The 144,179-nt window shown below is 44.9% G+C and overlaps 1 protein-coding gene across 5 annotated transcripts; it reads right to left on the reverse strand.

The window, feature by feature from the left end:
* Positions 1-4,150: 4,150 nt before the first annotated feature.
* LOC143808448 (period circadian protein homolog 2-like) lies at positions 4,151-118,562 on the reverse strand. Of its 5 annotated transcripts, none has more exons than XM_077291127.1 (23): positions 118,339-118,562; positions 88,327-88,990; positions 57,916-58,008; positions 57,648-57,802; positions 56,520-56,641; positions 54,737-54,938; positions 52,002-52,053; positions 43,684-43,826; positions 43,121-43,199; positions 42,928-43,034; positions 41,108-41,261; positions 40,905-41,022; positions 39,514-39,642; positions 37,643-37,733; positions 35,685-35,832; positions 34,709-34,812; positions 34,157-34,513; positions 32,607-32,819; positions 31,636-32,465; positions 31,363-31,537; positions 31,051-31,240; positions 27,380-27,530; positions 4,151-5,476 (listed from the first exon to the last, which is right to left on the reverse strand). In XM_077291127.1, exons 2-23 carry the CDS (start codon positions 88,809-88,811, stop codon positions 5,378-5,380), a joined length of 4,197 nt encoding a protein of 1,398 aa, XP_077147242.1. In that variant the 5' UTR covers positions 88,812-88,990; positions 118,339-118,562; the 3' UTR covers positions 4,151-5,377. The 5 variants fall into 5 exon arrangements, with proteins under 5 accessions (XP_077147242.1, XP_077147244.1, XP_077147241.1 ...); XM_077291129.1 differs by having other exon boundaries at positions 40,914-41,022; positions 118,393-118,561; XM_077291126.1 differs by having other exon boundaries at positions 118,393-118,561.
* Positions 118,563-144,179: the final 25,617 nt, after the last annotated feature.

Consider the following 144,179-nt stretch of genomic DNA (forward strand, 5'->3'; position numbering starts at 1 on the left):
GCCCGGGTCATGATAGAGACCCTGTAAAAAGGCTCGAGTCACCTGTCATACGGGTTTGTGTCCCACTTCAATAAAGGACAGAGATAACTGAAAGGACCTTGCTAAGAAGTCATAGGCAGTAAGGAACTGCACCACAGCACTAGAAGGAAGGCTTTTAACTCCACCTGGAAAAGCTGAACTCTGAACTTGCTTCCAAGCTGGCCGGATCCTGCCTGTACCTGTGATCTGGTGCCCTGGACTGTTGCTGCCTGCTACCATCAGTAAACCAGTTAAAAAGATTGCACAATTGCGTCCTTCATTCTTTATTGCACCACTCACCATCTTCCATCTATTCACCGGGAGCCCTGGGGACCTACTTCACCTGGGGAAAGTTATATCATCTGCCTGCCATAATATCACCCCAGAGGAACCCTTTAAGCAGCGTTGGTCATCCCTGACCGAATACCACAGGTGGCGTCACAAACATTTATTATTTTACAAATTCATTTAAAGGGAACCTGTCACCCACAAAATCAACGGTGAGCTAAGCGCACCAGCATCAGGGGCTTATCTACAGCATTCTGTAATGCTGTAGCTAAGCCCCCAATGTATCCTAAAAGATGAGAAAAAAAGGTTAGATTATACTCACCTGAGTGGGCCGTCCGATCGGATGGGCTTTGCAGTCCGGTCCCAGGCCTCCCATCTTCTTACGATGACGTCCACCTTCTGGTCTTCACGCTGCGGCTCCGGCGTGGGCGTACTGCAGTGCGCAGGCGCCGGGAAATGTCAGAGAGGCCCAGCACCTGCACACTGCAGTACTTTGCTCTGCCCTCAACAGGGCAGACAAAGTACGCCTGCGCCGGAGCCGCAGCGGGAAGACAAGAAGAGGACATAATCTGATGAAGATAGGAGGCGCCGCACCGCGACGCCCATCGGACCGGACCAGCAGTGGGATCGCCCCTGGGTGAGTATAATCTAACCTCTTTTTCTCATCTTTTAGGATACATCAGGGGCTTATCTACAGCATTACAGAGTGCTGTAGATAAACCCCTGATGCCGGTGGGCTTACCTCACCCTCGATTTTGGGGGTGACAGGTTCCCTTTAAAGACCGTCCACGGACCGGGTCGCCGCCGCCGTGACACGTCCCTTTAAGTTCCCGGACCCGGTACCGAGTACCCCACGGCTCTGGCGGGTGTTTCACTATGATATCACATTTAGGCCATGCAGACTGCTCACAATAGCATGAGCAAAACGGCCTGACGTTCCTTGCATTTAAGAAAAAAAAAAAAAAAAAAAAGCTTCTCACGACACCACTGGTTCCAAGATTAATCCATTCTGTATTACAAGTGAAATGTGATGTACATTAAGAAGCTGAAGGCAAATACAACCTAGAATAACATCCATAAATGTGTAGTTTAATACATCGTACAGCCCGTCTCCAACAGGCGTATTCCATCAAAAATGATGTCCAACAAGGCACGCAGTTCTGTCCGCATCATTACTGTCAATGACTGTTGGCGCATACACCTGAATTCTGTTTCCCGGGGGTTCGCACGTAAGCCCTGACGGAGTCACTGACTGTACAGTCAAACTCTGTGTGTACATAATAGCCTTAGGCCGAGTGCACACTGAGTCTCTGCAATTAGCCGACATTATACATCAGGAGCTTTTACCAACATATACTGAAACATGCCCATTCACCATCTACATCTGGCAGTCATGCGTCTGCATAGAATTTCTCAAAGTGCAAAACCATAGAAAGGAGCAGCATACGTGTCAGCATAAAGGCAATAATGTAGATGCACATTCACACTGCGGCCAGTTAACAGACAGAACCTAGGATAAACACAAAATAAGCAAATACCCTGTTAGTTATGTTAGTTACATGTACTATTTATTTACCAAGTACCCTAACATTATTGTGAGAAAAAAAGAGCGTAAAGATGATCCCACCGCCATAAGGTGTACACAATCAAGGTGGGACCAAATGTTGTAGTTCACCTTATGTGTCAGCAGACCTCAAAATAGATGGGGGCATAGTAGGACTCAGACCTGACTGTTCAGACCCCTGCCCCTGGAGATCAATATAGACAAAATGGCGAGCGAAAAAAAGAGGATGCACTGTGTGAATGTGCACCTACATTGCACTTATACCAACATGTGTTCCAGCTCAATTCTTTGCTTTAGTTTTTTTGTACTTTGCACATACTGGGGTGCGGCTCCCCTCTTTGGGCTGGGTCTTCTGTCTATACACCTTTGCCACAGGCAGTTGTCTGAACGCTCAGGTCCTGGTCCTGCTCTGCGCCATCTATACCGAGGTCTGCTGACACAGAGTGATGAACTACAAGACTTAGGAACTACCCCGATTGGGTTCACTTTGTCGCAGTGGGAAGACTTATGCTCTTTTGATCAACATAATGTCAACTAATACCCCATGTAATTTACATGTACTATTACTTTTCACTTACTGCAGGGTATTTGCTCATTTTGCCTCTATCCTAGGTTCTGTATAGGAAAGTGCAGCAGACTGTGGGTTCCTATGCAGCGAGTTACTGCACAATCGCTTCCTTCAGTAGATGAATGTCTAAGCGCCTACGGTCAGGCTTCTATCTCCCTAGATGAATTCTGTATGTCATGTCATTTACACATACAGGGGTTGGACAAAATAATGGAAACACCTGGAAATATCAACAAAAGTTAGTTTAATATGGTGCAGGTCCACCTTTTGCAGTGATTACAGCCTGAATTCTCCGAGGTATGGATTCATACAAGGTGTGAATTGTTTCCAAAGGAATTTTAGCCCATTCTGCAGTTAAAACACCCTCCAGTTCTTTGAGCGACGATGGCAGTGAAAATCAACGTCTAACTTGAATCTCTAAAATCGACCATAAATGCTTAATAAGGTTGAGGTTTGGGGATAGAGGGGGCCAGATGAGATGCTCAACTTCATTAGAATGTTCCTCGTGCCATGCTGTAATGATTATAGCTGTATGAATTGGTGCATTATCATCCTGAAAGATGGCGTTCCCCTCTGGGAACAGTGCTTGAACCATTGGGTGCACTTGGTTGCCCAAAATGCCTAAATAATCTCAGCTGTTAATTCTTCCACGAAAGGATATCATTGGCCTGGCGGATCTCCACGAAATAGCACCCCAGATCATCACAGAACCTCCGCCATATTTTACGGTTGGGAGAAGGCAGTCTGGATGGAATGCTTCTTTCGGCTGTCTCCAAACGTACACTCAGCCGGAGGTCGGAAATAGGGTAAACGATGATTCGTCTGAGAATATCACATGTTTCCACTGCTCGAGGGACCAATTCTGGGAGGTTTCTACACCACTCTAAACGCTTGAAAACATTTGTCATTGAGATCAGCGGTTTTCTAATTGCAGCTCTTCCATGGAATCCAGATTTGTGCAGCTCCCGACGAACAGTTTTCGTGGAAACTGGGTTCTGTAGGTGTTCATTGAGCTCAGCAGTGATTTTCGGAGCCGTGGTCTTGCGATCCTTTCTCACAATTCACTTTAGAGTTCGACGGTCTCTCTCAGTCAACTTTGACTTTCGGCCGGACCTGTGCTTTGCTGCAGACATTTTTCCTTCTCTTTCAAACGCAGTCATTACTTTGGAGACATTACCTCTTGACACGCCAAGCATTCGGGCACTTTCTGTTACACTAGCGCCTGCCATACGAGCACCAACAATTTGGCCTCTTTGAAAATCCGAGAGGTCTGCCATTGGTACCAGGTTCTCATCAATGTTCTTACAATTCAGCAAAGCAAACAGTTAATTTACATACACATATCACATAACACAAATAATCAACTACAAAACATTACCATATGTCACGGTTTGCATGTTTATCACATGTTCGAAGATTATGATGCCAAAATGTTAGGTGTTTCCATTATTTTGTCCAACCCCTGTACAAGGCCAATGGATTTTAATATACAAGTGTAATGCTTCATTTTCTCAGTGGTGGCGTTGGAGGGAAATAAATCATTGGCCGCTAGGTTCCCTGCTGATGATATCCAGTCACTGGGCGGCCCAGGACACCCTGTGTTCCGCTTATTATTCTGAGAGTATCTGAACACTGTAAAAGAAGAAAACCCTTTCACCAACATTCAATAGTGTCATAATAAAAACATACAGATAACAAATAATTCACCACACTACAAAATAAAATGTTTTTTACTGCCATTTGGTCTACCAAAGGTAGGACAGACTAGACGTGAATAGATCAGGGGGCACAAAACAAAAATCACAGTAGAAGGATTTGGTCACAACCTCTTTGAAGGTAACAGTCACATGATGAATACGTGGTCAGGTCCACAGTGCAGGTATACGGCTGATGACTTTACTATATGTAAGGTCCATATTCCTTATGCACCCGACATAGATCGACAACGCCTCATTGATGACACTCCACAGTGTGCAGTATATTCATTTTTCTACATGGAACATACATAAGGTAGCACAGACAGACGGATGGACGGACAGGCAGGGTGGTCTGCATTTCCAACACCACCTTGTACACTAATCTTTGGGTCTAGAAAGGTTACTGAGGAACGGAGGTGGAATGAAAATCTCCAACCCAGTCCCACCATGTAACTATCCCTCATTACTAATGGATTGCTGGTCATCAAGTTACCAAGAAGGTCATCAAGACAAACGCACAAGTTTAGGGCCAGTAGAGTCCACGGGACTGGACAATGCCATGATGATGTTGGTTTGGGCAGACATTTTTGGTATAGAAGAGACAAAGTTTATATAATGGATCACGGCATCAAACAATTTGAGTAGATCTCATTAAGAGAGTTGGTAACCTTTGTGTCAGAAGTAAAACTGCTGTTCTCTATGTTCTGACACCCTTAATATCCTGCGCTCCAAGACAGCATTATAAAAGAAAAATACAAGTTTCATAATTATGAAACGCATGAAAAATTGGTTTTGTATAATGTAAAGAAAAAAAAAACAAAACGGAAATCTAAAATTCCTCCACGTAAAATGCAGTGTGAAGTCCTAAAGTGAGGGAGCCCTATAAGGGAGGGCAATAATCCTGTGTTAGTCTTGTAGATATCGCCAGACGGTTAAAAATATTTTAGAAAAACCCTTGATAGACCAGATATAAATAAATAACATAGTACAGTGCATTGGTCATCCAGGGCACCAGCTGGAGAAGGGAAAGATGGCACCAGCCAAGAAAGTCACATTGTATTAGAGTCCTCCGAGTTGAGGAAATGTAACCTGACCAAGGTCCGCTGACGAGAGGAGACGGAAAATACAATGGCCGCACACGAGTGTTTCTGACAGATCTGTAGTGGCTTTATGTATCCAGGGTTTCACTGGGGCATCAGGAGAACAATGCCAGGAGAACCCCCAAACTTTGTTGCCTTTTTTTCAATCACATGACTCCATAATCCCATTGAGCTCCAGCTCCTGGAGAGAGTCTGGATAATCTTCACAAGCTGAACTTCTGTCCTTACAGAAAACGCAGCCCTGGAAAAGAATGCAAAACAGTGAATGAATGGGACAACGTAGACCAAGAGCAGCATCGAGAAGAAGGAAGAGGTCACACACAACACACCTGAAATAATAAGGAAAATGGGCGAGATGGCTCAAAATGGCACCAAAGGAAAAGCAAAAATTAGAAGTGGAATCTGATTTTGAAGCTGTGGGCAACTCCTCCATAGTAAAAGTTTACACCAATGTTTTACCATATTGGAAATGGTCCATGGAACTATAAAGGGGATGTTCACATATGGAGAATTTGCAGTGTTTTTTTTTCTGCACCAAAATCCAGAGTTGTCAGAGAAAAAATGCTGCATATAATACTCGCATTTTTACAGCGTTTTTCATCCATTCAATTGAATGAGTTAAAAAGTCCTGCAAAAATGCTGAAAGAATTGAAATGCTGTGCTTTGGAAAAAATGCACAAATTAAGAGAAAAAAAAGACAGTGTGCGCATGAGATTTCGGAAATTGCACCAATTCTGCTGGTACTTTGAAATGTTGCATTATGTATACTGTATAAAACAAAGCAAAAATGTGAACATGCCCCAAGTATAGGCCAACCTAAGACCACTTCTTACGAGGATGGTCGTAAATGTGAACTTCAGTAGGGATGCATTTTTTTCACCTCTAACCCCATCAGTTAGTTATGGGCGCCCAGTTCTGCCATTAGATATAACTCTGGGGTGATCAAGCCTGGGCCTCACCAAAACGGAGAATCCACTGGGATTTTTTGGCAGACCACTACCGCTGCCTGCCTTATACACCTAGTCCTACACGTAGGTGTAGACCACCTATATGGGGAAAGAAAGACTGACCTCGCCACGCACAACTTTGGGGCTGCAGTGGCCATATATATTCCAGGCAAAGACTAAATACAACTCTGTCTCGAGTCTCACTAACTTACCTCATTCGTAACACGTCACTAATCCTTATGTACCTTTCTACAAAGCGCTATTAGGGGGTTGCGCCACTTATGCAGCCCCCCCACATTTTTTCCATTTAGTTTTATAAAAATAATATAGTATGCCGCTACTACGGTACTAAGGCTGCACCGACCTGGTTTACCCAGATTCTCCTCCCAGTCAGAACATTTGATCTGCTGCTCAGTAACAGAAGCACCACAATGTTTTGGGGACAGGCGTCCGCACCATACCACATATACTGACTGCACCATACCACTTTAGAGATTATTTGTTTAGATCAGGGGTGGGGAACCTCAGGCCCCAGGGCCATTTACTGCCCTCGATGACCTTTTATCAGGCCCCCCGGGCAGATTCTCAGGGACCGCATTCTTGGGAAGGGAGCTGTATTTTGATTACAACCAGCTCATTAATTTCTTCTTGCTTTGTTAGCACACATATGCAGTATTCACTACTGACCACTGAAGGGCATGCAATGAAAGATTACGTCCTGACACCAGTGCCAGAGTCAGGATGCACTTTGTGGTGGAGTTTGTACGGCCCCCGAAGGATGGTATAAATATCCAAATGGCCCTTGGCAGAAAAAAAAGATTTCCCACCCCTGGTTTAGAGAGACCAGTTTCAAAAGGGCTGTCTAGTGAAAACAAATGATCTACCTGCAGCATAGGTGATATCTTGCTGATCGCTGGAGGTTCGACCGCTTGGATCCACACCTACTGGAAGGGCAAGGTACAGTTACAAATGGAACAGCAGGTCAGATGCCCAACCGCAGCTCCATTCATGGCTTTTTTACGATAGCCTCATAGACCAAGTGCATCGACCTGCAGCCCCATAGGAAATGAAAGATTCGGTGGTCAAGCATGCGCAGTAATGCTCCATTACAACAGGGATGAAAGTTCTACTGATCGGTGAGGGTCCCATCAGATAGACCCTCTCTGATCAACAAGCCATTAACTATTCTCTGAATAGGCGATACTGGTTTTTCCTAGACAGCCCCTTTAACAGTGTTTTTAATAGAACTGCGAGTGCGGCAATAACTTGCCAATAGCAGACGATTGGAATTTTACAATTACCGCATCTTGAAGGCCATTACTGGACCACTCCCAGGTGTATGAATATTAAGGAATTACTACTTAAGCAAAGTTCACAGACTTTAGCCAGAATCCAATATATTCCCAGTAAGTAACGCACGTGCATGGCCTAATACCTTTGTGTACTACTTAAAGGACACCACCTATAAAAGCAACCACCACCTGTCACAACCATGTGTACAGTCCGTACATTTCAGGATCTTTAATCCACACGCAGATCTATATGTAGGCACTAGTGTTCTCTGCTCGGGAAAACTGTGTTCCAAAACTGTGTCGTCCCAGACAGACTATTATTTCCAGGACAGACTTATCCCGCAGCCAATTATAGCATCTGCTGAGGACAATCCGATTAGCGAATTACCGAGCAGAACGTTGTGTATGGTCCTGCTGGAGTCAGGCATCTGCCCAACCTTACAGCTTAATATTTCTATGCTACGAAGTGATCGCACCGATCACAGAGCAAAAACATCAATCAAATGTTCGGTCATCTAATATATAAAGCTTAATGTGTATGTGTGTATGTGTGTGTGTGTATGTATGTATGTGTGTATGTCCAGGATTGGCATCTGCAACGTCGCAGCTACAGCCATAAAATTTTGCACAGTCACACGTCTGGACCCCGAGAGCGTCATAGGCTATGTTGTGAGGCGAAATTTTAACCCCGCGCATTCCAATTCACCAAACAATTTTGCCCCCATCTACATAATGGGGAAAAAGTGAAAGGAGAAGTGTTGGAGGCAAATTGACAGCTGCCAGATGTGAACAAGCGGGACTTAAAGAATGAGAGCGATGGCGCCAAAGAGTATATACCGTACAGTACAGCACAGTACAGCTAAGGTGGGGCCCTGACATGGGATACTCACCACACACGGGGATATGAACACACACACAAAATGCGCCATACACTACCACGTGCTTGAACACATATACCACCCTCCTCACAAATTTCACCACACATACACCAACCTCGCCACATAAAAGTCGAAACACAAAAGTCACCGCTCAAAACTTGCCACGCGCAAAATTCGCCACATGCAAAACTCGCCACATGCAAAACTAGGCTCACGCAAAACTCACCTCATGGAAAACTCGCCACACACAAAACTTGCACACGCGGAAAAATTGCCAAATGCACAAAAGTTGCCTCACACAAAACTTGCACAAACTCAAAACGCACCCCACACACAAAACTCGCCACGCGCAAAACTCGCCAAGCGCAAAACTCGCCACGCGCAAAACTTGCTGCACACAACTTGCTACACTAACCTGCCACATGCAACTTGACACACAAAGTTGCTACATGCATGTCGCCACACAAAACTCATCTCACAAAAGTCGCTACATGCATGTCGCCGCACGCAACTCAACACACACAACTTGACACATGAAACTCGCCCTAAAACACACACAAGTCTGGTATTATCCAAAATAAAAATCTGAATAATAAGCAAACTACAAGAGCAACAAATGTACCATATAGGAAATACGGCAGCTGTCAGTCACATGACCTGTCTATTATGTGTATGTGTGAGCTAATATATACTGCCAGGGGGGAGGGCTTCCTGTTGGCTGGGGATTTATCAGGCTGCCAATAGCAACCAATCACAGCTCAGTTTTTACTTTGCTACAGTTAATTAATCTGAGCTCTGATTGGTTAATATAGGCAACAAAGGACAATCTCAGTATAACAAAGCTTGTGTGAGGTAATAGCATGTCAGTTAGGGTGTGTTGGTGGAAAGGCTGATGTCAGTCACATTATGTGAGAGGATATAGAAACTGCCAGTTACAGACTATTTTTACCACAATAATGCCTCATAAGAAAAGGAATTCCATGGCACCAATGTCAGCTGATGCAAAAAGAAAAGCTGCATTACGGGCCAATTAACTTTCTGAGGAGAGGGAAGCGAGGCTTGCAGACAAGAGAACAAGAACTGCTTCCTCAAGAGCCAATTAACTTTCTGAGGAGAGGGAAGCGAGGCTTGCAGATAAGAGAAGCTGCTTCCTCAAGGACCAATGAGTCATCTGCTTGTAGTAGCTTAGTTATTGACTTTTAATAATTACATTTCTATCTATTTGTTTTGTGGTTTTTGTGTGCAGAATAAATTTTTGTTAACACATTCTATTTTGCTAACAGCAGTTATTAACCTGGGTAGTACAGCTAGTATATAATATACCGGATTACTCACCGGTAATGCTCTTTTATAGAGCCCACGACAGCACCCACTAGAGAGAGGGGATCCGCCACTAGGAACAGGAAACCGACAGAGAGATAAAAGGGTCGGCCCCCCCTCGCTCCTCAGTTGTTTTACAGAGAATAGGAGGAACCGCCGCCAGGTTTTTTAGTTAACAGGTTCAGACATATATACATATTTACAACCTTATACTATATTATTGTATTATTTACACCTCCTTACCAAGGCACCACGTGCAACTAAATAAAGGAAAAGGGAGGGATGTGAATGGCTGCTGTCGTGGGCTTTATAAAAGAGCATTACCGGTGAGTAATCAGGTATTTTCTATTCGCCACGACAGCACCCACTAGAGAGATTTACAGAGACTATAAACTGGGTGGGTTAACTGAGTCAAGAACCGAAACCCCAAAGGTTAGATCAGAAGCAGCAGGTAGGTCTAATCTATAGTGCTTATAGAAGGTATTAGGCGAAGACCAGGTTGCAGCCTTACATATAAGGTCTATTGGCACGTTCGCCCTTTCTGCCCAGGAAGTCGACAAGGCTCTTGTAGAGTGTGCTCCCACATGCATTGGAGGATCTCTTCCTCTAGCTTTATACGCTAAGATTATGGCATCTCTGATCCAGCGTGATAGCGTGTTTTTTGTGACTCTGGAACCTTTGGTTTTACCCTGAAAATACACAAAGAGAGCCCTACTCTTCCTCCAGTCCCTAGTCCTTTCTAAATGGGCTAGAACACTTTTTACATCTAGGGTATGAAGTCTTACTTCTTCTGGAGTCGAGTGGTCTTCCTAAAAGGTAGGTAATAAGATCTCCTGGGATCTATGAAAACTAGTGGCTACTTTAAGGAGATAACAAGGGTCCGTCTTCAAAATTATTCTATCAGATGTCACAGATAAAAATAGAATTATTCTTACCGTTAATTCGGTTTCTAGGAACCTTCCACGACGGCATATGGAGGTTGTCTCTTTGCCCTAATGGGGAACAGGAAACACAGAGAGGTTAAAAGGACCTCCCACCTCCCACTTGCCAGTGACTTACAACTGAGACCATAGCACTGGTTTACCCTTAGAATCCCAGAACTAATCCAGGAATATATATCGGGTGGGAAATTAGTGCCGTCGTGGAAGGTTCCTAGAAACCGAATTAACGGCAAGAATAGTTCTATTTTCTCTAGTCACCTTCCACGACGGCATATGGAGGAATACCAACTAATTTTGGCACTAGGGAGGGACAACGGCCTGGAGTACTTTACGGCCGAAGGCTAAGTCCTTATTGGACAATACATCTAATCTGTAATGTGTAGAGAAGGTATGGAGTGAAGACCACGTTGCTGCCCTGCAAATCTGCTCCGGAGATGCGCCTGCTCTTTCTGCCCAGGAAACCGATGTAGATCTGGTAGAATGGGCAATTTGGAGGCAATTTGTTTTGAGCTAGGTAGGCTTCCGTTATAGCTTTCTTGATCCATGTAGCGATGGTACCTTTGGCTACTTTTTTCCCTTTGTTTTGTCCTGAGAGATGGACAAATAGGTTATGATCAATTCTGAACGTACGGGTCTGGTCCAAGTACTGTAAAAGGATGCGCCGGACATCCAAGGTGTTGAATCTTCTTTCTTCCAAGTTTGCTGGATTGTGGCAAAAGGTTGGTAGGAAAATCTCTTGAGAACGAAGAAAGTCAGAGATAACTTTCGGAAGAAAGGACGGATCAAGACGAAGTACAATTGAATCATCTCTTACCATAAGATAAGGTTCTCGAATAGATAATGCCTGCAATTCACCAATCCTTCTGGCTGAAGTAATGGCTACCAAAAACACAGCTTTGTAGGCTAGGTTTTGTGGAGAACAAGAAGATAGTGGTTCAAAGGGTGGACCTGTGAGGCCTTGGAGTACTATATTGAGATCCCATTGGGGAACTATGATTTGTTTTCTAGGATTCATTCTAGTGGCTGATGTCATAAACTTTTTAATCCAGCGATGACTCGCTAAATCTTGGTCAAAAACCGAGCTAAGTGCAGAGACCTGGACCTTGAGGGTACTGGGCCTGAGACCTATTTCCAAGCCTTTTTGTAAAAAATCTAAAATGATGGGTATATTAGGCTTGAGAGGGTCTGGAAGGTTAGGCAGACAGAATGAAGAAAACTTTTTCCAGATCTTATTGTAGATGGCGTTGGTTACCGGTTTTCTCGATTTTTGTAGAGTAGCTATGACAGGGATTGATAGTCCTTTAGCTCTTAAAACCTGGGTTTCAGCAACCACGCCGCCAAGCTCCACTTCTGAGGGTCTGGGTGGAGAATGGGACCCTGAGAAAGAAGATCGTGCTTTATCGGCAACATTACCGGTCCATCCACTTGTAGTTGGATAATTAAGTTGAACTAACTCCTTTTGGGCCACAATGGAGCTATCAGGATAGTTGGAGTCCTTTCTAGGCGTATCTTTCGTAGAACCTTGGCAAGGATTGGGATTGGCGGAAAAGCGTAAGCTAGATGAAACTGCCAATCTTGGGTTAAAGCATCCAACCCCCTGGGATTGCCTCTTGGGTTCAAGGAAAAAAAGGTTTCGACTTTTGCGTTCTGGTGAGAGGCAAAGAGGTCGACGTCTGGATGACCCCATCTGTGTACCAACATGTTGAATGTTTGAGGATCCAGGCTCCACTCGCCAGGATGGATTTCCTGGCGGCTTAGGTAGTCCGCCTGAATATTTGTAGTACCCTTCAGGTGGATTGCCGTCAGGGATAGTAGGTGTTTTTCGGCCCAAGAAAAGATTCGAGCGGAGATCTTTTTTAGACTGAGGGTTCTTGTACTGCCCTGGTGCCTGATATGGGCCACCGTGGTCATGTTGTCCGAGTAGATCTGTACATGTTGACCCGAAATCTGATGACTTGCCGCTAATAGGGTTTCTTCCACAGCTTTGAGCTCCCTGAAGTTTGATGATTTCTCGGTGATCGACTGGCTCCACTGGCCTTGATAGGGGACATGGTCTACTATGGCTCCCCAGCCCCTCTTACTGGCATCTGTTTTGATCGTGGTTAGAGGGGACTGAATCCAGTATACTCCTTTCAGAAGTTTCCTGGGATTCATCCACCATGTTAAAGAGGCTTTCACTCTGCCCGGAGTGTGGATCCTCTTGGTAAGAGTGCCAGGTCGACCATCCCAATTGTCTAGAATGTGGGCATGGAGAGTCCTTGAGTGAGCTTGAGCCCAAGCCACCGACTGTATGCAGGCTGTCATGGAGCCCAACAGCGACATTCCCTCTCGCAGAGTAGGAGACCTCATCTCTTTGAACTTCCTGATTTTTGTTACTAAGGGAAGTCTGTGATCGTCTGGGAGGAAGGACATTTGTCTTGCTGAGTCCAGCATTACTCCCAGAAATCTCCTGGTTTTTGCAGGTTGAAGCTGAGATTTTTGTAGGTTCGGAATCCAACCTAGGGATCTCAGAATCTCTAGGGTGGTAGAGACATGGGATATCAGGGTTACCTCGGTGGAAGCTACTATCAGAAGATCGTCCAGATAGGGCACTATACAAACACCCTGTTTCCGGATGAATGACACTACTTCTGCCATCACCTTGGAGAACACCCTCGGTGCTGATGAAATGCCGAAGGGAAGGACTCCAAACTGATAGTGCTCCACCCGATGACTCCCCGGTATCGCAAACCTGAGATATTTTTTGTGTCTCGGGTGAATAGGGATGTGGAAATACGCATCCTTGAGGTCGATGGTAGCCATAAAGGAGTGATGTTCTATCAGAGGAATCGCAGATCTTACAGACTCCATCTTGAACTTGAGATATTTCACGTGCTGATTCAGACCCTTTAAGCTTATAATAATCCGGACGTCTCCCGAAGGTTTGGGAACCAGGAAGAGTCGGGAGTAGTGTCCCTTTCCCCATTCTGATTGTGGGACTGGGGAAATTACATTTGATCTGATAAGATCCTTGAGACCTAAGGACAATAGGCTGCGGTCCCTTGATGATGGAAGGGAAGTGACTTTTAGACCCTGGGGGGGGGAGAAATTAACTCTATTAACAGGCCCTCCTTGATGACATTGAGAACCCAGTGGGAACTGGTGATATCTTCCCACTGACCCACATATTTCGAGAGTCTTCCCCCCACCGGGTCGGAGTCATTGTTTGTCCTGTTGGGACTGCTGCTGCTGCTGCTGCTGCGGGACAAAAATATTTTTCCCCCCACCCTTTGCGTAGCTCCACCTGCCGGTTTTTCCTTTGCCTCTTGCTTGAGAGGGCTGAGGTTGTGGGCCACGAAAAAACCGTTTTCTAGGCTGTTTATGTTCCGGGAGCGCTTTCTTTTTGTCGGTGGCCTTATCGAGAATATCGTCTAGGGCTGGACCAAAAACATAGTCTCCTTTAAAGGGTATGGCGCAGAGCTTAGCCTTAGAGGTGATATCCCCACTCCATAGCTTAAGCCAGAGAGCTCTTCTGGCAGAGTTGGAAAGTACAAGGGATCTGGCGGCGACTCTTACGGACTCCAGAGAAGCGTCCGCCAAAAACCCTGTAGCTTTATGCAGAATGGGGAGGGAATCCAATATCTCGCCTCTTGAGGTACCTTGAGATATATGATTTTCTAATTTCTCAAGCCAGCAGGAGAGGGCTCTAGCCACACAGGTGGAGGCGACGTTAGCCTTAAGGATGGAAGTAGAAGTTTCCCATGATTTCCTGAGGAGACTTTCAATTTTCCTATCCATGGGATCCTTCAATTGTGAAGAATCCTCAAAGGGGAGTGCAGTTCTTTTGGCGACTCTAGCCACCTGCACATCGACCTTGGGAATGTCCAATTTAAGATCATCCTCAAGCGGAAATCTGTGCTTCATTTCTGAAGGGGTACTGAGACGCTTCTCAGGTAGTTCCCATTCCTGATTAATCATACTGACGATGTTAGCATGAACTGGGAAGCCCACTCTCTTCTCCACAGAAAGACCCCCAAACATCTGATCCTGTATGGACTGCGGTACAGGTTCCTCTTCTAGTCCCATGGTGTTACGGACAGCAGAGACCAGATCCTCAATATAGTCTGAGGAGAAAAGGTATTTCCTGACCTCAGCCTTAGGTGATACTGGATCCTCCCAGCCAACAGATGAGGCATGAGAGAGGTCCGAATCAGAGTCGGATTCCACAACCTGAATCCTCCTCTTCTTAGCCGGGGAATGAGGTTGCGGCTGCGGAGGTGGAGGTGGGGGTGGAGGTGTGAAAGCTGCCAGGGAAGATTGTACCTCCTGTTTTACTAGTGAGCGAATCTCATCCAACAGAGATGGCTGCTCAGCTCTTATTATTCTGTCAGTACATGACTGACAGAGTTTCTTGTCCCAGTTAGGAGGACATTTAGTGGAACAGATAGGGCACTTCTTCCTATAGGCACCTTTAGGGGCAGGTTTTTCTCCCTGAAATATATAAAGGGAGAGAGGGGTGAGGACTTCTAACCCCTGCTACACTCCTCCCGGATCCCATCCCTGCAAACACTCACAGAGGCAGGGGTGGCGCTGGGCTCCGCAGATACGGGGCATGAAGAACCATCCATATTGGGGAAAATAGCCTTACCTCAGTGGTGGTTCAGCAGGCTTTTATGGACGCCGTCCTAGCACCTGCTTCCAGTGATTAATCCCCCTCCCCCTCCAGGATCCAGGTGAGGGAGCTCTGGGGTCCGACACGCCGGCCGGCGAAACCCGGAAGTACCGGCTTCTCAGTGCATGGAGAAACCGGAAGTGAAGCGCGCGAGCCGCCGACGTCACTTCCGGAACGCCGAGCCGCAGCATAGAGGAGGAGGACACCGGGCAGCTCCAGGAGGAGCCCGGTCAGGGAACCCAGGCCTGCTTTGCCCTCGTGGGGGCGCGGGAAGGCCGGGAGGGGGTCCCGAGGACCTGCGAGCAGGATGACGGGAGCAGCGTAAGGAGGAGGCACGAAGCGACCGTCTGCTGCCCGGCTATACAGGCAGAGCCTGTGAAGGTACCGTAGCCGCCGGCCACTACAGCACATGGAAAACCTCTCCCTGTCCCATGGGGAACAGGAAAGACACTGGCAAGTGGGAGGTGGGAGGTCCTTTTAACCTCTCTGTGTTTCCTGTTCCCCATTAGGGCAAAGAGACAACCTCCATATGCCGTCGTGGAAGGTGACTAGAGAAAAAGGAGGATCAATTGATAAGGCATGTAGATCACTCACTCTTCTAGCAGATACCAATGCCACTAATAATATCGTTTTTAACGAGATGTTCTTTAATGAGGCTGTATGAAGAGGCTCAAACGGGCTCTGCGTCAAGGCATCTAGGACCAAAGTTAGATCCCACTGAGGCACCTGTGGTATATCTATTGGTTTTGACCGCTCACATGCTGATATAAAACGAGATATCCATCTATCACCTGCCACATCATAACTGAAGAGAGCTCCTAGAGCTGAAACTTGGAACTTTCAGAGTATTTACAGAAAGCCCCAATTCAAGCCCTTTTTGCAAGAACTCTAATATTGAAAATATAGGCACCTTAGAAGAAAGTTGTGTTGTATGAAATTTAAGAAATTTTCTCCAGACCCTGACATAGATCTTGGTAGTAGAAGGCTTTCTACTCTTCATGAGGGTATCTATAAGCCCACTAGAAAAACCTTTTAGATTTAATAACTGCCTCTCAAATTCCAGACAGTCAAATTCATGCCCTTTACCCGAGGATGGAAAAACGGTCCCTGAGACAGTAGGTCCCTGGTCTGAGGCAGAATCCAAGGGTCTGTAGTTTACATCGCCCTGAGCCATGAAAACCATGGCCTTTTGGGCCAAAATGGGGCTACCAACAGAACTCTTGCCCCTTCCTCCCTTATTTTTCTTATTACTATGGGCAATAGATTCCATGGAGGAAATGCATAAACCAGGTCGAATGTCCATGGCACCTGAAGGGCATCGAATATGTCTGGGTTGTCTAGTCTGCATAGAGAAGCAAATGTTTTGACCTGACGGTTGGACCTTGTTGCGAACAGGTCTATTTGAGGTATGCCCCACCGGGTTGTTATCAATCTGAAAATTCTCCTGTTGAGCATCCATTCCCCTTGATGAAGGGTGTGACGGCTGAGGAAATCGGCACGAAAGTTGTCTATGCCTCTGATGTGCACCGCTGACAAGGACAACAGATGATTTTCGGCTAACATTATGATGTCTGATGTGACTTCCATGAGATTGTCTGACCGTGTACCTCCTTGATGATTCAGATAGGCCACCGCAGAGGTGTTGTCGGAGAGGACCCTTGTGTGAGAGCCTCGTAGCTGGGGAAGAAAGTGGAGTAGGGAATAATACATGGCTTTTAATTCTTTAACATTAGAGGATTTATCAGATTCTGCTCTGGACCAAAGACCCTGAACCACCTGATCTTGAAAATGTGCCCCCCAGCCTTCAGGACTAGCATCTGTGGTCACTATACTAGAAGGAGCGATAACTCACAGTACCCCTTTCGATAGATTTTCCCAATTTAACCACCATGTAAGGGAGTGTACTACTTCTGATGTTAGAAAAACTGTCTGATCCAAATGTCCTCGACTTCTAATGTCCTCCTGTAATATAAATTTCTGGAGTTGCCTGGTATGATACTGCGCCCATTTAACTGCAGGGATACATGAAGTCAGTGAACCTAGCAACGACATGGCACTTCTTAGTGACATACTACGTTTTTTGATTGCTAAGCCCACTTTGTCAATTATGGAAGCTTTCTTATCGTCAGGCAACCAACATACTTGGTCAACTGAATCCAGAAGGAGTCCTAGGAATTTTTGACAAGTAACAGGTTGGAGTCTGGATTTTTCCCAGTTGACAATCCAGCCAAGCGTTTGTAAAGAAAACGCCACTTCCTCCAACCTTTGCTCACACTGTAAGGCATTTTTTCCCACAATTAGGAGATCATCCAGATATGGAATGACCAGTGTGTCTTTTAATCGCAGAAAGGACATTACCTCCAATAGCAATTTAGTAAAAACCCTTGGAGCCATAGATAGGCCAAAGGGCATTGCCCTATATTGTAGATGACGAACCTGACCATCTATAAAAACTGCTACCCGAAGAAACTGTTGGTGTGACTGGTGTATAGGAAGATGGTAATAAGCATCCTTAAGATCCAGTACTACCATGTAACAGTTAGGGAACAAATTTTTAATGGCTGACCAAATGGATTCCATTTTAAACGCTCTGGGTTTTATGAAGGTGTTCAGCTTTCTTAAATTAAATATAGTTCTAAAGGATCCGTCAGGTTTAGTAATCAGTAATCCCTATTTGAGATGACGGAACCTCTATCAAGACCCGTTTGGCCAAAAGGGACTTAATTTCAATTTCCAGTGCCTCTTGCTGTAGTCTGGATTTTAGGGAGGTGAGCAGGAAGGAATCCGGAGGTTTTCGGATAAAGTCTAGGGTGAGGCCTGAAGATATCAAATTTATGGCCCATGGATTAACAGTTATCTTCTTCCACTGATTAATAAATCCCAGAAGTCTACCGCCCACTGGTGGAATAGGGTTCCCGGAATTTTTCTGCTGGCCTGAAGGGACGCTTGTTGAATAAATTGCCCTTCTGCCTGAACTCCTTGTTTCTCCATTGGTCCTTAAAGCCTCCCTTCCTGCCAAATGATGGCTTCCTGAATGCCCTTCTGTAAGAAGGAACAAAGGGATTAGGAAATCCCTTCTTCCTTTCACCCGCCTTAGTGAGTATATCATCCAGAACGGCACCAAAGAGGTACTCACCCTGACAGGGTATGGCACACAATTTGGATCTAGACTGGGCATCCCCCTTCCAGTTTTTTAGCCATAATGCTCGCCGAGCAGTATTGGAGAGGTTAGCTGTCCTGGCCGCCAGGCGGAGGGAATCTACTGAGGCATCGGATATAAAAGCCGCAGCACCCTTAATCAAGGGAATAGACGCACGTAATTTCTCCCTGGACACGCCACTCTTGATATTTTGATCCAGCTGCTCCAGCCAAACTAGCATAGACCTGCTAGTACACGTGGCTGAGATTGCCGGCTTGAATGCAGTGACACAGGCTTCCCACGATTTTTTAAGAAGTGCGTCTGATTTTCTATCCATGGGATCGGATAAAGAACCTGCATCCTCCACAGGTAAAGAAGAACGGCGAGATGTAGACGCCACAGCCGCATCAACTTTTGGTATTTTAGCCCAGGAATTCAAATCCTCGTCATCGAAGGGGTAGCGTCTCTTACAGGATATTGGCACAAACCCCTTTTGTCCCTTACTCCATTCTTTCTTAACGAGGTCTTTTATGGCCTGGTTTACCGGAAATACGTGGCCTTTTCGCTGAGAGACCCACGAACATAACCTCCTGTGGCGTTTGGGGTTCTTTTGACTCAGACAACCCCATCGTACTCCTCACTGATTTAACCAAGTTGTTTACGCCATCAGTTGGAAAACAGACATAGTCCTCTTCATCTGATGAATCAGACAGCTGAGAGACATCTGAGTCAACTTCCCCACTCTCAGCTGATGTGTTCGCTTTAGGAGAGGATACTCTCCTACTTCTCTTTTCAATATTTACGGAGGGACCACCTCCTAATGACTGAAGTTCTTCCCGAATCATTAGCCGTATCTCATTCATTTTAACGGACCCCTCCTGCCGCAAGGTGTTATCTATACAAGCCTGACACAGTTTTTTAGAATAAGAGTCAGGCAGCGGCTCGGTACATATAGCACACTGTTTGTGCTTGGTCTTCTCCGTCCTCTTTGCCTAAAGAAGAACATAAGCAGAGGAAATCAATATAAGCCTCAGCGAAGCTATATATACACTTAGCCAGAAGTATATTTGTATACCGGCTGCTGGGTTCGCTTGGCTTGGGGTGTGGAACGGGACGATTTCCTTCCCGATTTGTCAGTGGAGTCACTCATTTTAGAGTGTCCACTACTCTTTTTCCTAGCATCACCACTGGGCACTAGTGGCTCTTCCATTGGATGCTCACAGACCTCCTCTTGGGACGACATAATGGCACACTGTCTGCACCGCTAAATGAAATTTATAGTGCAGGAACTCCCAATCACACCCCTTCCTGCCGCTGTCTTCCCCCTCTTTTTTTTTTTTTTTTTTTTTACCTGCACATGGACTCAGTATAGCGTCAGGGGCCAATGGGGACCGCCCAGAGGAATCCAATATGGCGGTTCCCCCGGAAATGCAACGCCGACCTCAGAGGTTCAGATGAACTACTCCCGGGATCCGGAGTACTGCGTATGCGCCAGCGTCTCCGCGCTTTGCCGGCGGAATTCAGAGGACGCTACGCCGCACCAAGTCGCCACCATTCCTGAGGGACCGGGGGGAAGCCGACACACCGCTACTCAGCCAGTCTTACCTGACCCAGGCCGGGTCGGACCAGGTACCGCACTCTTTCAGCCATCCCCAACAATGATGTCCCAGCAGGGAGATCGTTGTTAAACTTCAGGCCTCGCAGTCGGCAGCAGCAGATGAGGGGGGAGCCAACAGGAACCCCCAACTCTGTCCACCCGCTCTGGAGCCCCTGTCGCTCAGCAGAGATGCACAGGCGGCATCCAGGCGAGTTTTCCTCTTCTTAAAGTAACTCCAGAGAGTCTTCTTTGTGGGTTCCCCTCTAGGAACAGGAAACCAACTGAGGAGCGAGGGGGGGCCGCCCCTTTTATCTCTCTGTAGGTTTCCTGTTCCTAGGGGCGGATCCCCTCTCTCTAGTGGGTGCTGTCGTGGCGAATAGAAAAAATCAGTTATTTGTGATGCCGGCATACGTAAATGTTCATGATTCCCTAATGTGCATTGCAGTAATGATTCGATTTGTTGTAGAATATTCTCCGCTATGGAACGGACTTCAGTCTCAGGTGTTTTTTCAATGAATCTGTCATGTGTGAACATAACTTTAATTTTCTTAATTTGAATATAGTTGGATCAAGTTAATATTAACAAAATTCAAGATCAGGTGGGGTGCACCCAGGTGCTCTTAGAGAGCTTAGTTATGTTTTTTCTGTGCTTGTTTATAACAACGGTCTTCAGTGCTTGTAGAGACCCGAATTACTGCCACAATGTCCATGGCCTGACGCAGTCTAAATATCGTACCCATGTTCAAAGGGATATGTTTCGTCTGAAAGGTATTGTCCAATCTTGGACCTTTGCAGCATATTGCTATCACATGTCGTAAATGTCAGAAAATGTCCTATTTCCAATTACCACTTTAAAAGGGTTTATATAATTTTATGAAGCTCTGACGGATCATCAGGACATGCCATCACTTCAAAATAGGGGAGGCTGCGAGGATTCAGATATTAACCCTGGGGCCATGCAGTATGTGGTCAATCTATGCTTTCTCTATAGGAGGATTTGTTAGATAAAGAGTACATATAACATACTGTAATAGTCCCCTCACAAGCAGAATTGAGCCCCTTAGACTAGATTATGAGACTAAACATAAGAAGAAAAATTGACAGCACTCACTAAGTATGGACGCACGCTCTCGATCCAAGGAATCCACTTGGAAAGGCAACAGTAATCAAGAAAATTGAGAACAGCGTCCAGTCCAAGTGATGAAATTAAAGATGCTTTATTCCGCCATAGATACCATGGCGGAATAAAGCATCTTTAATTTCATCACCTGGACTGGACGCTGTTCTCAATTTTCTTGATTGATTACGAGACTAAACATCTTTTTCACACATTTGTACATGGACAATCCAAAAGCGGAAAACTTTAACAAGCCACAGCATGTCTTCCTGCTGGGACCCCCAGTGTTCAGATGTGATCTGTAGTTAAACCCAACACTATGTGTCCAGTTTCCCAGCAGAGGCATCGGTGACAAAATGAAGTGTTCATCCAAATTAATGGGCTGTGTGTAATGCAGGACAGTCCAGGCCCTCCATAGCAGGAGAAGATCTATACAATAATGAGGGAGCAATTAGAATGACACAAAGGTCAGAATAGATGTCCCTCACCCCCATCTCTATTAACCTGGTTTTCTTAAAGGGAATGTATAAACAGAAAATAATCCATTTCCCAATAAAAACTACAGCCACCACCTTCACCACCTTTTTTACAGTAGTCTGGCAAGCTGCATGTAAGCCACCAATCCCCAGTGCGTAGCCCAAAAATACCATTTCTAATCCCCTCCAAAGGTGCAGTCCGGTCCGATGGCCGTCGCTGGTCTTGCTCCGTGTCCTCTCTCCTTGCAGTCGCCGTCCCCCTGATCCACTTCACGTGAATTCAGTGCCCCCAATGTCGCTTCTGCATAGGCATACTTCGCTCTGCCCTTCACCAGCTTTACTTTTGTGTCATTCGCACTTTTTTGTCCTCTCCTGGCAGAGCATGGCAGAGTGAAGAAAGCCTGTGCTGGAGAGAGATTAGGGTATGCTATGTGGATGACGTCATCCACAAAAATCAATGCAGGAAGATAGCAATTGCGGAGAAAGCGGAGACGCTGAGCTAGACCAGCAATGCCCTATGAGGGGATCATTAAGGCTATTTTTTGGGCTATGCAGAGGGGATTAGGGGCTTATATGGAAGTTGCTAGACTACTGTTAAAGAAGTGGTAAAGGTGGTGGACGTAGTTTATACTGGAAAAAACTGATGACAAGTTCCTTTTAAATCAGGCTTGTGTGTTAAATGGTTATTCTCAAGTTATTCAATTGATTTAGTTAGTTGGACAGCCTGAAAATAAGCAAGTTTGCAAGTGACTTGCTTTTTCTGTCTGTGGTGATTCTCCTGCAATGAGAGCTTTTATCTTTCATAGTGTACAGCAGGTTCCCACACAGCTCGGCCACTAATGCCAGCTCACACCCTGGCTAATGTTGTAGCTACATGCTACGAGAGCAGGTTAACTAGGAACATCCCATCCACCTCTCTCCAGTCTATTGATTTCTATACGGCAGCTTTCTGCTCATCTCCATCACAGTCAACACTACTGTTATAAATCTCACAAATTCACCAGCCCCAGAATCCGTTTCTCCCAGATCAGGTCTTCTAATCACAGCTGTCACTTTCTTGAGCCGTGTGTTTGTTCAGATGTGTATTATCTATAATTTTGTGTGCAAACTCCAGAAAAAAAAAAATTATTGAACGTATTATAGCAGAAATTGTGCTGAGCTTTATAGTTCTTCTAATACTTCAGATGTGCTACACATCATAATTGTCACTCAAGGAGGAGAAATCAGGACACTAAAGAGAGTGCAAAGTTGTGTGCTGTTCTAGAGAAATTGAGACTACCCCATTAATTCTTATTTTTATAAAATCGCGCATTTTTTTTTTTGTCACAATTTAAGAAAAAATAAAATATAATAAAAAAATAATAAATATATATATATATATATATATATATATATATATATATATATATATATATATATATATATATATATATATATATATATATACACACACACATATATATATGTAATATATAAAGCTGAATCTGAACCGTCGCAGCTACAGCCACAAAATTTTGCACAGTCACACGTCTGGACCCCGAGAGCGTCATAGGCTATGTTGTGAGGTGAAATTTTAACCTCGCGCTTTCCAATTCACCAAACAATTTTGCCTCTATCTACATAATGGGGAAAAAATGAAAGGAAAAGTGTTGGAGGCAAATTAACAGCTGCCAGATGTGAACAAGGGGGACTTAAAGAATGAGAGCGATGGCGCCAAAGAGTATATACTGTACAGTTGCTAAGGTGGGGCCCCGACATGGGATAATCACCACACCACCACGGGGATATGAACACACACACAAAATGCGCCACACAATACCACGTGCTCGAACACATATACCACCCTCAGCGCACATTTCACCACACATACACCAACCTCGCCACATAAAAGTTGAAACACAAAAGTCGCCGCTCAAAACTCGCCACGCGCAAAACTCTCCACATGCAAAACTCGCCACACGTGCAAAACTCACCTCATGGAAAACTCGCCACACGCAAAACTTGCACACGCGGAAAAATTGCCACATGCACAAAAGTTGCAACACATGCAAAAGTTGCCTCACACAAAACTTGCACATACTCAAAAGGCACCACACATAAAACTCGCCACGCGCAAAACATGCTGCACACAACTTGATACACTAACCTGTCACATGCAACTCGACACACAAAAAGTTGCTACACGCATGTCGCCACACAAAACTCATCTCACAAAAGTCGCTACATGCATGTCGCCACACGCAACTCAACACACAACTTGACACACAAAACTCGCCCTAAAACACACACAAGTCTGGTATTATCCTTCAAAAATAAAAATCTGATTAATAAGCTGACAAACTACAAGAGCAATAAATGTACAATATAGGAATCCGGCAGCTGTCAGTCACATGACCAGTCTATTATGTGTATGTGTGAGCTAATATATACTGCCAGGGGGTGGGCTTACTGTTGGCTGGGGATTTATCAGGCTGCCAATTTAGCTTACAAATACTGAGGTAAAAATACTGACCAAATAACGTGTGAACGAGGTCTAATACAGGAGGAGATGACATACAGATATATACTATTTACAGGGGAGATGACACAGGTATATACTATATGCAGGAGGAGATGACACACAGATATATACTATATACAGGAGAGATGACACAGGTATATACTATATAGAGGAGGAGATAACATACAGGTACATACTACATACAGCAGGAGATGACATACAGTTATATACTATATACAGAAGAAGATGACACACAGGTATATACTATATACAGGAGCAGATTACCTACAGGTATATACTATATACAGGAGGAGATGACACACAGATATATACTATATATAGGTGAGATGACACACAGGTATATACTATATACAGGAGGAGATTACATACAGGTATATACTATATATAGGAGGAGATGACACAGGTATATACTATATACAGGGGAGATGACACACAGCAGGTATATACTATATACAGGGGAGATGACATACAGGTATATACTATATACAGGAGATGACATACAGGTGTATACTATATATAAGGGAGATGACAAACATGTATATACGGAGGTGAAAATGAGAGGTGTGAGGTGAAAATGAAAAGGTGTGAGTGCAAAATGAGAGGAGTGAGGGAAAATAGTGGAGTGATCGGAAAATGACAGATGTGAGGTCGAAATGACAAGTGTTAGGGGGGAATGAGAGGAGTGAGGGGGAAAATGAGAGGTGTGAGGGAGAAAATGAGAGATGTGAGGGGGAAAATGAAAGATGTGATGGGGAAAATGAGAGGCATGATGGGAAAATAAGAGAAGTGAGGTGCTATAACTAACCACAGATATTTACTATGCCCAGGCAACGCCAGGCTCTTCAGCTAGCTTAGATTTACAATCTCCATGCTTTTCTCATGGTCAACTTTATGTGGCCTGTTCAAGAGTTGGAACAGCCAAAAATCTGTTTGTCTTTGCACCTGAAGGAAAAACTAAGAATGGCTCAAAAGGCTCTCGAATAAGTAGTAGAAGATTACTTCACATTACTTGCCCAATTTAGTTAAATCTGTGTGGAATATCTCTGGTGTTGAAATATATGTTGTCAAATGCTTCTATTAGCTTAGTTTTTGCCTTTTAATAATTACATTTCTATCTATTTGTTTTGTGTTTTTTTTGTGCAGAATAAATTTTTGTTAACACATTCTATTTTGCTAACAGCAGTTATTACCCCGGGCGAAGCCGGGTAGAACAGCTAGTATATTATATATATATAGATATATATATACACATACATACACACATATATACACATATATATATACACACACACACACACACATACATAAATCTTACAATGTTCACACTGGCCACTGGGGCTAATAGATCTATACTTATTGTCCTTCGAGAAGTCTTTTCAGCAACCTCATCATTCATATGAGATGTCACAGCCCACCCTGTTCGCCCTCCTTTCACAATGACCTCTCCTCAAGATAACCAGATGCTTCAATAAAAATTAGTATCTGAATCAGTCTATTGCTGCTAATGTACAGTCATGGACAAAAATGTTGAGAATGAGACAAATATTAATTTTTCCAAAGTCTACTGCTTCATTTTTTCTAATGGCAATTTGCATATACTCCTGAATGTCAGAGTGATCAGCTTAACAGCAATTACTGTACTTGCAAAGTCAATATTTGCCCAGAAAATGTACTTTAACCCACAAAACACATTTCAACATCATTGCAGTCCTGTCTTAAAAGGAGCAGCTAACATCGTTTTAGTGATTGATCCATTAACACAGGTGTGGGTGTTGATGAGGACAGGGCTGGCGATCAATCAGTCATGATTAAGTAAAAATGACATCACTGGACACTTTAAAAGGAGGCTGGTGCTTGGTATCATTGTTTCTCTTCAGTTAACCATGGTTATCTCTAAAGAAACACGTGCAGCCATCATTGCACTGCACAAAAATGGCCTAACAGGGAAGAGTATCGCAGCTACAAAGATTGCACCTCAGTCAACAATCTATCGCATCATCAAGAACTTCAAGGAGAGAGCTTCCATTGTTGTCAAAAAGGCTCCAGGGCGCCCAAGAAAGACCAGCAAGCGCCAGGACCATATCTTAAAACTGTTTCAGCTGCGGGATCGGACTACCAGCAGTGCCGAGCTTGCTCAGGAATGGCAGCAGGCTGGTGTGAGTGCTTCTGCACGCACTGTGAGGCAGAGACTCTTTGAGCAAGGCCTGGTTTCAAGGAGGGCAGCAAAGAAGCCACTTCTCTCCAGAAAAAACATCAGGGACCGACTGATATTCTGCAAAAGGTACAGGGAGTGGACTGCTGAGGACTGGGGCAAAGTCATTTTCTCTGATGAATCCCCTTTTCGATTGTTTGGGACATCTGGAAAACAGCTTATTCGGAGAAGAAGAGGTGAGCGCTACCACCAGTCTTGTCTCATGCCAACTGTAAAGCATCCTGAAACCATTCATGTGTGGGGTTGCTTCTCAGCCAAGGGAATTGGCTCACTCACAGTCTTGCCTAAAAACACAGCCATGAATAAAGAATGGTACCAGAATGTCCTCCAAGAGCAACTTCTCCCAACCGTCCAAGAGCAGTTTGGCGCCCAACAATGCCTTTTCCAGCATGATGGAGCACCTTGCCATAAAGCAAAGGTGATAACTAAATGGCTCATGGAACAAAACAGAGATTTTGGGTCCATGGCCTGGAAACTCCCCAGATCTTAATCCCATTGAGAACTTGTGGTCAATCATCAAGAGACGGGTGGACAAACAAAAACCAACAAATTCTGGCAAAATGCAATCATTGATTATGCAAGAATGGACTGCTATCAGTCAGGATTTGGTCCAGAAGTTGATTGAGAGCATGCCAGGGAGAATTGCAGAGGTCTTGAAGAAGAAGGGTCAACCCTGCAAATATTGACTTGCTGCATTAACTCATTCTAACTGTCAATATAACCTATTGGTACTCATAATATGATTGCAATTATATTTCTGTATGTGATATAAACATCAGACAAACACTAATAAAAACCAGAGGGCAGCAGATCATGTGAAAATATAATTTTGGTGTCATTCTCAAAACTTTTGGCCATGACTGTACATGTGCATTTTCTGACCAAGCAGTCAGTACGAGGCAAAAATATCCCCAGGGGTCATATGTGTGAAATGCAAAATTACCATTTTTTTTTTTTTTTTTAATACAGATCATAAAAACAAAAGAAAACGCACATACATTTACTAAACACATTCCCTTTAACTGGACAGGCCTTTAAACTATGCTAACTCACCGTAACCTGTACTGCCCATGGAAGGCCTCCTCTTTGTATCCATGGATGAATCTCTCCTAGCTCCTTCTTCTGATCATCTGTAAAACGTGGCTGAAGCTTCTGCATAGATTTCAGTCTGTCACGATCCTTTTTCAGAACCACATCAATGTCCCTATTATTGAGAGACCAGAATATACACACATTGACACAAATGGCAGTTTTGTCCCAGGATGTTCACACTTTTTTTTTTTTTTTAATACAACTTGACAGCAAAGACCTCTCAAGGACAGCGAGCTCTAAACCAAAGAGGCCAAAGTGCACATCTAAACCACAATAGTAAGGCCATGTTCTCATGTCCAGTGCATACCTCCATTTTTTGGGGGAGATTTTTTTGGCATGACAGCAAATGAAAATAAAATGATCTACTAAAGGATTAAAAGAAAAAAAATAGGTCTTACAGCTAAAAACAGGGATTTTTGTGTACTCACCGTAAAATCCTTTTCTCCGAACCACACATTAGGGGACACAGGACCATGGGTGTTATGGGATCTTGACAAACTTGTTTAGAAGTTTGGGGTCTAGTATTTTCCCCAAACTAACCTTTCATTTTACGGAACCGGGATAATGACGCCATCAAGGCGCAAAGAGTCTATGGCTCGGGAAAGAGCCTTTCCCCTTGCCCCTGCTGCTGGAAGTCAGGAAGGAAAGAAACGAGCCAGGGGACATGAAGAAAAATCGATTTTGTATCCGGAAGACACCAGGTCTCTGATTCATTCATCGTGAACGACTGAGAGCCAGACCTGGTGAAAAAGAAGTAGGTGACCACCTACCCTGCTGGTGTCGACTGGGTAACCCCATGAGTCATTGGACGGAAAATCTGTGGGACCTAGATCCCTTAGATCCAGACTGTTTGGGCCAGGACTTCCATTGCTGATTGGACCTAAAGCATGCCTGGGGTCCTCTGTTCGTGCGAGGAGAGCATCCTGATCCTGAAGAGATAGTGTTAGTGGACCAACCCTGATTGGCGCGAAAGGATCGGAAACTGATTTATTGTTGACGCCAAAAAGGACGCCTAAGCCTCTACTGGGGAAGAAATTTGCTCTTTCCTCCCGTAGCATCCAAGATAAGCTGATCCAGCTTCTCTCCAAACACCCGATATGGTAAGTAAGAGATGTCAGAGACTTCTTTGACACAGAATCCGCCTTCCATTCTCTGAGCCATAAAGATCTTCTGATCGTGATGACATTTGCCGCCGATAGAGCCGCACAGTTGGCCGCATCCAAAGAAGCATGTACCAGGTAATCTCCTTCCTGAGAAATTTGGCTAGCCAGCGGCGCTGCCTCCAGAAGATTACTGCTCTGAATGGAATTAGTCAAGGTCTCCGACCAGGAAACCATTGCTTTAGCTACTCACGCTGCAGTGAAGGAAGGATATAGAGCCACACCTGAGACGTCGAAGACAGATCGAGCCAAATTTTCTATCTGGCGGTCTGTGGGATTTTTAATAAATGATCTGTCCGGCAGGGATAGAAGGGTTTTGGATGCCAGGCGAGAGACTGGTGGGTCTACTACAGGAGAATTGGCCCAATCTTTTCTCAGATCAGCTGAGAAAGGGTACTTCGCCTCAAGCGGTTTTTGTCCTGTAAAGCGCTTATCCCGTCGCTCCCTGTGCCGACTAACTATATCCCGAAACGTTGGGTGAATGTTCTATAAGGACGCCTAGCTTTTTTGAAGCACACAGCGTGATCCGGCACAGAGCCGGAGTCTTCATCAACCTTCAGAGTTTGGTTGACTGCCTCAATCAGAGAATCAACCGTCTTCTGAAAGTCTGGCAAATCCGGATCTAAGGAGACGTCCGAAACGAAGAACGAGAAACAGAGCTCACGGACACCATGGTACGTGATTGTATGGGAGACGTACTACGTATCAGTTTCCTGGAGGCTTGTACATTTCTAGATTGTGTGCGGCCCCTGCTAGCCGACTGTTCGCAGGTAGGGGACGGTCCCTCTGCGTCAGACGTGCGAATGTCACGATTCCACGAAGGAACACTGAAGGATTCAAGCGCTTTGGCTAGAGAAGTCATAAGTTAATCAGGGTTCTCAGAGGATAGGATACTGAAAGGGAGAGAGAGAATGGCAGCGCTCCTTACCCAGGTCTTGTGTACCAGCCACGAGAATCACACTCTGTGTCGCAATCCGGGCAAGCAGGAGGCTTCCTGAGCATCCGGAGGCCCTGTCAGCTTGCGACAGGGTGTAGGAAGATGGCCGACGAGATTTCATGGGCGCCTCTTGTTCAGAACGAAAAGCGACGTAAAAGTGGGCGGGGCCGCTGGAACGCATCATAGCTTCGGCTGTACAAGGCCAAAGCCGGGGACTAAATTTATGCCCAAAAAACGCCCCCCTGCCAGGAAAAGTCTGCTGCCTGTGCCCGGACTGCTCAGAGCCCTCCCTTCTCAGCGCTTACACGGAGAGGCTGGGGATGTCCATTGGATGATGCTGCAGGTACCTTTGCTACAGTGCAGGTATCTCCATTGTGCTGCTGTCGCTGGTGATTTTTTGGACGGTGCAGGGAAAAGGTTAAAAACCCTCAATCCACTCTCCCTTTCATAGGGAGATGGAGAGGAACCGTCAGCCTCCTTGCTTCATCCGCTAGACAGTGGTGGAGCAGTGGGGGCTGCACGGACGCCAAAACAGAGGGTGCCTCTGTGCATCCAAGGGGTTCAATCTTGGTGGACAGGGCTGGTTGTCCGGCATTAGGCCTGGCTGCAGAAGAGGATACATGGAGGAAACACTCCATGTGCTCGTCTGTTGATGGTGCGGGGAGATCGGTGCCCTTTAAGGGACCTGTCGCCCCTAAAAATCAGCCCAGGCATGGCATCCCATGTTGCAGGAGAGGATACGTGGAGGCAACACTCCACACGCTCGCCGGTTGTTGGTTCGGAGCCTTGAAAGGTTCCGTCGCCCCTTCGTCCAGGTAAAATTTCTTAAGAATTAAAAATGAAAATAAAAAAGTTTTTGGTCTAAATAGCAGACTCATGTGCCTCCTACGGACACTAAGCAAGAAATGGTTCTCTAGGAGCCAGCAGGAGGGCGTATACTGCAGAGGAGGAGAGAACTTTCTTTGTATTCACTTAGTGTCAGCCTCCTAGTGGCAGCAGCGGGTCTGTGTCCCCCAATGAGGCAAAGGAGAAAACACATTGGAGCTAAATTGTAGTCAAATGGATAAAATCAAAATGTAGTTTCCATAATTTACCAGTCCAGCCAATCCATTGTTTTACACTAAGGTCTGTGGAAAACAGATCATAAAAGATGCTCATCTGTTAGGTCATTTATCATTGGATCAGTTTTTGTTTTTTTAGCACTGCACATGTCCAGAACAGTGGCGGTGTACAGATACCCCACTAGTAAAAACTGATCTGTTACAAAAGGAAAAAAGATTGATGCTAAACGTAAACCACAGTGCATGTGCTTTTGATCTGTTTTTTATTCAGTTTATTTTTTCATCCTGAATCCATTGCAAACGTAAGACAACTGGACATGTGAACAGAGCCTTATGCTCCATGACCTACACTGCTAGAGATAATTGCAGTGAAATGTGTAGAGAACGTGATGGCGGCTCCAGTCTACGTGACCGGCTGCACATTGGGAAATATATAACTATTCTATACATTTCCACCAGTTCGCCTAAGTTTACCGTATAGGGATTTGGTAGGTCATCATAACATCTTCATCTGCATTGGCCATGAGAAGCCACATGGGATCTTGCAGGACATACTTCATAACAGACTCGCCCTTGCCAGATGTCAAACCCTTTGCTTTCTGATTGTTCTCTGAAGAATCAATGCTTCCAAAATACTTGCTGCTGTGACTGGTCTGGCTACTTCCTGCAAGCAAAAGAGGCAAGTTGGAGCATCATAATTAATAAATACTTAACTAAATATTGCATTTGTCTGGCAAAATGGTGACATCAGGTCAAGTGATTTCCCTACTAAAGTTATGGACCCACCTGTTTGACTGCCAGATGCACCATTCGCATTGGATCCCGAGTTCAGCGATTCTGAAGATGAACCCGAGCACGTCCCAGAGCATGCGTCTTCTTGGAGAAGTATATCCATTAGGTCACTGCCCGTAGACAGAGCATCACTAGTGTGTCCATCTGGGAGAAATGTCTGTGCCGCAGGCTGAAGGGTTAGAAAAAGAAAAATGAAGGATATGAGTCTTTGATCTGGAAATCTAAAGTCTGCTCTGTATAAATGTGCTGCAATTGTGTTGTAAGTACCAAGTCTAGATCTTCACAGGGCAGCGGCATAAATGTCCTGTTCACAGCACCTCCGACACCGGCGCACCCCTCTGAGCGATCAGCCTTTTGAGACTCTTCCAACTGCAGCAAATTGAGCTGTAGAGGAGAGCTGCAGCGAGACTGGAAAAGAGGGGGAGATGGAGGATGTCGTGGAGTGGATGAGCAAGAAATCCCTTCCGTCATCTTTGGTTCACTTGGAAGGGCTGGACATGAAAAAGGCTGCAATAGGCAATGGCTCTGTACGGGCTGAGGTGCACAGGATGGTTGAGGGACAGGGAAGCCATGATGTGCAGGAGTGAATACAGGTTGGGGGACAGGGACGTTGGGAGTTGATGGTGGAAATGTTGCTTGTGGTGTATAAAATGGCAGAGGTACTGGAAATGGATGCGAGGGCGGCGCCCCAGGATAAGCATTGGGCAGCAGACTAGGTGGGTACATGTAATTTGGCAGCACAAGAGCTACCATGGGTGAAAGCAATGGAGCAGGACAAGGAGGCATATTGGATGAAGTTCCATTAGGCATTGGAATGCCATTATCGTTTGGCACTGGGATCTGAGGAGAAGGAAAAACTGGCAAAGGATAAGCAGGCAACACTGGATAAGGTAGGGAAGGACAACCAGCATAGGACGTGTCCGACTGAGACCAAGCTGTAGCATTGAGCCCTTGGAGAGGGCAGCGATGGGCCTGGGGGACACCAGAACTGCTGCTGCCCCAGGATTCTGGCCGCACACGCTTCACTTTAGGCTTTCGTGTCTTTCCACCTCTTCTTCCAGCAATAGCTGCTCCATGTGGAGCACGAGACCTCAGGACTTTAAGGGAAAGGAAAACATTTATTAATCTCTCTCCCCTTCATATAGCAAAAGAAAGAAAAAAAAAAAGATAGGACGCTCACAGATCTACTTATCCACAAGCATGTGCCTCAGAAACGTCATCTCACTTTTAGGACTCACCTCCTGGCTTCTCATGCATGTAGGTGTTGCACCGAGTCTGGAAGGCACTAAGCCGCTTTACATCCATGAAACCACTGAGAAAATCACTCTCCTCCTTCTGCGTGTGAGCTACAAGCACTTCTTTAGTTAGCCCAAGCGGTTTATAAGGCTCCTTTTCGGTGTTACCCGGTGGAATTGGTGGGGCGTCGGAATGTGACTGCCCGTCCTCCAATTCTATCCAGAATCAAGAGCAGATACGTTAGAAAATGTGAATCATGTAGTGAGAAAACAGCTCGGTCCGATAACTTTATAGAAATGCTCAGCCAATCTGTTCATTGAAATCCCCGGTGTTATTTTGTAGGAGTCCAGTGGGTGGTTCAATCTAGAGATAGATGTCAATCACTGGACAGGACCGCCCACTGGACTCATCTATACGCACATCAGGGATTTCAATGATCAAAATGCAGGTTTTACTGAAACCTCTCATAACAAAACGTACATCAATCTAATCATGACCTACTGCTCTAGGACATCCTGCCTGCAGATCGGATACAATTTCCAACATGACAGGTTCCATTTAAGTAACAACCGATGTTATTTTTAATACCGGCACGTTGGTGGCGAGCAGAGGTGAAGCCGGAAAACCCCTTTAACCAGTAAGCATATTAGACTCGGGATCGGGTTTCCATTCGCCCCTCCGGTATTTATGACGGTAAGAGACGCCAGCTCTCCTCCAGTCTGTACAAGAAAACACTTGCATGAGATGACATTGTGAATCCTAGCAGTGTTGTGGCTCCTTTCTTTTCTGAATCCGTGCGGTACTCTTTCCCTGGAATTTCTTCTAGAAATGTATGATAGAACCAACAGCTGGGCGATACTATTCCCCCTTGTCAAAAACTAGCTACATACAGGCGTCAGTATAGTTTTCACAAAATTCCAGGAAGAATAAAAAAAGAGAAAGTCACTAATGGAGAATTCACCCAAGAGAGGTTCCGGAATGGTCACATTATACAGAATGTACAGTTATACAGCAGCCACAGGCAGGAAACTGTCCTGCAACCTTCTGCACAAAACAGGTCACCCAGGAATTGTGCTAATTTTATGGATTACATAGTATGAGCCTTAGGGTAGGGTCAATTTATTGCCATCTGAGAAAAGAGGTCTGATACATTTGGACAGTTTTTCTCGGATGTGGAGAAACAAAAATAAGAAACTAACTTTTCTCCACTTTCGCTATTCTGTCAGTCTGTGAAAACTGGACCGCACTACATGTTATCCGAGTGCGGTCTGATTTTTTTCATGGACCCATAGACTAAACATTCACAATTTTGATCCGAGACTCAAATAAAAAAATTGGACATGTGCACAGTCCCTTAGAATATCATAGGTATGAGTGCTATCTGTGAATAACACGGATAGCACTCGTACGAGAAAATCAGCCCTTATATTAAGAAAACTATTTTTGTCAATTATCACATATTTGTTGACATATTCAAGATCAAATACCACAAATCCTTAATCACTTGTGTCCATAACTGCTGCTAAGACATGCTCCCGCTTTTTTTATATACCTGCTTCTGGTTGCAGTTTTTTGTCTCCCACGTGCACGATGGTGCTGTTGTAGCTGCAGTGGCTGGTCAGTGATACCACGCTCTCCGCCTTGGCTGCCATTAAAAGCGGTGTGATTGCAGTACCATGAACAGGCAAGGATGCAAGTGACGGACGAGGCAAAGAGCTTGGAACAGGCTGGGATCCAGTAATGGTAGCGGAGAGCACAACTGGTTGTCGGCCATGTGTAATGCCTGGCACGCCAGAAATGGGATTGATTGTAGGACCTGCACCACAATCCGACATTGTCTGAGGGTTCTGAATAGGGTTCTGAGGAAATGGTGGCAATTTGGGCGCCATTCCTGATAGACGCCGGTCATCTGGAGAATGAAACGTAAGGTTAAAGCTAAACTCAATTCTGTACTATTTACAAGGATCACAGATAAAACAAATAGCTAACAAGGCGCCCCACCTTTATCGAAGTGTTTATGGGAACAAGCACGCTTACTTTCTATTGCTCCACATGTAACAGGGTGTAAAGTTGGGAGATAAGAGCCATTGTTGGCCGATCTTACCTTTCTGCATTTGGATTTGGTTGCCGGATGCAGAAGATGTAGTGTTCTCCAGCGACACAAGGTCACGTTTATCAGACATTAAAACACTACAGCTCTCAAGGTACCTAAACCGACAAAATAAGATAAAATGCAATAATCATGTTCTTCCTACAAGCACATTCATGCAACAATTGGGCCGGTGTCACAAATCAGAATTCCATAGTCTGAACACAGACCATGATGTCCGGATGGGCCTGACCTAAACTCGCCAGCCTTGTCTATGCTTAGGAGGCTGTTAAGTCTGAGTCAGGAAATCCGCAGCCGGTCTGAATATTGGGGTCCGTACTATTATACATGGATGTGAGAAGTCAGCCTTAGAGATATGGAAATGGCGCTGCCAACAATCCTTCCTCTACTCTAACTACATTCATCTGAGGAGGCATAAGTAAAAAGTAAACCAAGGGAATCATGGAGACACGCTGTTCGACGATTCCACCTCAAAGGCTGCAAGCAATATATTCCTAAGAACCAGCCAGTCACACATCAAAGATAAGAGCACCTTCCTAGATGTCCGTCCATACCATGTAATATCTCGGCCAACATTGTTTTGTTAAGAAGTAAACTTCTATAGAACAACGTAACCTACTTTCCAGCAGGCATCTGGATAACCCCAACAACCCACTGACTTCAACAGGAGAGTTGTGGCCAAGCTCTGTGCGGGGAAATGAAAAAGGAGCCAAGCCATCATCTTCATCTACAGCCAGTACTGTTCTGTGTGATCTGACCCTGGACTGATAATAAAGATGTTAAAGAACTTGTCCTCTAACGAGGTGACTGCTTTCACAGGTTTCGATTCCTGAACATGGAGGACACCATGATGGTAAAGCTCTGTAATTCCTACACTCACTCATGTTACATAGCATTCAGGGGTTTCACACAAGGTGACATCCAGAACATTTACTTCTAACCATATCTTCATTTATAAGCTTGCTCTCACCTGATCACACTGTCCAGACAGTTTATTTGTTGGTACGAGTAGGGGGGCTGCTTTGCTGGAAGCTGCTCGCTCTGCGGGGGGCAAGCAGCCATGCCTGAACCTTCACTACTGATATCTTTACTGCCACCATTCCCAACATGGCTGGAACCTGAGAGAAAAGCCACAATGATGAGGCATGCAAGGAGCACTAAATCATGGGCAGTACAGCTTGCAGCATGGCCTAGTTGCAGGTAGACTGTCCAGTCATCTTCCAATTCTCACAGTATTTCATGTCCATTGTTGCACATCTCAAAAAAGTCTCAAATGCATCAAGGCTAAATGAAATAAAACAGCTCGTGTTTTCGAATATATAGTCACCATTAGAAAACCATGGCTGCTTGTTACCTGAAACAGCGCCACTCTTGTCCAAGGGCTTGGTGTGGTACTGCAGTTAATACTCATTTCGGTAAATAGAGCTGATCTGGGTTAGTTCATGCATCCTACAGTATATACAAGATTGGTACTTGTAGAAAGCAGCCATATGACCTCTCATATTACATCTTTACCAGGTAGAAAATGGTGCAATGGTCTTAAACATACGAACAGATAAAATGGTGGTATATAAAAGGTGTATTCCCCTTGCTGACATTAAGGGCATAGCCACATAATACATATGATATGTAGCAGGTGCTACATGCGGACTTTAATGTGGATAAGCCATAGATGTCCGGAAAAAAAAATCTAAAAAACACTGGTACGTGCAGGCTCGCTCTAATTTTTAGTTGTCAGTGACCCAGTGGGTGTAGACTAGATGTAAGATGTCTCCTATATTCAGCACACACAGAGACATGTGGAATTCCTGCTCTTTTTTCTCGATGGCGCATAGACAGAAGCCGCAGAGGCATACAAGACAGTGCGCAGCAGTAATGAGCAGTGTGGCTCTGAATCCAGCACTGGACAGAGATAAAACAGTTGCTTGAAACTGCTGTTCAATCTGGCTGTCTGCCTGTTGTGTCAGTGTGCAGAGTGCGCCTCTCTTAACCATATAGTTTAATATGCTGTATAAACCGACACCATATTACGTTGGCAGTCTGTTTTGCTTTAAAGGGATCCGTTTATGTCTCTAAACGCTATTAACTTACAGATGAAGGGTTAATCTGAAGGTAAATAGAGTTCCAATGCTATTGTAACCTTACTGAAAGCGTGGCTATAAGGAAAATGACCTTTCTTCCTCCTCGTAGCCACCAGTCACAGATGCATGCTGGAGTGGACACAGTCACCGCTCACAGTAATGTGATTGGCGTCTAAGCACGGCCCAGGACTCCTATTGAGATCTCGCTCTGCAGCGCAGGTCACTGACTGAAAGCTGGTGACTCTCATAAGGAATAAAGTTAATTTTCTCCCAGTAGCTGCGTTTTCAGTAAGGTTCCATGTTTCTTATATTCACCTATAATATTGATTTATGTAAAGTTTGGTGAAACATCAGTGACAATTTAAAGGGAACCTGTGAGGTCAGACCACTCTTCATACCGTTATGAAGGTGCCCGGCCGCAGTGCTGAAAGTGTGTTACCCGGGAGAAAATGAACTATTTCTCCCTGGAGCGGCTGGCTATCAGTCATGCAGACGTGCCTGGAGTGATTACAGTCACCGCTCACTATACTGTAAGCACGCTCCAGCACTGAACGACAGCCGGATCCGTACTGGTCCACTGCAGAGGAATCTGTCAGTCAGTGCTGCGAGTGGTGACTAACTGCTACAGGCACACCTGCATGGGAGATGGCCGGTGGCTCCCAAGAGAAATAACAGTAAAATTTTCTCCCCAATGCCGCACTTTCACTACTGCGGCTGGGAACCTTCATAGCGCTATTAACCCATATACTGTTATTCTGCACTTTAACCATTTTATTTTTTCCTGACAGTTCCCTTTAAGAAAACAAATTAGGAGGACCGCCAAGTCACACGCTAGTTCATATCCTACCTGCTTCAGGGCTGCCCTCCCCACTCTGGGGACCTGTACTCTGCGGACTGATACAGCAGGGGTCTTTTGATCTTTGACCTGGATGTGTACCCTGCAAGAACAATTGAAAGACTTATTTAAAGCACGTCTTATACTTAATATAATCCACAGCTGTAGGAAAGAATCAGAATAAATCAAAACAGTCTACAGAGACAATGCTATTCTCCATCGTTATCAGTTAGAACCAACAAAACAAAAAAAATTCGACCTGATGAAGGACTTGTTCCAAAACGTGCGTCGGGGTGTGCGCTACACTTGAACTGGGGACCACGATCAGGTAACCATTGCTGCTCATCCACATTCCCTCTCCCTACACAAATCTTTCTGAATACTCTGGAGAGGCCTCATATGATGCACAACCATCTACCTTATACTGAAATATTGCCACCCTTATATAACATATATGATAGTATTACCAAGATTACTGTGTTTATGTATAGCAGTTACTACTTCTGTTACCTTACATCTTTTCTGTGGTCCCCCTTAAAATAATCTTTATACCTCTATGTATATTCTTGTTTTTATCACATTTTCATATTGGATTACTATTTTTATTCGTGTGGGCTCTGTGATGCATACAGTGCCAACCATTGCCACCCATTGTTTCAATAAAGGCGATATATATTATAATATTCTGCCCCATATTTATTCTTTTGATCCATGTTCAGTGTTCTTCTTTTGGTTTTCACTGTTATCAGTTAGAGCAGAAGTTGGGTACGTGTCACACTCAAGTTTTGCCAATACACAAATTGATTAATTATCTTTCGTCAAATTGATTCCCCCAATGTTCTGTGCTGCGGCAAATTGGATGATCGATTCCCTCATCTCTATTAATAACAGTGTGGCTCTTGCTGTATATGCACTACATTTCTTTCCCCGAGTCCCATTATTTATGACTGTACTGTATGTTATATACATGAATTACATGTCATGGCTGAAAAGGGAGCTAAAAAAAAAGGGGATGATAAAAGTGCTACTGATGAAAACTTTTTTTTTTTTTGCTGCACTCAGCAGTGCTTTTATCATCGACTTTTTTAGTTAAATTTTTTTTTTAACATTTATCTAATACAGTACATGGTGGTTCCTGGACTGGACCATCATCTGGGGCAGCTGAAGCCGATTCCTGGTGGTGCACATCCCTCCAAGATATATGCCCATATGCCCTTCAGTCAGCCCCCACCATCTCCAACTGATATTCGTGCACTATGGAGCATCCGGCTATTTTATGTCATTATAGGATAATATGCATTACTGTGGTCAGGCTAACTGGACGTAGATCTCATACATTCCATGCTGCAGTCACACGGCGGATACAGTACTGATCAGAGTCAGATGCAGCCCACACTCCATGAAACGCTATAATTTTCCCTTAAATAGCACACCCCACTCGTGGTGACGCACGGAGCCTGTGCCGTACTTCCAAAACATATCGGCATGCTCCGGGTTTGATGCACATTCAGACAGGAGGGTCACTCACTATTCTATACATGGATTATACACCATGCTGTCACTGGGGATCAGCTCCCTGCCCACACAAGACGAGTGGGAAGGAATCATGGAATACAAGTACAAGTACAGGGAGGAGGCTGGAGCAAGACTGAAAAATAAGCGGTCCTGCACGGTCACAGATCGCCCCCCGGAATAAATGAGCAGGGTTATTACACTGGTTGGCATCCTGATGAGATCAGAGGTTAGGAGTATCGGCTGACCAGAAAACCAGGGATGTCTATACTTATGCATGAAGATTGGATTCGCAAGTAAAGGTTTAAAAGCAAGAAAAGAGTCAATAAATTAGTGGAATAAATAGAGACTGCATCGATCAGGCCACGTACACGTTTCTCTTTAATGTCCTCGCTGAGATTCCCGTTACTGTCACTAGATGAACCTCCACTCATTGGGGTTTCGTGGGAACCATTGCTGCCCAAACTCCCATATCCACTGGAGCCGCTGTTGTGGACAGGCTGGAGGAGACAAATAATATGCATTAATCTGGATTATATTTATATATGTGGAGACGCTCATACTTAACATAGGAAATATCACAAGTCAAAAATTCCAGGATGGTCCTATCTAGTATTGAAACCTCACATTGTGTCAGCTGATCTCAATGTAGATAAGGACAGAGGGCATAGATAAGAGCATTTCATCTATATAGCTTCCCATGGGTAGATGTCTGAACAGTCAGGCCAGTGTCCTGCACCGACATGGTAAGGTTTTAATACTAGAGACAGGATAGGACCATCTCAGTTGGGTACGCCTTGTCGTGGTGGGATGGCTTTTACACTTTTTTTGTTATCAAAATAGTATTACCCAAGTACCGTTATTTACATGTGCTATTATTATTTACTTATTACAGAGTATATGCTCATTTCATTTTTTTCTTGGATTTTGTCTGTGAAATCGTCACATTGTGAACGTGATCCTACACACTGCATGTATACCAACTTATGCTCCAGCTCATTTCTTTGGTTTTAACGTCTATTAGGTGTGGACTGGCAACCATTTTCAGGAAATCAAATTTCCACTGCACATAGGTCGTCAGTTCTCAGATGTGATTTACATACAATTATATGCTCGGAAAAAAAATTCAATTCCTTGTATTAAAGTAGAAGCTACTGTTCACATCTTGTTTAGAGCCTCCCAACATATGCCTGAGATGAATACGTGGATGATACCATTCTCCACCTCTTAGAACAGAGGACATCTCCGGACACTGGAGCCCTTGGTAGAGGTGCCAATGAGAAACCTGGAGTTAGAAGATGAGAGGAAGGTGGACTGGATACCTGCATGTGCCTTGTGACATCTACCTCCTGGTAGCCAGAGCTCCCAGTCTACTATGATATTCAATATCTTTTTTTTTCGTTGTGTACTGACATTTATAGGCCAGGTGGAGGACAAAACGAAACTGGTTGGGCCCGTTTCTGGCAATAGCGTAGAAGCTAAACTGGGCAAAACATGATGTGAACAGTGCCATATGGATATCTTCCTTTGCTGTCCCTGAGGTTTTAGCTCACTAGAGATTTAGAATTTTGACTTTGGGTTTGGATTCTGCAATGAGCGTGCCTGTCCGCGATTCATGGTGGCCATGGCTTGGGCAGCATAAATGGCCGGACAGGTTCCCTTACATTTCAGAAGGCTTCTCCCTGCATTATTATAGTTAGATCTCAATAACCAGGACGGCAAAACAGATCTTGATCAATCAGAAGTCAGTCATGCGGCTTACAAGTCCAACCTGCATGAGAAGTTGATGTATTTGCTCGGTGAGCTCCTGGACATCTGGCTGCAGTGACCGATCTGCTGGACATATGGGTGCTGTGAAGAGGTCTTCATTAACAGGACCCCTATTATAAGACAGACACATGAGCCACGTTACAGAGCAGATCACATTATTACATGGTATAACAGAGAACTACAAGCCGCACTCACATCCTCACTTTGTGCCTGCCGATGATGAAAGACACTTTTCGACTCCAGGGGTTGATGAAGCTAGACCAGCTGGTATCTATAGTGATGTACTCTCCATTCCTAGCACAAAACCGGATTGGAGAAAAGTCGAATGGCTGTCCTCCATACTGCAGGACTAAGGAGAAGAACAGATGCATATGTAGGTGGCTCTTCTATACGTATTCTGCTGGCGTCAGTACCGACTAGCTGATAAAGGAACATACGCCATCACTTTAAAGGGATTGGCGCAGAACTGTTTATCACAGGATAGGTAAAATAATAAATAATCACAGAGGACCCCCTATCAATTACAAGAGTGGGGGCCTGCTGTGTGCTGCTTTTCTGTCACTGCCATATCCATTCATTAGATCGATGATGCACATAAGTGACCACTGCTCTTTATAAATGAAAGACATCGGACCCCATTCCCATGACTGGTAGGATCTCAGTTGCAGGACCCCCAGAGAGCATACATTTATCATGCATTGTCTGTTGAGCAATTTAAAGGAGGGACAGTATTTTTCATCTCCAGACAGTCTCCACTATACGACCTGTTATGGTACAGACAAGGGTTTAATACTTAGATATGGAGGACGGGTCATCAATATTAGATCAGTGAAGGTTTGATATCCAGCACCGCCACCCATCAGATGTCTGCAGATTCAGCATCGATGAAAACAGCGTACGGAGCAAAACACCATTGTTCTTTCTTGCTGTGTAAAGTGATGGACCCCAACCAATGTCAAGCTTCATTCACAATTAGATAGGGTACACGTCACTCCGCATTAATCTCAGAGAAAGGTGCTCAGAAAGGATACCACTCTTTAATCTCATGAATTTCAAACCTGGCGCTTTTTGATATAGACTGTCTTTATTCAAGTAAAGCAATCCCAGTAAGTTCATATGATGTTTCGGTCTTACATTCAGACCTTCCTCAGACAGATTGCTGTGAGATTCATGCAGAATATAGGCAGCGCAAGGTAATGGGAATGTTCACTGTGGAAAGCGCTGCAAGGTGGCTCAGTGGTTAGCACTGCAGCGCTGGAGTCCTGGGATCAAATCCCACCAAGGACAACATCTGCAAGGTTTGTATGTTCTCTCTGTGTTTGCGTGGGTTTCTACGAGTCCTGACCTAAATCCTATTGCGCATCTTTGGAAAGAGCTGAAACATGCCGTCTGGAAAAGGCAACCTTCAAACATGAGACAACTGGAGGCAGTTTGCTCTTGAGGAGTGGGCCACAATACCTGTCTAGAGGTGCAGGAGTCTCCTTGACAGTTACAGGAATCGTTTGATTGCAGTGATTGCCTCAAAAGGTTGTGCAACAAAATATTAAGTTAAGGGTACCATCATTTCTGTCCAGGCATATTTCATGAGTTATAATTTTTTTTAAATTCTGTGGAAGCATGGTTGAAACGCAATGTCTGACTTTCATTTGTTCATTTTCATAAATTTTTTATTTATTACTACCCACTGTGGGTTTTTCTGTCGTGAAACGAGGAGTACCAAAAAATGTGAATGGTGTGTGTATGTATAAGTATATATATATATATATATATATATATATATATATATATATATATATATATATATATATATATATATATATATATATATATATATGTACATACATACATACACACACATATATGCATATATATACACACACACATCTATATATAAGCACTAGAGATAGGTGAAACTACATTGCATTTGCTAACAGACGAGAAGGGAGGGTGAATATAGATCTGGAGTGGCGCTGAATCAATGCTAGGACTTAGAAACGGACATTATGTATACGTACTCTTTTTGTGCACCGCTAGCATGAGGGGTCGATCGCTGGGATGCAGATGCAGAATGATGGGAGTGCCAATGAGGTCTTGAGGCAAGTAACCTAACAGGGGCACGGCTCTGAGGGGAGAAAATTTGAAAAAGGGGGATAAGAAGAAGAAAAAACAGATCTGTCTGTTCTGGCAGGCTTCTTACAGTCTACTCGCCTCTCATCGACATCCTGGAACAGACAGCCCGGTGTGTGCGTGGTAGTGAAGATGCGTTTATCTGCAGGGATCCGAGGAGCTAAAAGAAGAAACAAAAAAGGAACACAATTTCCTCATCTTCAACAATGCACCTGACTCCGCACAGGGTGCAGTCACCTATTGCTGTTAATGGCCTCAGTGCAACACGTAATTTGTTTCCTAACCCAATTTTTTTTTTCCTCCAATATCTGAGAGAAGATCACAAGTGTCTCTGGCCCCACATCCAAGGAACATATAGACAAGTGATGTTCTGCAAGCAGATATTTTCAAGTAGGTCTCTGGGATCAAAGAAAAACCATGATGAACCAGATGCCCTGGGATGAGAGGTAACTATTTCCTATGAAGCGGCAAGGTCTTATAAGGAGAGGAGCATAAACCACTCCGGCTCTAATTCGGCTTTTCTGAAGAGGAGGCAGACATCAAGTGCCATTATCTGGATGACAACCAAGCAAAGAAGTCGCTGATCTTAGTAGCTGGCGGTTCTTGTAGTACTAGGGAGCCCTAGAACGGAGGGCTGTACGTACCTTCATACCCAGAGCGGACCCTCTCTGCCAACAGTACACAGCACATGTGCTCCGCAGCGCTCTCCGCAGTCCGTACACGGAGCAGAGATGGTGTCAGGCGGAAAGGGTGATAAGATGCTTCCTTCCGAGACTCGCGCCCACAGCTGAAAAGCAGATAAAGAAACCATTTTATGGAAAACCCACAAACCTTATCCAGATAACTAACCTAAAAATGGGAACTACTTCCAAAAAGAATACAGTAGTTCTTGCTTTTACCTGAAGAACAGCGCCATCCTCATTTGTAGGATGCGTCTGGTATTACAGCTCAGCTCCATACAAGTAAATTAAAACATCATTCAGAGGTGGAAAATCTTTATCATTATATGAAACTCTCAGCTGTATATGTAAAATGATCAGAAGAGACCACCCCCCTAAGGGTCTTTTCACATCACATTAGAGCCGCCCGCCTCAGCGGGGGTGTACATTAAGAGCTCGGCGTGATCAATGCTACTAGAAAACGCAGAGCGTGGCCTCCATTGCCTAGAGGCTCCTGTACTCACGGCATTTATACGTGGACAAACCCTCTAGGTATATAAAGCATATGAAATCACCATAGCAACCAATCACCTAAGTTTTTTTCTTTTTCAATAGAAAAGTAAAAATTAAATTCTGTTATAGATTTATACTATTTAAGTTTTGTGTTGGCGCCATCCTCGCCGCGGGCGCAGACTGAGATCTTAGAAGTCTCCAGGAAAATGTCGCCGGCGGCTGCGCATGCATAGATTGCTCAGTGCAACTGGCGTTATTTTATTGAAGCCCACCATTAGTCCCTGTCGCAGGTGGCGCTTGTACAGACTGATCTAGCGGTGGGCTTCAGTAAAATGGCGCTGGTGGCAATGAGCAACCTGGGCATGCACAGCCGCCAGCGCCATTTTCCTACAGACTTCCAAAAGCTCAATCTGCGCAAGTGCCACCCTCGGGTAGGATGGTGCGAAAATGTAAATAAGGAAGAAGAAAAGACACCCAGACACAGGGAGGGGACGTTACAAAGCTGAAGAGCCCACCCAGGGTCCTGCCCCGATACACCGAGATAAGAATACAAGAAAACTTCAAACAAGGATTAAAGAAGCTCCGCAAAACCGATTTCTTTAACTTAACCCATAGTTTTTGTTTCTTTTTCGATAAACCATTTTGTGACAGTCCTAAAAGCATAACAGTCGTTTTAAATTTTAGTTCATATATTAATAGTCCACGTGAAAAGACGCAACTTTGCAACATATCTAATCAAAGAAATTTGCTTCTTTTTGATCGGTTAGTATTAAAATTCTCAATTCTGATATAAAATCTGTATTCAGTGAAGACTTTCCCATTACTGAGATAGGAGACGGGAGCAGCTACCGATGAGATTCTATGCAGGTAGGATGGAGAGGAGGGAGGAGCTCTGTCTGTAGCTCCTCCCACCTACATAGAAGCTCATGGGCAGCCGCACTCATCTCCTGTCTCACTAATGGGAAAGTCATCACTGAATACAGATATTACATCAGAATTGAGAATTTTGATACTGACTGATTAATTCTTGCAGAAAAAGAAGAAGATTTCTCTGATAAGATATGTTACAAAGTTGCTTATTTTCATGTGAACTATTTATTTATGGAATAAAAATTAAAGACGGAGGATACTCTTTAAGCTTTCTGTATGTTATGGGTCATTAATTATTAAGCCATGGTGCACACCTCTCACCTTTAGACTTAAATGGCCATGTCAGTAATAAACTTGTATAGCCAACCTTACAAGGAGCCTCGGGGATGTCGACTGTTCTTGGCAGATTAGCAGTCACATTAGAGGAAGGCATCTGCTTTGTATTAAGGTCACACATATCCAGCACAGGAACAACTTGTACTCAACAAATCATTTCTGAGTGGAAGCCTATTATTTTTATACAACATTGCACAATGATAGATGGAAACTATAAAAAAAAAAAAAAAGGAATGAAAGTTCCAAAAAATTATGCATATTGTATATATGATGTAAAATTCTTCAACTTTCTCATATAGATTGCATATTAAGCTTCTCATGGTTTTCAGCTTCTGGTCCTGTCAGAAGCTGTCAACCGCCCCAAAAAATAAAAATAATAATTGAAAAATAAAAAAAAAATAATAATAAAAAAAAAATCGCAAAAGCCTTTAAAATGCGGCACTTGCCCACCGCCTGCACGTGTCACATCCAAAACCTAAGCAAGTGCTCATCACATAGATCAGAGATCCCCCCAACCTGTGACTGGGGTTGACCATAATGAGTTGCTCTTGGCGCGTTAGTACCAGGCCTAGCACACCGCTATGTAGAGCAGGACTGCAGATGGTGACTTTGGCGAGTGGTCCCTCACAGAAGAGCAGATCTGGATGTGCATAGACTGGCCTTACAGTTGGAGAGATAAATTTAAAAAAAAGTGTTGTCCACTACTCAGACTACGCCATCTCAATCAGCATGTTCGCCCTGAGTAAAATAACACTTATACTAGCCTCCGATGCTGTTCCAGCAGTGTATACACTCGCTCTCCCGGGGCTGGCGTCACATTCTAATGTCAAGAAATTCCTGCAGCCAATCAGCGCTGGCTTCTCTCACCTCTCCTTCAGACAAATGAAGACATTAAGAGACAGTCAGCGCTGCGGCTGGCCTCTCACTTTCTCTTGTTATTTGATTCTTCCATAGGCAGAGTGTGAAGTCAGCATTTATTGGCTGCAGGACTCAGGTGACATAATGTGACGTGAGCCCCGAGAGAGTGAGTGCTGACACTGCTGGAACAGCACCGGAGTAGAGTAGACGTGTTCATTTTACTAGGGGCAAATATGCTGATTAAGATAGTGTTGTGAAGTAGTAGACAACTCCTTTAAGTAAATTTTAAGCTGAACATTGGATGATACTGCCAGATAGGGGGATTTCCACTACTAGGACAACCCCTTTTCAATCTGAATGTTTGCCCCAGTTAAAATAGAAAACACTTCTACTCACCTCCGATGCCAGCATCGTTCTAGCGCTCACATCACAATGTTCGGTCACGGGAGCCGGCTTTACTGTCCCCACCTTCAGACATATAAGGTATCAAGAGGAAGCCAGGGCTGCGCTCACCACCTCCTGATTACTTATACATCCCAAGGCAGAGACAGTTATGCACGCTCTGATTGGGCGTAAGGCTCGAGTAACGTAGCACACTCAGGTGAGCCCTGGGAACCCAAGTGCCGACAATGCTGGAATGGCGCAGGCACCAGAAGACAACGTAAACGGTTTCATTTTAACAGGAGCAAATACTCAGATTGAGAAGGGACTGTCCTAGTAGTGAACTTCCCCTTTAAAGCTGGATGCAATACCGTGGTGGGAGTGCTTGATGCAAGAATTCCAAATGAGGGCAAGGTGGAAACCCCTGAATGCAAGTACTCTGCCTTTGTGCGGTGTCTGCGGGGAAGCTTGGACTGTCAGTCATAATACAGATAATGGGGGCTCCGGACCCCCTCTCAAAGCTGAATTTGGCTCTCAAGGTAAGAAAATGTTGGGGGATCACAGACAGACGATTAGTCTGTGGATCGGTCATTCAAATGCTACTCCGAGATAGGGAACCATAACCTAATGTTAAACCTGCTCTAGGTTCTGTTCACATGTTGCATTTTTGCTGCGTTTTTATTTTAATGCAAATTTTAAGCTGCGTTTTTAGGACACTGCAGCAGGTCACTTCTTTCAGGGTTTTTGTAGAGTCTTTTTTTTTTTTTTCACCCAATGAAAGCAATGAGCAAGAGCAAAAACAGTTAAAAAAAAAAAAAAAAGCAGGTATCAGATTTTGCTGAGTTTTTAGTGCAGAAAACTCAGCATCATGTTTTTTGGGGGGCAGTGAACTGTATCAGCATGCACAAGAGACAAATGTGCAGCAAATAGGCAGCAAAACCTGCTTTTTGTAAACAGCTTTTTTTTACTGCCAAGAAAGCAGGTTTTGGCTGCAGAGGAAAATGAAACAAAAAATGCAATGTGTGAACATAGCCTAAATCTGGCCATGGATGTTGCAGTCACCAAATCATCAATTAAATATCACGGTCTGTTATCAATTAGCATTTGCTGCCTACCATGAGCGCTCCTCTGTGATTCTTGTAACAATCAGAACTTACAACAAATAAATTAGGGCTGACATGGATGACTGATTCCTGGCAGGAGAGGATCCCCTAGTCCTGAGTATAATACTTGGATAACCTCATTTTGCCCACACATAACTAATAAGTGCTAGAACACTTTCTGCACATTTTCTTCTGCTCAGTCATTTAGTAACTAAAATATCAGACCCAATCATCGGCTGCTGCCATGTGCAAGAAGCACTTGGATGTCAATGGCGTCTTGTGACTGTAAGAGGCCTGTACACAGCACGGATTGCCCGCATCAAAGCATCCATTGTCAGACAGCGGCCGAGTCATTCATGAGTCAGAGCGCAATGTGGGAGATCCATTCATAACATTCATCAGCTAGTAAAGCAGCTGCTCGTTTCTTTTTCTCATTTTACTGAGTTTTTTAAGAATTACTGTGTTTTTATTGATACATTTATTTTCATGTGTAAAATGGTTTACTGAGAGGAATGGTGTCTAGGTTCAGGCATTGTATAGATTTATAGTATGTAATGATTTTTTTAAATAATAGTTTACTGGAATACTTAAAAGGCCCATACATCTGACCAACATTCTGGGGCCCATCAGACCTGTCAGACTCTAATTAGGTCACTGAATTGAAGGGAGTGTGACTGTAGGATCAGACGATTTGATGGCTACACATACGCATACATAGGAAGTGTAGAGCCACAACTGGAAGGATAATCTTAATTTAGTCTTAATTTCAAAATGCGTTGGCATCTGGAGGTGAAAAATAAAATGTTTCTATTGGCTGACAGCCAAGAACCTATACTGACGTATTCAACTGATAAAGGAGCAGAGCTGGGTACAAACCTCACCTTCTCTTTATCTTCCAACCCAAAAAATGGATTCAAAAGATGTTGATTGGCTGCAAAGACAACCAATGGTCTAACGAAGGACCAAGACAACCAATGGTCTAACGAAGGACCAAGACAACCAATGGTCTAACGAAGGACCAAGACAACCAATGGTCTAACGAAGGACCAAGACAACCAATGGTCTAACAAAGGACCAAGACAACCAATGGTCTAACGAAGGACCAAGACAACCAATGGTCTAACGAAGGACCAAGACAACCAATGGTCTAACGAAGGACCAAGACAACCAATGGTCTAACAAAGGACCAAGACAACCAATGGTCTAACGAAGGACCAAGACAACCAATGGTCTAACGAAGGACCAAGACAACCAATGGTCTAACGAAGGACCAAGACAACCAATGGTCTAACAAAGGACTAAGACAACCAATGGTCTAACGAAGGACCAAGACAACCAATGATCTAACAAAGGACCAAGACAACCAATGGTCTAATGAAGGACCCCACATCTGCCATCTTAGTAATTACATTGACTGGACAATACACATGTACTGATGTCTATTACGGCAACAGTTTATACGATCACAGGCTGAAGCCCACAAGGGGAACTAAAAAATAAATGAAAAAAATAAAAATAAAACCTGAATATCACTTTGCTGTAGTTTTATTGACATTTAGATTATAAAATAATTGGAGAACTATATAGTAACAAAAAAGGCTACAAAAATTACAAAGAGCGACAATTCCAATAAAAGTCTGAAATTTTGCTCATATAAGTCCCCATATCAATTCTCTTGTGAAGCAGCGGTCAGTCACTAGTAGGATCGATCACTGGACTCATCTTATTCATTGAAATCCCTGCGATTTGTATGTATGCACGTTATATGGAATCTTTTCCAACAAACCCATATATATCGTTCTGCCCAGCTCCTCCTCTCTAGACTGCATGTACAATGTGGCAGGTTCCCTTCTAAAATGTCAATGGAAAAAAGGAACTGGATTAAAGATATATGCCACTAGGTAAAAAAAAAGTCCCAGCCACACAGAGCAGATCTCACAGCCACGTCACCCAGCTTTATAAGAAGTGCCTGCAGGTACACTTTCTGATTTCCTGCAGGAGCCGTAAATGAGAAAAATGTCACTACAGACTGTAAAAGTGGCAGAATTAGAAAGAATGCAGTCAGGGACATAGATACGAGATAATAAAATAATAATGTAATGCACTAAACTACTAAAGCATTGGGATACAAAATGCGCACTATTACCTGCTCCATACAGGATCATCTATCACAACCAACCATCTGAACTGTAATGTGAAGCTCAGGTTTACAGCCAAAGTACATAGCCGTCATAGACACTGATCATCAATGACACTGAAGCCACCAGCACCTCTTAGCCCCTGAGCTGAGGGGTCCCGTAGTATCTGGCATCGGTAGACCCTCCATCAGATTGAGCACTGGGACATAGATGTATGCATGTACTGTACTGGGGGTGGACGGGTGTCCCTGCGCTACCTACCATCGTCCTCAGGTGATGTGCACGCTCTACTATTACCTTTATTATTCATTCATTATTCATAACTGGACTATTGTCCGATTCGAGCTATTAGTTTAATGGCTTTACGGTCTAAGTGATATTGCCGTTAATGCTTCTTGCAACCTGCACTTTATAGCCCACCTGTATGTCTATATTTTCTGGTCAGGGTCACACCGTACCTTGGGCTTAGCATGATGATGGTGACATTCTTTGTCATCTTTTAGCCCTACTATGCACTGTTTGTCTGTTTTTTTATTGTGTTTTGTATCAATAAAGCGTTCTTATTATTGGATGCATGGTGCTCTCTTTTCCTATTTAAATGTACTGTATACTACATGGACATCGGGTCGCCTACCGGCACTGTTATAACCTCCCATTATACATCCATGCGCATTTGTATGGAGTTCGCCCATTTGCAGCTATAGTAGATGCCACTCTCCAGGGAAGGCTTTCTACAAGATTCTGGAGGGCGTTTGTGGGAGTTTGCCTAGCCGAGCATGAGGGTCAGATACTGGTGCCGGACGAGACTTTCTCACAGTCTCCGTTTTATTTCATCCCAAAGGTGTCGGATAGGGTTGAGGTCTGGGCTATGGTGGGGAAGAATTTGACTGTTCTGTACAAACTCCTGCAACTATGCCTTTATGGACCTTGCTTTGAGCGCTGGGGAGCAAAAAAGGGCTTCTCTAAACTTTTCCCACAAATTCGGAAGCACCAATAGTCTAAAATGACTTGGTTTACTAAAAGCATTAAGATTGTGACTTAATTGAAGGTAAAGAGCATGGGGCACGGCATGACAAACAACCCCATAGCAGTACCTCCTCCATTCTACTGGCATTCATCATACCCTGGCTTGTCTATCAGACGGCCAGGTTGATGAAACACACTTATGTCTCCACAGAGCACTTTTCCACTGCAGAGTCTAATGGCGGTGCACATCACACCACTTCATCCCACACTTGCATTGTGCTTGGTGATGTAAGGCTTGCATACAGCAGCTTAGCCATGGAAACCCATGCCATAAAGCTCTTCAGTAGTTTTTACTACTGATAAGGCCGTGGGAGATCTGTAGCTCTGCAGTTATGAGTCAGCAGAGCACAGGTGACTTTTACACACTATGCGCCTCCACACTCCGTGCCCTTGCTCTGGAATATTACCTGGTCTGCCACTTCATGACGAGTTCTGTGGTTCCTAAATAATTCCACTTATTACTGTCCCACACTGGAGTCCGTGCACTTTTTAGAATGAGCCCCTCTTTCACACGTTTGTAAGGGCAGACTGCATGGCATGGGGCTGGATTTCATAAACATGGGGCACTGGGACTGATTGAAAAACCTAAATTCGTTACTTGAGAGGCGCGTCCTAATACTTTTGTCCAAGGTGTATGCATACATGTATTTAGTAAGAAAGAAATTATCTTAACGAGCAAAGAACAACATAGAGTTTCTCACTACATTGTCACTATTGAAGTACGTAGGGTTCGGTGCACCTGTAAAATGCGTCCATGGTGCAGCTGCTAAGAAGCCGTCTCGCACCACAATGCAATAAGGAAGTCAAAAAATATTAACTTTTTTTGGCAACTAACTAGATGCGATTGCATTCACTTGCAATTTGCGATCCCATTTACTAACATATTGGTGCAATATGGAAGCAAAATTGTGCAATGTTTGGCTGCTTAATGTCTGTCATCAGCAAAGTCGCCATAGCTTACCCCTTCACCATTAGTAATTCATTGTTAATGGCCACAAGGTTTTTTGTTTCGAGGTGAATATATACCGTAATCTTTAGGACAATGGCTGCTTATTGGGGCTCCATGCTTACAGCTTACCTGATACGGCAGTAAAATGACTTATGTTCCAAACCATCCAGACATCCTGAATCTGAGAAAAGAAGGGAACAGTCAGATTTCAGAGTTGCAATGGTTTCTGCAGAAGCCAACCATGTGAAAAAGAATCGTTATAGACTGAGAAAGTGATTACCCATGTCTCATTGTCATGCCCCAATGTCCTGCTCCTTCTGCATCCAAGTTGCGTGATGCAGAGGTTTTGGGAGTGCAGTGATCAATCTAAACCACTATTACCTGCCCTGCGCTGTAACATAGGAAAAGCTTAGGCTTACTAATAAATGCCCTCGCCGATGCAGCGGCCATATTGGACCAAAAAGGAGCAGAACACCAATCTGAACAAAGGAGGAAGCAGAGGACGCCACGCACAGGAGAAATGTAGAGTCACTGTTCAGCCCCAAGCTGCAGGGGAGCTTCATCATGCCTACTAAGTGAAGCAACTTGGGAAACAAATCGCATATTAACGTCATTAGGCTCATTTTGGCTCAGTTTTTTCAAAAGATGGAACAGGGGAAAATATACCATTAGTGCAACTTGCACAAGGGAACAAGGGGTAAGGAGGCCCATAAAGCAGGTGGCATCGTGCATAATGATGAGAAATTGGCCCATATACAGTTCTTCCACAGGGGCTTTCTCCTGCCTGTGTCCGCCAGTGAGATGACGGTATATATATAGAAAGTGTTTCTGGTGTATGTGCTCACGAAGACAGAGTGACCTTTACACATTTCATTATGTCTACACACAAGCATGTCAGGTCTGCCAAAGTGCAATCAGCTAAAAAAACAGCAAATTATCCTGTAATCCAGGCACCAGCAAGTAACAGACCACTTGTTTTCTATTACACAGAATTATTAGAGGAGGTTTTTGTGCTGAGAAGTGTTGAATGCTCCCGACACAATCACCGAGCAGGACATGAGCTCAAGCTAGTCACTAACAGCGACCAAGAGCTGGTATTACACCTCCAAAACAATCCCACAGATTGCACCATGATATATAGGGATAGATATATATATATATATATATATATATATATATATATATATATATATATCTCATTTATGGATAACACCTTGGTGACATGTAGGATACACATCAGGATGAGAGGGACACAGCATGAAACAATTATTACATGGGTTGTTTCTTTAACATTGACAAAGAAACTAGGTCGTCTCAATGTTTTTGCTGACTGGGGCACTATAATACCTACTGATCAATAGTCTCACCTTAGACACATGATATGCAAAAAAATGTCTGGCAGATTTGGGTCCAACCTCTCCAAAGTGTGGGCCCTTAGCCCCATGGTGAATAGAGAGGTAAGTTAGGCTGTATTCTGAACGGCTATTGAAGAAAATGAAGAGTTCCTCATATGTGCATCAGTCTCTTCATTCAATGCACCATTAGGAAGGACAAGGCGTCATTCTCAAAATAGGTGTGGATCTGAGAGGTGGGACCCACAGCTGTTAAGATATTTAAGACATCACTTTTGTTTTTAAGATATGCAGTGACTAGACATAATTCACTGTATTGTGCACTACTGTAGATGATTTATTAGAGCACTGGGAGCTTAATTGTTTCTGCCTGGGAACCTCCCTCACACCTGTGACTCGCACAAGTGGTAAGCACACTACTCACTGCGGTCACCGCTCTCTGCTCTCGCCAGTATTGGGCTGTCTCATTGAGCTGCCTCTTGCAGCATTTCCAACACTGCTGCATCCTTCTGCTCTTGGCCAGTGTCCACCTGGCTTTATGGAGATGCATCCAGATTCTGGAGGAACTTAACCTCAATGTGTCCTGCAGAGGTTAGCTTCCCTGGCCTATGCCCAAACAGCAAGGGGTTTATTAGGCAGCTCCCTCTCATTACTCCTTGCCTGATTAAAGGTTCTAGTTCAAGTACTGTCTAGTTTCCTGGAAGGTGCTCTCTTGTATTAGCTCTCCTGTTTTCTGACCCAGCTAGTCTACTCCGATTTCTCCTCTCCTGACCTCGGCTTTGTATACTGAACCTGTGCAGCCTGCCCTGACCTGGGATTGTCTGACCACATCTTTTACCCACCTGTACCTTGTACCTGTGTCTCTGACCCTCCGGTCAGCTGCTGCAGACCCTGGGGACTGCTCTGGAGTGGTACCTGGTGGCTACCTGCAGCCAAGCCTAGCCTCACCATCCGAGGCTCTAGTGAAGACCCGGTAGTCACTTAGTTACGCCCCTCCAGGGTAAGCTCAGCCCGTGGCGCAGTGGGTCCACACCCACCGGCGTTACACTCTATTTACCTTCCTCATTCATTTGCATTAGGGTAACTATTATGGGTATGTGCGAACGGTTGGCGACATTATGATTGTGGCCTAACTTTTTTTTTTCTAGCTTTTAGGTGTGTTTATCTTTTTTGTTTTGAGCTTTTTCCTTTTAAGAATACTTTGCAATTGAAAAAACATTAGGATTCGGTTTTAGCACATTTATAGGAATAGATTTTTACATGATGCAAATGATTTTTCCAAAGGAAAAGGATACTGCCTAGGATTTTATTTTTCTGACTTCATTTTATCATTTTACTTTACCACCAAAGATTGGGAAAAGTTTGACACGTGAAAGATGAGTGTTCCTACTGCAGATAGCACCAATTATTATCACCTTAGACAAAAAAATTACATATCAAGATGATAGAGAAAGTGTCCGCTCACATCACTGGTCACCCTCCAACTGCACGAGGAGTGCAGACATATCTTACCAGGTCCACTGCACGTACTCCATGATGACAGCCTGTAGGGAGTAGTCGAGCTATAAAATACGCCAACATCTTGCGGTGCCAGAATCTCCACAAAGCGAACGTGGGAGAACAGCTCTGCACTGCAGCGCAGCACAATCGAGGCCTGCTCCGATATGTAAAGTATTCGCCCATTTACTAAGGAAACGGCCACAGCAAATACATCCTGTGTGCAAAGCGAGGCAGAACATTAAGGGTAGTCCAGGGACGGGAACAGCCAAAACAAACAAGATGGCAAAAGCGCAGAACATTTCAACATTTTCCTTGGCAGATTGCACGTTACAGACAGAATTAAGTTACATATAGAAGTTCAAGACTTAAATGCTACATCCCCTTTATCTCATTCATTTCCACATCCTCGCACAACATTATTTTAATAAAGCAGAATTTAGGATTTTACAAGTCAGTTTTTAAACAACGCACATGACTTTTCTATGAGGTCACAAATATTATAAGGTATGACCAAAAACATAAGGTACGGCAACACACCCAAACATCAGACTTATGCATTTACACACCTTTGAACCACATTTTTGCACTTCATACATTGAATTATAGAGATTATTCGGTCTAGAAAAGCTATCAAATTTCCAAATGGGGCATTCTGAGTCAATGAGGGGAAGGGTTCAAAATGGAAAATCACCATTTAAGCAACATATCCATGCATTAGATGGACAGGCCCATTGATTGCAATGCTTCATTTACCCTGTGGTGGCGCTGCAAGGAAAATGAGCACTTGCTGATGGCTTTCCCCACAGAAGACAGATGATTGCTGGGAGTCTTGGCAGTAAGAAGCTCCTTTGTCAGTCTTAGGGTATGAGCATACGTTCATTTTTCATGAAGCTTCATCTTCGGCATCCCATTGGTCATTTTTTTCACAACTTTTGAAGCAGTCAAAAGAAGCTTAAGAAGACTGCAGTGCATTATGTTCATTGTTTTTAGCACTTTTTAAAGCATATATTAGGCAGAATCAGCCTGAAAAAGATGCGGTAAGCGCAAACCAAATAAAATAGCTGATGTTAAATAATTGGCTCTGGGATCATCTCTTAAAGTTTATATATGACATAGTAAAATAGAGCTCAAAATGTCCACAAGCATTCTAAAGCAGGGGAGCACAACTTTTTGGGTCCGAACGCCACATTGGTAAATCCCAATCCTAACATAACAATGCGATCACACTGCCTCTATGGATTTTTTTTTTTTTTCCCTTTTGGCAATTATCTGTGATTAATTATTTTGTACTTAATAAAGTTTCTATCAAATACAATATGGGTATTTATGAAACATTAAATTCATGGCTTTAGAGTAAATTGTAGATATAGAATATCATTAATATAATAGAACTGGTCATCAGACTTTTCCTTATTACGGTAACTCCTGCCATTAAGAATTAATCACCACTATTTTTCCTTGGGAAAATCAGATTTACTGGAAGCTGGAAATATACTTTCATCACTTCCGGGCAGCAGTCATCGTGGTGGATCGGCATCACTGATCAGCCATTACTGTACTTTGTGTCCGTGGACCGCAATCACACCCACTGTTCTTACCTCCCGTCACACTCCGCACAAGCTGGATCTGACGTCAATCAAGGAATAAAGGTTAAACGTTTTAATTTCAGCTTATAGTTAATCGGTTTCCACAAGTACAAGTTCTAACACCCCATGGAGATGGTTACATAGCGGAAATCTCTGGTGACATGTTCCTTTTAAATATAAACAAATATACGCTCCAACGCTTTTCTCACCGTGTTCTTCTTTGTGAACTCCGCGGTAATGTTGGCGATGTCCTGAACCGTATAGCATGACAGGTCCTGGCTGTACGGGTGCTCATCATTAACCATCAGCAGCTGGTAGTAGTCCTCAATAGCTGCAGAACACAAGCGAACAGGTTAGCTCATCACTGCAGATATCCAGCCCAGTCCACCATTTGCCATTCATTGAAGTCCCATTTTTATTTTTGTGCCTTTTAGTATTTGTAGACTTTTTTTTTTTTGCTCCAAATTCCTCAAAATGGCTTATGTGGTTCCTGAATAAATACACAAAAGCCATTTATTTTTGTCTTGAACGTTTTTTTTTGCAAGTTTTCAGCACCAAAAGTCGCAACTCCTTTAAAAAGTTGAAGATGAACCAAATTGAGAACTACTCCACAGGGCAAAACAAAAAAATAAAATAAATAAAAAATGCAACATTGGGTAAAATCTGCATTTCATGAACCTGTATGAACTGTCTAAAACATCTGGATAAACACAGTAATTGAAGAAAAATATAAAAATTAAAAATTAAAGAAAGGAAGACTTAAAAAGAAACAACGAATTGAAAAGTGGCCTGAAAACCTTATGGAAAAGAAGGCGCAAAAAAAGGATCAAATTACTCCAGAAAAGTGGAGAAACAGCAATGATGAATTGGGGCCACTGTGCATGTGGACAATGTTATTTTTACAGATGAGCAGCACAGACCCTCGTTAGTGAAGTGCTACCCTCTCGTTGAGTACAGTCTAGTTTCTGACGGTATGGCTCTCCTGTCCGGAGCGGGGACGCCCTGTACCACGGTAGTGTGCATGGCCCCAGACACTAGTGCACACCACTCTAATGGCCGTGTCCAAGACTTGCTGAATGGTCAGACATGGGACTTCCAGGTGGCCACCTAAACTATGAAGAGCTATTTAGACGGCGTTCTTCGTTCTGGAGGGGAGTTTAGAAATTCATGGTGGCATTTAAAATCCTTTTATAAAAATGAAATCATGAATCTATATCAGAGAAACAACACTTAGAAAACATGACAGACCTCTTTTCAGACAATGACACATTAAGGATTGAAGCTCAATAATAACGTCCCCTTGTAGACCATGCACAGGGTCATACGGAGCTCCTTACCTTTCACCTGCTGGATGCAGTGCAGAGCGTAGCGTAATGAGGCCATTGTGCTGGATTTGCCCCTCGATTGCTTTTCTGGTGGCAGATAAGAGCGCAGTTCCTTGAGCATCTTCATGAGTTCCTTCTGAGTCTTGGCTTTTGCTGGCTGCTCACTACTACAAAAATAAGAAAAAAAAAATGCAGGCATCAGTGTCGACATTAGAAGACCATGACTTGGGAGTAGAAGGAGTGAAAGCTTCATGGAAAGCCATCACTAATGGTGACTTACCTATAGCCGCTAGTAGAGGGGTTGTGTTCAGAGTCCGCCATCATTAATGGAAACGTACTGGAGCTACAAGGAGGGGGCTGACAGTTTGAATACCTGGAAAATACAACAGGAAAAAAAAAAAAAACATTTTTAACAGAACATGAAAGTTATGAGGGTTTACAGGAAAAAAAAAAAAACACTCCGACAACACATTAATGAGCTTCCCCACCATTTAGGATCCATTCCTGGATTTGAGTGAAAAGTTGTGAAGGGGGCTGGCTGAGGAGCCAACTAGCAGCAGGTATTTTGCAGTTGAGCAAATACATCTGCAGTCCAGTGGCCATGTATATGGCTTCAAGACAAGAGCTTTGTAATCTTCCTCCTAAAAACTGGCACGATGTGAAGAGCTACCAGGATGGTGAGCAGACTGCAAACTATGTCCTACGTGGAATTGTTTTAAAGGATCTGGGAATGTTTAGCTTGAAAAAAATAAGGCTAAGAGGAGACTTAATAGCTGTCTACAAATATCTGAAGGGATGTCACAGTATAGAAGGGTCATAATTATTCTCATTTGCACATGGAAACAGGAGGAGCAATGGGATGGAACTGAAAAGGGAGAAGATGCAGATTAGATATTAGAAAAAAACTTTTTGACAGTGAGGGTGATCAATGAGTGGAACAGGCTGCCATGAGAGGTGGCGAGTTCTCCTTCAATGGAAGTCTTCAAAAGAGGGTGAGTTAGAAAATACCACGTTCACACCGCCACATCGACGCCGAGTCTTCCAAAGCATCTGTATGGCTTATGACAAGTCACTGATCCCTCACTGACCTGCCCCCAATTTTACATACTGCCTAAACCATTGTGGGTTTAGAAAAAAAAATTAGCTTCATCAAAATGGCGGTGGCGCCTTCGCTGTATCATAATACTTGTCTATATGCATTCAATCTTTATGCGTATACTATTGCGCCTGCGCAGTAGCATCTGTCATGTTCGGAACACGATAGATGCTGCAGCGCAAGTGCTGCCACCATTTTGATGATGATGAAGGTTTTTTTTACCCTACAAAAGTATAGGCATGTATAGGCTAATTTACTATTATAAATTATAATATTGAATATTAACCATTATTCATTATGTAAAATAGGGGGCAGGTCAGTGAAGAATCAGTGACCTGTCATAAGCCCATACATATGTAAGCAGAGCACCACATAAAGCCCCCCACAGGCCGCCCTGGGGCACGAGCATCTTATTAACTGAAAACTGCAAATAAAGATTAAACAACAACCACAAGATGGATTTCATCAACCCAGGTATCATTTTACTCAGTATAACAGCACCCAGGGTCGGCTCCAGGTTTTTGAGGGCCCCGGGCGAAAGAGTCTCAGTGGGCCCCCCCTTTAACACATACCACGATTCATGATGCATATAACACAGCCATGTAGTATATAACACAGCCCACGTACTATATAACACAGCCACGTAGCATATAACACAGCCATATAGTATATAACAGCCCATGTAGCATATAACACAGCCACGTAGTATATAGCACAGCCCATGTAGCATATAACAGCCACATAGTATATAGCACAGCCCACGTAGCATATAACAGCCCATATAGTATATAGCACAGCCACATATTATATAACAGCCCACGTAGTATATAACACGGCCCACGTAGTATATAGAACAGCCCAAGTAGCATATAACAGCCCACGTAGTATATAACACGGCCCACATAGTATATAGAACAGCCATGTAGTATATAGCACAGGTCACGTAGCATATAACAGCCCATATAGTATAAAGCACAGCCACATAGTATATAACACGGCCCACATAGTATATAGAATAGCCATGTAGTATATAGCACAGCCCACGTAGTATATAACACAGCCATGTAGTATATAGCACAGACATGTAGTATACAGCACAGCCCCCCTCCCCCCAAGAATGGCCCCATAGTCCAGTACACACTGTTATACTTACAAAACAAAACCACTCCTCACCTCTCAACGTTCCAGAGCTGCGCTGCTCCCTGCTCCGGTCTCGGCGGCTGGCGCTGCACTGCCTGACACACAGCGAGTGCGCGATGACGTCACCATGAACCCGAAGCGGCAGTGTCAGAGGCAGAGTGGGGAATGATGGGAGAGGGAGCGTCAGGTGACGCTCTCTCATCCATCATTTGCTTTGAACTTTACCGGCAGACACCGGTATAGTTCAATGCGGCGGAGGGGGAGTTGGCGCTGGAGACAGGCGGGCCCCCCTGCCTCACAGAGGCCCCATAGCAGCTGCGTGATGTGCTGCTGAGGGCCCCTGGGGGAGCGGGGGCCCTAGGCAGCTGCCTGTCCCTAACGCCGGCCCTGAATGGGCCCCCCTGTCTCGCCAGGGCCCCGGCACTTGCCCGGGTACGCCGGCCCTGACAGCACCGACCTGACAGTGTGTGTAGTTTACTGAGCAAAATCCTGCTGACAGGTTCAGTTTAAATAAACATTACTTGTGAGGGCAGCACTGGTCTCTGCACACCAGGTATCCTTACAACGTGCACTGACAATGCGCTCTCTTGGCAGCTCATTAATTCTGATCAGAACCGGTGAGGAGCGCACTGTCACTGTGAGGATTGCACAGTGACAAGAACCTACTGAGCATCCATTGGAATTGTCAAAACGCAAGCTCAGTAGAGCAGGGACTAGCCCAGTCTCTGAAACGGGCCTCACTGATGACACTTCGTTTCAGGTAGATGGCAGAGTCTGTGGCAGTGACCGCATCCTCTACCCCTGATGAGGCTTTGTTTGAGTATTTATTTATTTTATAGCTGCAAAGACTAGGATTCTCCAAAGAACCATCATCAAAACAGGAAGTAGTGAAAAAAAAAATAAAGCAGCTCGATAGTGTAGTGAGGGGATGTTGGGGAATTATTAAAGTATACTAGAAAAAGGATTAGACTTTGGTATTACATAGACAGACATTTAGGATGAAAGTTAATTTGTGTTTCAGGCCACCCCTTTAAGTGACAGCACTAGTTTGCCTAAAGTGTAGAACCGGAAAGATAAAGGTAGGGGCACAAACGCGGCAAGATTCACCATTTAAAACAATACATCAGTAGAATTAAAAAGGCTTAAAAACATATGATCAATAGGGGGTTAAATGGTTTCAGCAATTATCCCCCAAACTATGCAACTAACACAAAAGTCAATGAATGGCAATGGCTGGAGCGAGCGCTGCCTGGCCTGAATCTGGCCAGGTAGTCCAGTCCAGAGTCCAGTAGAGCAATGGCGCCCCCTAGTTATTAGTCAGGCACAGCAATGGGATGTGGGGGCAGTTTTCACAGTAGTGATGTCTGTCTGTTCTTGGGTTTCGTAGTAATTATACAGTAAAAATTACCTGACGACATGATTCTTCAGGTTAGTACGAATACAGTAATAGCAAACATGCATACTTTTTTTTAACCCCTTAGTGCCGAAGCCAAATTTTTGAAATCTGACCAGTGTCACTTTATGTGGTAATAACTCTGGAATGCTTCAACATATCCCAATGATTTTGAGATTGTTTTTTTGTGACACATTATACCGTACTTTATGATAATGGTACATTTAGGTAGATATGTTTTATTTTATAGAAGAAAAGGAGTAAACCGGAGCAAAAGAAGTGGTATAAATATAATTTATTAATTTTACAGACAAACAGTGCATAAATACATACTATCAGTACAAAATGGATGGTAAAAACAGGGTGAGTCCCCACCAGTCACAACACCGCCCTATAAGAGTATCCTGCATATAGAGTAATAGGAAAGTAACCAAGAGTGTGCGCTTTAAGGTTAACCCTAGGAGAGCCTAATATACTCCCCACAGTGTAAATACTAGTAACCAAACGGCGCTTACCAAGGAGAAAGAGACGGTGTGGACCGGACAGGAATCAGTCCATACGAACCCCCGACGTGCGTTTCGCTGACGCGGGTATTGAAGCTTTATCAAGGGGAGATGCTCCAGCCCCAGAGAAGACCCTTAATGTAGTACCGGGACGGCCACATGTGACCGACCACCTGTGAAGGTTCGGCCAATAGTGGCCATGATTACGGCGCATGCGCGCCTCGCGTGCCGCGTCAGAGATGACGTCACCGCGTCGCCCAGACACGGCGGGGGAAGAAAGCCCCACCGCGCCTGTGCGAGGCAGAATAGACGCCGCTCGGACCGGGAACCCAGGCAACCAGAAGCCGCGCATGCGCACCTTAGCCGGCCGAACCTGGTGAGTAGGAAAAACCTAGCGCTTGTCAGTAAGTCCCAATGTGTGACATATATAAACAGAACCCATATGCAGCAAATTAAACCATATACAGCAAAATACTAAATGCATAAACATTACAGAAATACACAAATAAAGAACAAAAAATTGCCATACATGGGACATATTTAACATAACATTTGAATGGAAGCGCAAACATGATGGTTCCTCAAAATAACAAAATCCGTCCGTGTAGGGTGGCCCAGGGGTCGGAGCAAAGTAGATGCACATTAAAAACTAAAAAATAACAAAAAACAAAAATAGTGAGTAAAACCACAATAAAAATGAACAAAAGAATCCAACTAAGGGACCCACACATTAAGAGGACCCGGATAGGAGAACCGGAATGAGGGTAAATAAGGAGGAGCAGTCAGAAGAGAACAGAACATGTTTTATTTTATGTGTTTATTTATAAAAAATATCAGAAATTTGAGAAAAATGTTAAAAAATTTGCAATTTTCACACTTTGAATGATTATTCCTCTAATCCAGATAGTCATACCAAAGCAAAATAGTAATAAATAACATTTCCCTCATGTCTGTTTTACATCAGCACCATTTGTAAAATGTTCTTTTATTTAGTTAGCATTTTAGAAGGTTTAAAAATGTAGCAGTAATTTTTCATTTTTTCAACGAAATTTACAAAACTTTCTTAGGAACTTATCCATGTTTGAAGTGACTTTAGGTGTCCCATATATTGGGAAACCCCCAAACGTGATACCATTTTAAAAACAGCACCCCCTGACGTATTGAAAACTGCAGTCAGGTAGTTTATTAACCCTTCAGGTGCTTTTCAGGAATTAATACAAAATGGCATGACAGAAATTAAAAAGCATATTTTTACCACCTAAATGCCGCTAACTTCTGAACAGGCCACTACAGCTGTCAGACTCTAAGGCCACTATTTGGCCATGAATTGCCACGGCAAACATCAGGACCACACAATCATGATCTGAGGGCACCAATTTGGATAAAGAGGAAGCCCTCACACTCTGTTAACCATTTATAATGAAGTAGTCACTATTGACAGCAGTCAATGCTGCGGTCTGGAAAGATGCGCCGCATGTCCGTCTCTGCGGGTGAGCTGCGGGCATTGGTGCACACAGAGTGGGCATGGGATTTCTTGAAATCCAATCCACTATGCTGTAACACCTGGACGCTGCGGGTTGGATGCTGCAGATGTACACAGTGTCCAACCCGCAGCTTTTATGGACCATGGGAACATATCCCAATACATCTGCAAATCGGATATTTTTTTTCCTTTCCAGAAGCCAACTTTCAATTACCGTATATACTCGAGTATAAGCCGAGATTTTCAGCCCACTTTTTTGGGCCAAAAGTCCCCCTCTCGGCTTATACTCGAGTCATACCCAGGGGTCGGCAGGTGAGGGGGAGCGGGGGCTGTCTAATTATACTCACCTACTCCTGGCGCGGTCCCTGCAGGTCCCTGGCTCCCCGGCGCCGGCAGCTTCCTCCTGTACTGAGCGGTCACATGGTACCGCTCATTACAGTAATGAATATGCGGCTCCACCTCCCATAGAGGTGAAGCCGCATATTCATTACTGTAATGAGCGGTAACGGTGACCGCTCACTACAGGAAGAAGCTGCAGCGCCGGGGAAGCAGGGACAGCACAGCGCCAGGAGCAGGTAAGTATAACGGGGAGGAGGAGCGCTGCGCGATACTCACCTGCTCCTCGTTTCGGCGCCGCTCCATCTTCAGCAGTGGCGCTCAGGTCAGAGGGCGCGGTGACGTAGTTAGTGCGCGCCCTCAGCCTGAACGTCAGTGCTGAAGATGGAGCGGCGCCGGAACGATCAGCACGTGAATATTGAAAGTGCCGGGGGCCTGAGCGACGGAGAGGTGAGTATGTGATTTTTTGTGTCTGTATGGAGCATCTGTGGGACCATAACGTTTGTGCCGCACTATAAGGCCATGTTCACACGCTGTGGGTTCCTCTGCGGGTTAATCCCGCAGCGGAATTGAAAATCTGCAGGGCAAAACCGCTGTGGTTATCCCTGCAGATTTATCGCGGCTTGTTCCGCGGTTTCCGCTGCGGGATTACTGCTGTACTATTGATGCTGCATATGCAGCAATATGCAGCATCAATAGTAATGTAAAAAATAATAAAAATTGGCTATACTCACCCTCTGACGTCGCGATCTCCCCGGCGCTGCAAGCGGCTGTGCCGACAAGGACCTTCGTGACGTCACGGTCATGTGACCGCGGCGTCATCACGGTCATGTGACCGCGACGTCACCACAGGTCCTGTTCGGCACAGCAACTGAGACCGGACGGCCGCGGGCAGCGCTGATAGGTGAGTATAGCTTCATTTTTTATTTTAATTCTTTTTTTTACACTATTTTATGGTTCCCAGGGCCTGGAGGAGAGTCTCCTCTCCTCCACCCCGGGTACCACCCGCACATTATCCGCTTACTTCCCGCAACGTGGGCACAGCCCCATGCGGGAAGTAAGCGGTTCAATGCATTTCTATGGGTGCAGAATCGCAGCGATTCTGCACAAAGAAGTGACATGCTGCGGGTTGTAAACCGCTGCGTTTCTGCGCGGTTTTTCCCGCAGCATGTGCACTGCGGTTTGCGGTTTCCATAGGGTTTACATGTTAATGTAAACGCTATGGAAACTGCTGCGGACCCGCAGCATCAAAATCGCGGCGGTTCCGCGGTAAAAACCGCAGCGTGTGAACATGGCCTAAGGGTATGTGCACACGATGCAGATTTAGTGCAGAATTGGTGCAGAACTGCAGCAGATTTTTCTGCTGCAGAAACGCTGCAGAACTGCACTGTGATTTACAGTACAATGTAAATCAATGGGAAAAAAAAAAGCTGTGCACATGGTGCAGAAAAATCTGCGCAGAAACGCTGCAGATTTCAAAGAAGTGCACGTCGCTTCTTTTGTGCAGTTCTGCAGCGTTTCTGCTGCAGATTTTTCTGCACCATGTGCACAGCTTTTTTTTTCCCCATTGATTTACATTGTACTGCACAGAAACTGCACAGAAACTGCATTGAAACTGCATAGAAACTGCACAGAAACTGCACAGAAACTGCATAGAATCTGCGCAGAAACTGCATAGAATCTGCATAGAATCTGCATAGAAACTGCACAGAAACTGCACAGAAACTGCATAGAATCTGCGCAGAAACTGCATAGAAACTGCATAGAATCTGCATCAAATCTGCAGATGCAGATTTAGTGCAGAAAATTCTGCACTACATTTCCTACGTGTGCACATAGCCTAAGGGGCCATAACGTTTGTGCAGCACTATAAGGGGCCGTAACGTTTGTGCAGCCTATGGGGCCATAATCTAATAATATAAACTATATGGGGCAAGTGTCTGTATGGGGCCATAATCAATGTTTGTGCAGCACTATATGGGGCAAATATCTTTATGGAGCATCTTATGGGGCCATAATCAGCATTTGCGCAGCATTATATTGGGCAAATATGTCTATGGAGCATCTTATGGGGCCATTATTAACCTTTATGCAGGATTATATGGGGCATATTTTAATATGGAGCATCTTATGGGGCCATAATGAACTTTATGGAGCATTACATGGGGCTCCTGATTCAATATGGATATTCAAAAACACTTAACCTACTGATGTCTCAATTAATTTTACTTTTATTGGTATCTATTTTTACCTTTGACATTTACCGGTAGCTGCTGCATTTCCCACCCTAGGCTTATTCTCGAGTCATTAAGTTTTCCCAGTTTTTTGTAGCAAAATTGGGGGGGGTCGGCTTATACTCGGGTCGGCTTATACTGGAGTATATACGGTAGCTTTATTTCTAGTGACTAAAAGAACGCATGCAATGAAAAAACGCATCAAAAACACAGGTGACATGCCAGTGACCTCAGATGCAGATTTTACATGTGTCGAATCCTGAGCGATTCCTGACCATGGAAACATACCCTAACTGTTGGAGTATGGAGTCGGCGGCTCCATGTGCCGCCACAGCTAATAAAAGTATTTAAGTCACAATTCATGCAGCCCACAGCTGGACCACCCGATCTGGCATTTGCCAGAATTGCCGTCTGGCCCTATCCCCGAGGGCCACTTGTTGCAGACCTCTCTAATGCGTTTCCTACTTTTATACAAGAACTTTGTGTGTCTTGTATTCAGCGGCCCTGTGTCCCGGTCTTCAGTCTTCTCTCATGTAGTTTGTTGTGTAGAATATATACTATTTTAGGGCCCTGCCCCATCATAGAGATTGGCCCCCATAACACTTATAATGTATCTTGGGACAGGAATTGACATTATGTTATCACAATGGGTGGAGATATACTGTATGTGGTCTGCCTTCTGTAAATGACACCCCTATAAAATATAATTCTACTTGTGGAATACTGAGAGTAGTAATGATCACTCCCATGATTGTAACTGTAAAAAAAAAAAAAAAAAAAAGTCAAGAGGAAAAAACTCACATGACACTTTATTTTATTTTCTTTCTTTTTTTTTTTTATTGGAATAGCAATAAGCAACACTGTAATAAAAAAATTACCGGCCTTTTAAGAAATTAAACCATGATCACGATGACTCTCAGGTCAGACCCCATAGAGACCACAGGACTAGCTGTGGTCATTGAGGACCGGCTGAGAGCCACTGGACCTAAAGATCCAGAGGAAGGCAAAGAAACCCCCCGGAGAGTTCTGCCTCAGGGGGGAGAAAAAATTCCTTCCTGACCCCAGTTGTGGCGATCGGATATAACCCTGGATCACGACAGTCCTGCTGCATATTGCTGTATATCTGCATGTAATTATAAGCTCAGGCGTGTTGAACCTAGGAAGGAAAAGACAGAGAGCCTACATACAGCCGAGCAACCTCGGCGCAGGCCCAGAGAGCCTACATACAGCCGAGCAACCTCGGCGCAGGCCCAGAGAGCCTACATACTGCCGAGCAACCTCGGCGCAGGCCCAGAGAGCCTACATACAGCCGAGCAACCTCGGCGCAGGCCCAGAGAGCCTACATACAGCCGAGCAACCTCGGCGCAGGCCCAGAGAGCCTACATACAGCCGAGCAACCTCGGCGCAGGCCCAGAGAGCCTACATACAGCCGAGCAACCTCGGCGCAGGCCCAGAGAGCCTACATACAGCCGAGCAACCTCGGCGCAGGCCCAGAGAGCCTACATACAGCCGAGCAACCTCGGCGCAGGCCCAGAGAGCCTACATACTGCCGAGCAACCTCGGCGCAGGCCCAGAGAGCCTACATACAGCCGAGCAACCTCGGCGCAGGCCCAGAGAGCCTACATACAGCCGAGCAACCTCGGCGCAGGCCCAGAGAGCCTACATACAGCCGAGCAACCTCGGCGCAGGCCCAGAGAGCCTACATACAGCCGAGCAACCTCGGCGCAGGCCCAGAGAGCCTACATACAGCCGAGCAACCTCGGCGCAGGCCCAGAGAGCCTACATACAGCCGAGCAACCTCGGCGCAGGCCCAGAGAGCCTACATACAGCCGAGCAACCTCGGCGCAGGCCCAGAGAGCCTACATACAGCCGAGCAACCTCGGCGCAGGCCCAGAGAGCCTACATACAGCCGAGCAACCTCGGCGCAGGCCCAGAGAGCCTACATACAGCCGAGCAACCTCGGCGCAGGCCCAGAGAGCCTACATACAGCCGAGCAACCTCGGCGCAGGCCCAGAGAGCCTACATACAGCCGAGCAACCTCGGCGCAGGCCCAGAGAGCCTACATACAGCCGAGCAACCTCGGCGCAGGCCCAGAGAGCCTACATACAGCGGCGCAACCTCGGCGCAGGCCCAGAGAGCCTACATACAGCCGAGCAACCTCGGCGCAGGCCCAGAGAGCCTACATACAGCCGAGCAACCTCGGCGCAGGCCCAGAGAGCCTACATACAGCGGCGCAACCTCGGCGCAGGCCCAGAGAGCCTACATACAGCGGAGCAACCTCGGCGCAGGCCCAGAGAGCCTACATACAGCGGCGCAACCTCGGCGCAGGCCCAGAGAGCCTACATACAGCGGCGCAACCTCGGCGCAGGCCCAGAGAGCCTACATACAGCGGCGCAACCTCTGAGCAACCTCTGAGCAACCTCTGAAACGCTATTGCGCCAGTTGCCGTTGCCCCAATTCTGCTCATGATATCCTGTGATTCCAGTTCTAGTCTTCCTGCTGCCATCCAGCTCCAACATTCTGTTCTTTCTGCTCGGCCATCCTGCTGCGCCACCGTCATCTATCCGTGCTTCATTACAGCTGCTCATCTGAAGTAGATGAGACATAACGCCTATCATTACAAAAAAGAAAATTAAATTATAGGTCCTATTTAAGGAATCATCCTGATACCCAAGAGAGAACTCGTCACCCAGAGATGTTTGCTGAGATTATTTATGGGTAATTGATGCAGTTCCGAACTTCACCACAAACACCCCACAGCCATACAATGTGTGATTGGGGCATTAGTGTTCAGTGAACAGCTGCCTACCTGGCTTTCCTCGAGCTGCTTCTTCTGGGGACACAAGATGGCTGAGGATTAGACCGTTATACATTCTGTACCAATTGTGATGTCATACCCCCTGTGATGTCATAATAAGCCCCACTCTTGGTATGTATCAAGTTTCCAACATGAAGGAAAGTTGAACTAATAAAACAAAATCACAGGCTGCAAATAACCACCAGCCTCCTTTTTAAAAACCTAAACCTATAAACCCTAAACAATTCCACCCTTATGTTTTGACAACATTAATAGCAAAGCTACCCAAAAATGGAGCCAAATGCAGTTGTCTCAACTGGCCCACCCCTTTCTATATGCTTTTATTAGAGCACATGGGTGTCATAGAGGGCAAAACCAGCAAATTGCTGAGGGTCTTCAAGACCAGTGATACATGATCAGTTGATCGCCAGCAAGTCCTCATTTAGGGAAGGGGTTGTCCACATTGGTAACCCCCTGTTAGGCCGGGCTCACACTGGCTCACTAAAGAACCCGAGTGTGTATATTTTCCTTGGAACCTGGTTTTTTTTTTGAATTGTAGAATCATTATAAGAATCACAGAGAGAGACACATGATACTGCACCTTTTGCTGAGATTTTCATGTGACTGATGCAGTTCTGAATCCCACTACTAACCCCCATCTATACAATTTGTGGGTGAGGTTCCCTACCTGGACTTGTTCCCTTCAAGGTGTCAGGACCTAATGAAACAAGATGGCTCAGGGGTTGCACTTTGTACATTCCATACCAACTGTGATGTCATATGAGGTCTATGATAGTTATGTGCTTTGTGATGTCATCAAACTGCCTGTTTAACCCCTTTCCACCCAATGACTTACTTTAATTGAGTGGATGGGGGGGTTGATGGATTGAGCTCAGGAATTAAAGCTGCTCCACATAAGGCAAATACTGTCTGTATTACACAGCCAACATCTGCCTCCAAAAGCTGCAACCAGAGTGAGGTCCAGTGTCGGCTTTTAACCTGTTAAATATCTCTGTCAATTATTAACCGCAGAATTGAAATAATTCAATTCTGTCCAGGTGACTGCACCAGGCACCAGGGCCGGCTCCAGGTTTTCGTGGTGCCTGAGTGAAAGAGTCTCAGTGGGCCCCTTTAACACATACCACAATTCATGATGCACAGGTACAGCTGAGAAATATAGGTATAGTACAATGCCAAAGATTTCACTTCTTACATTACATGAGTGAAATCAATAGCTCAGAAACCGGACAGTATAGTCCTCCATCCAGTATTATGGGCACCACATCATGGGCGGACATACCACCTGTTCAACCGATGCGACTGCATCGGGGCCCAGAGGCTCTGGGGGGCCCCCTTTAGGGCGGCTAATAATGAGGGCAATCTGGCCAGTTTATCTGGCCCCGAGGCTCCCAGGGGCCCCTGGCCAGATTGCCCTCATGTGCGGCGGGCAGGGAGCAATCCCAGTAGCTCTGCTGCCTGCAAGAGAAAATGGCAGCGGAGCAGAGCTGCAGGTATCCATCCTGCTTCCTGCCCGCGCTTCCTGTCTCACACAGCAGCGGCTGAATCACATCATCATTCTACGCCACAGCTGTGCGAGACAGGAAGCTGCCAGCGATGGCGCGGCTTCAAGATACCGTACGCAGAGGTGAGATGTGTGTGTGTGTGTGTGTGTATGCCGAGAGGTGAATGGTGCTGTGTGTGTGTGTGTAGGAGGTGGAGGAGAGGGCAATGATGGGGCAGAAGGCAATGATTGGGTTGACGGAGAGGGCAATGATAGGGGTGGTGGGGGAGAAAGCAATGATGGGGTGGTGGAAACTGCAATAATGGGGGTGCTGGGGGAGGAGGAAGAAATGATGGAGGTGGTGAATGGGCAATGGGGGTGGTGGGGAGGAGGAAATGATGGCGGCAGTGTAATGGACAATGATGGGGGTGGTGGGGGAGGAGGAAATGATGGAGGTCGTGGAATGGGTAATGATGGGGTGGTGGGGAAGAAGACAATGATGATGGCGGTGGAAAGGACAATGATAGGGTGGTGGGGGAGGGGGAAATGATGGAGGTGGTGGAATGGGTAATGATGGGGTGGTGGGGGAGAAGGAAATTATGGTGGCAGTGGAAAGGACAATGATGGGGGTGGTGGAGAGGAGGCAATGGAGGTGGTGGAATGGGCAATAATGGGGTGGTGGGGAGAAGGCAATGATGGAGGTGGTGAAGAGGGCAATCCTGGGGGTGGGGGAGAAGGCAATGGGATGCAGGGGGGAGGAGAACAATGGAGTGTGGGGGATTGGGATGGGAGGAAGGGGGATTTATAATGGATTTAGGAACAGGGGGAGGTGGAGGAAGACGTTATTATCGATTTATTATGTCTAACACAGTCCCTTATATAAAGTGTACTCACTTATTATGTATAGCACAGTCCCTTAGTATATACAGTGCCTTGCGAAAGTATTCGGCTCCCTGGAACTTTTCAACCTTTTCCCACATATCATGCTTCAAACATAAAGATACCAAATGTAAATTTTTGGTGAAGAATCAACAACAAGTAGAACACAATTGAGAAGTTGAACGAAATGTATTGGTTATTTTAAATTTTTGTGGAAATTCAAAAACTGAAAAGTGGAGCGTGCAATATTATTCGGCCCCTTTACTTTCAGTGCAGCAAACTCACTCCAGAAGTTCATTGTGGATCTCTGAATGACCCAATGTTTTCCTAAATGCCTAATGATGATAAATATAATGTGATAGTCTAAGGGTTCTGTTTGAAGCACAGAGAGCATCATGAAGACCAAGGAACACAACAGGCAGGTCCGTGATACTGTTGTGGAGAAGTTTAAAGCTGGATTTGGATACAAAATGATTTCCAAAACTTTAAACATCCCAAGGAGCACTGTGAAAGCGATAATATTGAAGTGGAAGGAGCATCATACCACTGCAAATCTACCAAGACCCGGCCGTCCCTCTAAACTTTCATCTCAAACAAGAAGAAGACTGATCAGAGATGCAGCCAAGAGGACCATGATCACTCTGGATAAACTGCAGAGATCTACAGCTGAGGTGGGGCAGTCTGTCCATAGGACAACAATCAGTCGTACACTGCACAAATCATGCCTTTATGGAAGAGTGGCAAGAAGAAAGCCATTTCTCAAAGATATCCATAAAAAGTGTAATTTAAAGTTTGCAACAAGCCACCTGGGAGACACACCAAACATGTGGAAGAAGATGATCTGGTCAGATGAAACCAAAATCGAACTTTTTGGCAACAATGCCAAACAATATGTTTGGCGTAAAGGCAACACAGCTCAACACCCTGAACACACGATCCCCACTGTCAAACATGGTGGTGGCGGCATCATGGTTTGGGCCTGCTTTTCTTTAGCAGGGATGTAATCAAATACAGGACCATTCTTGAAGAAAACCTGTTGGGAGTCTGCAAAAGACCTGACACTGGGACAGAGATTTGTCTTCCAACAAGACAATGATCCCAAACATAAAGCAAAATCTACAATGGAATGGTTCACAAATAAACGTATCCAGGTGTTAGAATGGCCAAGTCAAGTCCAGACCTCAATCCAATCGAGAATCTGTGGAAAGAGCTGAAAACTGCTGTTCACAAACAATCTCCATCAAACCTCACTGAGCTCGAGCTGTTTGCCAAGGAAGAATGGGCAAGAATTTCAGTCTCTCGATGTACAAAACTGATAGAGACATACCTCAAGCGACTTGCAGCTGTAATCGCAGGAAAAAGGTGGTGCAAGAAAGTATTAAGTTAAAGGGGCCGAATAATATTGCACGCCCCACTTATCAGTTTTTGAATTTCCACACAAATTTAACATAACCAATAAATTTAGTTCAACTTCACAATTGTGTTTCACTAGTTGTTGATTCTTCACCAAAAATTTACACTTGGTATCTTTATGTTTGAAGAATGATATGTGGGAAAAGGTTGAAAAGTTCCAGGGAGTCAAATACTTTCGCAAGGCACTGTATATAGTGTCAGATCTGCAGGGTTGTCCCATGAAAAGATATAATACAATATTTACAAAATTGTTAGAGAAGTACTCACATTTGTGATAGGTAGATAGAATTTAAAAAATAGGAACGGTAATTAATTTCAAAACACTCAAACAGATTTGTATACCTCTATAGTTACCATCCCCTTCTGCCATGCCCATGTGTGCGTTACACTGACTTGGACAGTAAATCATGCGGAAACCACATTAACTCTGGATTAGCAGCTATATTTAGATACAGGAAATAAATATATCTTGGTACCGTGTTAGCCAGTAGATAGAAAAATATTTAGAATTGAGAGTCCTCAGTGGTTGATACCTTTTAATGGCTAACTGAAAAGATGGTAACAAATTGCAAGCTTTCGAGACTACATACGTCTCTTCATCAGGCAAAGACTAAAACAAATTCTGAAGAATCACATATTTATGCACAACATAGTATAGAGAAAAAAAAAAAAAAGAGGGGAAAAAAAACCATGGATAAGCTAGGTGACATGAAGCAGAATTACCATGGGTGATAAACAGTTACGTCCATAAATATTGGGCCAATTCTTAGATAAGGATTGTTTTATTGTCCTGTGATTAGGGTCTCGTTCTGTTGTGATGACCCCACATGGTGTGAGGGGCAAGTTCATTAGTTGATGTAAAAAGACATAAATCCGTGTGACACATTCATTCCTGCATTTAGAGTGTCAAAGGTCGTCATCAGTTTATACTCCCAGACTCTTCTGTCTCTCTGAGTTTTGAAGTTACTTTTCAATACAAGTAATTTCATGTCCATAATGCTATGATTTGGGAGACAGAAATGTATTGCCACAGGTATATCCATTCTTTTTTCTTTTATTGTATGGCGATGAGAGTTCATCCTTGTTCTCAGTTTCTGCCCTGTCTCCCCCACATACAGACCCCCAGTTGGACATTTAGTACAAATGATTAGGTACACCACATTAGAAGTGACGCAGCTGAAAGTACCTGGTATCTTGTAGTTCTGATGTGAATTGGGGATCTTTATCTTGTCTGTTGTGATTATAAATAGACAGGTTTTACATTTTTTCTGGTTGCAGGGAAAGGTACCTGCAGCTGTTGGAGAGGACAGGGAGCTTCTGACAATGATGCTTCTTAGATTTGGGGGCTGCCTAAAACACAGTAGTGGGGGGTCTGGAAAAATGGATTGTAATCGGGCATCTTTTTGCAGTAAAGGTTGTAATTTCCATGCAGCTCCCCTTAGCACCTCCAGATTTGGATTGTAGGTGACCACTAGAGGTACCCGGTTATTTTCTTCTTTAGTTTTGTAATGTAGCAGGTGATTCCGTGATATTCTGGTGGCTCTTGTAATCTGATTTTCAATTGTTCTTGGATGGTAGCCCTGATTCAAAAAGGTCTTTCTGAGGCGACCAAGGTGTTCATCTCTATCCATTGGGTTGGAACATATACGATCTGATGGCTTGGCTGTAGACAATGGAGTTTTTTATGTGTTTTGGATGGAAACTGTCCCATTTAAGGTATGTTGGACGGTCGATTGGCTTCTGATACAGGGAGCTGCACGGAAATGACAACCTTTACTGCAAAAAGATGCCCGCTTACAATCCATTTTTCCAGACCCCCCACTACTGTGTTTTAGGCAGCCCCCAAATCTAAGAAGCATCATTGTCAGAAGCTCCCTGTCCTCTCCAACAGCTGCAGGTACCTTTCCCTGCAATCAGAAAAAATGTAAAACCTGTCCATTTATAATGACCACGGACAAGATAAAGATCCCCAATTCACACCAGGACTACAAGATACCAGGTACTTTCAGCTGCATCACTTCTAATGTGGTGTACCTAATTATTTGTACTAAATGTCCAACTGGGGGTCTGTATGTGGGGGAGACAGGGCAGAAACTGAGAACAAGGATGAACTCTCATCGCCATACAATAAAAGAAAAAAGAATGGATATACCTGTGGCAATACATTTCTGTCTCCCAAATCATAGCATTATGGACATGAAATTACTTGTATTGAAAAGTAACTTCAAAACTCAGAGAGACAGAAGAGTCTGGGAGTATAAACTGATGACGACCTTTGACACTCTAAATGCAGGAATGAATGTGTCACACGGATTTATGTCTTTTTACATCAACTAATGAACTTGCCCCTCAGACCATGTGGGGTCATCACAACAGAACGAGACCCTAATCACAGGACAATAAAACAATCCTTATCTAAGAATTGGCCCAATATTTATGGACGTAACTGTTTATCACCCATGGTAATTCTGCTTCATGTCACCTAGCTTATCCATGGTTTTTTTTCCCCTCTTTTTTTTTTTTTTTTTCTCTATACTATGTTGTGCATAAATATGTGATTCTTCAGAATTTGTTTTAGTCTTTGCCTGATGAAGAGACGTATGTAGTCTCGAAAGCTTGCAATTTGTTACCATCTTTTCAGTTAGCCATTAAAAGGTATTAACCACTGAGGACTCTCAATTCTAAATATTTTTCAGCTATATTTAGGCACATGACCTGTTTAACAAGAGGTGAAGATCTTTAAGATTTATAACAAGTAAAAAGAGGTCAGGCACATCCAGCACACAAACACATTCACCGGTATAAAGCGATAAACCCTGGACTGAGGGGAGAAGCCCATCACAATCCCACTGTAATAGGATGAACAAGGACCAAACGGCCATGTCTCCGCTGCTCATGACCAGTAATGGAGGCAGATTCTAACATTTTTTTGGAAAACAAAATCTGAAGAAACAGAAATTTAATAAAGTGTAATAACATGTATGGTCAGATATAGTGTTTAGCTCCAGAGCCCTCTGTACGTGGCACGGCAGCAGGTTGTCAGACCATGCTGTGAGATGGCGTCTCATATATAATAATAATAATAATAATTTTTATTTATATAGCGCCAACATATTCCGCAGCGCTTTACAAATTATAGAGGGGACTTGTACAGACAAGAGACATTACAGCATAACAGAAATCACAGTTCAGAATAGATACCAGGAGGAATGAGGGCCCTGCTCGCAAGCTTACAATCTATGAGGAAAAGGGGAGACACCAGAGGTGGATGGTAACAATTGCTTTAGTTATTCGGACCAGCCAAAGTGTAAGGCTCGGGTGTTCATGTAAGGCTACTTTCACACTTGCGTCGTGCACTGCACGTCGCTATGTGACGTTACGGTGCACCGACACAAGCAGTGAAAGAGCCGCACAACGGGGGCAGCGGATGCATTTTTCCAGCGCATCCGCTGCCCCATTGTGAGGTGCGGGGAGGCGGTGGCGGAGTTCCGGCCGCGAATGCGCGGTCGGAAATGGAGGACACAGCGCAGCAAAAAACGTTACATGTAACGTTTTTTGCTGCCGGCGGTCCGTCACAACACGGCACAACCGTCGCACGATGGTTGCGACGTGTGTCAATGCGTTGCAATGCGTCGCTAATGTTAGTCTATGGGGAAAAAACGCATCCTGCAGACAACTTTGCAGGATGCGTTTTTTCCCCTAAACGACGCAGTGCGACGTATTGAAAACTACGCTAGTGTGAAAGTAGCCTAAAGCTGCATGAACCAGTTAACTGCCTAAGTATGTAGCAGTACAGACACAGAGGGCTAATAGCTGCATAAAGTGTATGAGAACATGTTGCGAGGAACCCGATTATGTTTTTTGTTTTTGTTTTGAATGGGCCACACAGGGATAGTTAGGATAATGCGTTGAGGTGGTAGGCCAATCTGAACAAATGAGTTTTTAGGGCACGCTTAAAACTGTGGGGATTGAGGATTAATCGTATTAACCTAGGTAGTGCATTCCAAAGAATCGGCGCAGCACGTGTAAAGTCTTGGAGACGGGAATGGGAGGTTCTGATTATTGAGGATGCTAACCTGAGGTCATTAGCAGCTCGGGTAGGGTGGTAGACTGAGACCAGAGAGGAGATGTAGGGTGGTGCGGAGCCATGGATTACTTTGTGGATGAGGGTAGTAGTTTTGTACTGGATTCTTGAGTGGATGGTAACCAGTGTAATGACTGGCACAAGGTAGAGGCATCGGTGTAACGGTTGGTGAGGAATATGATCCTGGCTGCAGCATTCAGGACAGATTGGAGCGGGGAGAGTTTTGTAAGAGGGAGGCCAATTAGTAGATAGTTACAATAGTCCAGACGAGAATGAATAAGTGAAACAGTAAGAGTTTTTGCAGAGTAGAAAGAAAAGGGCAAATTCTAGAAATGTTTTTGAGATGCAGATAAGAAGAGCGAGCCAGTGATCGGATGTGGGGGGTGAATGAAAGCTCGGAATCAAGTATGACCCCAAGGCAGCGGGCATGTTGCTTTGGAGTAATGGTGGACCCGCACACGGAGATGGCAATGTCAGGCAAAGGTATGTTAGTAGAGGGAGAAAACACGAGGAGTTCAGTTTTTGACAGGTTCAGTTTCAGATAGAGGGAGGACATGATGTTAGAGACAGCGGTAAGACAATCACTGGTGTTTACTAAAAAGGTCGGCGTGATAACAGGAGAAGAGGTGTATAATTGGGTGTCGTCAGCATAGAGATGGTACTGGAAACCAAATCTACTGATTGTTTGTCCAATAGGGGCAGTATACAAAGAGAAAAGGAGGGGGCCTAGGACTGATCCTTGAGGAACCCCAACAGTAAGGGGAAGGTGAGAGGAGGAGGAACCAGCAAAAGATACAGTGAAGGATCGGTCAGAGAGATAGGAGAACCAGGAGAGAACGGTGTCCTTGAGGCCGATGGAGCGGAGCATAGTGAGGAGGAGCTGATGATCCACAGTGTCGAATGCTGCGGAGAGATCCAAGAGAATTAGCATGGAGTAGTGACCATTAGATTTAGCTGTTAGTAGGTCATTAGTGACTTTAGTGAGGGCAGTTTCAGTAGAGTGTAAAGAGCAGAAACCAGACTGAAGAGGGTCGAGAAGAGAGTTATCTGAGAGATAGCAGGTAAGACGGGAGTGGACCAGGCATTCGAGGAGTTTAGAGATGAAGGGAAGATTAGAGACAGGTCTATAATTAGCGGCACAGTTGTGATCGAGGGATGTTTTTTTAAGTAATGGATGTATGATGGCATGCTTAAATGAGGATGGAAAAATACCGGAAGTGAGAGAAAGGTTGAATATTGTTGTTAGGTGAGAGGTGACAGCTGGGGAAAGGGACTGGAGGAGATGTGATGGAATGGGGTCACTGGCACAAGTGGTTGGGCGAGAAGATGCAAGGAGCCTGATTACTTCTTCTTCTGTAACTGGTTCAAAGTCAGAGAGTGAACTAGATGCAGTAGGGGAGGGAGGACAGTGAATGGTATGAAGAGATTGGGAGATGATTTCCTGTCGAATGTGGTCAATTGTTTCTTTGAAGTAATTGGCCAGATCGTCAGCGCGGAGATCAGTGGTTGGGGCCTGCACTCTTGGGTTGAGTAGGGACGAGAAAGCGTCAAAGAGACGTTTAGGGTTATTGGACAGCGAGGTGATGAGGGTGTTGAAATAGGTTTGTTTGGAGAGGTGAAGGGCAGAGTTGTATGTTTTTAGCATGAACTTATAATGGATGAAATCTTCGGGTAGATTAGATTTTCTCCACAGATGTTCGGCGCACATGGAGCACCGCTGCAGGAAACGTGTTTGCAGCATGTGCCACGGTTGTTGCCGTCTGTGCTGAGTTGTTTTATGTATAGGAGGTGCAGCTTCATCCAGGGCACTTTGCAGGGTTTCATTGTAATGCTTCAGAGCAGAATCAGGACATGAGATGGAGGAGATTGGGGCCAATGAGGACTGCAAGTTCTTCATAAGTTTCTGGGTGTTAATGGCCTGTATGTTTCTATAAGTGTGGAAAGTGGGGGTGACCTGAGCGAGATGGCAGTTCTTGATAGAGAATGAAAGAAGGTTGTGGTCAGAGAGCGGGAGGGGAGTTTGTGAAATCATCCACTAAGCAAAGCCGGGAAAAGACTAAGTCAAGGGAGTTTCCATCTTCATGCGTTGGAGAGATAGTATGCTGTGAGAGGCCGAAAGAGGAGGTTAGAGATAAAAGGTGAGAAGCAGATGGGGGGAGGGGAGAAGCAATGGGGATGTTGAAATCACCCATGATGAGGGTGGGGGTGTCACAGGAGAGAAAGTGTGGAGGCCAGGTGGCAAAGTGATCCAGGAACTGATAAGAGGGGCCGGGAGGACGATACACCACCGCCACTCGCATGGAGAAGGGGATATAGAGTCTGACAGCATGGACCTCAAAGGAAGGGAAGACAAGTGAGGGCATTTGGGGGATAACTTGGAAGGTACATTTGGGTGAAAGGAGCAGACCAACGCCTCCACCGGCTCTGTTGTCCGATCTTGGGGTATGAGAAAAGTGTAGTCCACCATATGAAAGAGCAGCAGCAGCGGTGCTGTCTGCTTGCTGGATCCAGGTTTCAGTAAGAGCCAGGAGATTAAGAGAATTAGAAAGCAAGAAGTCATGGATGAAGGAGAGTTTATTACACACAGAGCGAGAATTCCAAAGGGCACAATTGAAAAAGACAGAAGGCATGCATGGAATATTAATAAGGTTAGAGGGGTTTCTGAGTGTAGCAGTTGGGAGGTTTGACTGGCTATAACATGGGGGGCCGGGGTTGGGAGAGATGTCTCCAGCAACTTGGAGAAGGAGGATAGAAAGAGTGAGCAGATGGTTAAGTGACTTGTGAGAGCGTCTCTTGTGTTGGATGATCGGACTGAATGGATCTGTGCTGTTAAGCAATGTGAACAGAGCATGAGTGCTATACATAGGAGAGGGAAGGACAGAGGGGCCGATATGGATGGAGTGTAAAGAGTTTATGCAAGGCCGGTGAATGTGAGTGAATATTAAAAAAAAAAAAAAAAAAAAGGCGACGCAGGCTGCTGACCCATGATTCAAATCTTTTCCATAATACACACTTAATAAGGATCCATCAGATTTATTTTTATTTTTTTAATAAGGTACATTTAAGAAAAAGAGCTAGCGGCACACCAACAGTTAAAAATCTTTATTCTGCACAAAAAAAAAAAAAAAAAAGTCATCATGTGCCAGTTTGTGCTGTTTTATTCCCACTGCTATCTGCGTAATCTGTCTGTTTCCTTTTTATCTCCGCTGTCCGGCTCCAGAGATACAGCCGATACATTTAGTGCAGATTTTTGTGGTCTTTACAATGGGACATGGACCACAGGATCATCTTTAGGCCATGTTCACACTTTGCGGGTGACCTCTGCGGGTTGTCCCGCAGCGGATTTGATAAATCTGCAGGGCAAAACCGCTGCGGTTATCCCTGCAGATTTATCGCGGTTTGTTCCGCGGTTTCCGCTGCGGGATTACTCCTATACTATTGATGCTGCATATGCAGCAATATGCAGGATCAATAGTAATGTTAAAATTAAAAAAAAAGTTTATATACTCACCCTCTGACGTCTCGATCTCCTCGTCGCTGCACCCGGCGGTCCGGTTCCAAAGATGATGTGCGAGAAGGACCCTTCGTGACGTCACGGTCATGTGACCGCGACGTCACGGTCATGTGACCGCGACGTCACCGCAGGTCCTGTTCGCACAGCAACTCTGACCGGCCGGCCGCGTGCAGCGCTGAGAGGTGAGTATAACATGATTTTTTATTTTAATTCTTTTTTTTACCCCAAATATGGTTCCCAGGGCCTGGAGGAGAGTCTCCTCTCCTCCACCCCGGGTACCACCCGCACATTATCCGCTTACTTAAGTAAGCGGTTCAATGCATTTCTATGTGTGCAGAATCGCAGCGATTCTGCACAAAGAAGTGTCATGCTGCGGGTTGTAAACCGCTGCGTTTCTGCGCGGTTTTTCCCGCAGCATGTGCACAGCGGTTTGCGGTTTCCATAGGGTTTACATGTAAATGTAAACGCAATGGAAACTGCTGCGGACCCGCAGCATCAAAATCGCCGCGGTTCCGCGGTAAAACCCGCAAAGTGTGAACATGGCCTTAGGCCGCTCCGAGTTATTACCCGGCGAGTTACACCTCCTTGATATAGACCATAAAGATTTGCACTTAATAAAAAGTCCCATATCTCTGAAGCCATATGACTGATTAAAACTGAAAGGAATTAAATTGGAGAAGCAGAAAGAATAAATTAAGAGCAATGAATACCCACTGGACTGGTAACGTCCCCTTTAAATTGTTCTGTAAACATATGGACATTACCGAATGGGGTCTCGTGCTCAGGGCACCCCTCAATTTATCAATTTATGTGCCTGGATGGTAATGTCCGTTTTTGTCATACTTCTATTACAAGAACAATCATTCACTTGAATACCATGTAATACTACAGGAAAAGCCTAGCAGGAGTCCAGAAAAATATGCTGATCGCCTGGTCAGTCCCAGTTTGACAGTTTTTGCCCCGTTAGAACCACTGTAAAAGGTGATTACGGTAATTCTGTGCACATGGCCAGCTCAGTACCAGGGGCGGTGGGCAGAGGGTGCTGTCGCCCTGGGCCCTGTGACGTGAAGGGGCCCACCAACAGCCACTTCTATCATAAGGTGCAAGAGAGGGCAGCAAAATGCCTGCTCCCAGTGATGTAGACTCGGGATAGCGGCCATAGTACATGCTGACATAGTTTAGCGTTGGAAAAAAAAAGTCCTGATCTATAGATTCAGGTTTTGGCACACAAAAAAAAGCAGCAAAACCCGACACCTGCGTTTTTTGTGCGTTATTTCAGCATTTTTCACCACCCATTCATTTCAATGGGTGAAAAACACTGAAAGAAGTGACGTACTCCCTTGTGCAATAAACCATGCAAAGCACAAAATATTGATGACAAAAAAGGGATGCAATCACCTGAGATGACGTCATGGTCACGCGACCGTGACGTCACAAAGGTCCTTTGCAAAGCATCCCTGGGAACGGAACGTACGCTGAGGAGATCGGGGGCCGTCGGAAGGTGAGAATAACCATATTTTTTTTTATTATTTTTAACATTCTATCTTTTACTATTGATGCTGCATAGGTTCTTGTGCATATGAGGTTCTTCTTTACCTCTCTCACCAAGGCTCTTCTCCCACGATTGCTCAGTTTGGCTGGACTACCAGGTCTAGGAAGACTTCTGGTGGTCCCAAACTTCTTCCATTTAACACCTTCATGACCCCAGCTTTTTTCGTTTTTTGCTCCCCTTCTTCCCAGAGCCAAAACTTTTTTTATTTTTCTGTCAATATGGCCATGTGAGGGCTTGTTTTTTGCGAGACGAGCTGTACTTTTGAATGACATCATTGGTTTTACCATGTCGTGTACTTGACAATGGGGAAAAAAATTCCAAGTGTGGTGAAATTGCTATCTCACGCTTGTTTTTTGTTTGGCTTTTTTGCTAGGTTTACTAAATGCTAAACCTGACCTGCCATTTTGATTCTCCAGGTCATTACGAGTTCATAGACACCAAACATGTCTAGGTTATTTTTTATCTAGGTGGTGAAAAAAAAAATCCAAAAGTTTGCTTTAAAAAAAAAATATATATATTGCGCCATTTTCCAATATTCGTAGCGTCTCCACTTTTCGTGATCTGGGGTCAGGTGAGGGCTTATTTTTTGTTTGCTGAGCTGATGTTTTTAATGATACCATATTGGCGCAGATACGTTCTTTTGATCGCCCATTATTGCATTTTAATGCAATGTCGTGGCAACCTAAAACAGTAAAAATAATTTTTTTTTTGTTTTATTTTGAATGGGGCTAAAAGGAGGCGAGTTAAACTTTTTTTTATTTTTTTCATATTTTTTTAAACTTTTTTAAATTTTGGCATGCTTCAATAGCGTCTATGGGAGGCTAGAAGCTTTCATAACTCGGTCGCCTCTGCTACATAGAGGCGATGCTCAGATCGCCCCTATGTAGCAGAATTAGTGTACTGCTATGAGCGCCGACCACAGGGTGGCGCTCATAGCAATCCGGCATCAACAACCATTTAGGTCTCAAGGAGACCTCTGGTCGTTATGCCGATGACCCATGATCACGTGACGGGGGTCAGTGATGGGCGCATTTCCGGCTGCAAGCGCTTGTTAAATGTCACGGTCAGAGTTTGACAGCGGCATTTAACTATTCAAAACAGCTGTTCAAAACAGCTGACATGTCCCAGCTTTGATGCCGTCTCACCGCGGGAGCAGGGCAGAAAGGGGTTAAGGATTATGGAGGCCATTGTGCTCTTAGGAACCTTTACTGCAGAAATTCTGCTGTAACTTTGGCCAGATCTGTGCCTTGCCACAATTCTGTCTCTGAGCTCCTTGGCCAGTTCCTTTGACCTCATGATTCTCATTTGGTCTGACATGCACTGTGAGCTGTGAGGTCTTATATAGACAGGTGTGTGTCTTTCCAAATCAAGTCCTATCAGTTTAATTAGACACAGCTGGACTCCAATGAAGGAGTAGAACCATCTCAAGGAAGATCACAAGGAAATGGACAGCATGTGACTTAAATATGAGTGTCTGAGCAAAGGGTCTGAACACTTATGACCATGTGATATTTTTCTGTTTTTATTTTTTAATAAATTTGCAAAAATATCTACATTTCTGTTTTTTTCAGTCAAGATGGGTGCAGAGTGTATATTAATGAGGAAAAAAAAATTGAACTTTTTGAATTTACCAAATGGCTGCAATGAAACAAACCGTGAAAAATGTAAAGGGGTCTGAATACTTTCCGCACCCACTGTATAGGGGAACATCATACTGTGTATAGGGGAGCTGTGGGACCACCATATTGTGTAAAAGGGAGCAGTAGGGGCATTATACTGTGAATAGGGGAGCTGTTGATCCATTATACTGTGTATAGGGAAGCTCTGGGAGGCATTATACGGTGTATAGAGGAGCTGTAGCCCATAATGCTGTATAGGGGATATGTTAGATCTATAGGTGAGATCATACTGTGTATGAGGGAACTCAGAGGACATTATCAAAATGTTAAGTCCAGGCACTTAACCCTGCTGTACTGTTCGGTCAAAAGTGACCGTTTTTGAACTTTGATATTTTTTAAACAATTCATTATGCGGTTCAGAAACTTGTGGTTACTTCTATTTTCCTAATTTGAGGGGTTCTTTCTAAGGGTCCTTTTTTTTTTGTTTAGTTTTTGCGCCACATTTTTTTTTTACACTTGTACTGTTCCCGGTCAAAAATGACCGAATAGCATTTTAGCTAATTTCAGCCATTTTTTGAGTAAAACAAAATGAGTTATAATTTCTTTTGAGACTACTTATTGCATCTACTATTGTTTATGAAGTAAACAGTTGCTTTAGGTGCAGATTTACACATGCAGACCATAAAATTTGCTAAAATGCTATTCGGTCATTTTTGACCAGGAACAGTACAAGTGTAAAAAAACAAACAAAAACATATTGGCTTTCAGTACAGTTCTGTGCAAACAAGCCTGAGCTTCCACAAGGTATTCTCACCAAAAGAGGTGTACATAGTTCCATGTTTTATTTCACTCAAGACACAACAGTGGTTTCCTATGTTCCAAAAAAATAAATAAACAAGTGATACTTATGAGCACAATGCACAATGATGATACAATAAGCAATCGAGAAGATAGAAAGCCAGACATGATAATGGACTAGGCAGACATGTGTATTGTTGTTGTCCTGAATGTAAACAATAGAATTATGTGAAGATTTTCTGAAAAAAAAAAACTGTTTATTTTTTGTATTATTTTTACTATTTTTTTTTTCAAAATGTTTGCACGCAGTTAAATTTTATACTATAGTTAATTTTAGTTATAGTTAGTTATAGTTGTTATAGTAGTAGTAGTAGTAGTAGTAGTAGTAGTTGTTAGTTAGTTAAGCTCAAATTTGTAATTTATGTGCAGAATTCAATAAGCCCTTGTAACCTTTATAAACACAAAATAAATAAAAAAATTGAGTTTTTTACGTTTTTTTTTTTTGTTTTTTTTATAATGACCAACCATTCTCACATACAGTATAATAATGCAACAGGTATTCAAAAAAAAAAAAAAAATTTAAGTAGCTAAAACAGCATTTTATTAGGTCCGGTCAAAAATGACCGGAGCAGTACAAGTGTATAGTGGAAACGAACAGAACAGCAGGGTTAAGTATTATTGTTATAGGGGCACTCAGAGTACTGTGACCATCAAAGGTGCACATGGGGTATAATTACGGTACTTTCTAAGGACAAATTGTGGAAGGCACATGCACATCGCATTGATATTTTCTACTGGGGAATTTTACCATCTAGTGGGCACAAAGGAGGCATTCTAGCTATGTTAAGGGTACTATGGTGGGCATGATTATGTGGGTAGTAAGAGGAGCGCTGCTTATGTGCCAAACAGCAGGCGCAGTAATAGGGAGACACATATGGGGTATCAGCAGGATGAGGAGTTTGTGCTGGTTGGGAATAGATGGTGGTGGGGCTGGAATTGTGAGAAGACAAATGTGTCTTTGTTGTAATCTCTGCAGATGAGTTGTGGCTGGAAGAAGCTAACACAGAGGCTAGGGATCAGCATGTGGAAACCAGACATTCATTGTACACTTAGAGGGGCACAATACAAAATAAGAGGACCAAGATCTTAAAAGACGACTGTGACAACAGCAGCTCTAATCCAGAAGTGGATCCACAATGCTTCCAAGATGATGCCAGGGACAGGACTTCTACCCTGGACAGGAGTGTTCCTCAGAGAGGAGGCCATTTTCACAACCCTACATTCAGCACAACGGACATTGCCTTTTGACAGTTTCCCGAATACGTAGTAGTGGATTAGGTGGAGACGCTCTATAGCTGCCAAACATTTCATCATGAAGCAGAACACAGGGCACCGGAACGAGCAAAATAGGGAATCAAGTTATATAAAGGACGCGCCTTACGTGGCTAACCTATTTACAGAGGTCTTCAGTCACCTGTACATTATGGTCTGGTTGCTATCCATTTTCTAATCCTCTATTACTTGAGGTGGTAAGTAAAGCTTTATCATTTCTGGCACAAATAACGGTGAGTAACTATAGACGGGAGCACATGGCCCATTTGCGCTCTTTTCTCTCCTGTCGACATAACAGGCTTCAGAGTCATTAGAAACATTAAACTCAGCGACAGAAAGCAACTCAGGTCTTAGATAACAAACTTTCCCCATTAATTACTGCCAGCATAGAAACTACAGAGCAAAAATTGTCACAACTTCTCCCCTGAGGTTTTATCTAACAATGAAGATAAAACAGCCCTACATGTATGGACCAGGTGCGTGGAAATTTACATGGCCGCACAAGAGTCCCCGTGCCTTTCAAAAAGGCACTAGTCACAGAGAAGACCTCTTGTTAAAAGTGAAATGACAAAGAAAACCCTTAAAGAGAATCTGTCAGCAGGATTTGACACTCCATCATTTATGTGTCTTTCAAAGACCAGTCCAGCAATAACTTTACATGCCCGGTCCGTTCCTCCAGTACTGAGAAATCAGTGTTTGAATTGATATGCAAATGAGGCTGAAGGACTATGGTAGATCTGAAGCCTATGTCACTCCAGCTCTATTCCCCACCCAGCTCTGCCTCCTCCTTCTTGACTAACTTCCTCGATGCGGCGTGACTTCAGGCAAAGGAGCAGTCAGTCAATCAGGAGGCGGTGGCACTGGGCAAAGAATAGAGCTGGAGTGACAGACTTCAGATCTACCATAGCTCTTCAGCCTCATTTAAAAAACAATTCAAGTATTGATTTCTCAGTACTGGAGGAACGGACAGGCCATGTACAGGTTTTGCTGGACTTGTCTTTCAAAGAGATACATGTACATGAGCATATAAATTGTGTGGGGCGTAAAATCCTGCAGACAGATTCCCTTAAAAAGTACATGGCAGTGGATTGCCACTGGGTGCTTTTTTGTGCAAAAAAATTGCTGCATTTTACAATTTCAGCAAGGTAGATGTGATTTTTAAAAACACACTTATTTAACACTATGGAATTAGCATGTTGGGTTTTTTTTTTTTTACCCCCCACAAACTTCTATGGGGAGATTAAAAAAAAAAAAACAGCGTGCACAGCGCAGATTGATATTGTATTGTAGACACTTGTAGGAAGCATGCACCCTCATGTATAGCGCTTGGCTCTGGGTCCATAGCTGACAGCCAGAGATTCTCAGTAAGTTTTTCACCAAGATGAGTCACTTTATACAGTGCTTGTATGCTTTTGTATTAAGGCACAAAAGAAAAAAAAGCCATTGAAAAAAAGGCTTTTATGTCCCTTTTATATAACACCGCATTGACCTGCAATCCCTGGCGCTGAAGTAGTTTACGGTGTTTAGCATTTTCAGCTTTGTGTTCGATATGTTAACAGTTCTGGGCAAGGACTTCAGCTTTCAGCAAATTAGGAACAATAGTAAAAAGGTTCCAAACATGACAAGGACAGCACACAAAGGAAGACAATACCAAGTGCATCAGGGACATGTTATAATAAACAATTGGTGACAGAACTAAAGCCCCAATTTATCAAACAGTTTTTCCTGGGATTCTAGCATAAAATTGATTGAAGTGTTGGAAAACGCTAGTAGAAAATATTTTGGCACAGCAGTGCTTAGTTATCACTATATGACTGTGTAGTTTGTGAGCGATGACTGTTACAGACCTCTGCACCACCTCCATAACGGAAAGCAAGCGGCTGCAGAGAGAATAGAACTTCATTTTCTCCCTGGAGCCGCTGCTGCAGTAACATAACAAAACAGGATTACAATTCTATTTACTTGTAAATTACCATTTTATCCGCAGGCGAATATTGTTTTTCAAGGTGACAAGTGTGTGTAATCACAAATGCCTGTTCAAACCAAGTAAACCTTTAGCGTGGCCAAACATGTAAGTGCACCTTCCCACCTACCGGATTTCCATCTATCGCAACCCTTCTCTGGCTCTACAAAGCCTGGAGCTGTCAATCAAAGATGAGGAGGGTGGAGAGAGCGAAAACAAGTAGGTAGGTAGGTGCACTGACCTTTTTGGCCACGTCATGGTGCACTGAGCGTGGTGCACTCTGCCTGGTTTTGAAGAAGAAAAGTCTGCAGCTCTGACTAATAACGGAAGGTCGCTGCTTCGATATCCCGCGGTATAATGGGAAATGCAAGCAAATACAACAAAGTGGTGAAAGGAACAGTGCCGCAGGAAGCAAAGGTCTACATTTATGTTTGATCACTCTTATTGGTAATGCATTGGTTCATTGCTCAAGGCAGCACAGATTGACAAATCTGTCTGACCAAAGAAGTCTGACCCTAGAAGTCAAAGAAGTCTGAAGAGGAGATGGACTTTAAGGCACCGTCATTGACGTCTTATAGCCACTGATCTGGAAGTAGGGAGCCCAGACTTCAGAGGAGAGAGTTGGAAATTCGACAATGACATCCACTTTGGAAGTGTTAAGCTTAGCGAAATATAACAGGTGTGTGTGAGCGAGCAACACATGAATGGTCCAAAAATAAAGCATGAAGAGAGCGAAGACAGGAAAAAAAGCTAATTTTTATTTATATTTCAAAGACTGCACTACTTCTCACCTCTACGGTATTATGGAGATGCAATTTTAACAAGCAAATGGTAATGACACTTTTTTTAAATTATGTCACATTTTGAACAACCCTTCACCAATTGTTAAATCAAGAAATGTTATTGATTTCCAATATTTGGGTGGATATTTTGTTTCTTTTATATCCCAGAGTATGAACTAAGGGTTTAGGTAAGTGCCCTAGCTTGGTAAGTGCTAGGTAACCTAGTTGAGTTGCCCCCCATTTTTAGGCTACCTCTGCAGCTCGTCTCCTACCTTTTTGGTGTATGCTCCTTTCCATTTTCATCAGAATCCATTGGTTCGTTACGAAATTCATTACTGCTGGAGTCATTGTACGTTTCCATGTCCTCTTGTGAAGGCATGGCAGGATTTACAAAGTCTTCTATGGGATTATGCATCTCCTCATCTTCATTCTGGTGAGCCTTTGAGGTGCCACCTGGAAGAACTGTCCCAAATGTGCCATAGTGCTCCTGTATTACTAGGTCTCCAATGGGAAACGAGCTATAACGGCTATCTGACGTCTCGCCAACTTGAAGGCATCTTTTACTTGAATGACCTACACCCTCAGCCGATAATATGTTTATTGACTCCATTAACGGTGAACTCACAAAGTCACTGGACCCCTGCCTCCCACTCATTACATTTTGTGAAACTGGCGCCTGACGGTTCTTGTAATCCTGAAGAAACGCGTCTCCCTGTACATAAGACATGCTGGTAACTACACACGCCTGTTGATACATGGTGATGGCTGGAGAGAAAGTCTGTAGGCTTAGGGTGCACGCTTTCCGGTAAATGTGTCACTGATCCAACAGGGCCATGTTGACCTGGTAATGTGAGATCTTGCTTTTGTGAGTTATTATTCTGGATGAGCATTGCGTTATGTAAAAAGCTTCATCTCGCTTAGACAACGTAGAAAGACCTAAAGGAAAAAAAAAAAAAAGAACATGAAAATGTTTATCAGATCCAAGCTACAACGAACATTTTTTGTAGGATACACATATGCAAAGTCTACCAAACGGTGAGCAACTCATACGATTATTAAACTGAGAATAACCAAGTATACAGCACATTAAAGGGAACCTATCACCCCGTTTTTTAAAGATTAGATAAAAATAGTGTGAAATAGGGGCAGAGCTGGGCTTTACATTAGTGCCTTTTTGTTGCCTTTATTCCCCCGTTAGGCTGCCGAAATACCTTTGTGAAGTGGCCGTTTTGTCCTGTCACTCAAGTTGGTCAGGTCGGATGGGCGTGGTTAAATAGCGGTTCCTCCCCCCCTGCTTCTCGGCGTGTCTTTCGTAAACGCGATCTGTGAATGGCACAGATCGCGCTTTTTCTTAGCAGTTGCGCAGTGAATTTGCCTCCGGCGCCTGCGCATTATGTTTTGCCCAACTGTGGGCATAGCATATTTTACATCACTGCGCATGCGCGGGTCGTAACTTTAGCCTTGGTGCCCCGGAAGTGATCATATGGGCATAGTGTTTATCTGGATGCCAGTAAATTTTTCTCAGCCCGAACTGCGAGCGTAAGTTTGGTGCCAAAATCGCTCGCCTGCCTATCGTTCTATCGTTCTTTCTATCAAACTATCTATCGTTCAATCTATCGATCTGTCTATCTATCGTTCTTTCTATCTATTCTCTATCTTATCTATTATCTATCGTTCTTTTTATGTATCTATCTATTATCTATTTTTCTATATATCCTTCTTTCTATCTATCTATCTATTATCTATCTTTCTTTTTCTCTATCTATTATCTATATATCGTTCTTTCTATCTATTGATCTTTCAATCTATTTATTTTCTATCTATCGTTCTTTTTATCTATCTATCTATCTATCTATTGTTTTTTCTATCTATAGATATTTCTATCTATCGTTCTTTCTATCTATCTATATATCGATCGATCTTTCTATCTATTACCTATCTGTTGTTACTTCTATCTTTCTATCTATCGATCATCTATCTATCTATCGTTTTTTCTATCTATCATCTATCTATCGTTATTTCTATATATCTATAATCTATGTATCTATCGTTCTGTCTATCTATCGTTATTTCTATCTATCGTTCTTTCTATCTATTAGCTATCGTTCTTTCCATCTACCTATCTATTAGCTATTGTTCTTTCTATCTATCGATCGATTGATCTTTCTATCTATATATTATCTATCGTTCTCTCTCTATCTATTTATTATCTATCTATCGTTTTCTATCTATCTATTTATAGATCTTTCTATCTATTATCTATCGTTATTTTTATCTATATATTATCTTTCTTTCCTTCTTTCTATCTTTCTATCTATTATCTATCTATCTATCTATCATTATTTCTATCTATCGATCTTTCTATCTATTATTTATCTATCTATTACATATCTATTTATTAGCTATCGTTCTAACTATCTATCGATCTTTCTATCTATTATCTATTGTGTTTTCTATTTTTTATCTATCGTTCTTTCTATCTATCTATCTCTCTATCTATTATCTATCCATCGTTCTTTATATCTATTATCTATCTATTGTTCTTTTTATCTATCTATCAATCATCTATCTATCGTTCTTTCTATCTATATATCAATCATCTATCTATCTATCGTTATTTCTATCTATGGTTCTATCTATCTATTATCTATCTATCTATCTATCGTTAGTTATAGCCATCTATATTGACCTTTCTATCTATTATCTAATTTTCTATCGTTCTATCTATCTATCTTTCTGTCTATTATCTATCTATTGATCTTTCTATCTATTATCTATCGTTCTATCTATCTCTTATCTATCTATCTATATATCTATCTATTATCTATATATCTATCTATTGATCTTTCTATCTATTATCTATCTATCGTTCTATGAATCTATCTATATATCTATCTATTATCTATCAATATATAGATAAAAAGAACTATAGATAGATAGATAGATAATAGATAGATATATAGATAGATTCATAGAACGATAGATAATATATAGATAAAAAGAACTATAGATAATCTATCGTTCTGTCTATCTATCTATCTATCTATCTCTTTTCAGCTACCTATCCCATTCTATCGAACCCTTCTAACTTTCTTATTCCTTCTTTCTATCTATTTATCTAACTCATCTATCTAAGAGCAGATTACATACAACATACAACCGGCAACATAAACACTGTGACATACACCCAGCGATATACAACTTGTAACCCATCACATTTGACATGCAACATACGACTTTGAACATACTATGTGCGACATGCAACGTGCGACGACAACATGCGACATACGATAACATGTGACACACAACATGCGACTACATGTCACATGACACAACATGCGACATGCAAGATGCGACTACATGCGAAATGCTGCAACATGCGAGTACATGCGACTACATGCGTATTGCAACAACATGCGACTACATGTCGCATGCAAGTACATGCGGCAACATGCAAGTACATGCAACAACATGCGACTACATGTCACATGCGGCAACATGCAATGACATGCAACAACATGCGACATGCAACAACATGCAGGTACATGCGACATGCAACATGAGAATACATGTGACATGCAACAACATGCGGAAATTAAAAATAAAATTCATAACCATGCGCCATGCGATAGCATGCTCGATGCGACATGCGGCGACATGCAGCATGTAACATACACAATACACAACATACATACAATACATACATTCAGACATATAGTACATACAACATAGATTACATACTCACCATCCCGAAGCCAGTGTCATGTATAAAAAAAATAAAAATAAAAAAAAATAAAAAATCCCTGTCCGCAGAAATCCTATGTAAACGAGTGTCCCACAACGATCTCCCGTGGAGAGCAGGAACATCTGCAGATGTGACTGCTCGCCAGGGGCTCCAGGAACACAATGAAGGTAGGAAAGTATCCTTCCACATTGTGTTACTCACAATGTATTCCTCCAACACTGTGACAAAATAGTCCCTGGCCTCACTTCTGCCAATGCTGTTCAGGCAGCTTTGCTACAAATTGAGACTAGGAAAAATGGTTGACCTCTTCAGTGATGCACTGCAGGAGACATTATCTCCTGTCATTGTGTCACTGAGGGTCCTATAGATCAGAGACATCACCCGATGTCACTGTGCTATAGGGGAGATCCTCGAGGGACACGCGTCACTTGTTGGACTACGGCGAACACAGGTAGTTTAAGGTTTGTTATTTTTTTTTTTTTTTTTTACAGGTCCAGAACTATGGTAAGTATGGTCAAATGAAGAATATTAAAACCTTTTTTTGTAAAAATGTGTGTGTGGGTTATTAATCCATTACTATCATTGGATTACTAACGGATAGGTGTCTTATTGACGCCTCTCCGTTAGTAATCCGGCTTAATGTCACCTTACAATAGCAAGGTGACATTAACCCCTTATTACCCCACATCCCACCGCTACACGGGAGTGGGAAGAGAGGGGCTAAGTGCCGGAATTGGCGCATCTGACAGATGTGCCATTTCTGGGGCGGCTGCGTACTGGTGTTTGTAGCCGGGGGGGGGCCAATATCCATGGACCCGCTCTAGGCTATGAATATCAGCCCACAGCTGTCTGCGTAGCCTTTCTGGATCTAAAATATAGGGGGACCCCACATCAATTTTTTTTTGGGGGGTCACCCTATTTTTATCGCCAGGAAAGGCTACGCAGACAGCTGTTGGCTGGTATTCATAGCAGGCTACAAATATTGGTCCACGGTCGTCGGCTTTCCCCCTCTGGCGCAGAAAATTCCGCGGGAGCCCACGCCGTTTTTTGGGGGGGTTTTTTTTGTTTTATATGGGATTCTGTTTGTCAAACTTCTGACATCGTTACTTGCTTCCCACCATGGGTTCATGAAGTTTTGCTATCTATCTGAAATTTTAATTAGACCTTTATGTATTACTTTGTTCACTATGATTTCTGCATTATAGCTCTTTTATTATATCTATAAATCTAATTACATAACACCACAGATTTTATTAGGAAACATTGTACATCTTATTTTTATTACACTACATTACTATTTTTTTAATTTTGGCTGGTACAATTGGTGTTGCAGTTGCAGGTTGTGTATCGCCTACAAACAACATGCGATCACTGCATCAAAGATGCTTATTGTCACAGATCCTGCGCAGCCCTACTGGTATGACCTTTTGACATAACATAACAAGTACAGAATTTCGACGTCCAATGTACCAGACCCACTACGGCCATTGTGTTTAATCTGATCAACAGTGGTACATTATTTAAAATACTATTTTCATTGTCTTTTACATAACGTCGGGGGGCTAATCGACAACAGTAGCCAAATACACAATCCATCAAAGGTTGTGGGCGTATGTTAAGACTCAAACCATGCTTACAGCTTCCAATCACAGCAAATTTGTGTAATAAGATTAGGAAACTACGTGCACATGTCAAAACCATATAAAATTATGACACTCATGGCTTTCATCTTACCATTATGTTTTATATCCGCTCTTTATGTAATTATTCTTAAGTATGATTTTATATTACTTCAGAATGGGATGTAACCTGTGCTTAAAGGGAACATGTCAACTGAAATTGGCGTGACCGGTTTTTGGTAACATGGGCGGAGTTTTCGGGTGTTTGATTCACCCTTTCCTTACCCGCTGGCTGCATTCTTGCTGCAATATTGGATTGAAGTTCATTCTCTGTCCTCCATAGTACACACCTGCACAAGACAATCTTGCCTTGCGCAGGCGTGTACTACGGAGGACAGAGAATGAACTTCAATCCAATATTGCAGCCAGCATGCAGCCAGCGGGTAAGGAAAGGGTGAATCAAACACCCGAAAACTCCGCCCATGTTACCAAAAACCGGTCCCGCCAAATTCAGGTGACCGGTTCCCTTTAAAAAATAAATTAATAACAATTAAAATTTTGCATGAAACTAAAACAGATAATATATGTTTTCAAAGGCAATATGTCACACCAAAAAATGGATATTACCTAAGGAAACCTATTTAGGGGCTTATCTCCAGCATTCTGAAATGCATTCTGTAATGCTGTAGATAATCCCCCAATGTATCCATAAAAATAAGAAAAAAAGGTTATATTATAATCAACCAGGGGCAATAATGTTCAATGGGTGTTGCGAAACGGTTTCATGGGCATCATGGTACGTTTTAATGGGCGTCATGCTCCGTGTAATGCAGTACCCAGGAGCATGGAATGGGTAAAGATGCCCAGCTCCTGCGCACTGCGGTATTTACTCTGCCTGTAACAAGCCAGACTAAGTACGACTGCACCGTAGATTATGCAGAAAGACAAGAAGAGGACATCATCTTATGAAGATGTGAAGTGCCGTACCAGATACACAACGTCCATCGCATATGCATGCACCGACCATTGTTGACTATCGTACAATCTGGTTTTCATACATTTCACAGGAACGTGACGGAATCTGTGAGTGCTGGACATAAGACCCAGATTAATTTTTCATTAACTATTATATGGTGTTGTGGTGCCAGATTGCCTTTCATGCCTCGTTTTTAAACAATGTCTGTCTTACTTTTTATATATGTATTAAAAAAGTTATTTACATTTTATAAAATATATATTTTTAACAATTTAATTGTCTAATTGACATTTTTTTTTTATATTTTTGTAATTGGAATGGAAAGCGCTGAACAGGAAACAATCATTAATGATGTGAGTACAATTAAGAAAAAAATAAAAACTAAATGGCCATTTCCTGAAGGAAATACATGGTGCTTGAACAGCGTATATTTTCTCACACGGGACCGGGGGAAGGGGATCAATAACTATTCACACATGGGACCAGGGGTCCACTGACTTATCACACACGGGCCTGGCTTTCACTAAATTATCACACATGGGCCTGGGGGTGCACTTAATTGGCACACACGGGAATGGGGGTGCAATTACTTAATAACAAATGGGAAGAGGGTGCACTTACTTTTCACATACAGGAATGGGGGGTCACTTACAGTGTAGGGTGTAAGGGTATAGGGGTGTCGGTTGTCGGAGTGTGTGAGTGTCATAGTCACTTTATTTTTATGTTTGTTGCTTTGATAAATGATCATGTCCTAAAAAGGACGACGTACATTTGCAAAGATGCCATCTTTGGAAGGTCAAGTTTGTGGTCATGAAAACGTCGCTATGAATTCCTGTGTGAATTTTTTTTTTTTTTTTAAATGCGATCTTTTCAAAAAATACAATTCAGATCGAACTCCTCAAATACATAGCACACCTGTCCCCACCAAGGGCTTTGAAACTATTTGTAGCCTGCTATGAATACCAGCCAACAGCTGTCTGCGTAGCCTTTCCTGGCGATAAAAATAGGGTGACCCCCCAAAAAAAATTGACGTGGGGTCCCCCTATATTTTAGATCCAGAAAGGCTACGCAGACAGCTGTGGGCTGATATTCATAGCCTAGAGAGGGTCCATGGATATTGGCCCCCCCCCGGCTACAAACACCAGTACGCAGCCGCCCCAGAAATGGCACATCTGTCAGATGCGCCAATTCCGGCACTTAGCCCCTCTCTTCCCACTCCCGTGTAGCGGTGGGATATGGGGTAATAAGGGGTTAATGTCACCTTGCTATTGTAAGGTGACATTAAGCCGGATTACTAACGGAGAGGCGTCAATAAGACACCCATCCGTTAGTAATCCAATGATAGTAATGGATTAATAACACACACACACATTTTTACAAAAAAATGTTTTTAATATTCTTCATTTGACCATACTTACCATAGTTCTGGACCTGTTAAAAAAAACTAAAATAACAAACCTTAAACTACCTGTGTTCGCCGTAGTCCAACAAGTGACGCGTGTCCCTCGAGGATCTCCCCTATAGCACAGTGACATCGGGTGATGTCTCTGATCTATAGGACCCTCAGTGACATAATGACAGGAGATAATGTCTCCTGCAGTGCATCACTGAAGAGGTCAACCATTTTTCCTAGTCTCAATTTGTAGCAAAGCTGCCTGAACAGCATTGGCAGAAGTGAGGCCAGGGACTATTTTGTCACAGTGTTGGAGGAATACATTGTGAGTAACACAATGTGGAAGGATACTTTCCTACCTTCATTGTGTTCCTGGAGCCCCTGGCGAGCAGTCACATCTGCAGATGTTCCTGCTCTCCACGGGAGATCGTCGTGGGACACTCGTTTACATAGGATTTCTGCGGACAGGGATTTTTTATTTTTTTTTTATTTTAATTTTTTTTATACATGACACTGGCTTCGGGGATCAAAGTGACAAGTGATGGTGAGTATGTAATCTATGTTGTATGTACTATATGTCTGAATGTATGTATTGTATGTATGTTGTGTATTGTGTATGTTACATGCTGCATGTCGCCGCATGTCGCATCGAGCATGCTATCGCATGGCGCATGGTTATGAATTTTGCATGCTGACGGATGGTTTAGCATGTAGCATGTGGTTGCATGTCGCATGTAGTTAGTGTGATGTATTTGCACGTCGCATGCTATCGTATGTCTCATTTATTCGCATGTAGATTTTCACATGTAGTCTCATGTGGTCACATGTTGCATGGAGCATGTGATTGCATGTAGTGGCACGTTTCCGCATGTTGTTGCATGTCACATGTATTCTCATGTTGCATGTCGCATGTACCTGCATGTTGTTGCATGTCGCATGTTGTTGCATGTCATTGCATGTTGCCGCATGTGACATGTAGTCGCATGTTGTTGCATGTACTTGCATGTTGCCGCATGTAGTTGCATGCGACATGTAGTCGCATGTTGTTGCAATACGCATGTAGTCGCATGTACTCGCATGTTGCAGCATTTCGCATGTAGTCGCATCTTGCATGTCGCATGTTGTGTCATGTGACATGTAGTCGCATGTTGTTGTATGTTGCATGCCGCATGTGGTCGCATGTAGTGACATGTTGCTTGATGCATGTTGTTGCATGTAGTCGCATGTTGCCGCATGTTGCATGTCGCATGTTGTTGAATGTTGACGCATATGATATGTAGTTTCATGTTGTTGCATGTCGCATGTACTTGTACGTTGCCACATGTTGTTGCATGTGACATGTAGTCGCATGTTGTGTGTCGCATGTTATCGTATGTCGCATGTTGTCGTCGCACGTTGCATGTCGCACATAGTATGTTCAAAGTCGTATGTTGCATGTCAAATGTGATAGGTTACAAGTTGTATATCGCTGGGTGTATGTCACTGTGTTTATGTTGCCGGTTGTATGTTGTATGTAATCTGCTCTTAGATAGATGAGTTAGATAAATAGATAGAAAGAAGGAATAAGAAAGTTAGAAGGGTTCGATAGAATGGGATAGGTAGCTGAAAAGAGATAGACAGAACGATAGATAGATAATATATAGATAAAAAGAACTATAGATAGATAGATAATAGATATATATATATATAGATAGATTCATAGAACGATAGATAGATAATAGATAGAAAGATCGATAGATAGATAGACAAAGATAGATAGATAGATAGATAGAACGATAGAAAAATAGATAATAGATAGAAAGGTCAATATAGATAGATATAACTAACGATAGATAGATGATAGATAGATAGATAGATAGATAGATAGAAGATAGATAGAAATAACGATAGATAGATGATAAATAGATAGAGAGAAAGAATGATAGATAATATATAGATAGAAAGATCGATTGATCGATAGATAGAAAGAACAATAGCTAATAGATAGGTAGATGGAAAGAACGATAGCTAATAGATAGAAAGAACGATAGATAGAAATAACAATAGATAGATAGATAATAGATAATAGATAGATAAAAAGAACGATAGATAGAAAATAGATAGATAGAAAGATCAATAGATAGATAGAAAGAACAATATATAGATAATAGATAGAGAGAAAAGAAAGATAGATAATAGATAGATAGAAAGAAGGATATATAGAAAAATAGATAATAGATACATAAAAAGAACGATAGATAATAGATAAGATAGATAATTGATAGAAAGAACGATAGATAGATAATAGATAAGATAGAGAATAGATAGAAAGAACGATAGAAAGATCGATAGATAGATTGAACGATAGATAGTTTGATAGAAAGAACGATAGATAGAACGATAGGCAGGCGAGCGATTTTGGCACCAAACTTACGCTCGCAGTTCGGGCTGAGAAAAATTTACCGGCATCCAGATAAACACTATGCCCATATGATCACTTCCGGGGCACCAAGGCTAAAGTTACGACCCGCGCATGCGCAGTGATGTAAATTATGCTATGCCCACAGTTGGGCAAAGCATAATACGCAGGCGCCAAATTAGACGTAACTACGCAGGCGCTAAACACAACGCCAACGGCGGTACTAAACTTCGCAGAGAAACGCAAGAGGTGGGGGAGGAACCGCTATTTAACCACGCCCATCCGACCTGACCAACTTGAGTGACAGGACAAAACGGCCACTTCACAAAGGTATTTCGGCAGCCTAACGGGGGAATAAAGGCAACAAAAAGGCACTTATGTAAAGCCCAGCTCTGCCCCTATTTCACACTATTTTTATCTAATCTTTAAAAAACGGGGTGATAGGTTCCCTTTAAAATGTCGATATGTTTCGCCTAACTTATTATCAGTGGTTTTATTATTGTGAAGGTCACTGATGAACAGACTATTTCAACAGTAAAGATCTTTCGGTGGACAAAGCTTAAAGGGAAGCTGTCAGCAGGATTGTGCAGCGTAACCTACAGACAGTGTCAGGTCGGGACCGTTATACTGATTACAATGATACCTCTATTGATGAAATCTGTCTTGTGGTTGTTGTTTAATCAAAATAGTGCTGGCGGCTGCACCTGTGCAGTAGCATCATTCGGATCGCTGACACAAATTAGCGGATTTTCCTCTACTAATCGGTCATTAATTAAAAAAAAAAATTTAAACTGATTCGTCAGCATGCACAACACGCCTCAGCATAAAACCACTTTGATATATAGAAAGCCAAGGCCCCCGCAACAAGGGCGCTTCTAAGTCTACATCTGTACAAAATGAAGTGTCAGTTACCCAAAACTATTCCCCCCACCACAGCTTCTGCATGGAGAATCAGACCAGAAGATTTAGGCTTAAAACCAATGTGGATTTCTACAAAGTATGAATCAAAATCCAATAAATACCCCCGAGCCCGCGATAAACGTCAGCGTCTTACTGTTCCAAATTCCAGGAAACGTTAACTACAGAAAAGCTTCTCTCCGAGCTCCTGGCTCCAGATGACCTGGAATATAACAGCTGTTGTGTAAGCGGTAGCAGGCAACCTACATCTGGGGCAGCCATCGCTCCTCTCTAACAGCACAGACGTAGCGCCCCCTCCCACACAAACAGGTTATATAAAGCCTTCTCCTATCTAGGCTACATGCCCATGTGACTGGAGCTCACTAATGCCAGATCCCTTCTAATCACACACATTCTCTGCAGGGACCCAGCAAGCCAAATTCTCAGGAGCCAGCCGCCCCATCAGACCCTGCAGAAAAGTCTCTTACGACACCTGTGTATGTCCAGGAATTCAAGTGCACTTCTAGGAGAAGAGAGAGCGAATGCCAGAGGGAACCTAGACCTCTGTATCGCCCCGGACACTGGGTACATGCAGGTGTGGCTGCACATTCGTCTTTGCACTGCAAAGAGTGACATTTTTGGCGAATCCGCCAAAAGTCAAGAGCAGTTCACTGAGTAATACATAAAATCCCAAAACATCACAAAGTAATGGCCATACTTACCAGCACCAGGTCAGAATACTAATGCACCACAGGATGCAGCAGACCCCCCACTCCCCATAATAAAAGATTGTGGCAGCACAGGTGTAAAATTCTGGTGAATTCCCACTAACACAATCACCATGAATGGGGGGTGGTTGCTTAGAGTATTAGGCCGGGGTCACACTTGCGAGTGTGATGCGAGAAACTTGCGCAAGTCTCTCATCAATACCCGGCACTGCCGCCGGGACTGGCGTGTGAGTGTATTTCTATGCCGCTGCAAGCTCCAGACCCGAGTGTCGGCGGCAGTGCCAGGTATTGATGAGAGAGACTTGTGCAAGTTTGACCTCAGCCTTATACATCTAATATATAAAGCTGAATGTGTGTGTGTGTGTGTATGTATGTATGTATGTATGTATGTCCGGGATTGGCATCTGAACCGTAGCAGCTACAGCCACAAAATTTTGCACAGTCACACGTCTGGACCCCGAGAGCGTCATAGGCTATGTTGTGAGGTGAAATTTTAACCCCGCGCTTTCCAATTCACCAAACAATTTTGCCCCTATCTACATAATGGGGAAAAAGTGAAAGGAAAAGTGTTGGAGGCGTCGCAGCTACAGGCACAAAATTTTGCACAGTCACACGTCTGGACCCTGAGAGCGTCAAAGCTATATTGTGAGGTGAAATTTTAACCCCGCGCTTTCCAAGTCACCAAACAATTTTGCCCCTATCTACATAATGGGGAAAAAATGAAAGGAAAAGTGTTGGAGGCAAATTAACAGCTGCCAGATGTGAACAAGGGGGACTTAAAGAATGACAGCGATGGCACCAAAGAGTATATACTGTACAGTTGCTAAGGTGGGGCCCCAACATGGGATAATCACACCACCACGGGGATATGAACACACACACAAAATGCGCCACACACTACCACGTGCTCGAACACATATACCACCCTCAGTGCACATTTCACCACACATACACCAACCTCGCCACATAAAAGTAGAAACACAAAAGTCGCCGCTCAAAACTCGCCACGCGCAAAACTCTCCACATGCAAAACTCGCCACACGTGCAAAACTCGCCACACGCAAAACTTGCACACGCAGAAAAATTGCCACACGCAGAAAAATTGCCACATGCACAAAAGTTGCAACACATGCAAAAGTTGCCTCACACAAAACTTGCACATACTCAAAAGGCACCACACATAAAACTCGCCACGCGCAAAACTCGCCATGCGCAAAACTTGCTGCACACAACTTGCTACACTAACCTGTCACATGCAACTCGACACACAAAAAGTTGCTACACGCATGTCGCCACACAAAACTCATCTCACAAAAGTCCCTACATGCATGTCGCCACACGCAACTCAACACACACAACTTGACACACGAAACTCGCCCTAAAACACACACAAGTCTGGTATCCTTCAAAAATAAAAATCTGATTAATAAGCAGACAAACTACAAGAGCAACAAATGTACCATATAGGAATCCGGCAGCTGTCAGTCACATGACCAGTCTATTATGTGTATGTGTGAGCTAATATATACTGCCAGGGGGTGGGCTTACTGTTGGCTGGGGATTTATCAGGCTGCCATTTTAGCTTACAAATACTGAGGTAAAAATACTGACCAAATAACGTGTGAACGAGGGCTAATACAGGAGGAGATGGCATACAGCTATATACTATATACAGGAGATGACACACAGGTATATACTATTTACAGGGGAGATGACACACAGGTATATACTATATACAGGAGGAGATGACACACAGGTATATACTATATACAGGAGAGATGACACACAGGTATATACTATATACAGGAGGAGATGACATACAGGTACATACTACATACAGGAGGAGATGACATACAGGTATATACTATATACAGGAGGAGATGACACACAGGTATATACTATATACAGGAGCAGATTACCTACAGGTATATAGTATATACAGGAGGAGATGACACAGGTATATGCTATGTATAGGAGGAGATGACATACAGGTATATACTATATACAGGAGATGACACACAGATATATACTATATATAGGTGAGATGACACACAGGTATATACTATATACAGGAGATTACATACAGGTATATCTAATATATAAAGCTGAATGTGTGTATGTATGTATGTGTGTATGTCCGGGATTGGCATCTGTACCGTCGCAGCTACAGCCACAAAATTTTGCACAGTCACACGTCTGGACCCCGAGAGCGTCATAGGCTATGTTGTGAGGTGAAATTTTAACCCCGCGCGTTCCAATTCACCAAACAATTTTGCTCCTATCTACATAATGGGGAAAAAGTGAAGGGAAAAGTGTTGGAGGAAAATTGACAGCTGCCAGATGTGAACAATGGGGACTTAAAGAATGAGAGCGATGGCGACAAAGAGTATATACCGTACAGTTGCTAAGGTGGGGCCCCGACATGGGATACTCACCACACACGGGGATATGAACACAAACACAAAATGCGCCACACACTACCACGTGCTTGAACACATATACCACCCTCAGCACACATTTCACCACACACACACACCAACCTCGCCACATAAAAGTCGAAACACAAAAGTCACCACTCAAAACTCGCTACATGCAAAACTCGCCATATGCAAAACTAGGCTCACGCAAAACTCGCCACACGTGCAAAACTCACCTCATGGAAAACTCACCTCATGCAAAACTTGCACACACAGAAAAATTGCCACATGTACAAAAGTTGCACCACATGCAAAAGTTGCCTCACACAAAACTTGCACATACTCAAAATGCACCACACATAAAACTCGCCACGCGCAAAACTCGCCATGCACAAATCTTGCTGCACACAACTTGCTACACTAACCTGTCACATGCAACTCAACACACAAAATGTTGCTACACGCATGTCGCCACACAAAACTCATCTCACAAAAGTCGCTACATGCATGTCGCCACACGCAACTCAACACACACAACTTGACACATAAAACTCGCCCTAAAACACACACAAGTCTGGTATTGTCCTTCAAAAATAAAAATCTGATTAATAAGCAAACTACAAGAGCAACAAATGTACCATATAGGAAATACGGCAGCTGTCAGTCACATGACCTGTCTATTATGTGTATGTGTGAGCTAATATATACTGCCAGGGGGGAGGGCTTCCTGTTGGCTGGGGATTTATCAGGCTGCCAATAGCAACCAATCACAGCTCAGCTTCTATTTTGCTACAGTTAATTAACCTGAGCTCTGATTGGTTAATATAGGCAACAAAGACATTCTCAGTATAACAAAGCTAATATATGTTGTGAAATGCTTCTATTTGCTTAGTTTTTGCCTTTTAATAATTACATTTCTATCTATTTGTTTTGTGGTTTTTGTGTGCAGAATAAATTTTTGTTAACACATTCTATTTTGCTAACAGCAGTCATTAACCCGGGCGAAGCCGGGTAGTACAGCTAGTCTAATATATAAAGCTGAATGTGTGTGTGTGTGTATGTATGTATGTATGTATGTATGTCCGGGATTGGCATCTGAACCGTAGCAGCTACAGCCACAAAATTTTGCACAGTCACACGTCTGGACCCCGAGAGCGTCATAGGCTATGTTGTGAGGTGAAATTTTAACCCCGCGCTTTCCAATTCACCAAACAATTTTGCCCCTATCTACATAATGGGGAAAAAGTGAAAGGAAAAGTGTTGGAGGCGTCGCAGCTACAGGCACAAAATTTTGCACAGTCACACGTCTGGACCCTGAGAGCGTCAAAGCTATATTGTGAGGTGAAATTTTAACCCCGCGCTTTCCAAGTCACCAAACAATTTTGCCCCTATCTACATAATGGGGAAAAAATGAAAGGAAAAGTGTTGGAGGCAAATTAACAGCTGCCAGATGTGAACAAGGGGGACTTAAAGAATGACAGCGATGGCACCAAAGAGTATATACTGTACAGTTGCTAAGGTGGGGCCCCAACATGGGATAATCACACCACCACGGGGATATGAACACACACACAAAATGCGCCACACACTACCACGTGCTCGAACACATATACCACCCTCAGTGCACATTTCACCACACATACACCAACCTCGCCACATAAAAGTAGAAACACAAAAGTCGCCGCTCAAAACTCGCCACGCGCAAAACTCTCCACATGCAAAACTCGCCACACGTGCAAAACTCGCCACACGCAAAACTTGCACACGCAGAAAAATTGCCACACGCAGAAAAATTGCCACATGCACAAAAGTTGCAACACATGCAAAAGTTGCCTCACACAAAACTTGCACATACTCAAAAGGCACCACACATAAAACTCGCCACGCGCAAAACTCGCCATGCGCAAAACTTGCTGCACACAACTTGCTACACTAACCTGTCACATGCAACTCGACACACAAAAAGTTGCTACACGCATGTCGCCACACAAAACTCATCTCACAAAAGTCCCTACATGCATGTCGCCACACGCAACTCAACACACACAACTTGACACACGAAACTCGCCCTAAAACACACACAAGTCTGGTATCCTTCAAAAATAAAAATCTGATTAATAAGCAGACAAACTACAAGAGCAACAAATGTACCATATAGGAATCCGGCAGCTGTCAGTCACATGACCAGTCTATTATGTGTATGTGTGAGCTAATATATACTGCCAGGGGGTGGGCTTACTGTTGGCTGGGGATTTATCAGGCTGCCATTTTAGCTTACAAATACTGAGGTAAAAATACTGACCAAATAACGTGTGAACGAGGGCTAATACAGGAGGAGATGGCATACAGCTATATACTATATACAGGAGATGACACACAGGTATATACTATTTACAGGGGAGATGACACACAGGTATATACTATATACAGGAGGAGATGACACACAGATATATACTATATACAGGAGAGATGACACACAGGTATATACTATATAGAGGAGGAGATGACATACAGGTACATACTACATACAGGAGGAGATGACATACAGGTATATACTATATACAGGAGGAGATGACACACAGGTATATACTATATACAGGAGCAGATTACCTACAGGTATATAGTATATACAGGAGGAGATGACACAGGTATATGCTATGTATAGGAGGAGATGACATACAGGTATATACTATATACAGGAGATGACACACAGATATATACTATATATAGGTGAGATGACACACAGGTATATACTATATACAGGAGATTACATACAGGTATATCTAATATATAAAGCTGAATGTGTGTATGTATGTATGTGTGTATGTCCGGGATTGGCATCTGTACCGTCGCAGCTACAGCCACAAAATTTTGCACAGTCACACGTCTGGACCCCGAGAGCGTCATAGGCTATGTTGTGAGGTGAAATTTTAACCCCGCGCGTTCCAATTCACCAAACAATTTTGCTCCTATCTACATAATGGGGAAAAAGTGAAGGGAAAAGTGTTGGAGGAAAATTGACAGCTGCCAGATGTGAACAATGAGGACTTAAAGAATGAGAGCGATGGCGACAAAGAGTATATACCGTACAGTTGCTAAGGTGGGGCCCCGACATGGGATACTCACCACACACGGGGATATGAACACAAACACAAAATGCGCCACACACTACCACGTGCTTGAACACATATACCACCCTCAGCACACATTTCACCACACACACACACCAACCTCGCCACATAAAAGTCGAAACACAAAAGTCACCACTCAAAACTCGCTACATGCAAAACTCGCCATATGCAAAACTAGGCTCACGCAAAACTCGCCACACGTGCAAAACTCACCTCATGGAAAACTCACCTCATGCAAAACTTGCACACACAGAAAAATTGCCACATGTACAAAAGTTGCACCACATGCAAAAGTTGCCTCACACAAAACTTGCACATACTCAAAATGCACCACACATAAAACTCGCCACGCGCAAAACTCGCCATGCACAAATCTTGCTGCACACAACTTGCTACACTAACCTGTCACATGCAACTCAACACACAAAATGTTGCTACACGCATGTCGCCACACAAAACTCATCTCACAAAAGTCGCTACATGCATGTCGCCACACGCAACTCAACACACACAACTTGACACATAAAACTCGCCCTAAAACACACACAAGTCTGGTATTGTCCTTCAAAAATAAAAATCTGATTAATAAGCAAACTACAAGAGCAACAAATGTACCATATAGGAAATACGGCAGCTGTCAGTCACATGACCTGTCTATTATGTGTATGTGTGAGCTAATATATACTGCCAGGGGGGAGGGCTTCCTGTTGGCTGGGGATTTATCAGGCTGCCAATAGCAACCAATCACAGCTCAGCTTCTATTTTGCTACAGTTAATTAACCTGAGCTCTGATTGGTTAATATAGGCAACAAAGACATTCTCAGTATAACAAAGCTAATATATGTTGTGAAATGCTTCTATTTGCTTAGTTTTTGCCTTTTAATAATTACATTTCTATCTATTTGTTTTGTGGTTTTTGTGTGCAGAATAAATTTTTGTTAACACATTCTATTTTGCTAACAGCAGTCATTAACCCGGGCGAAGCCGGGTAGTACAGCTAGTATACTATATAGCCATTTGGTGATGCCCATGCTGTTAGATCAGGCGAATAATACTATATGCTAAAAATGGGGGAGAGACAGGGAGGAGCTCCCCAGTGAAATATCACTACATTAAAGGGAATCTGTCACCCCAAAATTCACCTATAAGCTAAGCCCACCAGCATCAGGGGCTTATCTACAGCATTCTGTAATGCTGTAGATAAGCCCCCGATGTAACCTGAAAGAGAAGAAAACCAAGTTAGATTATACTCACCCAGGGGCGGTCCCGGTGTGGTCCGGTCCGATGGGAGTCACGGTCCGCGTCCAGCGCCTCTCATCTTCATACGATGACATCCTCTTCTTTTCTTCCTGCCGCGGCTCCTGCAGTGCGCAGGCACTGGGCCTCTCGGACCTTTCCCGGCGCCTGTGCACTGCAGTACTTTGCTCTGCCCTCAACAGGGCAGATAAAGTAGGCCTGCGCCGGAGCCGCGGCAGGAAGACAAGAAGAGGACGTCATCGTATGAAGATGGGAGGCGCTGGACCCGGACCACAACGCTCATCAGACTAGACCACACCGGACCGCTCCTGGGTGAGTATAATCTAACTTGTTTTTCTTATCTTTCAGGATACATCGGGGGCTTATCTACAGCATTACAGAATGCTGTACATAAGCCCCTAATGGCGGTGGCCTTAGCTTATAGGCGAATTTTAGGGTGACAGATTCCCTTCAACCCCGCACAGGCAGAGTGGGCTCCTCTGTAGGGCAGATTGGTGCTGCAGATACCTGATAGGATTCCTGTGTATTTTAGAACCACACAAGCTGTGACGGTCTTGGTAATGCCCTGCTCAGCGCGTTTCAGCGATCTAAGGCCATGTGATAACGGAACGCTGAGATAGGTCAGTCTGCTGCCAAATGTGAGAAGTGCGAAACGTCTTCCCCTATGGAAGAACGCAATATCTAATGTGTTTTTACCAAGACTAGATAGGGTATACCACACGGAATGAGGGGGGGAATCTGCCCTGGTATAGGAGACAGCAATGCTGCACTTTCCCTTATAGCTATATAAACAGTATGCAGCTGGTGACCAACCTCAGACCACAATGACACTGACGGGGCCAGTGGGAATGTTAACGCCAGGAGCTTCTCAGGGCGTCTGGGCACCTGAATGTAATGACATCCCTTCTTCCCTCATTCATTACCTCCACATCCCCCCTTCTACTTACTTATTGAGCTATGGTAAGATTAGCATTGGAGGGTCTACATTTTTTAGGTCTTCCCCAAAACACTATTTATTTTGCTCAGTAAAATGTTGGACACCACAATACAAAACTGGCAGACCCGATAGTCAATAGGGACACTGGTGGCAACTGGTGTCTGTCTGTAATGGATCAGGCTCGGTCGTTAAAAGGGACAGTCTAATAGGTTATCATTTTACTTTTTTTTGCCGGAAACAAACAAAATGTTAGACGGAGTGCAAAAGGTGCAGCATCTGGAATCAATTTGACGTTGGCTTCAATGGAATAGGCATTAGGTGAGTAGAACAGTAATATGTTATTTTTAAATAAAAAAAAAGGAAAAGTGTGATTTGTTTTTATTTCAAATAAAAGACTTTATTCTGGCTGTGTGTTTATTTACAATATAACTGTAGGATAGTAATGGATGAGTCCATTGCTGCTTCTCTGTAGCCCAGGTCAGGCGCTTCTGCCGCTGTTTATGGTTCAAAAGTGGCTTTACCTGGGGAATGCGGCACCTGTAGCCCATTTCCTGCACACGCCAGACTCAGTCCACTGCTTCCTCAGGTTCCCCAAGGTCTGGAATCGGTCCTTCTCCACAATCTTCCTCAGGGTCCGGTCACCTCTTCTCGTTGTACAGCGTTTTCTGCCACATTGTTTCCTTCCAACAGACTTACCATTGAGGTGCCTTGATACAGCACTCTGGGAACAGCCTATTTGTTGAGAAATTTCTTTCTGGGTCTTACCCTCTTGCTTGAGGGTGTCAATGATGGCCTTCTTGACATCTGTCAGGTCGCTAGTCTTACCCATGATGGGGGTTTTGAGTAATGAACCAGGCAGGGAGTTTTTAAAAGCCTCAGGTATCTTTTGCATGTGTTTAGAGTTAATTAGTTGATTCAGAAGATTAGGGTAATAGGTCATTTAGAGAACCTTTTCTTGATATGCTAATTTATTGAGACAGGTTTTTTGGGTTATCAGGAGTTGTAGGCCAAAATCATCAGTATTAAAACAATAAAAGACCTGACAAATTTCAGTTGGTGGATAATGAATCTATAATATATGAAAGTTTAATTGTAATCATTACATTATGGTAAATAATGAAATTTAACACTATATGCTAATTTTTTGAGAAGGACCTGTATATTTTTGAGTAAAATGTAAATTGTCCTTTTCTATATATATAATTGTCTAAGGGGTACTACCATCTTTCTGTCGGCAACTTCCGTCACGGAAATCCTGCGTCGCTGATTGGTCTCGCCAGCGGCCTGTCATGGCTGCCGCGACCAATCAGCGACGGGCACAGTCCGATTAGTCCCTCCCTACTCCCCTGCAGTCAGTGCCCAGCGCCCGCATACTCCCCTCCAGTCAGTCAGTCACCGCTCACGGACCGCGTTATGCCGCGGGTTACGCACTCCGTTACCGCCGCTATTAACCCTGTGTGACCAAGTTTTTACTATTGATGCTCCCTATGCAGCATCAATAGTAAAAAGATCTAATGTTAAAAATAATTTAAAAAAAAAACACACAAAAAAACCCCTGCTATTCTCACCTTCCGTAGTCCGACGATGCGCTCGCGCCTGCAGGTCCCGGTGCTAAGGATGCTATGCGAGAAGGACCTGCCATGACGTCACGGTCATGTGACCGCGACATCATCACAGGTCCTGCGCTCATACCAACCCTGGGCCCGGAAGCTGCCGCGTGCACCGCACACAGGCGACAGGACTACAAGGGGCCCTCGGAAGGTGAGTATATTTTATTTTTTAACCTGTGACATACGTGGCTGGGCAATATACTACGTAGCTGGGCAATATACTACGTGGCTCTGTGCTGTATACTATGTCGCTGTGCTGTATACTATGTCGCTGTGCAATATACTACGTGGCTCTGTGCTGTATACTACGTGGGCTGGGCAATATACTACGTGGGCTGGGCAATATACTACGTGGGCTGGGCAATATACTACGTGGGCTGGGCAATATACTACGTGGGCTGGGCAATATACTACGTGGGCTGGGCAATATACTACGTGGGCTGGGCAATATACTACGTGGGCTGGGCAATATACTACGTGGGCTGGGCAATATACTACGTGGGCTGGGCAATATACTACGTGGGCTGGGCAATATACTACGTGGGCTGGGCAATATACTACGTGGGCTGGGCAATATACTACGTGGGCTGGGCAATATACTACGTGGGCTGGGCAATATACTACGTGGGCTGGGCAATATACTACGTGGGCTGGGCAATATACTACGTGGGCTGGGCAATATACTACGTGGGCTGGGCAATATACTACGTGGACATGCATATTCTAGAATATCCGATGCGTTAGAATCGGGCCACCATCTAGTATTCTATAAACTTCTGACAACATGTCTCCGAATTTCCAAGCAATAAATTTTGTATTTTTTTCTGACAAAGAAAAATGATCAAGATTAAAAAAAAAAAAAAGCCCAGTGCTTTCAGACCTCAAATAACGCAACGAAACAAGTTCATAATCATTTAGAAACAACAATACTAATGTTTTAACTCAGGAAGAGTTCAGAAATCAATATTTTGTGGAATAACCATGATTTTTAACCCCTTTCTGACCTCGGACGGGATGAGCCCGCATCAAAGCCGGAACATGTCAGCTGTTTTGAACAGCTGACATGCGCCCGCAATAGCGGCGGTTGAAATCGCGATTCAACCGCCGCTATTAACTAGTTAAATGTCGCTGTCAAACGCTGACAGCGGCATTTAACCGGCGCTTCCGGACGGAAATGAGCGCATCGCTGACCCCCGTCACATGATCAGGGGTCAGCGATGCATCAGAATGGTAACCATAGAGGTCCTTGAAACCTTTATGGTTACTGATCCCGGCTAGCTGTGAGCGCCACCCTGTGGTCGGCGCTCATAGCACACCTGTATTTCTGCCGCATAGCAGCGATCTGATGATCGCTGCTATGTAGCAGAGGCGATCGAGTTGTGCCAGCTTCTAGCCTCCTATGGAGGCTATTGAAGCATAGCCAAAGTAAAAAAAAAAAAAAAAAAGTTTAAGTCACCCCCCTTTCGCCCCATTCAAAATAAATCAATAATTGAAAAAAAAAAAAAAATCAAACCTACACATATTTGGTATCGCCGCGTTCAGAATCGCCCGATCTATCAATAAAAAAAGGATTAACCTGATCACTAAACGGCGTAGCAAAAAAAAAAAAAAATTGAAACGCCAGAATTATGCCTTTTTGGTCGCCGCGACATTGCATTAAAATGCAATAACGGGCGATCAAAAGAACATATCTGCACCAAAATGGTATCATTAAAAATGCCAGCTCGGCACGCAAAAAATAAGCCCTCACCCGACCCTAGATCACGAAAAATGGAGACGCTACGGGTATCGGAAAATGGCACAATTTTTTTTTTTAGCAAAGTTTTGCATTTTTTTTTTTCAACATTTAGATAAAAGAGAACCTAGATATGTTTGGTGTCTATGAACTCGTAATGACCTGGAGAATCATAATTGCAGATCAGTTTTAGCATTTAGTGAACCTAGCAAAAAAGCCAAAACAAAAAACAAGTGTGGGATTGCACTTTTTTTGCGATTTCACCACACTTGGAATTTTTTCCCCGTTTTTTAGTACACGACATGCTAAAACCAATGATGTCGTTCAAAAGTACAACTTGTTTTGCAAAAAATAAGCCCTTACATGGCCATATTGACGGAAAAATAAAAAAAAGTTATGGCTCTGGGAAGGAGGGGAGCGAAAAACGAACACGGAAAAACGGAAAATCCCAAGGTCATGAAGGGGTTAATCACAGCTTTCATGCGTCTTGGCATGCTTTCCACCAGTCTTTCACACTGCTTCTGGTGCAAATATTTAAGCAGTTCTTCTTTGTTTGATGGCTTGTGACTATCCATCATCCTCTTGATTACAATCCAGAGGTTTTCAATAGGGTTCAGGTCTGGAGATTGGGCTGCCCATGACAGGGTTTTGATGTAGTGGTCTCTTAGTTTTTGCCAGAGCTGTATACACAGAAATATAGAAAAATTCTGAAGGGTTCACAAATTTTCAAGCACCACTCTACACAGATGCTGAGAATGTGCCAGGATGCTCCTGGGAGAGAGAAAGGAGGAGCAAGAGGATTTTAAAACCAGCACTTTGCACTGTAAGAAATGAGTGTGCGGAGTCTCTGGAAGACAAAGCAGATATCAGGGGTGCATGTAACAAACCCAGGGATATGTGGAAGAGGGGCACAAAAGACAAAAAACACAGTATTGGGTCTATATGCTACCCAATGGTTTCACAAAATTAATTAAAAGTGTGTTATTAAAGTTTATGAGTGTCTGAAACATAATAACAATACCTTGTTAATTCCTCTCCACTAGAAAACAAGTCTCTGCAGCTCCTCGTTTACCTCTGTGCCAACAGACGTGATCCCAAAATGACAAATCGCTACTAAGGCAACATCACCACCTCGAGGAAGCATTGCGAAACATATGTTGGAGGGTGAGGTGGAGGACAAGCAGTGCACACTGGCTCTATGGGTTTGTTAATCCCTTTATTATTCTTACATTGATCTGACCCCTTATCTATGAACTTTTTATACCTTTAGGTGATCTATTTTTGGCATTCCATCATTCATTATGGATTGAACTCTATAGTCTTATGAATGAAGTGCTGCATGTTTTTATTGCGCACTGGCACTTTTGGATTTATACATTTCATACTTTTGCACTTTCTTTGACTACTATATTTATAGATGGGGATATCAAGAACCAAGCACTTTTTGATCATTAACAAGGTCTATGGGACTTGCTATCTAATTATTTGGTCTGGGTCATGCCTTACTATATATTTACAGAATTTTTGCATTATATTCTTCCACCTTCATTTATTTTATCTGGTCTGTTTTGTCGTATATGGGTTTAATGTGCGTCTTGTCTTCCATTAAGATTATTTTAATATTTCATCACCGGTCTTGTGCTGGATTTTTATAGGCGTTATTATGTTTCTTTATATTTCCAGCTTACTTATTTGCTAGTCCATAAGTTACGCCATTACTCTTTTTGTAGGTATGAAAACATCTCCACTAACCCGAATCCATGTTTATACCCTTTATTTTGCATTTAGCCCCAGTGCGCAATCCCTACATAGAAATAACCATTCTAATCTAATTCTAATCTAATCTTCTAATTTTCTTTTAGTCTTTCCAGCCATTTTTTTTTGCAAGAGGCACAAATGCAGACAGAGAGGAATCGGCAAGGCCGGAACATTGACAAGTTATGAACTTTTTGTTAACTCCCAAAAATGGTTTTAAAATGTTGGAAACTATTGAACAATAAATGTACCTTATTCATCTCTTTTAGAAAGGAAAAAAAGAGGTCTAAGGCTTAACATTTCTCCATGTGGCCAGTGACAAGTCAAGCCTGGCATGTCAGAGTGAAGAGACTTATAAGGCCATGTTTACATGTTCAGTATTTCTCATCAGTATTTATAAGCCAAAACCAGGTGAGAAACAATAAGAGGAAAAGTATAATAGAAACACATCACCTCTTCAGTATTTGTAAGCCAAAAAGTCAAAAATGCAGAAGTAGCATACTGACCAAATACTGAACGTGTGAACATGGCCTTAAGGTACCGTCACACAGTGCCATTTTGATCGCTACGACGGCACGATCCGTGACGTCGCAGCGATCGTATGATTATCGCTTCAGCGTCGTAGACTGCGGTCACACTTTGCAATCACGGCGCTGGAGCGATGCCGAAGTCCCCGGGTAAACATCGGGTTACTAAGCGCAGGGCCGCGCTTAGTAACCCGATGTTTACCCTGGTTACCAGCGTAAACGTAAAAAAAACAAACAGTACATACTTACATTCCGGTATCTGTCCTCCGGCGTCTCAGCTTCTCTGCACTGTGTAAGCACAGCGGCCGGAAAGCAGAGCGGTGACGTCAGACGTCACCGCTGTGCTCGCTTTCTGGCTGGCCGGCGCTCACAGTGCAGAGAATCTGAGACGCCGGAGGAAAGACACCGGAATGTGAGTATGTGCTGTTTGTTTTTTTTACGTTTACGCTGGTAACCAGGGTAAACATCGGGTTACTAAGCACGGCCCTGCGCTTAGTTACCCGATGTTTACCCTGGTTACAAGCGAACACATCGCTGGATCGCTGTCACACACAACGATCCAGTGATGTCAGCGGGTGATCAAGCGACGAAAGAAAGTTCCATACGATCTGCTACGACGTACGATTCTCAGCAGGGTCCCTGATCGCTGCTGCGTGTCAGACACTGCGATATCGTAACGATATCGCTAGAACGTCACGAATCGTACCGTCGTAGCGATCAAAGTGTGACTGTGTGACGGTACCCTTAGCCATGCAATCTCCTCTGGGAAATTAAATATGCAAATTGTCTCCTCAGGGAGGAAGATGACTAAAACTCTAGCGCCACCTATAGGAAGTAGCTATTCTAAAAGTCAATGTCGACCCTTTCAAGGGAATGTGTCAGCAGGATTGTGCACAGTAACCTACAGACAGTGTCAGGTTGGCGCTGTTATACTGGTTATATGAATACCCTCACAGCCCGCTCCCCGACCATATCATTGACTACAAACTGAAAATAAAGATTACAGAACAACCATAAGACGGATGGTGGTGAAAGGTGCCGGCCTGACACTGTGTGTAGGTTGCTGTGCACAATCCTGCTGACAGGTTCCCTTTAACAAGCCTTGCAATACGAGTTGGAATAAAACTCAAACCAGAATCTCAATTTGCACACACTGTGTTGTTTCAGGGGTATTGACCCTCATGAGTGCAAAGAATGCACCGCTGTAACATTCAATGATGTAGATGTAGACTGGTGTCAAATCCATAAATAGTCTGTTCAGAGGTGAACGGAGTCCGGATGCAAGTTCAGGTCACACGACTGCCAAACAGTTTGCTGTTCCTGCCGCATCACACCTATTCCAATTCCCAAAGGTTTCCACAAGACCCTATTACACCAAGCCCTCGTCCTGTGATATCATCGAAAGCTACATTCACACAAGGGACGGAGGTGGCTGCCGCCCCCATTAAAGGGCACGTGGGGTACAGTAACCGCTTCACTTCTCTGCAGTCACTGAACGCAGCGCTGGCACCAATACACCAACAGCATGGAGGTCACGCGGCAGATGTCATTATCCTAATTATCCTCGTTACTGACCTCAGCAGCACGCACAGCACTAGAGGAGAAAATTACAGCTCCATTAATTAGAAATGCACCAGCAGTTGTTACAGAAAGGTTATTGTTGGCATCAAAGACACTCAATATGAATGGGCACTGACCAACCCAACCAGCCATTCACAAACTGCTTTTGAACATTTTTCCTGAAGATATTTTTGTAAGCTTTTGATTGGACAGCGCCTAGTTTGGAGGGGATTCCATCTAGTGACATGGATTTCCCAAACCTCTTCAGGGAAAGAGGAAAAAATAAAAAAAACTCATGAAGAGAGAAAGATTTCCCATAGAAATGAATAGGAAGAGTTTTGCAAGAGTCTTTGAATCAGTTTTTAATGGCGAATCAGATCAAATACTCCTCAAAAAACAATGTAGGAGATTATAAATGATGACGTTTGGTAATAATTAGCAGAATCATGAATGAGCCGAATGCTCACAAGCAGAATGCACAAGAACAGAGAACAGGAGTAGCAAATAGTAAAAATAATGGTATAAATAAATATATTACTTACTATAATTATAAGAGTATCAAGTGGTAGTAAAATTAATAATTAAGAAAGTAAATAATGTATAATAATAGAAATAATGATCGTGATTAGTAGCAACATAAATAATAGAAGAATAATGGAAGTATAAAACTATTGTAGCAATGTAGAAATATAATAACAGCAATATACCTGGTACTAATATAAATAACAGTGAGAGTCACTAGTAGGGATCAGTAATGGGAGAAGAAATAATAGTGATCAGCAGTAATGCATAGAACACGGTAGTAACACAAGAGGCTGAGCTGTGTGGGGAACTGTACTATGCTGTGTGGTACTGTGTGGTACTGTGCAGTACTATGCTGTGTGGTACTGTGCTGTATGGTACTGTGCAGTACTATGCTGTGTGGTACTGTGCTGTAAGGTACTGAGCTGTGTGGTACTGTGCTGTACTATGCTGCGTGGTACTGTACTGTGCTGCGTGGTACTGTACTGTGCTGCGTGGCACTGTACTGTGCTGCGTGGCACTGTACTGTGCTGCGTGGCACTGTACTGTGCTGCGTGGCACTGTACTGTGCTGCGTGGCACTGTACTGTGCTGCGTGGCACTGTACTGTGCTGCGTGGCACTGTACTGTGCTGCGTGGCACTGTACTGTGCTGCGTGGCACTGTACTGTGCTGCGCTGTGTGGTAAGGCTACTTTCACACTAGCGTTGTTTGCTGTACGTCGCAATGCGTCGTTTAGGAGAAAAAACGCATCCTGCAAAGTTGCCCGCAGGATGCGTTTTTTTCACATAGACTTGTATTACCGACGCATCGCGATGTATGGACACACGTTCCATACGTCGTGCACTGGATTCAAGGGAACATTTTTTCGAACGTTGTGTCCTGCATTTTTTACTGCGCATGCCCGGCCGGAACTCCACCCCCTTCTCCCTGGGAGTTTACAATGGGCAGCGGACGCGTTAAAACACTGCGTCCGCTGCTCATGTCACTCACAAATTTACAAACTTCCGTCGGTACGTCGCGCCGACGCTTGGCGACGGCTGAGTACTGACGAAAATGTGAAAGAAGCCCAATACTGAGCTGTGTGGTACTGTGCTGTGTGACACCATACTGTGCTGTGTGGTACTGTACTGTGTGGCACTGTGCTGTGTGGCGCTGTACTGTGCTGTGTGGCGCTATGCTGTGTGACACTGTGCTGTGTGACACTGTGCTGTGCTGTGTAGTACTGTACTGTGCGGTAATGTGCTGTGCTGTGTAGTACTGTACTGTGCTGTGTGGTACTGTGCTGTGTAGTACTGTACTGTGCTGTGTGGTACTGTGCTGTGTAGTACTGTACTGTGCTGTGTGGTACTGTGCTGTGTAGTACTGTGCTGTGCTGTGTAGTACTGTGCTGTGCTGTGTAGTACTGTGCTGTGTAGTACTGTACTGTGCTGTGTGGTACTGTGCTGTGTAGTACTGTACTGTACTGTGTGGTACTGTGCTGTGTAGTACTGTACTGTGTGGTACTGTGCTGTGTAGTACTGTACTGTGTGGTACTGTGCTGTGTAGTACTGTGCTGTGCTGTGTGGTACTGTGCTGTGTGGTACTGTGCTGTGTGGTACTGTGCTGTGTGGTACTGTGCTGTGTGGTACTGTGCTGTGTAGTACTGTGCTGTGTAGTACTGTGCTGTGTAGTACTGTGCTGTGTAGTACTGTGCTGTGTAGTACTGTGCTGTGTAGTACTGTGCTGTGTAGTACTGTGCTGTGTAGTACTGTGCTGTGTAGTACTGTGCTGTGTAGTACTGTGCTGTACGGTACTGTACTGTGCTGTGTGGTACTGTACTGTGTAGTACTGTACTGTGCTGTGTGGTACTGTACTGTACTGTGTGGTACTGTGCTGTGTAGTACTGTGCTGTGCTGTGTGGTACTGTGCTGTGTAGTACTGTACTGTGCTGTGTGGTACTGTGCTGTGTAGTACTGTACTGTGCTGTGTGGTACTGTGCTGTGTAGTACTGTACTGTGCTGTGTGGTACTGTACTGTGTAGTACTGTACTGTGCTGTGTGGTACTGTGCTGTGTAGTACTGTACTGTGCTGTGTGGTACTGTGCTGTGTAGTACTGTGCTGTACTGTGTGGTACTGTGCTGTGTAGTACTGTGCTGTGCTGTGTGGTACTGTGCTGTGTAGTACTGTACTGTACTGTGTGGTACTGTGCTGTGTAGTACTGTACTGTGCTGTGTGGTACTGTGCTGTGTAGTACTGTGCTGTGCTGTGTGGTACTGTGCTGTGTAGTACTGTACTGTACTGTGTGGTACTGTACTGTGTAGTACTGTACTGTGTGGTACTGTGCTGTGTGGTACTGTACTGTGTAGTACTGTACTGTGCTGTGTGGTACTGTGCTGTGCTGTGTGGTACTGTGCTGTGCTGTGTGGTACTGTGCTGTGCTGTGTGGTACTGTGCTGTGTAGTACTGTGCTGTGTAGTACTGTGCTGTGTAGTACTGTGCTGTGTAGTACTGTGCTGTGTAGTACTGTGCTGTGCGGTACTGTGCTGTGCTGTGTGGTACTGTGCTGTGTAGTACTGTGCTGTGCTGTGTGGTACTGTGCTGTGTAGTACTGTACTGTACTGTGTGGTACTGTGCTGTGTAGTACTGTACTGTGCTGTGTAGTACTGTACTGTGCTGTGTAGTACTGTACTGTGCTGTGTAGTACTGTACTGTGCTGTGTAGTACTGTACTGTGCTGTGTAGTACTGTACTGTGCTGTGTAGTACTGTACTGTGCTGTGTAGTACTGTACTGTGCTGTGTGGTACTGTGCTGTGTAGTACTGTACTGTGCTGTGTAGTACTGTACTGTGCTGTGTAGTACTGTACTGTGCTGTGTAGTACTGTACTGTGCTGTGTGGTACTGTACTGTGCTGTGTGGTACTGTGCTGTGTAGTACTGTGCTGTACTGTGCTGTGTAGTACTGTGCTGTGCTGTGTGGTACTGTGCTGTGTGGTACTGTGCTGTGTAGTGTGGTACTGTGCTGTGCTGTGTGGTACTGTGCTGTGTAGTACTGTACTGTGCTGTGTGGAACTATGCTGTGACACTGTACTGTACTGTACCTTTCTGCGCTGGTCACACAGCGGGCTACACACAGAGGTACTTCCGCTTCTTACCGGTTAGCACGCAGCTTCTTTTTCTCACCGCCCCGAGAAACGACAGCCGTGGACCAGTGGAGCCACTTCTGGTAGTTCCCGCACCGTCCCGGCACTCCCGCTTCTGCCCCCGGTCACTACTACTGATCGATTCGTCACTGACTCCCCGCTTCACATAGAGATCAAAGTGATAGCGACTTTGCGCTCCACCCAAATCGCCCTCTCATTGGCCTTCTAAAAATTAGTCCCTCCCCTTCCGATCAGTGATTGGCCATCAGGATGATAGACGTCTTCGGAGTGTTTCTCTTATGCCCATCTTTGATATCCCCACCCCAGGCTTCCACTGATAGGGCGCAGCTGACGTCTGTCACTGGGAACAGATCGCTGATTGGTTGAGGGAGGGGTCTTGTTAATTGCATAAGATTCACGTGGAAACCCATGGGCTGAAGCGAGAGTTATATATTGTGCTCGGAATGTGATGTGTACAAGCGGCCAGAACCGGGACAGCGAGACCGGGGCTGGGGCTGCCCGCTGCCCGCTGCCCCAGTAATGACACACCGAGGAAAACATCACATGGTGGGGAGAGTAGTACTGTGCTGATGAATGGTGGGGATAGTAGTGCTGTCCTGATGAATGGTGGGGATAGTAGTGCTGTGCTGATGAATGGTGGGGATAGTAGTACTGTCCTGATGAATGGTGGGGATAGTAGTGCTGTGCTGATGAATGGTGGGGATAGTAGTACTGTGCTGATGAATGGTGGGGATAGTAGTGCTGTGAGGATGAATGGTGGGGATAGTAGTGCTGTGCTGATGAATGGTGGGGATAGTAGTGCTGTGAGGATGAATGGTGGGGATAGTAGTGCTGTGAGGATGAATGGTGGGGATAGTAGTGCTGTCCTGATGAATGGTGGGGATAGTAGTTCTGTGCTGATGAATGGTTGGGATAGTAGTGCTGTGAGGATGAATGGTGGGGATAGTAGTGCTGTGCTGATGAATGGTGGGGATAGTAGTGCTGTGCTGATGAATGGTGGGGATAGTAGTGCTGTCCTGATGAATGGTGGGGATAGTAGTGCTGTGAGGATGAATGGTGGGGATAGTAGTGCTGTCCTGATGAATGGTGGGGATAGTAGTGCTGTGAGGATGAATGGTGGGGATAGTAGTGCTGTGAGGATGAATGGTGGGGATAGTAGTGCTGTCCTGATGAATGGTGGGGATAGTAGTGCTGTGCTGATGAATGGTGGGGATAGTAGTGCTGTGAGGATGAATGGTGGGGATAGTAGTGCTGTGAGGATGAATGGTGGGGATAGTAGTGCTGTGAGGATGAATGGTGGGGATAGTAGTGCTGTCCTGATGAATGGTGGGGATAGTAGTGCTGTGAGGATGAATGGTGGGGATAGTAGTGCTGTGCTGATGAATGGTGGGGATAGTAGTGCTGTCCTGATGAATGCTGGGGATAGTAGTGCTGTCCTGATGAATGCTGGGGATAGTAGTGCTGTCCTGATGAATGGTGGGGTAACTTACAAATATCTGGGGATCAAACAGCTGAGACCTGGAGAGAATAGGAGTCTGGAGTGTAAATTATTTGTAACTTTATTTTTAAAATACCGTAACTAAAAACATGGATGTAACTGTAACCTTTATAATAACCCCGGGACTAGATGGAACATCTGCAGGATGAAAACACAACTGTGAGCGGCGTCGGCTAATGTCACACTTGGAATAGTAAAAGATAATGCAATATTCTAGGCATAGAAGGAAATAATGCTGCCATAGGAACGACTAGTTAATCTTTTTTTTTCCTGTCGGCTTTGAATGAGCAAAAAAATGTAAGAATTTGTTTGATAATGAAAAAAGTATGATGGAAGCTACTGGAAGTGTGGGGGTAATTGCGGGATGTCCACCTGTAACCATAGGGTCAGATATAGTGAGGGGCCTCGCAGTCAGACCCCTACTGATCTGATATTCAGAGTCTGTCCTAAGTGTAGGGTCATTAATACTAAACTCTTACCTTAGGTTCACATTGCGTTAGGGCAATCCGTTTAGCGCTAGCGGATTGCGCTAACACAATGTTTATTTAGGGGTCGCGTTAACATCCCTGCTCTCGCAGATCCCCGATCTGCAAGAGCGGGGAACGGACCTCGGGCGCGCCGCGGACGCTGCAAGCAGCGTCCGAGGCGCGCCACAGAAGAACGGCACATCGCTAGCGCGAGCCGAAAAAGGCACGCGCTAGCGATGCGCTGCAGGCGAAATTTACATTGCTGTCAATGGGTGCGCTAACGGACCCGTTGCACGGCGTTAATTGCGACATTTTCGCCGTGCAACGCTGTCCGTTAGCGTGCACACATTAACGCAATGTGAACCTAGCCTTAGAAAACTCATTTGTGCATGATTTGCTTTCCAAATGCCAGGGCCGGCTCCAAGTTTTTGTGGGCCCCAGGTGAAAGAGTCTCAGTTGGCCCCTTTAGAGCAAAGACCAAACAAATGATGGTGTGCAAACCCAACACAAAATAGTCATAAAATATGATATATTTTATTGTACATTTTAAACACAAAAATGGAGTTAAAATCACTTAAAAACCTATAACACCATGAACATCAAATAACGCCCTAGCAAAAAAAGAGTAGAAAACCGGCTAGAATATTGAAAGGATATATTAAGTTGAAAAACCAGAAAAAACGTACTATCCTTAAAACGATATTTTATTATTAAATTGTCTAAAATCCCAATAGATAAAACTCAAATGTATGCAATCAACATCAGCCAACTGGGTTGGGTAAGCTAGAAAAATAGGGAGAAAATAGCAGATATGCCTGACACAGTCCCTGTAGGTGGCCCTAAAGTGTCTTAAACCTACCTACCAGCGGAGGTTGGCACCCTAGATTTCGATATGGCGCCCCCGCTCACCGTCGACTGTCCCTCCTTACCCTAGTAGGGTCCTACTTGCTACCCACACCCAGGTACCCACAGACATACACACACAAATTGACCAATAGGTCACACTAACCAAAAAACGTGAAAAAGTGAAAAAAGAAAAAAGTGAACGAAAAATTCTAAAAATACTGCAGACATTGCTGCATAAATGCACTAAATAGCATGTACCCCACAGTTACCTCAAAAAGATTTTTTTGAAAAAATAGATAGTGCAGAGCTATGGGGTACAGCCGGGCACAGTTGGAGTGTGCTCAGTAAAATATTCGGAGGTCATAAGTAGTGAAGCCTCTAATAGATGTAACAATAGGTCACTGTCTTTGTTAGTGGTTGATGACCTAAAAATCTTAGACAGACCAATAAAGCTAATGTACAGAGTGGATCCCTAAGCAAGATAGCACCCCTCCGAAAAGGTTAGCAGATATATGAGTACACTCAATGGATGTAAATATGTTGTTGGGTGATATAGATATTACACCCTAAATTGTCCAAAAATAAACAGAACAAAATATTCAACAAAAAACAAAAAACAAAATAAACCCAAATGAAAAGATTATCTGCCTTATAGGGTATCACATGTAGTATTTCTCATTTAGTTTAAGGGCTAATGCACATCAGTATACAGAAACGACTGAGAACCATCCCTATATTAGATGATCTGGTAAACTTTTATTGTTATGAGTAGCATAATAGTCTGCACTCTAGATGCCATCCGAGTTCCGCATCTTATACCATAGAAAAAATCAGCAAAATATTGAACAAAATCAGAAAAAAAGGAAAAAACACAAAACAAATTGGTATCACATATAGTGTCTCTCAATTGCGTTAGATTAGTGCATCTACAAGCCCAAAAAAAATATAAGGCCAATCCCATTATAGGATATCACATATAGTATTTCTCATTTGGTTTAAGGGCTAATGCACGTCAGAGTACAGAAACAGCTGAGAGCCATCCCTCATTACCCTCTCTATAATGGATAATCTGATACACTTTTGTTGCTGTCAGTAACACATTAGTCTGCACTCTAGATGCCATACGAGTTCCGCATCTCATACCAAAGAAAAAATTAGCAAAATATTAAACAGAATCAGAAAAAAGAAAGAAACACAAAATAACTTGGTATCACATAAAGTGTCTCTCAATAGCGTTAGATTAGTGCCTTATAGGGTATCACATATAGTATTTCTCATTTAGTTTAAGGGCTAATGCACATCAGTATACAAAAACGACTGAGAACTATCCCTCATTACTCTCTCTATATTAGATGATCTGGTACACTTTTATTGTTATGAGTAGCATATTAGTCTGCACTCTAGATGCCATCCGAGTTCCGCATCTTATACCATAGAAAAAATCAGCAAAATATTAAACAAAATCAGAAAAAAGAAAGAAACACAAAACAAATTGGTATCACATATAGTGTCTCTCAATTGCGTTAGGTTAGTGCATCTACAGGCCCAAAATATCTAAGGCCAATCCCTTATAGGATATCACATATAGTATTTCTCATTTGGTTTAAGGGCTAATGCACATCAGAGTACAGAAACAACTGAGAGCCATCCCTCTTTACCCTCTCTATAATGGATAATCTGGTACACTTTTGTTGGTGTCAGTAACACATTAGTCTGCACTCTAGATGCCATACGAGTTCCGCATCTCATACCAAAGGAAAAATTTTACCAAAATATAACAAAATCAGAAAAAAGAAAGAAACACAAAATAAATTGGTATCACATAAAGTGTCTCTCAGTAGCGTTAGATTAGTGCAACTACAAGCCCAAAATATCTGAGGCCAATCCCTCATTGCTGTCCTATAGGCAAGTGCTGTACTTGGTCTGTCTTGACAAAAAAACTTATCTGAGTAGGTGACATGTTCAGTCCCATCTCGCCATCCCTACGCGTTTCACCCCTTCCCAGTTTAGGGGCTCATCAGGGGATAAATTCGGGTATAGTAACAATGGCTTCAGAAGTCTAGCAGCTATGGCTACACAAGTGGATTACAGCGTCAAAAAAGAGTAGTCATGTAGGAAGGACATCAAACAAATGAATACATGGAGTTCCGCTGGTGAATAGACAAATCAGTCAGCGAAGCATGCAAAGGGTAACATAGTAAGGCCGAAAAAAGACATTTGTCCATCCAGTTCAGCCTATATTCCGTCACCATAAATCCCCAGATCTACGTCCTTCTAAAGAACCTAATAACTGTAAGATACAATATTGTTAGCGCTCTAGAAAGACATCCAGTCTTCTCCTGAACCCCTCGCCTGAGTTCACCATCACCATCTCCTCAGGCAAGGAATTCCAGATTCTCACTGCCCTAACAGGAAAGAATCCTCTTCTATGTTGGTGGAAAAATCTTCTCTGCTCAGAGAATGCCCCCTTGTGACCGTCACCTTCCTTGGTATAAACAGATCCTCGGAGAGATATTGGTATTGTCCCCTTATATACTTACTAGATGGTGGCCCGATTCTAACGTATTGGGTATTCTAGAATATGCATGTCCACGTAGTATATTGCCCAGCCCACGTAGTATATTTCCCAGCCATGTAGTATATTGCCCAGTTACGTAGTATTATTCAGTCGCCATGACAGCACAACGAGAGAGGGGATCCACCCTTCAGGGACAGGAAACCTACAGACATAAAAGGGCGGTACCTCTCTCCCGCATCAGTTGGTTTCCTGTCCCTGACAGCGGAACCTCTTCAGGCAGGCCTTAAGAAGAAGGTCGAAGATAAGAAATCCCACTCCTGACAGGCCGATGCAGGTAGCGGGGGTCCCCTACCTCGGCCTGATCAGGATGCTGGAAGCACCACACGGCAGGGGGACTGTTTGTGTTGGTGACAGCAGGAGGAAGCAGCCTTAAGGCGGATGGACTGGCTTCCATGGTGGCCACAGTCATACCTTGTAAGTATGGGGGTCTGTTGTTTTCTTAGTGCTGCGTTTGCCGGGGCCTCTGGGGTCTGTCCGCAGCTTGCGGTGGGTGTCCGGAATGCCATGCAAACGAACCACATGCTGAAAAAATAATGGAACCAAATCAGAGGAGGAAGGCAATTTAGGCAAGGGTACCAAATGGACCATCTTAGAAAACCGATCACAAACCACCCAGATGACAGACATCCTTTGAGAGACAGGAAGATCAGAAATAAAATCCATGGAAATATGCGTCCAGGGCCTCTTCAGGACAGGCAAAGGCAAAACCAACCCACTGGCACGAGAACAGCAAGGTTTGGCCCGAGCACAAGTCCCACAGGACTGTACAAAAGAACGCACATCCCGTGACAAGGAAGGCCACCAAAAGGACCTGGCAACCAAATCTCTGGTACCAAAAATCCCAGGATGACCAGCCAACACTGAACAATGAACCTCAGAAATAACCCTACTAGTCCATCTATCAGGGACAAACAGTTTCTCCACTGGGCAGCGGTCAGGTCTATCAGCCTGAAACTCCTGCAGCACCCGCCGCAAATCAGGGGAGATGGCAGACAGAATCACCCCCTCTTTAAGAATACCAGCCGGCTCAGGGACTCCCGGAGAATCAGGCAAAAAACTCCTAGAAAGGGCATCAGCCTTCACATTCTTAGATCCCGGAAGGTACGAGACCACAAAATCGAAACGGGAGAAAAACAGTGACCATCGAGCCTGTCTAGTGTTCAACCGCTTGGCGGACTCGAGGTAAGTCAGTTTCTTGTGATCAGTCAGGACCACCACGCGATGTTTGGCTCCCTCAAGCCCATGTCGCCACTCCTCAAATGCCCACTTCATAACCAACAACTCCCGATTGCCGACATCATAATTACGCTCGGCAGGCGAAAACTTTCTAGAAAAGAAAGCACACGGCTTCATCAAGGAGCCATCAGAACTTCTCTGAGACAAAACAGCCCCTGCCCCAATCTCAGAAGCATCAACCTCGACCTGAAAAGGGAACAAAACATCTGGCTGACGCAACACAGGGGCCGAAGTAAAATGACGTTTAAGCTCCTGAAAGGCCTCAACGGCCGCAGGGGACCAATTCACCACATCAGCGCCTTTCTTCGTCAAATCAGTCAAAGGTTTAACCACACTAGAAAAATTAGCGATGAAGCGACGGTAAAAATTAGCAAAGCCCAGGAACTTCTGAAGACTCTTCACAGATGTAGGTTGAGTCCAATCATAAATGGCCTGAACTTTAACAGGGTCCATCTCGATAGTAGAAGGGGAAAAACTGAAGCCCAAAAAGGAAACCTTCTGAACTCCAAAGAGGCATTTAGACCCCTTCACAAACAACGCATTAGCACGAAGGACCTGGAACACCATCTTGACCTGCCTCACATGAGACTCCCAATCATCTGAAAAGACCAAAATATCATCCAAATATACGATCGTGAACCTATCCAGATACTTCCGGAAGATGTCGTGCATAAAGGACTGAAACACAGATGGAGCATTAGAAAGCCCGAATGGCATCACCAGGTACTCAAAATGGCCCTCGGGCGTATTAAATGCTGTTTTCCATTCATCGCCCTGTTTAATCCGCACAAGATTATACGCCCCTCGAAGGTCAATCTTGGTAAACCAACTAGCCCCCTTAATCCGAGCAAAGAAATCAGACAACAGAGGCAAAGGGTACTGAAATTTGACCGTGATTTTATTGAGAAGGCGGTAATCTATACAGGGTCTCAGAGAGCCATCCTTCTTGGCCACAAAAAAGAACCCTGCTCCCAACGGCGACAAAGACGGGCGAATATGCCCTTTCTCCAAGGACTCCTTTACATAACTCCGCATAGCGGCATGTTCTGGCACAGATAAATTGAACAGTCGGCCCTTAGGGAACTTACTACCAGGAATCAAATTAATAGCGCAATCACAGTCCCTATGAGGAGGTAGGGCACTGGACTTGGGCTCATCAAATACATCCTGGTAATCCGACAAAAACTCAGGGACTTCAGAAGGAGTGGAAGAAGAAATTGACATCAAAGGAACATCACCATGTATCCCTTGACAACCCCAACTAGACACAGACATTGATTTCCAATCCAGTACTGGATTATGAACCTGTAACCATGGCAAACCCAACACGACAACATCATGCAAATTATGCAACACCAAAAAGCGGATATTTTCCTGATGTGCGGGAGCCATGTACATGGTCAGCTGAGTCCAGTACTGAGGTTTATTCTTGGCCAATGGCGTAGCATCAATTCCCCTTAAGGGAATAGGACTCTGCAAAGGCTCCAAGGAAAAACCACAGCGCCTGGCAAACTCCAAGTCCATCAAGTTCAGGGCAGCGCCTGAATCCACAAATGCCATAACAGAGTAGGACGACAGTGAGCAAATCAGAGTAACAGATAAGAGAAATTTAGGCTGCAAAGTACTAATGGTGACAGACCTAGCGAACCTCTTAGTGCGCTTAGGACAATCAGAGATAGCATGAGAGGAGTCACCACAGTAAAAACATAGCCCATTCTGACGTCTGTGTTCTTGCCGTTCAGCTCTGGTCAAAGTCCTATCACATTGCATAGGCTCAGGCCTCCGCTCAGAGGACACCGCCAAATGGTGCACAACTTTGCGCTCGCGCAAACGCCGATCAATCTGAATGGCCAAAGACATTGACTCATTCAGACCAGCAGGCGTGGGAAACCCCACCATAACATCCTTAAGGGCTTCAGAAAGACCATTTCTGAAAATTGCTGCCAGGGCACACTCATTCCATTGAGTAGGCACAGACCACTTTCTAAACTTCTGGCAATATACTTCAGCCTCATCCTGACCCTGACATAGAGTCAGCAAGATTTTTTCTGCCTGATCCACAGAATTAGGTTCGTCATAAAGCAATCCAAGCGCCAGAAAAAATGCATCCACATTAAGCAATGCAGGATTTCCTGGCTCAAGAGAGAATGCCCAGTCTTGCGGGTCACCACGCAACAAAGAAATAATAATCTTTACTTGCTGAATGGGATCACCAGAGGAGCGGGGTTTCAGAGCAAGAAACAGTCTGCAATTATTTTTGAAATTCAAAAATTTAGATCTATCCCCAGAAAACAAATCAGGAATTGGAATTCTAGGCTCTAACATCGAATTCTGAACTACATAATCTTGAATACTCTGTACCCTAGCAGTGAGTTGATCCACACAAGAGGACAAACCTTGAATATCCATATCTACACCTGAGTCCTGAACCACCCAGAGATTAAGGGGAAAAGAAAGACAAAACAAGCTGCAAAGAAAACAAAATTGACTCAGAACTTCTCTTATCCCTCTTTTGAGATGCATTAACACTTTGTTGGCCAGCTGTACTGTTATGACCTGGTGGTTAGGAGCACCCGAAGTGACCTGATGGTTAAAACAGAAAACCTGGGACAAGCTCTGAGGAAGTGGTAACTCTACTGACCGCAATCCCTAATCCTATCACACACACTAGAAATAGCCGTGGAACGTACCTAACTCTCCCTAGACGCCTCTGCACAGCCTAAGAGCTAACTACCCCTAAAGATAGAAATAGTAGCCTACCTTGCCTCAGAGAAATTCCCCAAAGTAAAGGTAGCCCCCCACAAATATTAACTGTGAGTTAAGAGGAAAGTGACAAACACAGGAATGAAACAGATTTTAGCAAAGGAGGCCGAATCTTCTCTAGAAAGACAGAGGATAGGAAAGGGAACTATGCGGTCAGTATAAAAACTACAAAAACCACGCAGAGTATGCAAAAAGACCTCCACACCGACTCACGGTGTGGAGGTGCAGCTCTGCACCCCCAGAGCTTCCAGCTAGCAAGGAAATATCATAATAGCAGGCTGGACTGAAACATAGCATGTACTGAAAAATATATTAAAAAAACCAATGAACAGCAAATGACTAGCAAGGACTTAGCTTCTGCTGGAGTAGTCAGGTCATCTGAGAATTCCAAGAGAGATCTGAACCAGTACTGAGACATTGACAGCTGGCATGAACTAACGACCTGGGCAGAGTTAAATAGGGAAGCGAGCAGAAGCAATAAACGAGGGCAGCTGAGAAAGCCAACCTCAAAGATCAGCAGTTCCATTCAAAGCCACCAGAGGGTGTCCAAGGACAGAACTCACCAAACTACCATTCACGACCACAGGAGGGAGCCCGAGAACGGGATTCACAACAGGGTGCATCACTGCGTCATACCGTAAAATCCATTTTCCTTTTTTTTTAAGTAGTGCAGGCTGCTGCACATTTTTTCAAAAAATTCCTATTAGTGTCTTTCCACCCGTATCCACCTAAATTGTTGAAAAACACTACATAGGATAACGCAGAGGAGGTTTTTGGGGCCTTGCAGCGCCGTTTACGGCTGTCTGCACGGTCTCCGTGTGACTGCAGCTCTCCCTGTTGTCAGTTCAGCCCCCACAAAGTAAATTAATAAAGTTCACCAAACACACCACTTTACAGTTGTGTAGGCCACATTAGCTCATATTAAAGTCTAGTCCACACTTTAGAAAATTAGTGTTTCTTATACCTGTTAGGAGCTGTTCAGGAATAAGCACACAAAGCCGTTAGTACTTTTCTGCTTATCTTTATCAGTCAACCAAGATGAAGAAGGCAGGGAGTAAGGCACGTGGGCGTGGGCGTGGAGCAGGGAGAGGACGTGGGGATTCTGTGCCTGCTGCGGGCACCGGTGACTCATCATCACCCAGTTTCAGCAGGGAACAGTCCTTCATGCGCAGCTTTGTCGTAGAGCGCAGTACACCGCTGCTGCGTGAAGACCAAATTGAAGCCGTTGTCGGATGGATGGCAGCTAACGCATCGACTTCAATTAGTGCCACATGCTCTCAGACACAGAGCACTGGAGAGCACCCATCTGTCTCTTCACCACCTGCCAAATTGCCCAGGCAGACAGAGAGCCCAGGACAGGAGCCGTCTCTACTTCTGTTCTCTGAATCTCTTGGCTTGGAAACAGGGGGCCAGCCAAGCAGCATTGGAGAAATGGAAGAGGAGGCAGTGTGCAGTGATGCCCAACAGCTTTTTCTCTCTGAGTCTGAAGAGGCGGGTGGGCCAGTGCCTCCGGTCACCACATCGCAGGACGCATCCGCTGATGACACTCAGGTGCCACTTTCTGGTGCGTGCTCTGCTGCTGAGAATACCCAGGAGGAGCAGTTGGTGGCAGAGGGTAGTGTAGATGATGAGGTCCTTGACCCATCTTGGCGTGAGGGACAGGAAGGTGGTGGGAGCAGCTCTGAGGAAGAGATTCCCCGAACAGGCCAAAGAGGGAGAGGGAGGGGGAAGACTGCGGATCCTGTAGCCTCCACTTTGGCACCCGTTAGGAGCGTGTCTCTTCCAAAAGCCAAAAAGGGCGCTCCCAAGACTTGCAGTGCCTGGTCCTTTTTTGACACAGTTGCAGATGACATTTGCTATGTCAAATGCAAGGTGTGTCATCACAAAGTCAAAAGAGGGAGAAATGTCAGCAACCTCAATACCTCCAACATGTGGAAACATGTGCGGAACAGGCACGCGGCGGAGTTACAAAAACACACTGAAGAGCTAGGCCAACCAACAGCGGCAGCTACCACCTCTTCAGCTCGTGTTGCCTCTTCCTCCAGCTCACACGCAGCTGGTTCGGCTTCCTCCCAGGATCGCCGTGGAAGAACCTCTGGCACTGTTGTCCAGAGACCCACTGTAATTCCACCCGCAGCACCACGTTCCCAGTCATCCACACACTCCCAGGCCAGTCTACAGCCATCGGTAGTACAGGCATGGGAGAAAAGGCGGCCTTTCTCGGCAAACCACCCACGAGCACAGGCTCTGACTGCAGGCATTGCCAAACTTCTGTCACTGGAAATGCTGTCATTCAGGCTGGTGGAGACTGACAGCTTCCGTGACTTGATGTCATTGGCAGTCCCACAGTACAATGTGCCCAGCCGCTTTTATTTCAGCAGGCAAGCCGTCCCTGCCCTGCACAAGCATGTGGAGGGACACATAAAACACGCGCTACTGAACGCCGTCAGTAGCAAGGTCCACCTCACCACCGATGCGTGGACCAGTCAACATGGACAGGGGCGATACCTTTCCCTCACTGCCCTTTGGGTTAATGTTGTTGAGCCGGGTACAGATCGTGCGAGTGGCGCAGGACGTGTCCTGCCCACTCCAAGGATTGCAGGAATCCAGTCTGTACGCATTGACTCCTCCTCTTACACAAGTTCCTCAGAATCATCGCTGCAGGAGCCATCACAGTCCACCTCCACATGGACCCGTGAACGTTTACCTGTTACGACCGACATGAGCACAGCCGTGGCCAAACGTCAACAGGCCGTCTTGAAATTAATTTCTTTGGGGAATCGAAGCCACACAGCGCAGGAGCTCTGGAATGCCATCAAGCAGGAGAGCGATGTGTGGTTTGTGGCAGCGAATCTCCAGCCAGGCATGGTAGTGTGTGATAATGGCCTCGGCAACCTCACTCACATCCCATGTCTGGCACATGTGCTCAATTTGGTCGTGCAGAGTTTTTTGAGGGACTATCCGGATCTTGATGCACTGCTGCACAAGGTCCGCCTAGAGTGTGCTCACTTGCGGCGTTCCAGCACGGCAAAATCGCACATTGCGGCTCTGCAGCACCGATTCCGCCTTCCGGAACATCGCATCATATGTGACCTACCTACCAGGTGGAATTCCACGTTACATATGTGGGAGCGGTTGTGTGAGCAGCAGCAAGCAGTAATGGAGTACCAGCTGCATCAGGCGCAAAGAAGTCGCACTCCGCGCCGTTCAGACTTAACAACCACAGAGTGGGCCACTATGAAGGACGTCTGCCAGGTTTTGCGTCCCTTCGATTATTCCACGCGGATGGCGAGTGCAGATGATGCACTAGTCAGCATGACTGTCCCCCTTATCTGCCTGCTTGAAAAATCACTGCAAGCGCTAAGGGATGATGTTGTGGAAGAGGTGGAGGATGAGGATTCACCATTTCCATCATCTTCTGGACAGTCAGCGCCACGTGGTTCCTCACAAACGCGTAGGCAGGGGACACTTTGTGAGGAGGATGAGGAGGAGTCAATGGAGGAGGAAGACATCTGTCCAGAGGAGGGAGTTACACAATTGTCCAGTAGTCAGTGTGTACAGCGAGGGTGGGGTGATGACGAGCGGGCAGAGATCATGCCTCAAGCAGGGGACAGCGTTTCTTGGCCAGTTGGCCGTCTGCAGCACATGGTGGATTACATGCTGCAGTGCCTGAGAAACGACCGCCGCATCGCCCACATTCTCAACATGTCTGATTATTGGGTGTTCACCCTCCTCGATCCTCGCTACCGGGACAACGTAGAAAGCCTCACCACACCGTTGAACGCGGGAGCGAAAAATGCGGGAGTACCAAGACACACTGGTGAATTCCATCATCTTCTCCAGTCCAACTGAGAGAAGTGCTGCTAGTGCATTACAAAGCAGCTCAGTGCGTCCAGGCAGTGGAGGAGGCTCTGCACAAAGAGGGAGCAGAAGCAGTGCCTCTGCCCAAGGCAAGACCAGTATGGCCCAACTGTGGCACAGTTTTGTGTGCCCGCCACAAAAGTCTACACCATCACAAACGGCTCCAGTCAGCAGGAGGCAACGGTTCCGTCAGATGGTGACAGACTACATGTCTTGCCCTCTTGCTGTACTCCCAGACGGCTCTTCCCCTTTCAAGTTTTGGGTCTCAAAGCTGGATACATGGCCAGAGCTAAGCCAGTATGCATTGGAGGTGCTGGCTTGCCCTGCGGCTAGTGTATTATCGGAACGCGTCTTTAGTGCTGCAGGTGGTGTACTAACTGACCGTCGCATGCGACTATCCTCCGATAACGTTGACCGGCTTACTTTCCTGAAAATGAACAAGGCCTGGATCTCGCAGGAATTTGCCACTCCTCTTCCTGATTAAATAATTAGGTGACTGTCTACAGTATCCAGGTCTCCTGTTGTGTTCATCTTTCTACCACCTGAACTTTAATTCCTGGGCTCCAACACCGCCAGTTGAGGCTCAGAAGTGCCGTCTGCACAGTCAAAACATACGACCCAGTGTTATTGGGTGTCAGTAACGTCAGCTGATCCCCAGCTGTGTAGCCAGCAATGTGTCCTGCGACCGCCACGCTGACACAACAACTGAAATGTAGGGGAACCTGTCCCCCAACCCCCAGGCGTTTGTTACTGAAAGAGCAACCTTGTGCAGCAGTAATGCTGCACAAGGAAAAGGTAGCTAGTTTTGTTTAGCTCCTTGCACACGCAGAACTTAACACTTATAAAATGTGTCCACTGATACCGTAAAACCGTCCCGGAGGTGGGACTTTCCTTCGTAATGTGACGCAGCACAGCCGTCATTCTTACCCCCTTGGCGCCGTGCGCCGGCTCCTCAGCGTTGTTTGATTCTGTCCCGAAGCCTGCGCTGTTATGTTATCCCTTGGCCAGGCACACTAAGCGCTGCCCCTCTTCTGACATCATTTGGTGTCAGGCTGACTGCGCCTGTGCATCCTCGCTGGCCGAGATCCCGCCTCGCAGTGTCTTCTGATTTAATCACACTGCGGGCCTGGGATCCATGGGCATGCGCAGTGCATATCTTCACCTCTGCCTCTCACTCATCTCCCTTCGCCTTCTTCAGACTGTTCAGCTGATCCCTAATAGCATGCCACGGCCATGACACTGCACAGTCTGAAGAAGCCGGAGGGAGGGGAGTGAGAGGCGAGGATATGCACTGCGCATGGCCACGGATCCCAGGCCCGCGGTGGGATTACATTAGACGACACTGCGAGGCGGGCTCTCGGCCAGCGCGGCCGCACAGGCGCAGACAGACTGACACCAAATGATGTCAGAAGATGGGCAGCGCTAAGTGTGCCTGGCCAAGGGATAACATAACAGCGCAGGCTCCGGGACGGAATCAAACAACGCTGAGGAGCCGGGGCACGGCACCAAGGGGGTAGGAATGACGGCTGTGCTGCGTCATATTACGAAGGAAAGTCCCACCTCCGGGACGGTCTCACGGTATCAGGGGACACATTTTATAAGTGTTTAGTTCTGTGCTTGCAAGGAGCATAATGAAAAGAGCCACCTTTTCCTTTTGCATCCTTTGTGCTGCACAAGCTGGCTCTTTCAGCTACAAACGCCTTGGGGGGGGTTAAAGGTTCCCTTTTGACTTTCTCCAATCAGGCTTCGGCCTACACTGTGTTCCTCTGCTCCTCCTGCTGTCCCTGGGCTCCAACACTGCTAGTTGTTGCCTGGAAGTTCTGTCCGCACAGTCAACACTTGCTGCCATGTTATTGGGGTTCAGTAATGTCAGCTGCTCCCCTGCTGTGTGTGCTGCAATACCTCCTATCTGCTCCTCCTGCTGTCCCTGGGCTCCAACACCGCTAGTTGTTGCCTGGAAGTGCTGTCCGCACAGTCAACAGTCGCTCCTCTGGTATTGGGGTTCAGTAACGTCAGCTGTTCCCCAGCTGTGTGTGTGGCAATCCCTCCTATCTCCTCCACCTCCTCCTCCTGCTGTCCCTGGGCTCCAACACCACTAGTTGTTGCCTGGAAGTGCTGTCCGCACAGTCAACAGTCGCTCCTCTGTTATTGGGGTTCAGTAACGTCAGCTGTTCCCCAGCTGTGTGTGTGGCAATCCCTCCTATCTCCTCCACCTCCTCCTCCTGCTGTCCCTGGGCTCCAACACCGCTAGTTGTTGCCTGAAAGTGCTGTCCGCACAGTCAACAGTCGCTCCTCTGTTATTGGGGTTCAGTAACGTCAGCTGTTCCCCAGCTGTGTGTGTGGCAATCCCTCCTATCTCCTCCACCTCCTCCTCCTGCTGTCCCTGGGTTCCAACACCGCTAGTTGTTGCCTGGAAGTGCTGTCCGCACAGTCAACAGTCGCTCCTCAGTTATTGGGGTTCAGTAACGTCAGCTGTGTGTGTGGCAATCCCTCCTATCTCCTCCACCTCCTCCTCCTGCTGTCCCTGGGCTCCAACACCGCTAGTTGTTGCCTGGAAGTGCTGTCCGCACAGTCAACAGTCGCTCCTCTGTTATTGGGGTTCAGTAACGTCAGCTGTTCCCCAGCTGTGTGTGTGGCAATCCCTCCTATCTCCTCCACCTCCTCCTCCTGCTGTCCCTGGGCTCCAACACCGCTAGTTGTTGCCTGGAAGTGCTGTCCGCACAGTCAACAGTCGCTCCTCTGTTATTGGGGTTCAGTAACGTCAGCTGTTCCCCAGCTGTGTGTGTGGCAATCCCTCCTATCTCCTCCACCTCCTCCTCCTGCTGTCCCTAGGCTCCAACACCGCTAGTTGTTGCCTGGAAGTGCTGTCCGCACAGTCAACAGTCGCTCCTCTGTTATTGGGGTTCAGTAACGTCAGCTGTTCCCCAGCTGTGTGTGTGGCAATCCCTCCTATCTCCTCCACCTCCTCCTCCTGCTGTCCCTGGGCTCCAACACCGCTAGTTGTTGCCTGGAAGTGCTGTCCGCACAGTCAACAGTCGCTCCTCTGTTATTGGGGTTCAGTAACGTCAGCTGTTCCCCAGCTGTGTGTGTGGTAATCCCTCCTATCTGCTCCTCCTGCTGTCCCTGGGCTCCAACACCGCTAGTTGTTGTCCGGAAGTGCTGTCCGCACAGAGACAAACACCTCGCCAATGTGTTAGTGGGGTTCAGTAATGCCTGCTGCTCCCCTGCTGTGTATACGGCAACGTGTCATGCGACCACCACGCAGGCACAACAAGTTAAATTTAAGGGAACCTGTCCCCCCCCAGGCGTTTCTTACTGAAAGAGCCACCTTGTGCAGCAGTAATGATGCAAAAGGAAAAAGTGCCTCTTTTCGTGGTGCTCCTTGCACATGCTGAACCTAACACTTATGAAATGTGTCCCCTCACACCGTTAAACCGTCCGGTAGGTGGAACTTTCATTTGTCATGTGACGCAGCACAGCCGTCATTCTTACCCCCTTGGCGCCGTGCGCCGCCTCCTCAGCGTTGTTTGAATCTGTCCCGGAGCCTGCGCTGTTATGTTAGCCCTTGGACATGCACACTTAGCGCTGCCCGTCTTCTGACATTATTTGGTGTCAGGCTGGCTGCACCTGTGCGGCCGCGCTGGACGAGATCTGTCTTATGATTTAATCCCACTGCGGGCCTGTGATCCATGGACATACGCAGTGCATATCTTAACCTCCGCCTCTCACTCATCTCCCTACGCCTTCTTCAGACTGTGCAACGTCAGCTGATCCCTAAAAGCATGCCACGGCCGTGACGCCGCACAGTCTGAAGAAGCCGTAGGGAGGGGAGTGAGAGGCGAGGATATGCACTGCTCATGCCCATGGATCACAGGTCCGCAGAGTGATTACATTAGATGACACAGCGAGGCGGGATCTTGGCCAGCGCGGCCGCACAGGCGCAGCCAGCCTGACACCAAATGATGTCAGAAGACGGGCAGCGCAAAATGTGTGCATGGCCAAGGGCTAATATAACAGCGCAGGCTCCGGGACAGATTCAAACAACGCTGAGGAGGCGGCGCACGGCGCCAAGGGGGTAAGAATGACGGCTGTGCTGCGTCACATGACAAATGAAATTTCCACCTACCGGACGGTTTAACGGTGTGAGGGGACACATTTCATAAGTGTCAAGTACAGCGTTTGCAAGGACCATAATTAAAAGAGCTAAGTTTACCTTTTCCAGCATTAGTGCTGTACAAGATGGCTCTTTCAGCTACAAACGCCTTGGGGGGGGGGTGGGTTAAAGGTTCCCTTTCAACTTACTCCAGTGCAGGCTTCGGGCCTACACTCTGCTCCTCCTGCTGACTCTGGGCTCTAACACCGCCAGTTGGCGCCCGGAAGTGCTAGCTGCACAGAGAAAAACACCAGCCAATGTGTCAGTGGGGTTCAGCAACACCAGCTGTTCCCCTGCTGTGTAGCCGGCAACGTGTCCTGCAAACGCCACGCAGACACAAAGCTGCCACCAGTGCAGGCTTTGGCCTACACTCTGCTCCCTCTGCTCCTCCTGCTGACCCTGGGCTCTAACACCACCAGTTGGGGCCCGGGAGTGCTAGCTGCACAGAGAAAAACACCAGCCAATGTGTCAGTGGGGTTCAGCAACGCCAGCTGTTCCCCTGCTGTGTAGCCGGCAACGTGTCCTGCAAAAGCCATGCAGACACAAAGCTGCCGCCAGTGCAGGCTTCGGCCTACACTCTGCTCCCTCTGCTCCTGCTGACCCTGGGCTCTAACACCGCCAGTTGGCGCCCGGAAGTGCTAGCTGCACAGAGAAAAACACCCGCCAATGTGTCAGTGGGGTTCAGCAATGCCAGCTGTTCCCCTGCTGTGTAGCCGGCATCGTGTCCTGCAACAGCCACGCAGACACAAGAACTGAAATTTAAGGGAACCTGTCCCCCGCCCAGGCGTTTGTATGTATAACAGCCACCTTGTACAGCAGTAATGCTGCATTTGTACAAGGTGGCTCATTAAGTTACTCTCCTTGCACACGCCGAACGAAACACGTCTAAAATGTGTCCTCTGAGACCATTAAACCGTCCCTGAGGTGTGACTTTCCTTTGTAATGACACGCTGCACCCCCCTTGGTAGCGCTGCCCGTCTTCTGACATCATTGTTTGGCTGGCTGCGCCTCTGCGGCCGCCCTGCCCGACACAACGCCCCTCGGTGTCATATTTATTTTGACTGCGAGGGTGTGATTGACGGGCATGAGCAGTGCATATCTTCGCCTGTTGTCACTCATCTCCTTCCGCCTTCTTCAGACTGTACGGCTTCATGGCCGTGGCATGCGATAAGGGATCAGCTGACGCCGCACAGTCTGAAGCAGGTGTAAGGACCCGAGTGTGAGAGGCGAACATATTGACTGCGCAAGGCCATGAATCCCAGCCCCGCAGTGTGAAACAATGTAAAGACACTGCTGGGCTGGGATTCATGGGCATCGCGAACCGCACCAGCCGACATGAAATGATGTCAGAAGACGGGCAGCACAAACAGCGCATGGCCAAGGGATAACACAACAGCGCAGACTCCTGTACAGCTAATAACAACGCTCAGGAGACTGCGCCCAGCACCAAGGTGGTATTTTTGACAGCTGTGCTGCGTCTCATTAAGAAGGAAAGTCACGCCTCCAAGACAGTTTGACTGTATAAAGGGCTAAATGTTATACGTGTTTCATTCAGCGTCTGCAAGATTCAAAACTTAAAGAGCAACCTTTGACTTGTGCAGCATTACAGCTGCACAAGGTGTGGCTCTTCTAGTTTGAAACACCTGAGGGGGGGTTAAAGTTTACCTTTAAAATTGGTTCAATTAGGCTTCGGCCTACACTCTGCTCCTCCCGCAGAGCCTGGGCTCTAACACCGCCAGTTGGCGCCCGGGAGTGCTGGCTGCACAGAGCCAAACACCTCGCCAATGTGTCAGTGGGGTTCAGCAACGCAAGCTGTTCCCCTGCTGTGTAGCCGGCAAAGTGTCCTGCAAAAGCCACGCAGACACAAAGCTGCCGCCAGTGCAGGCTTCGGCCTACACTCTGCTCCCTCTGCTCCTCCTGCTGACCCTGGGCTCTAACACCGCCAGTTGGTGCCCGGAAGTGCTGGCTGCACAGAGAAAAACACCAGCCAATGTGTCAGTGGGGTTCAGTAACGCCAGCTGTGCCCCTGCTGTGTAGCTGGCAACGTGTCCTGCAAAAGCCACGCAGACACAAAGCTGCCGCCAGTGCAGGCTTCGGCCTACACTCTGCTCCCTCTCCTCCTGCTGACCCTGGGCTCCAACACTGCCAGTTGGCGCCCGGAAGTGCTAGCTGCACAGAGCAAAACACCCACCAATGTGTCAGTGGGGTTCAGCACTGCCAGCTGTTCCCCTGCTGTGTAGCTGGCAACGTGTCCTGCAAAAGCCACGCAGACACAAGAACTGAAATTGAAGGGAACCTGTCCCCCCCCAGGCGTTTGTATGTATTACAGCCACCTTGTACAGCAGTCATGCTGCATTTGTGCAAGGTGGCTCATAAACTTATTCTCCTTGCACACGTGGAACTGAACACGTCTAAAATGTGTCCCCTGAGACCATTAAAACGTCCCTCAGGTGTGACTTTCCTTTGTAATGACACGCTGCACCCCCCTTGGTAGCGCGGCCCATCTTCTCACATCATTGTTTGGCTGGCTGCGCCTCTGCGGCTGCCCTGCCCGACACAACGCCCCTCGGTGTCTTATTTATTTTGACTGCGAGGGTGTGATTGACGGGCTTGAGCAGTGCCTATGTTCGCCTGTCACTCATCTCCTTCCGCCTTCTTCAGACTGTGCGGCTTCATGGCCGTGGCATGCGATAAGGGATCAGCTGACGCCGCACAGTCTGAAGCAGGTGTAAGGACCCGAGTGAGAGGCGAACATATGTACTGCGCAAGGCCATGAATCCCAGCCCCGCAGTGTTTTAACAATGTAAAGACACTGCGGGGCTGGGATTCATGGGCATCGCGAACCGCACCGGCCGACATCAAATGATGTCAGAAGACGGACAGCGCATGGCCAAGGGATAACGCAACAGCGCAGACTCCTGTACATCAAAATGCGATGCTCAGGAGGCCGCGCCAAGCACCAAGTTGGTATTTTTGCCAGCTGTGCTGCATCTCATTACGAAGGGAACTCCCGCCTCCAAGACAGATTGACTGTATAAGGGCCAAAATGTTGTACGTGTTTCATTCAGCTTGTGCAAGGAACAAAATTAAAAGAGCAACCTTTGACTTGTGCAGCACTACTGCTGCATAAGGTGTGGCTCTTCTAGTTTGTAACACCTGAGGGGGGGTTAAAGGTTACCTTTAAAATTGGTTCAATTAGGCTTCGGTCTACACTCTGCTCCCTCTGCTCCTGCTGACCCTGGGCTCTAACACCGCCAGTTGGTGCCCGGAAGTGGTGGCTGCACAGAGAAAAACACCCGCCAATGTGTCAGTGGGGTTCAACACCGCCAGCTGTTCCCCTGCTGTGTAGCCGGCAACGTGTCCTGCAAACGCCACGCAGACACAAAGCTGCCGCCAGTGCAGGCTTCGGCCTACACTCTGCTCCCTCTGCTCCTCCTGCTGACCCTGGGCTCTAACACCGCCAGTTGGCGCCCGGGAGTGCTAGCTGCACAGAGAAAAACACCAGCCAATGTGTCAGTGGGGTTCAGTAACGCCAGCTGTTCCCCTGCTGTGTAGCTGGCAACGTGTCCTGCAAAAGCCACGCAGACACAAAGCTGCCACCAGTGCAGGCTTCGGCCTACACTCTGCTCCCTCTCCTCCTGCTGACCCTGGGCTCTAACACCGCCAGTTGGCGCCCGGGAGTGCTAGCTGCACAGAGCAAAACACCCGCCAATGTGTCAGTGGGGTTCGGCACCGCCAGCTGTTCCCCTGCTGTGTAGCTGGCAACGTGTCCTGCAAAAGCCACGCAGACACAAGAACTGAAATTGAAGGGAACCTTTCCCCTCCACAGGCGTTTGTATGTATTACAGCCACCTTGTACAGCAGTCATGCTGCATTTGTGCAAGGTGGCTCATAAACTTATTCTCCTTGCACACGTGGAACTGAACACGTCTAAAATGTGTCCCCTGAGACCATTAAAACGTCCCTCAGGTGTGACTTTCCTTTGTAATGACACGCTGCACCCCCCTTGGTAGCGCTGCCCGTCTTCTCACATCATTGTTTGGCTGGCTGCGCCTCTGCGGCCGCCCTGCCCGACACAACGCCCCTCGGTGTCTTATTTATTTTGACTGCGAGGGTGTGATTGACGGGCATGAGCAGTGCCTATGTTCGCCTGTCACTCTTCTCCTTCCGCCTTCTTCAGACTGTGCGGCTTCATGGCCGTGGCATGCGATAAGGGATCAGCTGACGCCGCACAGTCTGAAGCAGGTGTAAGGACCCGAGTGAGAGGCGAACATATGTACTTCGCAAGGCCATGAATCCCAGCCCCGCAGTGTTTTAACAATGTAAAGACACTGCGGGGCTGGGATTCATGGGCATCGCGAACCGCACCGGCCGTCATCAAATGATGTCAGAAGATGGACAGCGCATGGCCAAGGGATAACGCAACAGTGCAGACTCCTGTACATCAAAATGCGATGCTCAGGAGGCCGCGCCAAGCACCAAGTTGGTATTTTTGCCAGCTGTGCTGCGTCTCATTACGAAGGGAACTCCCGCCTCCAAGACAGATTGACTGTATAAGGGCCAAAATGTTGTACGTGTTTCATTCAGCTTGTGCAAGGAACAAAATTAAAAGAGCAACCTTTGACTTGTGCAGCACTACTGCTGCATAAGGTGTGGCTCTTCTAGTTTGTAACACCTGAGGGGGGGTTAAAGGTTACCTTTAAAATTGGTTCAATTAGGCTTCGGCCTACACTCTGCTCCCTCTGCTCCTGCTGACCCTGGGCTCTAACACCGCCAGTTGGTGCCCGGAATGTAAAGACACTGCGGGGCAGGGATTCATGGGCATCGCGAACCGCACCGGCCGACATCAAATGATGTCAGAAGACGGACAGCGCATGGCCAAGGGATAACGCAACAGCGCAGACTCCTGTACATCAAAATGCGATGCTCAGGAGGCTGCGCCAAGCACCAAGTTGGTATTTTTGCCAGCTGTGCTGCGTCTCATTGCGAAGGGAACTCCCACCTCCAAGACAGATTGACTGTATAAGGGCCAAAATGTTGTACGTGTTTCATTCAGCTTGTGCAAGGAACAAAATTAAAAGAGCAACCTTTGACTTGTGCAGCACTACTGCTGCATAAGGTGTGGCTCTTCTAGTTTGTAACACCTGAGGGGGGTTAAAGGTTACCTTTAAAATTGGTTCAATTAGGCTTCGGCCTACACTCTGCTCCCTCTGCTCCTGCTGACCCTGGGCTCTAACACCGCCAGTTGGTGCCCGGAAGTGCTGCCTGCACAGAGAAAAACACCCGCCAATGTGTCAGTGGGGTTCAGCACCTCCAGCTGTTCCCCTGCTGTGTAGCCGGCAACGTGTCCTGCAAACGCCACGCAGACACAAAGCTGCCACCAGTGCAGGCTTCGGCCTACACTCTGCTCCCTCTGCTCCTCCTGCTGACCCTGGGCTCTAACATCGCCAGTTGGCGCCCGGGAGTGCTAGCTGCACAGAGAAAAACACCAACCAATGTGTCAGTGGGGTTCAGTAACGCCAGCTGTTGCCCTGCTGTGTAGCTGGCAACGTGTCCTGCAAAAGCCACGCAGACACAAAGCTGCCGCCAGTGCAGGCTTCGGCCTACACTCTGCTCCCTCTCCTCCTGCTGACCCTGGGCTCTAACACCGCCAGTTGGCGCCCGGAAGTGCTAGCTGCACAGAGCAAAACACCCGCCAATGTGTCAGTGGGGTTCAGCACCGCCAGCTGTTCCCCTGCTGTGTAGCTGGCATCGTGTCCTGTAAATGCCACGCAGACACAACAGACCTCCAAATGCCTCCAGTGCAGGCTTCGGCCTACACTCTGCTCCCCCTGCTGACCCTTTGCTCCAACCCCACTAGTTGGGGCTGTAAGAAGACAAGCTTGAATAGGTCCCCATCCTGGTTCCAGTACCGTCAGCTGGTTCCGGGCAGAGCCTTTGGCTTAGGTGCCTCCCTCTGGGTATCCGAGTTCCACCAATGTTAGGTGGACCTTGGTAGTGCTTTCAGGCACGGGTACCTCCTGCTGAGTAACCGGGTTCCAGTAACGTCAGCTGGTCCTCGGTAGTTCCATTGGCTCTTGGACCTTCGGCTACCCATCCGGGTTCCAGTACCGTCAGCTGGTTCTCGGCAGTGTCTTTTGCTCTTGTACCTTCTGCTCCCCATCCTGGTTCCAGTACCGTCAGCTGGTTCCAGGCAGAGCCTTTGGCTTAGGTGCCTCCCTCTGGGTATCCGAGTTCCACCAACGTCAGGTGGTCCTTGGTAGTGCTTTCAGGCACGGGTACCTCCTGCTTAGTAACCGGGTTCCAGTAACGTCAGCTGGTCCTCGGTAGTTCCATTGGCTCTTGGACCTTCGGGTAGCCATCCGAGTTCCAGTTCCATCAGCTGTTTCTCGGCATTTTCTCAGCCTTCTTGTACCTTCTGCTACATTTCCAAGTTCAAGACCCTAAAGACGATGACCAGGAAGACCACCCCTAAGATGACGACGACACCAGAGACGACAACCACTGAGATGACGACGACCCTGGAGACGATGACCCTGAAGACCACCCCGATGACGACGACCCCGGAGACGACGACGACATGGGAGACCGAGAAGCAGAAGAACAAGAGGCTGCAGAACAAAGAGCAGAAGAACATTAAGCATAACACTAAATATCAGAGCAAAAGATATTATCTAAATTATAAGCAGAAGAAGACTAAGCAGTGTATGGGGGTGAGTCCGTTCCTCCTCGTGGTGCCCCTGGATAAAGCCTGATGCTGCAGGCCAAACTGAACGCGGACAAATGTAACTCTTTTGTGACAGGCAGAACGGAAGGTGTAATCTTCAAACTTTTATAGATAACAACTACGGGAATGCCTGTCACAAATAAGAATATGATGAAGAACTTGAATATGATGAAGAATAAGAGTTAAATAAAAAGAATATGAACAATGTAAAAAAAAATAATTATAGGTAGAAGATGAAGAAGAAGATGAATAAGGTGAAGAAGAACTTGATGTCAAAGATGCTGATGATGATGATGAAGAAGAAAGTGTGGGAGAAGTAAAAAAGAGGGTGAAGGGCGTGGAAGTAGTGAAACATCAATATCTGACAAAATAAAAAAAAACTTAACATAGTCAATATCTTTGTAACTCCGAACGTCTTAAAAAAAAATTAAAATTCCTGCTATTCTATTTGATTGGGCTAAACCTCTATGCCTTTAATGTCTCCGCCACCTCCCCCAATACATCCTACATTATTGTTGTTTTCCTTCATGTAGAATGAACCTACAAGGAAAGAAAGGGTTTATTTTAATTCCGATATTTTCGTCCCATTGACTTGCATTGGTATCGGGTATCGGAATCGGCGAGATCCGATACTTTGACGGTATCGGCCGATACTTTCCGATACCGATACTTTCCGATATCGGAAGGTATCGCTCAACACTATTTATCATTAACTAGGATCCCCAAGTCCTTCTCCATGTCAGACTTACCCAGGGGTTTCCCGTTCAGTGTGTAATGGTGATATTGATTCCTTCTTCCCATGTGTATAACCTTACATTTCTCATTGTTAAACCACATCTGCCACCTCTCGGCCCAAGTTTCCAACTTATCCAGATCCATCTGTAGCAGAATACTATCTTCTCTTGTATTGACGGCTTTACTTAGTTTTGTATTATCTGAAAATATTGATATTTTACTGTGTAAACCTTCTACCAGATTGTTAATAAATATGTTGAAGAGAACAGGTCCCAACACCGACCCCTGCGGTACCCCACTGGTCACAGCAACCCAGTTAGAGAATAGACCATTTATAACCACCCTCTGCTTTCTATCACTAATCCAGTTACTTTACTATTTACACACATTTCCCCCCAGACCAAGCATTCTCATTGTGTGTACCAACCTTGTGTGGCACGGTATCAAACGCTTTGGAAAAATCAACATATACCATGTCCAATGACTCACCTTGGTCCAGTCTATAGCTTACCGCACCATAAAAGCTGATTAGCTTGGTTTGACAGGAGTGATTCCTCATAAACCCATGCTGATATGGAGTTAAGCAGTTATTTACATTGAGATAATCCAGAATAACATCCCTCAGAAACCCTTCAAATATTTTACCAACAGTAGAGGTTAGACTTACTGGCCTATAATTTCCAGGTTCACTTTTAGAGCCCTTTTTGAATATTGGTACCACATTTGCTATGTGCCAGTCCTGTGGAACAGACCCCATCGCTATAGAGTCCCGAAATATAAGAAATAATTGTTTGTCTATCACATTACTTAGTTCTCTTAGTACTCGTGGGTGTATGCCATCCGGACACAGAGATTTATTTATTTTAATCTTATTTAGCCGGTTTCGCACCTCTTCTTGGGTTAGATGGGTGACC

Source organism: Ranitomeya variabilis, chromosome 2 (genome assembly GCF_051348905.1).
Source record: "Ranitomeya variabilis isolate aRanVar5 chromosome 2, aRanVar5.hap1, whole genome shotgun sequence".
Lineage (NCBI taxonomy): Eukaryota > Metazoa > Chordata > Amphibia > Anura > Dendrobatidae > Ranitomeya > Ranitomeya variabilis.

What these genes read in the sequence shown, in the direction of transcription:
- LOC143808448 (XM_077291127.1), bottom strand. Translation starts at nt 88,811, where the DNA reads ATGTATCAACAGGCGTGTGTAGTTACCAGCATGTCTTATGTACAGGGA. An exon ending in CTGCATCCAGCAGGTGAAAG is followed by an intron (nt 56,642 to 57,647) that starts GTAAGGAGCTCC and finishes TGTGTTCTGCAG; the next exon opens with CTATTGAGGACTACTACCAG. An exon ending in AGGACATTAAAGAGAAACGT is followed by an intron (nt 37,734 to 39,513) that starts GTACGTGGCCTG and finishes TTGTTCTTGCAG; the next exon opens with GGTACACATCCAGGTCAAAG.